The 144,179-nt window shown below is 39.5% G+C and overlaps 6 protein-coding genes and 2 long non-coding RNA genes across 15 annotated transcripts in view; 2 read left to right on the top strand and 6 right to left on the bottom strand.

The window, feature by feature from the left end:
• Positions 1–25,572: 25,572 nt before the first annotated feature.
• Positions 25,573–34,127, bottom strand: fam3c (FAM3 metabolism regulating signaling molecule C). The gene is made up of 10 exons (XM_084711161.1): positions 34,038–34,127; positions 33,504–33,557; positions 32,538–32,642; positions 32,185–32,211; positions 31,746–31,869; positions 28,628–28,686; positions 28,343–28,393; positions 28,149–28,233; positions 27,884–28,010; positions 25,573–26,396 (listed from the first exon to the last, which is right to left on the bottom strand). Exons 2-10 carry the CDS (start codon positions 33,520–33,522, stop codon positions 26,307–26,309), a joined length of 687 nt encoding a protein of 228 aa, XP_084567287.1. The 5' UTR covers positions 33,523–33,557; positions 34,038–34,127; the 3' UTR covers positions 25,573–26,306.
• Positions 34,128–34,718: 591 nt separating this feature from the next.
• On the bottom strand, positions 34,719–36,084 carry LOC146306879 (uncharacterized). Its single transcript, XR_014769002.1, has 2 exons — positions 35,764–36,084; positions 34,719–35,647 (listed from the first exon to the last, which is right to left on the bottom strand). It is a non-coding gene; the product is annotated as an uncharacterized LOC146306879 (long non-coding RNA).
• Positions 36,085–36,087: 3 nt separating this feature from the next.
• LOC146306878 (sortilin) lies at positions 36,088–47,530 on the bottom strand. The gene is made up of 19 exons (XM_084711185.1): positions 46,887–47,530; positions 45,475–45,537; positions 44,612–44,688; positions 44,421–44,517; positions 43,577–43,744; positions 43,328–43,401; positions 43,064–43,110; positions 41,910–42,046; positions 41,720–41,803; positions 40,327–40,387; positions 39,068–39,220; positions 38,419–38,516; positions 38,216–38,315; positions 37,965–38,139; positions 37,664–37,857; positions 36,765–36,957; positions 36,551–36,667; positions 36,323–36,470; positions 36,088–36,231 (listed from the first exon to the last, which is right to left on the bottom strand). Exons 1-19 carry the CDS (start codon positions 47,130–47,132, stop codon positions 36,121–36,123), a joined length of 2,343 nt encoding a protein of 780 aa, XP_084567311.1. The 5' UTR covers positions 47,133–47,530; the 3' UTR covers positions 36,088–36,120.
• Positions 47,531–49,470: 1,940 nt separating this feature from the next.
• On the bottom strand, positions 49,471–67,062 carry LOC146306877 (uncharacterized). Its single transcript, XR_014768945.1, has 3 exons — positions 66,640–67,062; positions 65,276–65,434; positions 49,471–50,429 (listed from the first exon to the last, which is right to left on the bottom strand). It is a non-coding gene; the product is annotated as an uncharacterized LOC146306877 (long non-coding RNA).
• A 129-nt stretch (positions 67,063–67,191) lies between these two features.
• On the top strand, positions 67,192–90,416 carry impdh1b (IMP (inosine 5'-monophosphate) dehydrogenase 1b). Of its 7 annotated transcripts, none has more exons than XM_084710475.1 (16): positions 67,192–67,500; positions 74,413–74,511; positions 74,682–74,762; positions 79,857–79,905; positions 83,143–83,244; positions 83,330–83,404; positions 83,910–84,116; positions 84,214–84,301; positions 84,395–84,594; positions 85,447–85,537; positions 85,703–85,798; positions 86,361–86,504; positions 86,674–86,818; positions 86,909–87,052; positions 87,141–87,224; positions 88,175–90,416. In XM_084710475.1, exons 1-16 carry the CDS (start codon positions 67,289–67,291, stop codon positions 88,194–88,196), a joined length of 1,839 nt encoding a protein of 612 aa, XP_084566601.1. In that variant the 5' UTR covers positions 67,192–67,288; the 3' UTR covers positions 88,197–90,416. The 7 variants fall into 7 exon arrangements, with proteins under 7 accessions (XP_084566601.1, XP_084566602.1, XP_084566603.1 ...); XM_084710476.1 differs by having other exon boundaries at positions 67,194–67,500; positions 74,685–74,762; XM_084710480.1 differs by lacking the exon at positions 67,192–67,500 and adding an exon at positions 71,255–71,570 and having other exon boundaries at positions 74,685–74,762.
• Positions 90,417–91,075: 659 nt separating this feature from the next.
• prrt4b (proline rich transmembrane protein 4b) lies at positions 91,076–122,467 on the bottom strand. Its single transcript, XM_084711319.1, has 4 exons — positions 122,365–122,467; positions 113,334–114,444; positions 103,251–103,397; positions 91,076–93,933 (listed from the first exon to the last, which is right to left on the bottom strand). The coding sequence occupies exons 2-4, from the start codon at positions 114,349–114,351 to the stop codon at positions 91,880–91,882; spliced, it is 3,219 nt and encodes a 1,072-aa protein (XP_084567445.1). The 5' UTR covers positions 114,352–114,444; positions 122,365–122,467; the 3' UTR covers positions 91,076–91,879.
• An 11,215-nt stretch (positions 122,468–133,682) lies between these two features.
• On the top strand, positions 133,683–138,498 carry LOC146306874 (transmembrane protein 53-like). The gene is made up of 3 exons (XM_084711443.1): positions 133,683–133,802; positions 135,005–135,660; positions 137,765–138,498. The coding sequence occupies exons 1-3, from the start codon at positions 133,780–133,782 to the stop codon at positions 138,124–138,126; spliced, it is 1,041 nt and encodes a 346-aa protein (XP_084567569.1). The 5' UTR covers positions 133,683–133,779; the 3' UTR covers positions 138,127–138,498.
• Positions 138,499–143,240: 4,742 nt separating this feature from the next.
• Positions 143,241–144,179, bottom strand: part of lepb (leptin b) — a 3,534-nt gene continuing 2,595 nt past the window's right edge. The window contains exons 2-3 of one of the 2 annotated variants that reach the window (XM_084710942.1): positions 143,918–144,074; positions 143,241–143,733 (exon numbers count right to left, since the gene is read on the bottom strand). In XM_084710942.1, the coding sequence (XP_084567068.1) occupies positions 143,419–143,733; positions 143,918–144,073 (471 nt within the window). In that variant the 5' untranslated portion in view covers position 144,074 and the 3' untranslated portion in view covers positions 143,241–143,418. Of the gene's footprint in view, positions 143,734–143,917 lie in introns of both variants that reach the window. The other variant, XM_084710941.1, reaches the window with a different exon arrangement.

The following is a 144,179-nucleotide window of genomic DNA, read 5'->3' as shown; positions in this document are numbered from 1 at the left end:
TTTTTCTTACTCAATGTCAATCATGAACCCTATATAACATGACTAATTGAAATCTCTTGAGAAAAAAAAAACATTATAGTGCTTTTTGTCCAGAAAAAAAAAAAAAACATAGGTCCTCCATTTACAAGTACAGTTGTATTTGTTCACAGATCAGTCTCACCCTCCAATATGGTAGCGACATTGTACGAGCCAAAGGCCGATGCAGCGTCTGTAGCTCTTAAACTTATGTGTCCATAACTCTTCTAGCCTCTTTAACATTGCAGTCCCTTGGTGTCAGTAGCTATTAGTTGAAAAAAAAAACCATTCCATTTTATGTATTTTATCATGGAAAAACCCCTCAGCCAAATATCTTGATGCAGCTGCAGCCAGCATGAACATGGAAAGTCTATAAAAGTCTTATGTGTTTTTGTGCTAACTTTGGGTATATAAAATTCAGTGTACTGAGCATGAACAGAAAGTATTTTCCTCGAAGACTCGTTTTGGCCAGGCAATGGTTGCCATCGATGTACTGTGACTTGGAGTTGGAGCATTTTGCTGCCAGTAGCAGTTGCTCTCTTTCTCATCTATGCCAAGGAAAACATCCAGGCACATAGCTTCATAAAAACTAATGTCACACTGCCTCTTCCAAAATCCAAATGTTACAGCTGTTAACTGCATGCAGAAGCATCCAGAAGTCGTACAAAGCTTCCTTTCTTCATTTTCTTGTTGTGTCCTCAGTGAAACATAGCCGCAAGTTATGGATGATCAAAATGAAAGAAAAAAATCAATCACCTTTCCAAAACAAAAGGTACATTGGCATTTGTGTACGAAATGTGTTGCCCGCTCTAAGCTGTAAATGTTAGCACGTAGGCTATTAGGGTTAGGCCTACTGTAGAAAAAGGCCATTAAAAAACTAAAAAACTCTAACTTTTGTATTGATTCACAAAGTCACATGTGTTTCTATGGTAGGCTACTTATCATAACGGTGCTGTTAGAAATAAATAACTTTTTTTTTCATATAATATTGAAGTGGTTTAAATACTTCATTTCCATGTCTTCTTAAATTTAATTTTATTATTTTATTATCAGAGTCATTAGAAACAAAAGCACCAAGCTCAATCTTTGTATAAATAACACAACTTTACCCTTTCAAACTGCATGCAATACATGCTGCAAAGTCAATTTTGTGCAGGTGGTACCTCAGGAGAGTGGATCACTAGTCAGGTGACTTTCGTCAACATGGTGACAAAATAAACACATGGTTCATGTTGAAGAACAGCAGGTCTGGTTAGGTTTTAGCAACAAAACTTCTTGGCAGGAAAAGATCATGGTTCGGGGCTAAAATAAGTATGTTACACAAACACATGTAAAGTTATTTGACTTAAAACATTAAATAATGTGAACCTCAGCCTCCTGGGTGAAAATCTTGTGTTTATTTGACTGAACCATCCACACAACCACCTCCATACATAGACTTTCTTGCTCTTTATATTATGTCACCCACCTGAAAATCAATAGGAAGGATTATTGTATCGCCCGCATGCAAAATTGGACTGTGGCATATGTACTGAACACTTTGAAAAAATAAAGTTGTGTTATTTGCACGCAAACTGAAAAGCCTGGATTTGTACAGATACATGAATTAATAGTTGATTGGTAGGTTTTGGTTTGAAGCTTTTGATACGTTAATATACAGATAATCATAACCTCTGCACTGCAAATTTGTTTTTCCAGTGTAATTGCACGTGCAGCACAAGACAGAACCCGTATTTCCAAAGAGGTGAGGGGGCACTAATGGGAAAATTAAAACTACTCTCATCACATATTTGTAATTTGCAAATCCAATCCCTTTTTACAGGATAATAGTTCCTATTGTGCCATTTGGAAGCTTCTTCGGCTGTATTCATCATCTTTCACCCCTCGAGTGACAGAGCTGTTGTTGCGAGTTGAAGCAGAAGAAAAGCACAAACCCTCGATAAAATCAGCATTATCCGTTAAAGTCTGCGAAGAGTGAAGGAAGAAAAAAAGGTAATTAACAACAGTGAGGTTCACTCCATTAAAGACGCAGTGACTGGAGTGTAATAGCAGGCAGGGAAGGGAGGAGGAAGATGGATAACGGGGGAGTGTTGGGAAAGGCAACGGAAGGAGAAGCAGACATCACCCATTACCTCATTACCATTTCTCTTAGAGACTCTGCAGTTGATGAATGAAAGGGTATGAGAGCAATTTCATTACAGGGAGCTGGATGAGAATGGAGAAGCGAAGAAGAAGATAAAAGCATTGTATAAACAACAACCAAAAGCTATTATTTCAGGCTGGTCTTCCCACACATACTGGAGGTTTAATATAACAGGAAAAAATCAGAGGTGGGAATAAATATGTACAAATACTTTATTACTGAACTTCAGTAGATATTTTTGGTATCTGTACTTTACTTGAGTATTTACTTTTCTGACGATTTTTTACTTCATCTCTCTACATTTTGACAAATATCTGTACCTTCTACTCCTTACATTTTCAAAACAGACGTGTTAGTTTAGTTTTAATGCATTTGATGGAAAATATTGTTGTTATTGTTTTTATTTTTCCTCACTGCGCGCCGTCCTCTCAACACCAAGACTGATTTCAACTTAAACGGATGGGATAATAACACCTGCAGAGACAATTCCATGGTGTATGTATCAGTGAAAATCACGCACGAGAGACTTTTACAAAAAAAACAACATAAAAGTCATAAAAGATGTAACAAAAAATGACATAAAAAGATTTTTGAAAATGACATGCAAGATAAAAAATGTCAGAAAAGATGTAACATGATTGAAAGTGTTGTAAGAAGACAAAAAAGACATAAGACAAAACAGACAAGAGGGGAGGAAAGGAGAAACAGAAACAGCCAGTAGAAATGTGCTTCACAAGGCTACTTGCATTTGTACTGATTTTTTTTGGGTTTTTTTTACACAAGTATCTTAAGTTCTATTTGAGTAAAAAATGCGAATTTTTGCCACCTCTGGAAAAAAGTCACTATTTCCTCCTTTATAAACATGTTTCAGTGGGCTCTTCACACATCTTAAGCCTTACATAACGTGACCTACACACAAAGCAGAGCATTAACAGCTTGCTATCAGTATACTACATATTTTATACTGTCCCTCACATTCAGTCTGTGTGCACTGAAGTGTGACCGCTCATGTCTAGACTCAGATCAAACAGTGAGAATAAGCCACCTGGACATTTCTTTCTTCCCACATCTCGCACAATGCAAACATTATCTACTTTCCAGTAGGCCGGGCAATTTTCCCTAAGCAAATTAGATACACTGTTTGTTTTACCAACACAATCACTGGGAGCCCACCCCAACTGTTACGTATGTACGTGGGTGAAGAAAGCAAACATGACGTGCACAAATTGATGATCCGCAAAACTACCCAGCAACATGCTAGATGTTATAAAAGGTCATAATGCTGTTGCTCACAAGGACAAACAGGTGAATTATGAAGGGTTAACGGGACAGTTCACCATATTCACTCAGCGGCCTTTACCTGTGACATCACACTCAAGGTAAAACAACACATTTCAATGTTAATTCAATGCTAATGTTAGCATTCAACCGCTACACAATATTACCAAGATGTGCGTTGATTTTTCATAATTAATTTACACCTTTCCTATTGTACTATGTAACACTTTCAAATGGAAACGTAAGCTAGGAAGTGATTGAATGCTAACATTAATTGTTGTCTCATGAGCTAATGGGTTATCAAATACGTTGTTTTAGACTGAAATATGGCCTATTGTCCTTCCAAATGTTCACTATTCATTGTTTTTTCAGCTCCTGATCAATTAGGAAACTGAAATTATAAAGATTTGTCAGATTCCGTACATTTAAATACGACTAGCAACCTTTTACTGTCTATTAGCCATTAGCTCAGTTAGCCCTGAGCCAGAATTTTTTCACATCTAACGTGGTGGATTTAGGATTTATTTTCAAACAAAACAGAGCTGGTGATTGTTGAACAGTGAAAAGCCAAATCAAGATGTTTTATTTTGTTTTTATTGTGTTGTTTGAGGTGGCTTTTAGAGGTAAAAGAGAAAAACTCAAATTCAGAATTATTGCAACAGGTGTACGGAAATTATGTTTCCTGACATTTTATTTCTTTATTAGACTATTAAAGTTAAGAGAGCTTGTGAAAGTAGCAAACTTTCTGTTTGCATATATCTCTAGAAAGGAAGGGCCGAGGCTAGCTGGTTAGCATGCTAATTTTAGTGGATCTCTCTGCAACACAATACATACAGATCTTTGACATTCTGTTGATAATGTCAGTTTATTTTTTAACACTTAAAATTAAAATTCTAGCCATATTTTTCACATTGCACATTTAATTATGAATGAGTTTATGAGAGACGTGTGGCGTTTTGGAAAGTGGCACAGGGATAAAAGAAGATGATCAACATTGGAGCTGGATTAGCAGACTGAAGCTGACGCACACTTAGCCACAGCTGTGATAGCAGTGGGGTTTCAGCTGAAGTGTGTGTTGACGGAGTGACAGACAGAGGATCTGTGTTTAAGGCTCCTGGATGAGCCGAAGTCGCCTGATAGCACAGACTTATCTCGGTGGAAATGGAAACATGGGTCGGAAAGAGCTGATAAACAAACAAGACCTTCTGTGGTCATCAACACTACAGACCATCAGGAGGACAAAATTAGAAACCACACACACTCCAGCCAAAGGTAACGATCACAGAGTGACACAGCTGCTCCGCCACTACGATTTTTCCATCACGTATCACCTGCTTAGAGTGATTCTGGTCTTTGAGGGGTCACCTTCTGTTGGTATCCGTTAAAGATTAGGTAATTGGCTGTTTTAATATGTTCAGTATGTTATGACTCACATGTGCCGATGTTCCATCTTTCCAGGAAATCCTCCATAATGTGACAGCGTTTCTTTACAGTACACAGCACAGCACAGACACATGTTGACATTTACTGAAATTATGTTCACGGGAAAGGGAGGTTAATGCAATTTACAAGGAGAAAACAAGTTAATGATCATGGGACAGCTTTCCAGATGTATACAAATTAAATGAAAACATTCAGCCTCCTTCAGCAACCATGTCCCCTATTACAGTTATATAGTACTAATTTACAAATTCAATGTGTAGGCAAAATAAATATTTTTTCTGTCAACATAATGAGGAAAAGCTTTTAATTAACATGTTTGGCAAGTCACAGAATGTTGATAATGAACAAATCTGAAAATCTGAAATCATTTACTGACAGCATGTGTAATTTGTTTTCCAACAGTATCCATCTTTGTGCAACTTCAAATGCTAAACAAAGGTGGAAGTTGCTGCATATCAGTCTGTAATTTCCAACGTGCTCATTTTGCATACTGCAATGTGTTTTTTGTTGACCACCTCACAGTTTTTATTCACTGCAGAATTGTAGAATTATGCAACTTTTTTTTACATATACAGTAGGTGCTGCTCCCCACGACATTCCAGGATAATAAAAACACTAACACTTCACCTTCACCCTGAACACCTCTGAACAACTTCTGTGCAGTACAAGAACATAACTCTTTTCTCCGTGGAAAAAACAATCCCAGTGAACATGAGTCAGACAACAATTACATTACTCTAAAAACAGAAGTGGCAAAACAAATTAGTAGTATATACGATAAATTAAGTTCTGTGAGACATGCCGGGCCACGTCTGTTGATGTTTTTTCTATTGTCTTGTGTTCCTGTGAAGTTGGCTGTAATGTTGTGTGCCAGGATCTGAGAGTAGCAACAATGAGCCCCTGCTGAGGTAGCCGAGCCTGGGCTCGTTTATAAGACTTGTAATGATGCAGTTCTGGCTCACTGACACCTGATAAACTCCACTGCTCAGAAGACGAAAGCGTGGGCTTGATATGAGGCTGCAGCTACTCCTATGGATGCACAGTGCAGTATATCTGTATGAGAACTTGTATATGTGCTGTTACTTCGCTGTGTTGTACATGTACACTGAAGAATATGGGGAAACACCTACTCAAACACCCACAACTACAACCAAATACCAAAATTTATTAGACCACGTGCTGGTAGACCCCCCTCCTCAGTCTGAGCTGTGTTTTATGACCACAGTGGAGCCTTGCCCCTCTCTGCAGGGTTTCTGGTAAAACGGTTAACTATGTCAACATTTGCAAAACACAAGTTAGTGGTATCTCTATCTCCAAGGGAGGAGCTCCTTGTGTCTTAACAGCACAGGTCAGAGGTCAGAGCTTACTGTCAAACATATAAACAGGACGGGTTTGGCAACTAGTGGTAAAAAAAAAATCCCTGTTTATTAGGAAGGTGTTTTTCCACATATGAGCAAGAAAAGATGGATGATTACATCTGCAGAGACCAACATTTCTGCTGAAGTGCCCAGGAGCAAGGCTCTGGATCACAAAATGTACTACACCTCTCATGCCTTTATATCAAACCTACAGACCAAAGTTATTTTTTGTTAAAATATAAATATATAAAATCTAAAGAAATAAGCTAAAAGCAATACCAAAACTAATGAAAATAAACTAAAACTAAACATTTTAAACAATAAAAGCTAAACCTAAAAGAGCAAACTCACCCTGGAAACAATCTGTAACTAAACTGAATTTCAAAAATGACAAAATGAAATAAAAACTAATGAAAAACAAAACTATAATAATGACTCTCAAATCAATATACTTATGTTTGCAATCAAGCTATCAGGGATTGCGCCTTAGCTCAAATGGATCTTAAAAGTATTTACTGAAGGACAGGAGAGCGCTTTTCTTTCTTCCCAGCCTTTACTGGGATACCAGCCAGTATTTTTTCACCCATAATCCCCGTTCTTTAACCTCAAGGCTACAGCACGCTCCCTCATGACAGACGAACACTGTATGGGAGCGTTTTCACTCTTGTGCAAATAAACAACAACAATGTACTTCTCTTCCTCCAAGGCAAGGGAGCTGGAAGGTTATAAATAGGAATATAAGGGGAAGTGTGCAAACTTACAGCCAAAGAAACACAGACTGTACCGAACATTAGAAATCATTCCTATATGAAGAGCACTTACTTTGATCTCTGTTTATCCTCCACATCATCTGCATCTTGTCTTCATTACTGAAGTGATATGGTATGGTTGAAAGGGGTAAGATGTTCTGTTCTTCTGCAGCCTGTTTTCAAAGAAAAAGAAAAAGAGTTCCTAATATTTTAAAACCAAGAATCAGAGGTGTGGGGCTTAAAGGACTAAAAGTCAACTGAACATGCAATTAATTCACACATTAATAATAATTTTTTTTTACATGTATGCATTAATGAGCGCTATGTTTTTTGGATCATGGTTGAGGTTTTGTTTCTGACATGAAAACATCTGACCAATCAAACCACAACATGGACCGCTTGTTTCTCAGAACTACAAACTTGTGTGCTTAAAGGAACCATATGCAGCTACTGCATGTGCAATTATTAGTCCTGCAGTCCAAACAGCAAGTTGGAGCCACACACTGTATATTAAATAGGTTGAATCCTGTTTAATATATAATCTATGCTGAGTGACTGACTCCCACCTCTTCCAGGAATATACTGTAGAATATACTACACAACACACAAGCGGAGATACCATATGCAGAAATCCACATGCTGATTGTCCTAAATTGATAAATTGGTCTTCTAAGACAAAGGGAGGAAGGGCGGTGAGATATGAAGAGGAAGAAGGGCTGTATGGGATTTTAACCTGCCAGACCTTGTTAGGTGAAAGACATGTTATCTCTATGATTAAATGCCCGTCTAAGTAACAGCCCCCAGTAATGGAGATGTGTTCCTTTGTTGCTTCAGACAATTCGTGTGCGTATACACTGTACAAATTCATGCAACATGCAACTGTAGTGTCTAAGTGTGTGTGTGTGTGTGTGTGTGTGTGTGTGTGTGCGTTTGCGTGTGTCTTTCCTGTGTCATCCATCCGTCCCTGGTGAACTGTGTATGCCATTAAAGGATGCCAAGACCACAGCCATTAGTGTAACAGGATCAGACCACTGAGACCTGCAGAGACTGACTACACACATGCACGTATGTGATGCAGACTTTCATTCAGTATCAAGAGGACACACACACACACACACACACTCAGAGACATACTGGAAACCATTACACCATTCCCCTCATTGCAAGTGGGCACTTAGTTATTTTGTATATGTACGAGAGTATATCAGGGTTCAATGTTTTCTTGTTTTTGTGGGAGTTTTTTTTGTACTTTCCTGGTTGGACAAGTGGGTCAGAAATCTACTTGTCTTGTACGAATTGTTTTATATATTTGCGGTTATCAAATAATAATTAAAGACTAAAGTTTATTGTTATATTTAATGTAGGGCTGCCACATCTGTAAAATAGTGAAAAATGTTCATTGTTGTTCCAAGTCAAAGGCGATATCTTTAAATGTTTTGTCAGATGAAAACTCAAAGATATTCACTTTAACATGATAATTAACTGAGAAAAGCTGGAAATCTCCATATTTGAGAGGCCAAAAACAGCATCTGTCATTTGTGCATGAAAACTACTGAGACAAAATTACGTTAAACATTAATCGATTATCAAAATATTTTAATTCTTTTTATTTGCTGGATTTTCTAATTATGACTTCATTCATAATTCTTAACTTTTCTATCTCATTATCACTATTTGTCATACTTTTTACTTTTCATCTCATAATTCTGACTTTTTATTTCATAATTATGACTTTTTGGCAGAAATAGGCCTCTATATGAATGCCTGATTGGGTGAAATAGAAGAAAAGGGATAAACTCGTAACAGCAGCAAACATCCACCTCTGCTGCCCACTTTTTGGCACGAAGTTAATGCAAGAAAAGGGGATAGAAGAGCAGCAGCAGTATCACTTGCACCCACAAAGTCACCCACACAGTCCTGTCTCCTTTGAGAGACAGGAAAAATGGAAGTCTCCTTGTTTTTCCTGCTGTTTTTCCTACCCAAGAGGCAGCGCTCAGAGCCAGCCACATCTCTTCCAGTAAGCTATAATTATCACCAAACTGACGCAGATTACTGGAGGAGAGGGGGAGAGTGGGAGATGCAGCGGCAAGGGTTTCGAACAATGGTGGAGAAAATGATAGGCTTGATATTGAGGTCACATAATAAAGGCAAATAGAGCCTAAATGAGTTGATTCTATGGCTCACAATACATTCCCCGTGCCCAGCCAATAGAGACAGAGCATTTTTTGTCCTTGGCTGCTATTAGCATTTTGCACAAGATGTGCTGCTGGTAATTACATTTGCCATTGAAAAACACTTGAATGGTTTGAAAAGACAGAGCGGAGAAAATGAGAACCATCGTTATCTGTCTCTGTTGTGCTCTAGTAATGAAATTGCTGTTGATTGAATTAAGGACATGATGAACGATTTCTTGTGCTAACCCTTGAGGCGTGGGCAGGCGTGACCAAACGGGCTGCAGGCCATATTTGGACAGCTTTGGGCCAAATGGTGTTGTGTTTCCACGCGGCTCGTGTGACATGGGAGGCCATTTGGTGCGAGAGGGCACAGATCAGACATGTTATGAAAAATGATCTGGGGGCAATTGTGTTGGTTCTGAAATGGAACACATATGGCTTTGTGGTGGTGGATATACACATAATTATGACTTTTTATCTCATAATTATGACTTTATCTTACAATTTTGTGTCATAATTATGACATTTATTCTCTCACTTTTTATGCCATGATTATACCTTTTTATTTTTCATTTCATTTTATCTCATAGTTTAGATTTTTTTTATCTTATATTTGGACTTTATGTCTCATAATTGATGACATAATTATGACTTTTTAATCTCATAACTGACATAGTTACTGACATAGTTAACTGTTTATCTCACAATTATGACTTTTCTTTTATTTTGGTTTTGGACCACTTTGTGCCAAATGGTGTCGTGTTTCCACGCAGCTCGTGCAAGATGGGGGCACAGATCACGTGTTATGAAAAATGAATTGAGACGGGTTGTGCTGGTTCTGAAATGCAACACATATGGCTCTGTGGTGGTGGATACACACAGGCGATCATGCAGACAGCAAAACCTAAACACAAACTTACATATGCAGGTCAAAGACAGACACACACACACACACACACACACACACACAGTCACACAAACGTACAGCTCATGTAGTGCCTCAAAACATTTGGAACCAGTTTGATGTGACAACGCCTCCATCAGCTGTCCAATCACCTTTAGAGTCTGTTTTTCTCCATCACCTCATCAATCCTGGTAGCTCCCAGTTCCCCTCCTCCACCACACCCTCTGACATACATTCTGTCACACACACACAATAACAAGATGTTTTGCCAGGGCAAGCATAGCGGCCCCTCCCCTGCTCTCCTATCACCAGGTATTTCTGGATTCTCATTGGTCACCTGAGGAGAAAGATTGCTACACCCTCTGCAGGTTCACTGACCTCCAATCCTGCACTTACTATGAAACATAAACATGTGGCGAGTGAGTCAGAGGAAAGTCAGCTGCATTGACTAACACTGTTTTTAAAAGGCACTTTTTAGTAAAGCTTCAGCTGGAGGAAACGTGCACAGATGCACACACACTGTGTAGATGTTATGTACAGTCGACCGTGCGGCTTGTTCTGTTTTCATACCAGGTTTTCTGCCATGTCTTTTCTCTCCGTGACCCATCTCACATAATCATAACATCTTCAATAAAACATGCAGAAGTGCTGTGAATGTACTTTTACCAGGGGTGGAAGTAACAAACTACAACTACTAAAATTGCTGTAATTAAGTAATGTTTTTGGATAATGTCACTTTCAGGAGTATGTTTTTAAATCTGTAATTTTTCTATGAGATGTTTCAAGATTTGCTTTTAATCAAAGCAATTTTATAACTTAAGGTTTAGACCATCAATCATTGTTTATATCCCTGGTGTTTCTTAAACCTCATTCTAATGACTTTTATTTATTGATTTTTAATTTTTTCTCTTGCATTTTTGTTTATTTATTGTTGCTTGTTTTTATTCTTACCTGTGTTGTTTTAATTTTGCTATGTGAAGCACTTTGGCCTGCATGTGTGTATGAAAGGTGCTATAAAAAAAAAGCTGTAATGAGTTGAGAACAGTCTCTGTATCATACAAAAATAATCCCTCTCAATCATCACCATGACCCACCAGAAGTGTGAGGTTGCACCTATAGCTGCAGAGACCCCACCCTCCAGTCCTATGGTCTGTTGTTGTGCTCGAGATGCTCTACAAACCCAAAGCGCTGGTGTTTGACATCCTAGCAATGAGACTCCAGCAATCTTTCTGATCCATTTACAAACAGCAATTGACAAATCCAATTCTCCTTGACGATTGTACAGAGCAACAAGACTTTAATTTGACCTCTGAGACAAATTTAAGATCTCATTTAGGACATTTACGACATTTCAGTTCCATCTAATGTAAATATAATATCCAAAACAAAGCTAGCAGATGTGCTGTGTGTGCATGACTCAATGTATTTTTGCATGTGTGTGCACTCGGACACCAACACCGATCATATTCAACAAAAACAACTCCAGGCTATGGAGGTGAGGTGCTGTTGATACTCAAAGGCCCTCAGGGGTGAGAACAGCCTTAAGTTATTTTTTACTAAGATTCACTTGCAGTGTGTGGCAAGACGGCTCTCACAGGATAAATTTGAGTGTGTGTGTATATGTGTGTGTGTGTGTGTGTGTGTGTGTTGGGGCATACCATGAGGTGTAGGTGCAGGTTAAACCTACACACCTGCATCCTTTTTTATGGAAGTGAAAACACAGAGCAGACAGTCCTGCGTTTGTACAGCGGGGGGAAGCTGTGAAATACCATCACCTACAGCGTATACAGTTGGCTTGGCACGGTCTCAAAGTATGCACACACAAATGGTAAAGCAACATGGCTGCCATTAGTGGACTTTGTTTGTTCAGTCTGCTCTCAACCCTGAGGTCTTTCCAGTCAAAACAGCTCTTGTATGGACACCATTTAATTTTGTCTGCAAGAAAATTCGTTTTAAACAAAATAAAACCACTGTGGAAGTAACACTGCATCAAATATATGTATAGCACACACAACACAGTGTAGTATATTACAGAGTATATCTTTAAGCCTCTTAAGACTGGTCTCAAATAGCCACATGCTGTTACTTTTAACACCTTCTATGGTAATTGGATCCTTGGCCTCCACCCATATGAAATATAGTAAGGGATTAGAAGACAATAACAGCCTCCGTCACTCTAAGAAGACAAGCAGTGGTACAAAAAGAGGACGTCCTTGCAGCGTTCTCGTCAGCATGAATCATGTTCCCTTAACTCGAGGCTCTGGGACTGTATTACAAAAACTTCCTATCCTAAGTCTATGATAGGATTTTTCAAAATTTAGTATTACAGAAGTAAATCCTAACAACCTTTTAGAATCATATCTTATCTTGCTTCATCTTATTTTATCTCAGGTTAAGAAATACCTAATTCAGTGTTGCTTACCAGCTTTTACATCTGTTACCTAGCAACTGACAGCACTTTCCTCACCTTATCAAGCTAAACAACTTTGTAAATGTTGTCAGAGAAACATACAAACAAGCAAAAACAACGATGGGCACTTAACTTCAAGACAGATGAGTTAGAAATACAGTGGGATAAGGTAACAGACACAGTCCGCGCCAAAACCATTGTGTACAAGCAATAAAAGAACAGCCATACGGATAAAACAATTAGTTAAAACTACCATCAGTCACTGTTAGCAAACACTGCCATTAGCTACTGTTAACAAACACTAATGTTAGCAAACACTTCCAACACTACTGCTAGTGAACACTACCATTACCAAACGCTACCGTTAGCGAACATTATTGTTAGCTACTGTTGTTAGCTAACACTATTGTTGTCTACATTTAGTTAACACTAGCATTAGCAAACACAACTGTAAGCTAGTAAGTAAGTTAGCTACTACAAAAGATGCAGAGGTGAAAATTAGGACAAATTTTGACAGTTATCCTAAAGTTAGGAGACTTTATTTACAATTTTGGAAAGTCAGGATGCTTGTATAATATACATTTCCCATCTTAAGTAAAGATAGAAACACACTGACTCAAGAACTGTTCATGCATAGTGGCTGATTTCCTTAAATCAGGTCCTAACCCTAATTACTATGGTTATCAGACAGTTAAGACAGGATCTGTAAGTTAGGAAGTTTCTATGTACCTTCATTTTCTTCATGTATTTGGGCTGTAAAATAAAACAAGGTAACTGAGAGTTTAGCAGTCTTTTGTACAACTATTCATTTTTTAAACAATACTGTAAAACAAAATTGCCAATCTGGACTGTGTTAGAGTGGATAATGCAATATGCTGATAATGTTGCCATGTTGCTGCAAAAGGACAATAGACAATATACCTAGTGATAATATCTCTCACATATGGACGTCATCTAACATATCACTTGAAGCCAAACCACAAAGCGGGGCCAACCCATGGCTGGGGACCCCACCCTTGTCGGCAGGATCCCCTGCAAACATTTCTTTCCGCATGCTTATGTTCCTGAGGTTGCGTGCATGGCTGCTGGTGCAGAAAGTGGTTCAAAGTTTAATAATATCCAGCTCTACATTCTTGCAGACGGGTGTTTTGATCCTAAGGGCTCATTTAGTCTGCTGGCTCTTATGTGTGGTTGTACAGTCTCTTGTTATTTTTTGTGCTAATCACTACAGTGAACGTACAGTGGAACTTTAATGAGGTGGGTGGGTAATCCTGCCATTCTTGGTATGCAGAAAACAAAAAATATATTTTTAACACTTTTTTCGAGGATTATATAAAAAAGTTTGCTGCAAAAGTAGCTATATTTAAAGGAAAGTTATAACAACCCATAATATCTAGAATAAGGATTGCAAATTTTGATACAGCCACTACCACACACTTCTCATGGATCATATGGGATGATTAAGAGGACCTATGTTTATATGAGTCTATCTAGACATGTTTTTTTTAAGGACAATGCTGCAAAGTATGCCTTTAATTTCAAGTTTTCCGAGTCATTAGTTATCATTCTCCATTAACACACAGGGCCAACGCCAAAACATGATTCAAACACTTTCATTTTGAGCTAATATCATTTTGAGTTAAGTTATTTAGCAGGGCAAAACGCAAAACCTTGCCTACAGGGCCTTAAAAAGGTTACAATCAGCCCTGCTACTGTGCAGGAAAAATGCATTTCTTGGCTCCGAACACACCGAGAGTTCAGATGATGATGACGCGGACTCACTGGAATGACATTCAAGCAGCTCAGAGCGATGCTGTTTATAGTTTTGCGTCAGCTTTTATGGCACATTGTACTTAAGAATGTGTTGTGACGCGAAGGGCATTAAAGATGCAAGCTGATGCGGTGAAATTTATTTTGTGGCTACATTTATGGGAAAAGGCTGCACTGGCCTGCCATAAAAAACATAGTGTGATTTTCTGTTCTCACTGCTCTCTCTCTGTACCAGCTGGTATAGTTATAGCTCTGTGAGTAAGCTTGTCATCATTCTGATAGACGATGATATAACTGTTATACCACATATATATAACAGTGTAATAACTCTTGTCAAAGTCATAGACCTGGTCAGAACAGTAACTCTCCTGCATGCTATATGTATCCAATGGTAATGCATTCCCTCAAGTACTAGTACAAATTTGAGGTATCTGCACTTTACATAAGCATCTCAAATTCATTCATGACAAACCAATAACATGTAAAACTTTAGTTTAAAAGTTGGCTCATTAATGAAGTAGTTGATTAATTAATTATCAAAAGATTAATCACTGACTGTTTTGATAACAGATTCATTGTTTAAGTCATTTTTTAATGCAAAATAGGACTGGCAAGTGCAATATCCAAATTGCAGAACTAGAACCAAATCACACTGTTTTGTAAAAGGAAAAAATCTATCAGTAAACAGCATTATAATGACGTACTGAAATGCTGCATGGATGACCTAGCCTGAAAATCTTCTTGAAAGAAAACATGTTAGTTTGGTACAGTAGTATTCGAGATTAGCTGCGGACACACCCTCATACATATTCTTATACAAATGGAAGTGACTGCATGATCCCCTGGAGAGGATAACAATAATCAATAGTATTAGTGGCACTGAGGCACCACAGGGGCAATATTATCAAAATCACAATATGGCGTAGTCCAGTATCCAAATTACAGAGCCAGAACTAAATCGCATTTTTTTAAAAAAGGAAAAATGTTTGAGAAGACAGCATTATGATGAGGTACTGTAAGTGCTGCAGAGATGCCTTGGCCTCATCACAATTTTATTTTATTTTATTTTCAGTAAAATGATAATTCCCATTAAACATATAACATTCACAATTTCAGTCAAAATAATTGCATTATGACTTTACTACATTATGCAGCTTACAATATTGTCTTCCTCCACGTCTGCAGGTGTTGACCTGAATTGCTGGCTGACAAACCAGCATTAACAGAAACTTTCATGACGTCAGTCTCTCAACTGTTTGTCTTTATAACCTCTAGAATAAAGATCATTTCAGCAACTTAATACTGGTGATGCAAACAAAGCAGTAAATGGAGTGTCAAATGCACTGATGCACTGAAGCCGCGTACACTTCTCAGGGAGTGACTCACAGCTTCTGGAGTGATAGTGCTCAATCAGGGAAAGTAAAGGAGAGTGTTGTTGTCTGGACTGTAGACACACTGTTGCATAATGAATGAGGCAGACTTTGTGGTCAAGTTCACAATATACTTCCAGACAGCTTTTATACGCTCTAATGTCTGCATGTACTCTCTTAGAAACAGGGGGAGATGCTGTAGGTAGGTTAAAAGTTGGAAATTTGCACTTTTGTCCAAATGTAAACATGAGGGATCCTGCTGCACTCTCAAATTGATGCACAGCTCTCTTAATACATGAAATATGACTCTAAGATGCTTCTTAAGATTTGCTTACAGTACATCAGTCATTTTTGTAAACACTAAGTCAGGGCTACTTGGTACTGGAGTATTTAAATAAAATACTCTACTGAACATCATGTGGAGATGTGTATTTATACAGTATATGTGCTGGCTTGTGTGCATGTTTATGTGAGGAGAAGTGAGAATGTATGTAGGGGCATGAATGTGTACTATGTGCATATAAGGTAATGTTTCCATTGTATGTTTTGTTTTGTTCTGTGAGTATTATATGTACTTGGGAGTTATGATCAGTTGACAAAAAAATGTGTTTTTGATGCATCTAAAGTTAAACTCTTCACATGCAATTAATAAAGTCAGACAAAATATTGTTTTTCGTACAGCTCTGTGGATTTTTGTTTGTTCAGTTTCTTTAATTATGTTTATTGGACGGGCACTGCATCTCAGAAAGAAAATGGATCTCATTACCCCACTGTTTAAGACACTTAAACAGTGGGGTAATTGATTTCAAAGTTCTTTTACTTGTTTATAAAGCTCCAAATGACTTTGCTACACTCCAAAATTTTCTTTCATTTTATGTTCCAGCCAGGTCACTGAGGTCCTGCGTCGCTTTTCTTTTATATTGTCACTCTCCTGAAAACCACTTATCTCCAAATTGGGCAATAAAACAGAGAGGGGGAAGATATGTCTAGTGTTTTTAGACATTTTAATGCAGAAATGCTACATATTATAGCTTTAAACACTGCTAAAACACATTATAATCAGAATAGTGTGCAGCCTGAAAGCATTGACTTCTATAAAAAGTATCCAGCTGTTTAGAAAAATAATATTTACATATTTGACCTTTTCTTCTACACAATATGTCAAAGCTACTGCTGTTATAATGCCACAAATTATTCTCTGAATAGGTACAATAAAACTTGGCAAGGCAGAGTTTCCACCTGAAAAAATACCAATTTGAGGGAGTGAGCTGTTATTACATACTGGGGGAGTAGTGCTCACACTGGTTCCACTGGTGTGTCAAAAAAAAATGGGATGTGTCTGTTTTTCACCAGAAGTGATCTGATCCACCTCAACTTTCTGACCCCTGGGCTACAAGTAAAGAAAGTCAGAATGACGACTATGAATGAGACCTTTGTTTTTCAGACATGACCAGAGGGACTGTGTGTGTATTTGTGTATGAGCCATGTTAGCCATTAGTGAGGGTGAAAAGGTGAGTGCTTTTCACATGCCATGGTGTAAAAAGTTGATTAAGTTTTCACTGAAAAAGTCTTGTTGGGCTTATATAAAGGAAAACAACACATCTACTGTCATAACAAAAACAAAGAAATTGACTGTGAGGCATGTACTTCAGGGACATTCAGCCATGCAGAACTGTTTTTAGTCTTCTGTCTGATTCTTTGTTCAAATCTTTCCATCAAGCCTGCTCTATCTGATTGTGTGTGGCCATTCACAAATATACAGACTGTGAGAAAAGATCCATATGATCAGCTATCGATCCAGCAGAGGGTCTATGGCCTGTGTGGTGTTTGTGTGTCTGTGCTTAGGTCAGCAGGAAGTTCCCACAGACCCACAGAGTGTAAACACAGCTGTCGGGATCTGTGCGTGTGTGTGTGTGTGTGCGTGCGTCTGTGGAGAGGCAATTATAGGATTTGAGATAGGGCAGAAAGCAAGGGCACAAGGTTATTGCTTAAATTGTGTGTGTGTGTGTGTGTGGGGGGGGGGGGGGGGGGGGCGGCAGAGCTGCAAGGTTAGCAGTCTTAAAAAAAAAAATCAGTTCTCACAATTTTTTGGAGCTCATAAGCTAAAAAAATGGAGGTTATCAGAGCCTAAATGTTTTGAGTTAGTGTTACATGTTAATTAAAATTCTTGATTACACCAACTCAAATATTTTCAGCTGCAACTCAGAAATTTCATTCACCTCTCTCACTGCATGTCAAACTTAACAGAAATGAATATTTTAAGTATAAAAACATATCATTATTATTAGCATTTATTATTTCATGTTCAAATTAATCAAAATTCTGAGTTTCATTAACACAAAAGACAGACTTAGCTGGCACTCAACATTTTCACTACTTACTACAATTAATTAATCTGAGCATTTGGTTTTAAAGTGTCTTTCCGATCAACATCTGCCACCTACACTTTCTCCCTGTTGATTTTCTGTTTTAATGTCTTTACCTTTCTTAATCTTCACTTTTACCTCTTCACTCTGTTACCTTCAAAGCTAAATTTAAGAATATTCAAAGACCATTATGAATGCAATTGAAGACCTATTTCTTGACTAAGAGGAATATGACAGAAAAGTCCCAGAGTTACGACATTCAACTGAACATGACTACACAGAACTGTGTGTATGTAAGAGTATTAGTAGTAGTGGTTATTGGTTTACCACTGGTTTTGTCTTGTGGTTGTTACAGTGTAATCAATACAAATACTTCCCAAAAAATCATTTAAAAGCAAAACTGTCTGATATTGCAATATCCATACATGTCATAGTAAACTTCTCTAGCAGCCCTGTTAGCTTAGCGCCAACCCTAACCTAGCCTACTAGCTTAGCTTCTATTCAACCACAGCTAACGGACCCTCGCTAACTGTGTCTCAAAGGTTTGTTTAAACTGTTCTGCATTTGCAGATAATATTAACTTGGATATTGCAGGAACTCTCTTCAGTGAAATGCTTGATTGCATGCCTGTTAGCGATAGAACTAGCATAACCTCTTCGGCTATTCTGCCCTCACCAACAGGGTTGAACAGTTCACACTAGCAATAGTGGTTATTACAACATTAAATTAGCTTTTCCAGCCACTGTTTAATGTCTAACAAGGGCCTCTGACATAGAGGCTAATCTGGGTGTTAGCATCACAAAAATGCTATATGCTATACAGATGGTAGAGCCCCTTAAGGCACATTTATGTGTGTGTATGTGTGCGTGTTTGTGAAATTGGTCAAAATACGTAAAACTGCCTTGACCTGACTTAAGCCTGGGGGTTGAAAGAAACAGTTGTGGCGAAGGTTTTGAGGGAGTCGAAGGGTTAATGTTCAGAGCTGGGTGTAAACAAGAAGGCTGGGCTGTGTTTGGGGTTCAGTATCAGATAAGAGACAAATCAGGGGAGTGGTTACAGCCTACAGACAATACAGGAACTTGCAAATAACTGTTTATATTAAGATAGCAGTAGCACTGTTCCAGGACATACTACATAATATGCCCTGGGTGGATATAAGAAGAAAGACTTGCCTCTCTCTCTACCCCCCTGTCCCATCAGCCTCTTTACCTCAGTTTGCCCTGAAAAGGCAAGAAAATAAAAGGCCTACAAAAGATTAAATAAAGAATGGTGAATGGCTGAAATCCCACAAACCCTGCAATCCTACAATTCCCATAATGCAACTCAATAACATCTTTTGTTCAACCCTAAATAATAGGGATACACCCAAATCCAAACATTATTTGGGAGGGAACAAATAATGCAATGGAAACTGGTATTTCTTCTATCAAAGTTGCTTAATATTATAGGGAAAAAGTCAGCTCCATGATTACCTCAGCATAGTTTGTAGTTTGTAAAAGGTTGCATCTGCCTTCACCAATCACTGACTTGCACCAGGATTACTCCCATCAACTGAACCACCTCTACTACTTAATAACATCTGTCAAAATACATTATCAGTTTTTAAAGCAGACTTAGCCACAGAAGATAAAGTAATATGATGCTAATGTATAAAATTCTGGACAGAGTCTGCAGCAACATAAGGAGCTGTAAGGAAACACTGAGCAGCATTGTGCTCAGTGCTGCCACTGCTGGCCAAAAATGATATCACAAAAACAGTCACTAAGGAACATAGATTGATGTAATATTATCTCTGGCCACCAGTGGTCATGATATATGCATGTTCCTAAAGTTTCAGGTGTTTGAAATGTAAATCTTTAGGTGCAGAGACAGATGAAGTGCATTTTTGGTTTAGGTATATGAGATTTTTCCAGAGACAAGAGTGTTTTAAAAAGATCAGGACTCAGATGTTGTTGGTCACTGAGGAGTTTTTGGTCAGGCTGATTCATAGGTTACAGGTTGGGGGAAGGTACAGTACAGATGATGATATAGAGGCAGGTGTTGGAAGTAAATAGCTGTATAGGACTGTGTTAGTGTGTGTGCATTTTGGTTTGTGGTTAGTAGTGAGGGAAACAGTGTTTGCTTTACAGTCACCGTGACAGATATGGTCTGCTGTGCTGTGTAATTAAGGCCATGAGTGTGTTTTAGTCACAGACGCTGGACGACAAAGTTGACTGGAAATGCATTTTCCTCACAGGCTTCAGGGTAAGTAGAGGAGAAGAGCTGTTTTGAAGCTTGTTGTGGAGCAAACTGAAGTGACTTGGTCACAGGGTGAGAGGTCAGGGGTCAGAGGTCAGAGTGAGGCAGCCGGGAATTGGAAAGTTGAGCTCTTCAGAGGTTCTTTGAGAGGCAGGCACCTTTGTTTAGCGTGCAGATTTATTTTGGGAAGCAGGCAGAGGGGGAGAAAGGAAAAAAACTCAACTTGTTCTATGCAAAAAAAAAAAAAAAAGAAAAGAAAATTACCCACGTCCCCCTGTTTCGTGAGAGCACGTTATCCTCATAGTCCTCCTGTGTTTATACAGCTTTGCCCTCAGGCTCCCACGAGATGTCTCATCATTAGAAGTTTATGCGATGGGAGATATTCTATGTTCATACATAATGCATCATACTGTATGGCGTGACTTATATAAGACGAGCTGGAGACGATTCACTCCCACAGCTCATCTCCCAGCGCAGAAACACGGCAGCTCAGAGGAGGTTCAGCCTACACCAACCCTTACACTTTTGAAGGCACTGCAAGCACTCTGACTGCACGCAAACAATAACATTTATATATAAGGCCGACATAAAAGGCAAGAATCTATACTGTCAGGCACAAACAATGTATATACACTGGAACAGCTGCCAAACAAATGTTCTGCCTTACATAAACACACATGGGGATATGAAATGTCAGAGGGGTGTCGTGCATGGAGGTCAGAGGAGCTCAGAGGGAGAGCACCGCGGTGTTTTTTCATTTACTGGGAATAAGGAAGAGCTCTGTGTTGAGGGGAACTCAGAAGGTCACTGCGCTGGCACAGGGACAAACCTTGAGTCACATGCAACGTACAAGCTTGAGTGTACGTGAATGATTGTGTGTTTACAACTGAATAGAAATACACAAGTGATATGGTGAAAGCACATGTGTGAGTGGTTGGATTACTGTACTTAAAGTGTACAGGGGCTGAATTATGGAAACTTGGTAACCATGGGAATTAGGATTAGAACCTGATTCAGGAAAAAAAAAAAACATTAAAGATGAATAAAGTCCAGCATCTGTAAATCAGTGTTCCTATCATAAGATAAGACAGGAAATGTGTTTTACAGCAGCAACCTAGCTTCCCAAAAATTTAAACATTCTTAGCTTTAGGATAACATTTAAGCAGTCCCGACTTCTACTTTTCCACCCATAGTGGAGGATGACTTACTAATGGTAGCATTGGTAATGTTCACCAACATCAACAGTGGTGTTAGATAATTTTAGGTAGGTCACTAGGAGATGGCTACAACAAATTGTGTGAGTCTTGCAACAATAACCTCAATTCAACAAACGCTATGTTACAAAACACTTTACAACAGCGGGATACTCTCTATGGTTATAGTAAAGTACTCTAAGTAAACCCCAAAATATCCTAGAAACCACAAAAAAACAAAACAAAACACAGTAGTTATGGTTATCTAGCTAATGTTAGTTTAGCTCAGTGTGTCTGCTGGTAACACTTATCCGTGATAACTATCATCTCACACAAGAATGCAAGAGAACACTCAAAGAACCATAATCGAGAATAATTAAATCCCGAATGATACCTAAATCTACTAATGACAGTGTTCGCTAACAGTAGTTAACGGTAGTGTTTGCTAATGGTAGCTACAATCTTTATGTCTGCTCTTTGCTTTTACACGATGGATGCTACATATCCCAAAAAGAACATCTTTGATTTCTCTACAGATGTTATCAAAACATCCAACTCATCACAAAATCACAATCACAAAACATTACACGCAAACAACCAAAGCACATGTAGTATATAAAGGACTTAAACAGAGGCCTCGATAGTGCCGTTAAATCTCTCACATGCTCACTCCAACAACACACACAGTATGTGTTTTTGATCATTTTTCTCATGTCTGGTATTTAAATTATGCAATAGGCAGATATCAAATGTTAGTTTAAATTTGACCTAATTCTTACTCTAAATAGGCCACACTTGAGCTGAATTTACACTCAAGCGATGATGTAAATACTGCTTATAAAATCTCCAACAGAGTGCAAGCAGGTGATTATGTTGCTGTTCATGTAAACAGACTGATGAAAAAGAGACAGACCACTGGCTTATATTTAATCTGCTGTGTTACCGAAGCACCGCTACAAGCACAACAAATACAGCACATACTGTACTACAAACCACAAGACACATTGAATTAAATGAAGCAATGGCGCCCTCTGCCTGTCAACTTAAACACAACATAATGGAATGCATTTGAATGATGAGGCATCATTTCACCACTTAGATTTTCTTTTCATATTTTTTTACAATAAGCAGAAAAAAACTCAGAGGTTCATATGATTAACAAGGGGGTGTTATGAGACATTTCTGGAAAAGATTTCTTTAAATGTGTATGATCCAGCAGTGGCAGTTCATTTTTTATTTGCTCTAACTGTTAGCAGAATTATCACAGTTTTGTATTTTTAATTTGTTTTTATTTTTATGTAGTTTTTAGTTTTGTCTCCAATTCAGTTTACATTCTGTTGGTTTGGTTTTAGTTTTCTTTTTTCTTTTTTTCTGCTGAAGATCTGACATGTTAAAAGCAAGCAATTATATAAAATATCGAAGACATAACCAAAACGTAGGACACAAGGAATCTGATTGGATACTTTATGGACTCATTTTGATTTATTTGATTTCACACTTTTTGCAAAACATTTTTTTTCTTATGTTCTTGTTTTTCACTTCCAGGCTTGTTTGAGGGGTTGAGTTTCAAAATGCAAAGGGCCAAGCTAATAAAAAAAAAAAAAGGTGTTACAGTGAGCTACAACATCACACAGATGTGCTGTGTTCACTCTCTTCACCACAACACAATAAAAAAAATGGAGGTAGCTGTTGTATGCATGTATCCAGAATGTAACTGAGCAACTTCTACAAGCTAACATGCTGTATTGTAGGTACCTACTACAGCACTGAAGACTCAGACACAGAAAAGTGATGGGAAAGGTTATGAGAAATGATGAGGGAAAAGAGCTTATAATAAATCACAATGACAAACACAGGTGGTTGACTTCCCATTAGCAGTGAGTGTCAGACTTAAGAGGGTGGTACTATCTACCTTAAAATGCTGTGGCTGGTTTGCATAAAACCTTGCAACCTTGAGGCTGTTGGCTGAAGAAGAGCAAAAAATAAATGACAGATAATTCTGATCGCCTATGTCATACTAAAAGAACTTAAATATGCTCTTCATTTTGTCCCTGGTGGAATCAATTTATGTTTATGGTTTAAGTTTATGAATCAATCCAACATTTCAGTGATTACATGATGGAAGAGGTTCCAGCAGTTTAATGTTGTATAAACTCTTTCAAATATTACCAAAGCATTTACAAGTAAAATATAGTTTCATTACAGTTAAATATCAGATTCATCTGTCAAACCTTGCACCAAGTTCATTAGGTTAATGTGTTAATAAGAGTTAATTTGAAAATAATTTTAAAGAAATATGAGTTATCTATCTTTTTTTTATCTAATAAGTAACAATATTATTTATGTTTGTTAATTACTGGGCCCCTGGCCTCCAGTCATTTTGCAAAAGTGGTCCCTGGACAAAACAAGTTTAGTATCACTGGTTTAACGTTTCCCATATGGATTTCCTAAATAAATAGTCCCTTATGTGTTACTCTGAGATCCTTGACATTCTTTTCATAGTGAATTATTTCATGCAGCATAAGACAATGGTTGAACTTATGGTGGTTGAACAGGAAGAGATACAAACATTTTTGAGAACAGGGAAATAACACTGGACACTATGAGCGATGCTAGCAACTTGGTAAAGAGTACAGGGTTGACGTTAGCAAGCTAGCTAGCCAAACGCCAACATAACTCTAATATATTTACATCAGCTAGTTATATAGTTTTATCAAAACTCACCCGTTTTTGCTGATTCCTGTCGAGGTTTGGATATTTTCCTTTCTTGTTGTCATATTAATCGTCATATTTCTTAATTTCTTCGTTTACATTCACGCATTAATTTCGTCAGTTAGCGTTACTTCACTTCACGTCACTTCACGTCACGTCACGTCACGTCCTCAGCTTCTGTGAGTTTGTTGAAGCCGGTTCTCCACCTTCTGTCCACTTTGGCTGTCTTGTTGTTTTCTATTTTGGAGAAACCAGTTAACACAGCGTTAGCTCAGCTAGCCAACAACTGACAATAATGTTGTCTGGTAACATAAAAAAAACTATATGGCGTAACCATGGTGACTGATGCGCTCAGGTGCTGTGGTAAAATGACAGTAACTGCCGTGAAAGTCCGCCTTAAAGCAATGCTCCAGAATACAGGTCTTAGCTGAGGGAAATACTTTGTTTTAAGGGACAAACTTAAGGTGGTTTATACAACCCTGCACTTCTTATTAGAGCTACACATGATGTGCTATTTTAACACAAACCTAGCATACTGCACGATTATGTTGCTCATTCCTCTGGCATGAAACAGTGGTGTGAACACAGGTGTCACCAGTTCTGTTCGATTCAGCTCAAACAGCGTCAAAGTGCTGCCAATGTGCACGTTGGCTTACCGGAAAGGTTCTGCTTCACTAAATGGAACACAACCATAATAAGCATCACTGGTAACACCTGTGTTTACCCTCCTGTTTCATATCAGTACGGCTGCAGTGAAAAAGGTCCGAAACTGCTTTAAAAGGACTTTCGTTGAACCAGTGAAGTGAAAATAACACAGGAAGTCAGCATGACGAAAACTGCAACAAAAATTAACATGATATACTGTACAGTAAACTGTAAACTGAATATCTTTGGGTTGTGGATAAAACGAGACACTGGAGGATGTCACTTTTGAAAACAGCGATCAACGTTTTTCACCATTTACTTACATTTTATGGACCATGGAAACTTGGATCGATCAATCGAAAAAAATACTGTGCAGATTAACAGACAAAGAAAATAATCATTAGTTGCAGCCCTATAGCAGTGCAAAGAAATGACTACTTACTAGGGATGCAACTAACAATTCTTTACATTATCAATTAATCTCACAATTATTTCAACAATTGATCAATTAATTGTTTAGTCCATAAAATGCCAAAAAACTTTGTGAAAAATGTTCATCGCAATTTCCCAGAGCACAAAGTGATGTCCTCAAATGCTTCTTTTGTCCAACTAATAGTCCAAAACTCAGACTCTGTATTTACTGTTATAAATTACTAAGCGGCAGAAGCTAATGGTATGACTGAAACAATTCATTGATTAGCAAAATATTTGCAACTCATTTTCTGTTACACTAATGATTAATCAACTTGTCGTTGCAGCTCTACTGCAGACCACCGATATAACTAAACACATTTAATCCAGACATTTATTCTCATTCATTTATTTTAAGAAATTATATTATTATTACAATGTTCATTAAATTAGGACCTTTCAAATCAGGACCCTCCTTATATTTACAAATTTCACAGTGAACCTGGTACATTTGGTTAAAATATCACGAACAGAGATATCTTAAAACCCTGTTAATAATAATTTTCTCAAAATAAACTCTGAGAGGAAACTAACAGAATCAACTCATCATAGGAAAGTAACAAATAAAAAACAAGAACAGGTTGAGGAGATTAAGGCAAGAAAAGGGATCATGGAAATTTAGCCCCACCCCGAAAACATCTGGGCTATGAAATCCATCAACAGCAGTGCAACAATGCAACATGATCACAGCTAGGTCCGTGGCCTTTACAGGTAGAAAGCGTGATAGTATGCCAAAAATCAAAGGTAGGTCCCTTATAATCAGTGCACCCTACCTACTAATTCCAACTGCAAGGCCCAATATGCATCTAAGTAACGGCATCCAAACAGGGAGACGTATCAGAAGCTCCAAGCTTCACTTTCCTGCCTCACGCCAGCTCCTCTTTCCTGCCAACATGCTCTGCAGGTAAATCTGAATAAAAGGTTTGGGCATGAGAGCTCTAAGAGGACCTTTGTTGGTCTAAAGAATTGTAACCACTAAAAAGTCTTTGATGAGGACAGGAATGTCAGGAGGACAAGGCGGACACGGGAGACGAGGATGTGGGTCAACAATGACGGCAAAGCTCAGATCACTCCAGCCTCTGGGGCACGCAGCCTTCCATCTCCAACACTTCGGGCCATCCCTCAAACTTGTTGGTGTCTGCGCTGTTCTTTATATGCTGGAAGAGGTAAACAAAGCACACACACTCGTATTATGCTTAACAGGAAAAAAAAAAAACCCCGAGTTGTCTTTACAAGCCGGTACAATGTACGCGTCTATTTGGACAGGCTTAACAGCAGAGGTATGGCATTCTTAGGAAGTCACAAGCAAAGCAATATATCTTACTGTTTAACATGGGACTCAAACAGGGCTTGTCTGTTTAGTGTTCTGATAAGCACATACAAGACCAAAAACCAACAAAAGCTCATGAGTGATAGTGCTCTATAGTTAACAGATTACACACGGTTACACCAGACCTGTAATCCTTACATAAAAAGAAAAAGCTTAACAAAAGATGGAAATGGCTATTACAAACAGGCGTGTCACATTAGGCTGATTGCCAACTACAGTAGCAGGATATGACAGCCCTAAGGCATTGATACCGTCAACCTTAAAATCAGAAGTGGAGGAGGTATTCAAGCTCATTTCTTTAAGTAAAAGTAGTAGTACCACAGCAGTGAAATACTCCATCACATGTAAAAGTCCTACATTCAAAATTTGACTGAAAATGAGACAGGAAGTCAGTTCTTTTATCCTAATATCGGTACTAAAATGACTTTAAATAGTACTGGTGGCTAAACAGTGCCTGAGCCAACACTTAAAGAAAAGGAAAGAGAGAGGGGAACATAATGATGGTCGATGACAATTAAATAACATATTTTTTTTCATTGCTAAGGCAAACTTGAGCTTGAAATTGAATAACAAAACCGATACCATTTTCAAGTATGATTAAATACATAAATCTAAATAAATACAAAACACTACAAATAAATAAGTGAATAAAAAACAGAATGCAATGATTTGCAGATGATTTTTAACTTATATTCAAATGAATTCAGTACAAAGACAATATATTTTAAACTGATCTGACTTTATTGTTTTTGGTAAATATATGCTCATTCTGAGTATGAGCCCTGCGACATGTTTCAAAAGTGAAAAATTGTGCTGTCAACGGACAAGGCTGCTGGAGTATGACAAACCACTGTCCAACGTTTGGGTGTCTCATAAGCCTTTAAACACATTTATCCGTTACCCCAAATGGACTTCTAAGCTCAACACACCTTTTTAATCCTATGGAGAATGCAGACGTAACTAGACACAAAATCCACATTGTGTTAAGTAGGTGTGTCATATATCATTTAACCGACAGCATTGTTTATCTGAATGGATTAGATGGAACTGCAGCTGAATTAAGTTGATCCAAGAGCTCTTTAGGGACATTTCATCTGAGCTCTCCCATTTCAGCTGTTGGGGACAACACTGATATTTCATTTTTCGGCTAATGTGCTGGTGATTTCCTGGTAGCATAGTTTTATTTGACATAAGGTGTAAATATTTTCAGTTGTACAAAGACAAATACAGAATGCAGTTGTTGTTTTTGCTTCCATCCCTTAATACTTTGTTTTAGGGTGTCATTGTAAATATGGGATTTATGGATTGTGTTACCTGCTCAAATGGAGTCTTGGTCTTGATGCCTTTCCCTCCTACAAAGATCCAGTTATCCCTGAAGCCAACATTACTGATAGCTGAGCTGCCCAGATCAGCAATTAGCTTCCTGGCTTCATCATTGAGTCTGCAGGACACAGATGACAGATATTATTTCATGGCCACATCTGCAGCCAATATTAGAGACGAATAAAGCAATTTACATTAATCGTGTCAATCTAAATTATATCAGCAGGCGAGGGGAAATTGTGGAGAAAGTCCTTACTTTGTCGAGGGATCATCGAATGAGGCCATCATCACGACTGTCCCTTCATCAATTTCCTTCAGGAATTTAATTAAGGGAGCCACATCTACACAAATGTACACATGGTTAACACAATGTATGTGCGTTTTTACACGTTTAATATAATGCATTTGTGTTTTTAAATGTCTAAAATAAAAGTGATGAGACATACTCACCTCCTGCCCACATATCAAAAAAGTCTGTCTTGATAAGATCCCCTGTTCTACCTGTGGGGGGAAAAGACCCAAATTTAGACCACATAAAGCTGAAATTTTCTCTACATGAAACAGGATTTACAGTTTTTATTAACATTAATTAATTAACAAGCATATACACATCTTTTTTTTTTTTTAACACAGGTGCACAGTCTGTTGCTGCAGCAGTGTAATATTACTATCAGCAGCGGCTTGTTTAATGAGCAAATGGACTCCAGAGTATTTAATTCTAGCTGATGAAGTTACCATTAACCAGGGCGATGTTGATTCCTCTCCCCACGTTATTCTTCACGCCGCTCATTAGTCTAAAACAAAGCAAAGGAGGACAGTGAGAGTGGAGCCGAATGGATATTTTCACATGTGCAGCAAAAGATTGTGACATATTATAGCCATGGAGGGAAATACTTCAGGTCCCGTTGTTTTGGATGTATAAGAACTATAGAAATAGCTAATTACTGTTTATTAACATATGGTTATTAAACACACTATAAAGGTCACTATAAGCAGATATGAGTCATTAATGTGTAAGGTAACAACTATATTTCCTTCTGTGGGCACCTATAAGTTGAGGCTGGTGTATAAACAGATAATGAATTATAATATAGTATAGAAAACTGTATTGTACATTAATAAACACCTTAAAATGTTCTTACAGCTGTGTATAACTACATTATAGTGTGACAGGCATCATTTATTATATGTTATACTGCATATAACTGCAGGTTTTAAAGGGCAGGTGAATTATTTTAATGTTTTTATATCATTCAGAGTCAACCTTTGACATCAAGTGTTACTCAGTGGAGCGGTGTTTGACATTACAACAGTTCCTGGACTAGGTGTGCGTAGGATTAGATCTTTTTTCCACCTTCATCAAACATTATGACAGCTAAGACTTTTTTCAGCTGTTGAGTTGTTTTAATGTTGACTTAAGATAAGATATAACTCTGTTAATCTTGAAGGAAATTCTTGTGTCAGTTTCCTCCAAAATTACAGTAATATAAGAATAACAACAATGGAGCATCAAATAAATAAATAAAAAGTTGTAATGGCAATTACTTTAAAAGTAATATTGCCAGTGAAATTGTTGGTTAATAAAAAAACTGATATTGCATCAGATAACAATGTAAATTTAGCACAATATTGAACAGAACTGTACATGATAATAATGACAAGTAACAGTGATATGTACATGACATGTAAGATAAGATATTCCTTTATTAGTCCCATGGCAGGGAAATTTGCAATTCACACACAACAAATCGCTATGACTGCAACTAATGAGTATTGTAATTAGCCATTAATATTAAGTCAATAAGACTTAATATTTTTTCTGTCTACATCGTTGTTTTGCTTTTAAGAAATTCATAGTCCCAACACCAGAGATTTAATTTCTTATTATATGAAACTGAGAAAAGCAGTAAATCATCAACTTTGAGAAGCTGGAGTCAATGAATGTTGCTCGATAAATGACTAATGAAATAATAGAAAAGATGACTAATTATGTAATTTGTCACAGTCTGGCTCAATTAGCCATGACAAACATGAGGGAGACACAGACTGAAGGCAAAATAATTAAATTAAATCATTCACAAATTAACTAATAACAAACACAAACATAAACTGAGGAAAAGATGAGATGTGAGTATCAGAAAAGTCAGTGGTGAAGGTGTGTGTTTGTGTGTGCATGAAAGTGAAATGCAGTGACGTGAAGAGATGTTGTGTGGCAGCAAACAAAGAAGATGACGCACGGTGGAAGATGATGAGAGAAGAGAGCGCTCTTTCAGTACCAAAGCCATCATTCTTCAAACACAGACAGTAATGCATTTAAAATTGAAAGTGATTGCGTACAGCTCAAAGGAAACAGCCTTAGGCTACAGGCTGTATTGATTTGTGACTATGGCCAAAACAAATATTTGCTGTGGCGTTTCTGTGTTTTTGTGTTCTCCTGACAAAAGCAAATAATGGCTTCTAATTCTCCCAATGACTGGGCAGATGAAACATGTTTACAAACCAGATTTGTGATCAAAAGATTAAAGATCAAATATGAAAAGTTCACATACCCACGACAGCAAGAAAGGTTAACGGTATAAAAAGTATTTTTTATGATTTAGGTTTATACTTGCTCTCATCTCCTCTTTCTCTTCCTCACTTCCATACATCCACTTTTCTTCCCTCCTCCTTTCTTTCTTTCTTTCTTATTTTGATCAAGGAAACTAAAACCAAACTTCCTAGATTTATTTATGTATTGCTTTCTTGTTTTTAACCAAGGAAACTAGAAGGCGTTGTACTAGTCACCTCACTCACGGTGTAACAATAAACCAGTACAAAAATTACAATTACCAACATAAACCACTGAACAAACACATTACAAACAATAACATTTGCATGTTAGAAATGCAACATGGGATAATTATGCAAATGAGAATCATCTCTCAGACTCAGATCAGCTGCACATGTGAATATCACCAGGTAGAATCTAATGTGTCACACAAGGGCTGAAGGACACCATTACACAAGTTACATTACGGCTAAATTCCACCAGGCTCTGCTGAGTAATATTGAAGGCAGACTGTAGCAGCCGGAGCCGATCCCTGCCATTCTGCACAATGCTTGTGATTCCACCAGCAGTGCCTCAGCATGTCCCAGAAGCGTCTCTCCACCCCACTCCGCTTCAAATATGTGCCAAGTCTATTTAGCACAAAGCAGACTGAGCCAGCAAGAAGTCAGTCAATAAAATACCCTGTGCAGACTTCTGATCGTAAAGACAACCAGCAAACAAACTGTTTAACCACATAGTTTGCTTATCCCTGGTAGAAGCACAACACTGAAAGAGGGACAAAAAAAACGCCTAAATCTGAGCGAGTAAACATAATTAGAAAACACTTCGATGATGAAACACTTCTGGTGGGGGCTGCAGACGTGTGGAGGACGGATCAAAACCATGGTGCAGACATGCTGTGCTTAGTAGAATCAACTAGTTACACAAACTACACAAGCCTTCCAGAATGAAGTTCAGTTTCAGCCTCATGTAATCTTACTGCTACTACTAGTACAAATAGTAGTAGTAATAATGGTAACAGAAATAATAATCAATAAAAAAAGGATGCTGGTATCAGTATCAGTGAATATGCAATTCAGATATTGGAATTTGGATCTGAACTTTAAAAAACGGGATCGGTATATCTCTATACTTCACCCATGCAACCATAAAAGAAGAACAAGCAGAGCACACCTGAAATATCCAAAGAGCACCTGTATGTGATCAACAGTAAGACCCAGCAGCACTTCCACTCTATTGTCTTCAGTATAAAAGGTAATATACGCTCCCGTGTTTCTGAAAGTTTCAGGACGTCACTTCACTTACAGTTTGTCCTCCAGGCAGATTCTGGGCCCCACCACACTGGCCGCTCCACTCGCCATCTTGAAGGCAAAGTGTCCCACTGGACATGCCTTGGACAGCCCACACTTGTACCTCACTGGCTTTGTTGCTGTGAACAGAAAACTCTATTTACACATCAACTAACAGGGGACAATATCGGGTAACACAGGGTACAGTCATAAGCCTGACGCAGACACAGAACAAATATTAAAGGTTCAGCTCTAAATACAAAGCACTACATAAACACACACCATAAACTGCATAGTGCTTTTCTATTATCTAGAGAACACAGGTTCTTTTATTACCTTTGTCGTGTCAACTGATATAGAAATATTTTAAAAAAGGAGGAACATGCATCGAAACAGATCAGTTATAGTGGAAAAAAAGATAAAATATGAAATAATAATAACTGAAGCATACTTACGGCCATCATTCGCAGGCAAAGACTTGGCTGAAAAGCAAAAATACATAAATATTAAAGGGGACTTCACCTATATTGTGGTCATTTAAATGCAGCTGTGTGAAAAACCCCAACACAAACCACCCTGTTCTAAACATAACAATGACCAATATTTAGTTCCTATAATTTGAACACAAGCTGTAGGTCACACAAAGGTAAGACATACTGCCATTACTACAAAATATTCACTCACATTAACTGAATAAATAACTAGATGTCATGTTCCCATGTACAACTGAAACTCCCCCACTTCCTGCTCAGGGCCATATCTGAAGTGGTGATAAGATCGGTTTCCTTTTGCAAGGAATGTTACTCACACATCACACTGCTCAGTTTAAAATCCATGTTAATCTCCAGCAGCTGAAAGGCCAGAAAGACAGCAAGGAGGAATGCAAAGATGAGCGCAGCCAACTTCAAAATAGCTGAAATACAAGATAAGAGAATATTGAAAAAAAACAAATTCAAACTGCATCACTTGAAATGATCACAATCAGAGTCTGGAAAATTTCAAGGAAAATGTATGGTATTCAATTGGAGACATAAAATACCAAATAACATCAAATGTTATCAAAGTTTATGACAACCATGGCCAATGAGCTGAGAGTAACTGTGAACATGAAGTTTGTAATTAGCATTAATTTTAGAATTATTTATTTATTCTTTTCATTATTTTTTAACCTTCACTATGAACTGCATTTGTTTTAGCAATCATTTACATAAACTACTTCCTCCTCACAAACACGACTCTTACTATTCTTTTATGCAGTATGCAGTATATTAGGCCTGTTTTATACTGTCTATTATCTATCATCTTTTTATTGTGTAATTAGAATAAGCAGATTTTGCATTTTATTCTACACCATAAGAGTGAAAAACATTCGTGATGTTTGTGTATGCATGTTACAAGTATTTTACATTAGGCTTGGGCAGTATCAAGGTATTACGGTATACCAAGGTATGATTTTCAATACTGTCATTATGAATAAATTTATCTGAAACACTTAAGTTGCAACTGTTTTGTTTATTGATGGAAAATAAACAGACAAAATTAAATTAACTTACTGCTAATAAATCACTCATGTTTATTTTTAGCAGGAAACTTAACCAACAAGAATTATTTAGAAGTAGAAAATAAAGCATTAGTCTAGTTCATCATTTCGGTCTCCTTGCTATTTAATTAATCATGACTACATATGGAATAATGAATATATAAAAGCATGGACCCAAATAAAGTCAAATACAAAACCCAGTCTCTGGAGATGACTAACTTAAAGGACACTTACCGCCAGCTCTGACCATCATCGCGACCCTCCAGCCACTTTTCCACAGCAAAAAAACTGTAGCGATAAAATACACACAGAAAAAAAACACTTCATCATTTTGAACTAGCTATATCTGTGTATGGAGGTTTACCATAACGGTTTATCAGGTGACCTCAACTTTCGTTGACGATGAGTTGGCTGCTAATGACATGACACATTCAGCTGCAGAGTACAGTACTGAGAAAGTTGGGTAATGTCACTTTTGTTTTACTGAAACAGCTACTGCAAGGCAGTAGGCCGCTATGAAGCAATAACCCGCTATCTTTATGGCACCACGCGTAACTTGGAAGCTAAATTTTGGCAAGCTAACTAACGTTAGCATCAACGGTAACGTTAGCATTTGAAACAGACGCTGCGTTGGTGTAACTTCCTCGTTTCTGCCTAACGTCAGCCGTGCTAAGCTAACTGACAGCGACATAAGTCCAGCGAAAGGTAAATGATAGCAGGGAATAATTTAGTGTAAATCAAAATGATACCCGCTAAGACCAGGCTTACCTGTTTGATTGCCAGGGTAACCACAAATGCCAGTCCGACGAGCTCTTCAACTGCACTGATTCCTGTATTGACAGGTGAGCTGGTCAGTGGACCAAGGGAGGGTAAGATGCTCCACTCCGATGGAAAAAACGAAGACAGACAAAAGTTTTAAAAAGTGTATCTGTATTTTTAAAATAAACATTAAGTCTACCGTGAAATGTACCTTTTCAGCACTGACCATGATCTATAGGGAAACTTTAAAAAAAAAGAGTGATTTTAATCCTCCTCCTACCAACATATTTAGCCTACAAATCGATTGGCAAGAATGACCCACTGTAGGCCTGAGAAAGAACCATAGCGAAATGCTAACATAGTTCTCTCTTATAACATTATTGTTAATGATTAATGCCATCTGAAGAAAAAGTACTATGATTATTATTATTTTAGGGAAGTTCTAGTTCATTTGCATATTGTGTAAAACAAAAATAGACAGACAGGTAATCAATGCCCCTACTCCACTTATAGCGTGTGATACTTTAAATTAAAACCCATGGCAAACATGAACTTAATCAATAAATGGGGTGATTTATAAAAATTAGATGGAAATGAATGCTTGACTGGGCTTGACCCCAGTACACTGGTATTTTTAAAAAGGACACATTTATGAAATCATCAGGAACAAATTGACAAAGTAATGCTAAATGATAAATACAGGCTACAAATGGGAACAATTTCACATACGTTTTTAACAGAGTCAAGGAAGAATAGTTATTAAAATTCCTGTTAAATTTGAACCTATAGTATCTCTTGGTAAGATATGTGTTTTTGTATTTTGGGAGAATATGGGAAATTCTCCTGAAGTAATGATCCCTTAATGTGTGAATTCCATTAAATCTACAAAGTAGTATTTAAATGTTGATAATTGCAAAGTTCCCCAACACAGCTAGATGAGACTCAAGTTTAATGGTTAATTCAACAATATAATAACTTGTGTTTTGGGGATCCTTTTCTATACTAAGTTACATGCCACTTCTACTGTATACTGAAGAGTTGTGGTAGCGTTTCACGAGTGGGACATCTTCTTAATAATAAATCTTTGTTTCCATCACACTAACTTCCTCATTTTTCTTCTTCTGTTCACATTGAAACAGACGTTACGGCGCCACCAGCGCCCTCTGATGGACAGAAGCTTTGAGACGTTTTTATTGTGCATTTAACTTCATCATGGCGTGTTTTAAACTACAGCTTACACAGTATAAAGAACACATAATAATAATAACATGCCGTGTTTGGTTTTATGTTTTACAAATGCACATTTTCAGGATTTTCTTGTTTTTCTTCACATTAAACAGAAAGTAAAAAGGTGGTGCAACACAATTAAAATAAAAAAAACACTGTACAAATCATAGATTAAGCAAAGTAAAGCAATGAAATGAAGTCAGGTCAATAAATTAAAACATTCTCATGCTTGTCATTCAAATCCTCAGAATCCGCCACAACGGCCGCTCCCATCAAATCATTCGGGATAAGTCCAACAAAATTCTGTTGACAGTCTTTTTCAGCACAGCTGCTTTCAATCGTGAACATCCATTACATCCATTAATATGTGTTGTGTGTCATTCAATAAGATCCTGTCAACAAAAGGAGGAAAAAGAATCAGTGTACATGGAAAAATCACACTATCTGAAAGTTTTTATATGTCAAAACAATACAAAAAATATATAAAACACTGCTAAATAACTCTCACATCATCTGAATCCTGCTGGCAGGCTGTGCCATTGCTGCTGGTGGCGCTTTCAAGATCAGCCGTGATGCCATTAATGTCATCCTGAATCTGGAGGTTGGAGAAACGATACACCGGCGTCCTGTAGAGGGCGACATTAAACCACAACAGTCAGTTAACACTGGGCGCATGAAAGCATGTGAACACAGCACAGGGGCCGTATTACAGAAACTTCCTGGGAAGTACGGATGCTTGTGTGGACCTGTTCATCTGGAAAGGCTTTTTTCCTGAGTCAGGTCCTAAACCTAATCACCATGGTAACCAAACAGTTAAGACTAGATCTGTGAGTTTCTGTTATTTGGCTGCAGATTTGCATCCAGCTCACCTGTTATTATAAACCACTCTCCGAACGGCAAAGATGGCAGAAATGACAGCCACCAGGACAATGACTCCTGCTCCTGCACACACCAGGATCAACACCAGCCTCTCTCGCTGGAAAAATACAAGAAACAGCTGTTGTAGTCCTAAAACACATGAACAACTGAAGGTGAACTCTGATTATCAGAGCGACAAATCTACTGACCGGTGTGTCAAAGTGTGTGACGGGAGACGAGGACCTGGCACCAGGTGGCCCCGGGCTGGGTTTGACCCCACAGGGTCTGATGACCGTCTGCTCTGAGAACTGAGGAGCGAATCCCCCCTCACACCTGTCACTCGCGACCTTACGGTACCTGCACACAGAGCCAGAAGTGTGTGAGTGCGCGCAGGAGGTGTGATTCTTCATTTTCAATAAGGAAGCAAGCACTCATACCCTGCAGTCAGAAGCTCGTCCTCCTCTCCGTTCAGACAGGGATCCAAGGTTTTGTTTGCAGCGCTGGATTGTCTCACACACTCTGAGGTGTTCACATGACGATAGTAACCATAGTCACTGTTGAAAAGGACAGTTTAAAGCTTACAATGGAAAATGTTATAATATTTAAGCTTAGGCTCTGATAAACCTGTTTCACGTAATCTTTGCAACATACCATAAGTAATCTTCTCTGATGCATGGGCAGGGACTTTGTTTCTTGCTCACCACGAAGTTTCCCCCGTTCCTGCACACAGATTGTTTCTTCAGCCTCCTGTAAGTCTCTTTGACACCCAGGATGCAGCCCTTTCTCTCCGAGTCTCCTCCGGCTGCAGAATGAGCCAACCACTCTTCATAGTCCTGCTTATTACCTGAGGAATTAGATGATTAACAAGCAGAAACCAGCCGTTAGTGGCGACCACTTCAAAACGGGGAGGGAAAATGAAACAAAAATGTTGCTGAAAAACAAGTTCCTGGAGCTACATAGAGCGATGCTAACTTCTGGTCTGGCCTACAAAAATACATCATCCTGAACCACTCTATCTAACAGGTCCATTTTCTTTTGTTTGGTGAGTGTGTCTATAAACGCTTTGCAACATTGTGTTGGGGCTGAACGGTCTTCTGGTTCTAATTGAAATGTTGCTGAATCCTGCTTGCTGCTCGTTTCTGTCCAAAAGTAGTGGGAAGAACCCAAAGAATGAAGTAGAAACAGAAATCTAAGTATAAAATACATATGAAGCTGATTGAAAAAACTTAGCAACAAGCAGAAGCGTCAACAGCTAACGGTTTGACTCACTGGATGCACTTTTGCCAAACTGTTTAAAGTTGTAAGCATGCCACTTTGTAAAATCTAACATAAATGAAAAAAGAGGAACATAGGTCTATTCATAGTTTCTTAGAAGTAGAAGTTATGGAAAGTTCCAGCAGGTCATGGGTTGCTAAGTTTATGTAAAAGGAAACTGTTGCAAGGTGCCACCTCACTGGAGACAAGTTGATGCAGCAGGTGGTAAAGTGCCGTATACATGATGTGAAGTATAGATAACAGGAGTAAGGTGGGATTATAGCGTACTGACTCACACTCTCTTGTAATGAGGCTCTGGAAGTCAATGGTGACGGTCACCCACATGGGCTGACTGTCGTCCTCCGGCCTGAAGCCCCACACACTAACGTTCATGGCCTTGGTCCCCGGCTCGGACGCCAGGCCAGCGAAGAAGAAGGGCTGCTCGGTGAAGTTGTAGGACTTCCAGCACTGACCCTCGTCTGTGGAGAACCTGGAGACGACAAACGGCACCAAAAATATGGTATAATCCTAAGCAACTTCGGTGCAAGCGAACCTCTTTCAAAAACTGCAAAATAATACAAACTATCTGCTCAGTACTTGATAGTCTTGACTTGTGCTTCCCGGTGGGCCTCCACAGCCACAATGAGACCCCCGGAGTCCAATATGCTGTAGTGGTGAGGACCTCTCAGTGTCCCCCTCCAGTTATAACCCCCGTCTGAGGACACAAACACATCTGGGTGCTGCGACGATGACAGAGAGTCTCCAACAGTGCCTGCAGAAGAAACAAGATTATTATTATATATCAAAAGTTTGATCTTATTTGTTTTGTGTGTTAAAAGGTCAATTACCATGAGCGATGACTAGACCGATAGCAGTCGGTTCAGACAGAGCCAGCATGGGGACGATGAGTTTGTTGCGACTGTGCTCTCCATGAATATGAAGGTTGCACTGATGAAAAACACACACACATATAATGTTTTAGTGACTAATGCGTTAAATATAGTGTTAATATTCAGCCTGGGATTAGAGTTTTCTCCGTATAACTTCCTACCCTCTCAACGTGCTCTCCACAGTCCACGTTCTCAGGTTTGTTGAGTTGTCTCCAGGTCCCTCCTCTGTTGAAGGAAATGACGGATCTTATACGACCATCTGCAACAAAACACTTCATTTATTCATCAATATTTTTATCAAAATGCAAAAGTACAAAACAAGTAAATGGAAAACCACCCAAAAGCTCCGCTCTGCTCCTCAGTTCCCCTTTTCAACCTCATTGCTCTCACCTGCTGTCTCCAGAACTTTACTTCACTTTTGTTCTCTCTTCTCCACAGACCTGCCATTCTCCACATTTCCACTAGATGTCCTCAGCTTTCCCTTCTTTCCTCATCCACCCACCTGCTCCCACGTCTCATCAGTCCCGCACTCACCAGGCCTGCTCCACCCAATCCTCACCTGCACATCTTCATGTTTCTGCCTGACCTGCCTGTTTGTGCATTTTACTCCATTCTTTCCTGCTGCTTTTCGATTTCTTTCCCTGCGTAGGTCTGCAGCCTTCTACATTTGACCCTTGCCTGCCTCACCGTCCCTTAAGCCTTTGTGGTCCCCAGACGCTTTGTGGCTGTATTTCAACGTGGCAACCTATTGTCGTGTGTGAATATATATACAGAGCTTGCGTGGCAAGACACACAGGTTGCAAACCCTACCATCGTCCAGTTTGTTAGTGAGGTAGACTCCTCGCAGTGAAGTTATGTTGGTGAAATCGCTCTTCCTCTGCCCATCAAACAGGTGACGCTCCAGTGATTTGGTAAACAAGATTCCACGGTCATCTGACGTGTACATGGTCCCAAAGAAGGTATCTGTTGTGAAACACAGTGATAAGACATGCGGTTACTCCTCTAATGTCAAGGGTTAAAGTTAGCCGTCATTTGTATGAACTTAATGATGTATTGATCAGATCATTGGTGGTGTCTGTTTCATGTTGGTGGCGAACCTCATCACTTCCAGAGAGGTGCAAAGAGGATGTTGCTGCTCGTGTCCTCTTACTTCTTCTTTGTTTGTCACACAAAAACTATAAAAAGTGAGTAACTGCCAGTGCCACATCCTAAAATAGCTTTATTTTGCTGTTGCACCTGTCCACAGCACTGCCTAGCTTCTAAAAACTAGGGATGTGTCGACCGCCACCTGCTGTAGGTGACACACTGACTACGGACGAATACCTCATACAACCCCACTTTAAAAAAATACGTTTGTCGCCTTCAAAGCGAATCAGCACCTGGGAACAGCTGACACAAACCTTTAAACATCAGCACCATAACAACCACGTCGTCATCATCAATCATATTTTAAGTGTGTGAAGCTCACACACGTGTCAGCTGAAGCCATGAAGGACGAGCTCAGCTGAGGGATGTGATGGACGTGCTTTACGTGTGTGTGTGTGTGCTTGTGTTACACCCTGATCCCAAGATATGTTTGTCAGCTTTTGCAGTGTAAACTAAATCTCCCTCCCTCCAGGCAACAAAAGATAAAGCCCCTCTACCCCCGTATCTCCCCTATTTATCTCTGCAGCACAAAAGTCCCATCAGCGAACCCTAACTGGAGCACTGGCCGGGGAAAAAGAAGCACAATAATAATGTGGAGCAAAAATAATAGACGTGAATGAGAAAGAGATGTAAAGCATGAGAGGGGGAGGAGGGAGAAAAACGAAAAGGAACAAAGAGCGGGCAGCTGGACTCATGCACAAACACTCACTTAGTATGATGGAATGATTTGTCAGCAACGCCAAGAACTTGTGAAACCAGTCTGGCCTTTACCGTTGAGCTTTTCCATTACAACAAAAGGGGCTGAGAGAGCTATAAATTCTGCCATGTTGTCCTCACAACATGGGCAGATTTGTGAATATGTGTCAAGCATGTTTTTGAGGTAGTTTTTGGGGTGTGTCTACGTGTTTTTTGTTTTTTTTTACCTCCTGGGTTGTCCACATGCATAAAGAGCATATCCTCATCTCCGTCCAGGATGGAGTAGAACTGCAAACACACACACATATCGGGTGAGTGAGCACATGTGGGTGAGAAAATCTGGAATAACAAAAAACTTTGATGACTAATTTAATCTTCACCATAAACCTTGTCTAATCGCCGTGAGAGAGAGCGTGTGTTTGTGCTGTCAACAAGATGCCGTGGGTGTGGAGGTGTGTGTGTGGGGGGGGGTGTTTCAACAGAGCAGATGTGTGTTCAGTTGATGTTGAAAAAGGAAATGTTGCCATTGATGTTTTTTACTTGAGGTAAACGGTCCAAAAGCATGTGTGTGTGTGTGTGTGTGTGTGTGTGTGTGTGTGTGTGTGTCGGTGAAACTGAAGTGACCGGAGAGTTTAAAACTTCCCCAAACTCCAAGTCTGACTCAAAGTGTGAGGGACACATGTGACAAATTATATCAACATCTGCATCTTTTCTGTGGTGTTGTTTGAAATATTTGATACAAAAGGCACAAAACAAGCAGCGCTACCAGAAAAAAATGGTCTAAAATTGACAACATTTTGATTGAAATCAGGAACTACCTGATCAAAGAAGAATGAGTAAAGAAGTAGTCCAGAAATTCAGCTGCAGATTTTGGTACGTGACAGTTTTTGATGAATATTAACCGAACTTGAAGGGATAGTTCAGACTATTTGAAGTGGGGGTTCCATAGTCAGTGAACGAAGACAGCAGTCGAGATGCCCCCGGAAAAACTGATTTTAGCCACCTAAAAAAGGTCCAACTAAAAAAAAAACTATATCAGTTTAAGTGCACACACTCTCGCAGTACAGTGAGACCTCGAGGAACACCACAGAAAAAAATCATGCTGTGGTTTGGTACCAAAAACTTGTGACCTTTTGAGATTCCTGTAAGAAATTTTACGCAGAGAGATCAAGTTTCAGTGAAACGGCATCATCACGCATGAATAAAATTGGGCCAAACGAATCCGGTCTCAGCTTTGCAGTCATTACCAATTCATGCAAGTCCAATACTGTGCAGTATACAGAGACATTAGAACAGACAAAAATAACACATTATGTTGCATGCAAAAACAACTGCACGGTTTTTGTGCCAAACCTGCACACGGCATTAGCATAAAGTGGGAAAGCTAGTAGGGCATGCTTGGTACAAATGGATGCCTTAAGTCTTCTGGTTTAATTTTAAATCTGACTTCGCCACAGCCTCTGACTGACCAAATAATGGCGGACATCCCTAATATGGGAACTCAACAATCAAACTAACCAAAAATGTAAAGATTACAACTTGGGTCTTATTTTTGTCATCATAATCAATAGAGTTGATTCAGCAGTATCTTCTCTCTGACGGTATTTGAACGCCTCTCACCTGCTCGGTGGAGGCAGAAGGCAGCAGAGCTTGACTGAAGGTGTCTCCTTGGTCCGATGAGAAATACATGACACGAGGGGACCTCTGGGAGCAAAACAACACAACCCTGTGTTTTATATGTGATTTGACTGCTTGAAAATACTCTGTGTAGTCTACATATTAATATGTGCTTTGTGTTATTATATTTTACCGAATCCTCCATCACAGAGAAGAAGAGGAAGGCTCCGATGTAGCCAAAGCTGAAGATGTCCTCGTGGATGATGGTGAAGGTCTTACCCAGATCTGTGGTCCTCTTCAGCACTAAATCCCCCCTCTCGTCTGCCTCAACTACAGAATGAGAATGAGTCATCACACAAGTTAATTAGTTTGTACAGCAGAGCGATAAGAACATTTCAAGCCCAGACATCTGGCTACTGACTTCCAAGAAAAACATTGCTTTCAGTTTTCTTTTGCCACTTTCAAAGGCTGAAAGGTGGGAGGTTCTGGGAAGTACCTTGCTGTTATCTTTGAGGGGAAATTTTCCTCATCCGGACTGAGGGTCTAACAATAGACGGTGTCATATGCTGTGCAGATTTTAAAGACCTCTGAGCAACATTGTGATTTCCAGCCCCTCTGATCAGAAAAATCAGCTGCAACCAGCTCAAATGTTCATTTATTCCACGTGTAATTAATGCAGATATAACGTGCAAATGACCCTTTGCTAAGCTCCTCCCACAAACAGCAACTGTCCAATCATAGCTTAGCAGGCATGTCAAGCTTTGTACGTCACTACATGTTGAACCACTGAGCAAGATGAGCAAGCAGCTTAGAGTTTAGATGGTGGCATGTTTTTGTATTAATGCTGTGATTTTGGTTTCAAAAACCTTTGCCATTTTGGAGATTTCTTTGTTTTTTCTTTGCAACAATTGTATTTTTTTGGCAGTTAGATGGCCCTACAACCTCTGGATGCCCCAGGTCTTTAGTTTGTGGTTGTCAAGTTTCATGAGGCTTATCCCAGAGGTCATTATGAATCATTTCATAGAGGGATGTCAAGTTTCCAAAAAATGGTGTCACTACATTGAAATGGCTACTATGAAGACTGACATCGTCAAATAAGAATGCATTTGGGCTCATTGAATCCACAAGAGTCTTAGCTTTCCAGTCAGACCCAATTTATTTTATGTCAATTCTGTTTAGGGACCTTAGAGTGCAGAAATATTGAAAAAAAGACAGAAAAATGACAACTTCATGTGATCGGCATAAAGTGGGTAAAGTCTGTAAAGGGGTGTCTTCAACTAAATTCACTGGTCACATCTTTTTTAAGCTCTTTGTCATAATTAAAGTGGATTTCTTACAGCTTCTTACCTGCGTCTACCTGACTGTAGCTGAAGAATAAATTAATGCCGGCCCCCCTGATGGAAAGAGGAAGTTAGAAACATGCCACAAAAGTGTCACAACAGATCACATGGATTCTTTTTACAGATTACTTTTCTTCCCCACAACAAAACATACAGCAGTTAGAAAAATATTAAAGTAAAATTGCACTATTGTAAATATGGTTCGTGTGTGTGATTTCTTTTCGACACAGTGGGGTTTAGTGTGAGGGTTTTGTTCGCTGTTTATCCTCACCACGCGAAAGAATGCACTCCATCATGAACTTTTGTCCACTTGGCGCCAAAGTCCAGAGAGAGCCACAGACCGCCCTGCGAGGAACAGAGCGATGTTTACCTTTAGTTTAAGGTGTGTGCTTGATGTGTGTGTTTGTGGGCATAATGCTGCAGGTGTTTCAGCCCACAATGTTTAGCCCAGCGCCTTGAGAATCCAAATAAAAAAAAAAAAAAACAAGAGAGACAACAGTTAAAGGGCCATGTAACTCACATCAATGCTGAGAGCCACGAGGTAGTCGGAGTTGAGGAAGTGGTACGTGATTGGCTGAGCCAGGTGGAAGGGAAGTTGGATGAATTTGAAGGTTGCGCCAGCATCCGTGGAGGTGAAGATGATCCCGCCTCGGTGCTCCACCACCGGGACGTCTGCTGTCAGTATCACCTATCAATTAAAACCGATGAAAAGCAGACGTGAGATGGAAAGTTGGCAGGACTGATGACAGGATGCTAAACAAATATATTTATAAAAATATAAACATTTTTAACTGCACATTTTCATCAGAGAAGATGCTGGTTTTCAAAAGGACAGAAAGGTTTACGTGTTCGTTTTTTTCATAAGTTCACCTTATCAGACAAAATATCTTTTTACATTTTCTGTTCTAAACTATGGAATTATCTCAAAAATAATGAGAGAGTGTCTCAACATAATAACAAACTTTCTCTCCCTCTTACAACTTGAGTCATTATATCGAGAAATTAAATTATTTATTGCATCACATTGGTGGGAATGGGCTTCTGTACACATCCTAGAAAAAAATCTCCCCATCCTCACAAATCTTCCTAATTTCATGAGCGAGTAGAAAGCTTGCTGGTGCCAAATTTTCTGTGTTTCCGTGCATTTCTGTGCGTGTATTTTTAAACATGTCGGCCACAACACTGTAAGAACACGAGCAGAAGTGGTTTGACAGCGAAAAATATGGCATGAGACAGTTAGATGGCGGTTCAGCAAGTGACATGTCTTCACACTTTCATGAGGCAACATCACACACACCTCCTCGTGTAGGAACATGCAACACAGTCCCCCAACTGAAACTCTAACTGCCCTCCTGTTCACTCACAGAGCTCCTTGGTCCAACGCTGACTCCAAACTCCTCCCTGATGAAGGTGTTGTTGATCCGTTGGGAAATGTCATGGAAGGATTTTCCGTAATCCGTACTGAGGAGAGAAAGACAGGAAGTTTTTACAGAACGTACTGCGGGTCGCTCATGTCACGCTGCATTTTCCTCTAACATATCGGACGCTAGCTCACCTGCGATAAAGTCGTGAGGAGCCTCCTTCAAAGAAAGAATCTATCGGAGCACTAAATGTTGACAGCACCAGGACAACCTAAAGGAAATACAGCAGTGTGTTTAAAACCTAGACATGATGACAAATTCCTCTGAGCTCGTGTAACAGTTGAGAAAACCTGGCAGGCTACCTGGTAAAACCTCGTGCTAAGCTCGTCTATGTTGAAAAGAAAACCACATTTTGAAGATAGTTACACATCACATCACATCTTAAGGTAGCTAATGTTAGCAAAACAGTAGCTAGCTATCTAGCTCACAATTTATGTAGAGCAGAAGTTAACTAGCATTTTGCTACAGAGCAAAACACTAGCTAACTAGCTACTTAAGGATTGATGCAGATTAGCTAGTTAGCTAGTCGTCTGTTGTTTTGCTAAAATTAGCTAACTCAGTGGTTCCCAAACTGAAGGGCGGGGAAATCTGATGGTACCATCTTAATGTTATTTCACTAAAATTCAACTTGAATCCTCTTTTATCTGTTGTTCAACTTGTCACTGGTAATGACTGATTAAAAAATGTGGGGTTATTTTTGTTCTCCAGCAGCGTTTTTAACTCTCTTCAAAATTTGTTTCTCTTTTCAGCATAGACAAGCCTAGCATGTAGCACATCTAACTACAGGAAACAGTACGTAAGAAAGTTTACCAAAGCTCTAAAAGGGGTCAGTTATCAAGGTCCACATTGACCTATTGACATATGACCACAAAATTTACTAAGTTATCGTTTTAATGTGACATAAGTTGTGAGGGTGCTTCAGGTAGACTGTTTAAAAACTATATATTTCATGCTAAAAAACACAGTTGTGGTGCTGCAGTAATACTAAGATACTCACTCCCGTACCATCGCCCACCCATGTGAGAATCACGTAGGAGCCGTCATCACCGTTAAACCCTGTCTAGGAGAAAGAGAGAAGAGACACTCACACATATGACAGCATCGCTTTTAAAGTTTAAAAAAACAACCATCTAAACTGCATTTCTCCACACAATTTCCACTTCCTGAGATGGTGAAATAACACTGCTTACCAAATGGAGTTAATGGGCTGAAGAGCCAGTTATGTTCAGTGGTTGATTACCACAGTGGTAACTAGATCATCACTTTGCACAGATGTCGTTTATTGTCATTTTCTGACTACAATTTCACTTATATATTTAGTTTTTTAAGAGTTATCTTCTTGAATATTCTGAAACAATGCAACAAGAGCAGATGAAGCAAGAAAAACATCACTTCCTGTCCTAGTGACAAGTTTATGTGCTAAGAAATTCATTTTTTGTGTTTAATAAAACTCATAGCTGCAAGACTTTAAAAATGATATGAAGCATTTGCAGTGGTCTAATGTAACTAGGTACATTCACTCAAGGACTGTACTTAAATAAAAAATTGAGGGTGAACACTACTTTTTACTTCACTACATTTGTCTGACAGCTTTAGTTACTGGTTACTTTTCTGGTTACAATTTTTCATGTCTTTCCTGTCCAGTAATTAGCTCAACCTTAAACATCCACAGGAGTAAAATGCACAATAAAGCAGCAGTAATATTAATCCAAAAAATATCACTGACAGGGACCATTTTACTGCAGGATGAGTATTTTTACTTCTGATACCTTGAGTACAATTCACTGGCAGTACTTCTAAAAAAACATTATTTGTTTTCAGTTAATGTTATTAATTAATTGATATTAATTCAGTTTTCCTTAATTAAAGATGTCAGTTAAGCTTAAGACATTGAGATGAACCAACAGCTGTTCATGATAATGTTTCTGATAAACTCAATTTGATGAGTTGACTGAACTCTGTACAGTACATTAATTCAGTTCATCATTTCAACTAAAAAGAAATTCCCATATCTTTTTTTTTTGTTTACAGTGCACTGACACGGACCATTTTACTGCAGAATGAGTATTGATAGTTTAAGTACATTTTGCTAATATTAATTATTTTTAAAAAACACTATTTGCTTTAACTTAAAAAAAAAATAGTCCAGACTGCCTTCAAATTTTAAGTTAACTGAATGTGAAAAGGCAAATTAAAGTACTTTTGCAATACTTGAAACTTACTTATTAACATTAAATTCATGAGATTCAATAAATTCCTGTATCATTTTTTATAGTATGCATAGTTTTACTTATGCATAACATTTACTTGTAATTGAGTATTTTCACAGTGTAATATTTTACCCAAGTAAAGGATCTGAATACTTCTTCTGCACATTTGATGGACAGTAACTCAAACACACCTCCTCACCTCATGTGTGTTGTCGTCCAGGACCTTGTGCTCGGCGGGGGTGAGGGGGATCCGGCAGGAGGTGAAGGGAGGACCGTGAGAAGGTCTGGGGGTCCCGGAGGAGCCGCTCATGTCCCTCCTGGGGCGTGAGCGCGCTGCGCCCTGGCTCTCATCATCCTGCTGAGGCCGGTGGAAAGTCACCGTCCCTCTGCCTTCAGCACCCAGGAGGAGAAGGACCGCACCCAGGAGAACGAGTCTCCAGATCATATCCGATGCGACAAAAATAAGAGGACCTCAATTAAAAAAAAAAGAAGTGACCGAAATGCGTGCCTTTACTGAGTGAGTTATTATCACTGCGCTGTGAGGCAAAGTGGGGGTGGGAGGGACGCGCCTGGACGGGTCATTAACATAAAAAGTGCTGTGTGAGGTGGTGCGTTCTCCGCCAGCAGGTGTTTCTGCCCGCATCCAGGTGACCTGAGCTGCTGCTGCAGGATTTACATTTCAACTGTATTTGATGGACACGCACCTTGTGGTCATTTGCAACTAATACAAGCAGCGAGAGTAAATGTGAGAGGCTAATTTGTGATGCGTTCAGTGTTGTCAAAACGGTTGAAGACGTGACTTTTATGTTTTATATTTTATGGACATGTTTTACTATATTTATCTTGTATTATTTTATTCTGTTTTATTCAACATTATCTGCTATTTTATTGTCATTAGTAGGGGAGACCAGGGCCTATTGCAACATTTTTTACATTTTCCTTCATAACTGACAGACTACTTGAAATACACTAGTCATCTTTTGTTATAAGAAATATATATGTACTCTAGTTAAGAAAAAAATATTCATCCTAAAATTAACTTTCATTACCTTAAAATCTGTTTTTGTTTTGTTTTGTTGAAAACTTGTGCTATGGTGAAATGATCTTGCTCCTTTTGCAAAGGTAGAAAGAGAATACTGAGCATGTGCAGAGTGAGTGTCATCACTCTAGCTTGTTTCTGATTGGAGGAATTGAGAGATTTACAACTCCTCCTGTTACAGTTGCCCCTGGTGTCCCCTATTGTTTTGTTTTTATCATATTATTAATTTTATGTTTTATCTTTCTATTGTACTTTATCTTAGTCCATGTTTAATGTAACTCTATATTATTATTATTATTATTATTATTATTATTATTATTATTATTATTATTATTATTATCATTATTATTGTCTTTTTACTCTTTTATTTCATTCAATCGCAGGTTTCACTTGTTTAAAAAAAATAAACCTGTATGATATGTGCTATACAAATTAAGTTGGACTGACTGACTGAAAAATAGGATTTTTTGGAACAATAAAAGACAGAGAAAATGCATTTATACCTGGACTGAAGAAGTTCTTGCGAGTTCTGAAAATAGAACGAGACGTGAATGCAGCATAATAGAATGGGGTTTCTACCTTGTTTTATGTGTAGTGGGGACAAGTGAACGCAAGAGGGCGTCATGTATTCAGGCGTAATGCCTCCAGCTGAGTGAGTGTCTCACTCACAGGTGCCAAATCGCCTCACCTTGCGCTTTTACGCACGACAAAATTATGGTTATTTGTTGCGGCGTGGTTGTGATATCTTTCAGCTCAATGACTGAAAGTTACTGGAACAAGCAGCTGCGTGTGTGTTTGAAGCCACTTCTTACTAAAACAACTGAAGCAACAGGCAGCGATATGAGCTGTGCCACGGATGAAACACAGCTGTTTTGCCGCGGGCTGTTCGGGAAATCCAGCTGTGGGCTTGTTCCCATGGAAAATGATTTAACTTCATGTCGTTTTTACTTCAACAGTAGCTCGGATATGTGTATAAGACATATGCATTCATTCAGAACAAAAATTAAAACTTTACAGGGCAGGAGGAGGATGAAGAGCAGCATGAAGACTCACTTCTGCATGTTTTTGAACCTTTAAACTTGAATGAAGTTTCTTTGCCCTTCAGGTCATGTGAATACTTTAACATTTTCTATATTTTAATCTCATCCAGATGTTTAATTTCTGAAATAAGAGACAAAAGTAAACAATTACAGCTTAATTGTGGTTACATGCTGGTTTGAGGAAGAGAAACCACACATAAAATGGAAAAGGTCAAATCAGCCAAGCAGAAAAACACCTGTTTTTAAACTTGTGGTGGTGCATTATGTCAGGGCAACAACACTGCATTTATTTTTAATAATTTATGTCTATGTATATTATTTTAAAGGACAGTTTCATGGTTACCTGTTACATTTTATTCTCACCTATTAAAGTAAAAATGAGGATGATGGAGCAGATGGAGAAATTCCATGAAGCTGCCTTAACATTTCTCATCGACACTTTGTGGAAGCTGCCCCTACAAGAACCACTGCTCAAACACGCCAAGTTTGTAGATGTTCGGCAGAGGTTGGAGTGTGGCCTAGAAGACGCCCTTTACTTTGTTGAGAAGTCAGGATTTTTTTAAGCAATTTCTGTTTGTTATCTGACATTAAATACTCTTTTGTGTCTAAGCACATGAGCCGTCCCTAACTGGCTTCTTTTTTTAAATGCTTACTCCTTTAGGTTGATGACCATGTATCGAGACACATGTATGTGGCAGAATTTTGGTTGGCTCCACCAAATCTCACTCAGAGGTTTTTTTGAAAAGTTGGCAGCCCTGATATAGTACAATTAGCATGTCTTGGTATACCACTGAGAAGAAAAACGCCTGTTGTTCTCCCTTCTTTTTGTGACATAAGCACAGGATCTTTTCTATTATTTGAGATTTTCAGGCCACGAGGTGGGGGACACCCAACAGGAAATGCTGGCAGGGAGCAGTGCTTGATTTTGCACCGGCGCCGACAAACAAACCCGCAATCAGCAGACCAACACAGGCCAGTTTGACAACAGGGAATATAATACCAATTTTACAGTGTTGCTGGTCAGACCTAGCTAGCTGGATAGCATGCTAACTTCAGTAGATACCTCTGCAAAACTGTGATTTCTTCACTCCAGTTAATTTTTGGATATTGTTCCACAGAAACGCCCCCACAAGCTTACAGACACCAATACTGACTTACTGACCTTTGAACAAGTGTGTCTACCATGAGTCAAGCTCAAAAAAAGCTCAATCCTGCACTTCCCATAATGTCCTCGGTTTGTGACAGGCTTCTGGTTCATATGAAACTTATTTGTATGGCTCATATCAGATTTGGACGGCACCGACAAACACTGTCACCCTGCCAATAGGGGCCTTAGATAGAAAAACGCTTATATGTGTTGTTCTGAAACACAGCTCAGCTAGACTGGAGACCAAAACAGGAGGCACACGGGTATACTAAATAATAAAATTACTTATTTACAAGAAATTAACTGAAAATAACAAGTTTGTGAAGTCGGTAGTGCAGAGAGTGGATCAGTGCAGTGCATAGGCCTTGTGTTGCTGAGAAAATGGAACAAAAAGCACAATGTGGAGGTTATTGGGGTGAGGAGATCTCTTATGACCTGTCTGCTGATCCAGCCTTCATGCACAGGGCACCAGGCCCAGGTGTGTCTCATACCACCGACCAACACCGCCCCGCAGCCCTGGAGACAGAAAACACAGAGCAACAACTGGTCAAACCAAGCAGAGAGACTGTTGTGAAACACACAAGCTGATTTAGTCATTTTAGTTTGGAAAACATGTTGCTATTTACACAGTAAGTAGATATGATGCAACATTAGCATTCATTTGGGTTATTTGTCTGGCAATGAGATGATATCATGGGGAAATTTAAAGAAGTGCATTTCGTCTGCTGTGACAGGAAAAAACAGATCTTGTAAGTCAATGAGAAACTTTTTCGAAACAATGACTTGGTTAAGTTAGTGTCCCAAAATAAAGAGGTAGTATCTCAGAATAATAAGAAACTTTGACTTACTTGTCTCTGAAACTTTCTTGAAATAATGATTTTTGAGAATCTCAAATAACAAGAAACTTTCTGAAAATGACTTTTGTAAAATTAATGAGAAACTTTAAACATTTTTAAAGTAACAAGTTAATCAAAACAATGAGTTAGTATCACCAAAACTTTCTAAAAATAATTATTTTCAGAAAGTTTCCTTTCAGTTTGGAATATGTAAGTTACTATACCGAGAAACCTTTATGAAATAATGTCTTGCAGCATATTATTTTGTGTCATCACATTTGCTGAAGCGGGTTTCCAAAGAAATCACACTGCTAATTTACTGTGTTGACACAGTGACAATGAAAATGTGAAAAGTGAAGCAGCACAAACACCAGGGTACTTTCTGTTCATTAGGTGTTGTTTCCCCACCAAAGTCAGAACGATGCTTTGCGTCTTGAATCATCATAATGATTCATAGTTCAGATTAAAGATTTGTCTGCACACGTACCTCTCATCTCAAACTGATAAATGCACTGAAAGGGAAGCATTCACTTTTGCTTTCCCTCATGAAAACATACTGGTGTCTTCGTAGTGACACGTAGGAATTGAGCAATGAATGTGTAGTTTATGTACTCATCATCCACCTGTAGACATCTGCAGCAAAACAGCAGAGTTTTCAGTAATGATCAAGTTTGCTACCTGGGGGACGGTTTCACAAAGATATTTTAGATTTGTCTTAATTTTGCCTGTCTATTGCAAGTTAGACCATTTCACAAGAATTAAGATTGACTAAACCTGACTGTAAGACATAAAAATTAGACACCTAACTCCCAGGTTCAGGCTTAAGGACCCACGTTATCACGATAATCAGTGCCATCAACTGATCAGCAGCACCCAACAACAAAAATGAGGAAAACATGGCTCATAGTTTGGGTTTTGCTAACATTGTTATGGAGAGAGCAGTGATATCTTTGGGTCTTTTTTGAGCATCTTTGATGCTCCTCTCAGCGAGATTAACACTGTTTACTCACAATGACATTCATTTTCCATATCAGACTTTTCTCTTGCGTTGTTACATTCTTAGCTAATCTTTCCAACTGTTTTGTGCAACAGAAGAATTTAGATGTCTATCTGAATCTGACTATCTGTTGTAGCCACAGTCAAAGTCTGTCTTTATGAAACCAGACAGTGAATAAGCTGTCAAAACTCTAATGCTTTACAGGTTCTCAAATATTAATCAGAGAGGTTCTGCTATTTGCTTTTATAGTGAATATGTAGTCACAACACTACAGACAGACCACACATATTTTAAGTAGTGATCACTGGAGTTCTTTACTACTGGGCTGTTTATGTAGTTATTGATAAAACATTTAAAACTTTTAACCAACTTGCTCTGTACAAACTAAAAAGCTAAAGTTTCTCCACTGAATAGAGGTGAGTCAAGTGAGTGAGTCAAAAAGTCATTGTGGAACCAGTGGGTTTTGTGTAGATATCATATAATAGTGATGAGTAGTGATTCAGTAGTTTTTTTCATGAGGGTTTGCTCTGTCTGCAGTCAGCAATGACACTGAACCACACAGTAATTCATCTAAAACAAACAAACCACAAAAAAAATATATCAAATAGAGGCTAACTTGCTCCACAGAGCCAGACGTCTCTTAACAACCAGCCATTCAAATGTTGAGGTTGCTTCATTTTTTTGGTCATTTTTTTTCTTGCCTTCTGGAAAACTCTGGCTGTGTTGGAACCTGCTGCGACTTTGTGATAGTGATATCTGAATATCAACATAAAAAATAAAAAAAAGTTTGCGTGACTTGGCCACACGCTTGTTTTCAATTGTACAGTGGTGTTTATTTTGAAAAGATCATGTCTTTACCATGTTTTTATTTGTTCTTTTTATCCACTGTAAAGGGACCTTAACGTATTTTAGCTATCATGTGAAGCTCTGTTCTTTCACCATTTAAAGAGATAGTTACAGCCACTTAAAAAAGGATTAATATCAGTTTAAGTGTATGCTACATTTAGAATGCTTTCACCTGTGAGGGTTTTTTGTGTGTGTTATTGTGTGACTGAGCCTAAAATAATTCAAGCAAAGAGGCGCAGCTTGGGAGTGATTTAGGAGAAGTTTCAGAGTAATTCTGAGCAAGACGGGAGCAGAAATATTCATCTGCGTGAGGTGTGGCTGACCCTTTTTCTATGTCAGACTAATGCATTTAAAGAATGCAAATGGTTGATCCAAAAAGGAAAAAAAAAGCAGAGGAAAAATCTTGGCGACACAGTAGCCTTTTCACATGCTGGTAGTAAACGGTTATTAGCTTAATAGAGCTTAATATATTTGATATGAACAGGCCTTTTTGTGAAGCTGCCAGGTCTGAACATCCAGTGGAAATTAGATGAACTGCATCACAATACGAGACTGAAAGCGATGTCATTGTTTGTGTGATCACAAAGCTGCAACGGACCCAAATCATCACTGCTGCAACTATCGTAGTGTTATGATCAGTGTAATTTCTGGAGTTACAGCGTTGTTGCATTATGTGTGAGATTTATTAGTCTTGTATGCTTTTATTTTGTTTTGTAAAACACTTTGTAACATTATTAAGAAAAGTGATATTTAAAGTTATCACTATCATTATATGAATGCATCTCTAATAAGATCAACCACAACCATCTGCACAGTCTGACCTGTGATTCAATAACTTGAGTCATTCAGTGTTTGCAGAATATTTCTCCTTCCTCTTTCTCTTATCTCCCTCTCTGCTTAAGAAACTCTTAAACTCCTACTTCTAACAGTTTTTCACCTGTGAAGGGCTAAGATGATTGTGAACATCTTTTCTCTTTACCTGGAGTTCTGTTTGGTAAAAATGCTGACTTCACCCATGGAGTTTGGGTGGTTGGTTTGGCTTAATTAACTGTGGTTTCCTGTTGGAAAGGGCTGCCTTATGGCAAAGGGCAAGTGGTGAGAATATTTCGTGCAACTTTAGCTGATTCATTTTTTTTTTGGGAGGGCCTTTTTTGAAAGTGCCTTAAATCAAATAATCCCACATCAAATAACCACAGCTGTCCCATTAAATTCCTAAATTACTGCTGACATGTTTCAGTAATTTTCCATGCATTTTTCCACAACATTCGCAAGATCCCTGTGAGTCAGCTTGGCTTCTTTCAGTACGCTTTCCAGTTAACAGCCACCTTATGACCTCCTTTTTTTGAAAGAGGATACGGTAAACTTGTACTTATTGAAACACGGTTCCTTTTATTAAAATTAAATCTCAAAAGAAACACACTGACTTGACAAAAGATAAAACACACAATGTTTTTAGTGCAAATATTCCTTCAGTAGTGCAGATTTGACACAGGCTTGCTGCTACAGTGTTCGACAGTCGATGGTACACAGTGGAGCAAACAGGGACACACTGTGGGATTATGTGTCCAAATCAACAAACCAGTGCAGGGCTCTGTTCAGATGGAAACAATTAAGGCTGACTGTCTTTTGGTCCCCTGCCACAGTATCCAGTCTGTCCAACCAGCGGACATTTTGTATTTATAAATCCTGACCCCAAGATGTTTCCCTCAGGACCCGATGTGTTTAGTCACTGCACTCCTGTGGCCGCGGCTCGAGGAGACCGCCCTCTGTGTCTGTGTCTCCGTCTGGTGGTGCTCCAGCTCCAGAATGTAGTCATGGTCCTGGACATACATCAGACCACCAAAGGAGTCCACTATTCCAAAGAGGACGGCGAGCACACTCAGCGCCGTTCCAATAAAATACATCTTGAGGACTGCTGTCACCATGGCTACTGTGGTAGAGGATGACAGGCTGCAAAAGAAAAAGAATAGTCAATTTTAAAGATAATAAAAAAAATGCTTCAATACTGTACCTGACTGTGACTATATCTACTTTGATATTACATGATCAATTATTATTTATGTCAAATATCAGTCTCTTCAAACCAACCAAACTCCACAGGCAAAATCAGTAATTTTACTTTACAGATTAGGCAAGTTGCTGGTCCACCGCTGCCTTGATCAATTAGTCTGTTTGTGTTATCATGTGACTTCAGTGAATCAGAAAAATCCACTGAAAGCACTGAAGCCGCACGATAACAAAGATCATGGCAGCAGTAATCCTGCAACTCCTATGTTCTGAGAGGTAAAATGACTGATTTCTCCCATGGAGTTTGGTTTGTTTGGAGAGGGGGGTGTTTGTTTTGTATAAAAACAGCTTCCTGGTGGAAAAGTCTGTCTGACTGCAAAGTAAAGCAATGCAAATATTCTTAATACACTGTACACTTACTGAATAATCCTAACTATCCCTTTAAAGTTAAAAAGAATGAAATATGCTGTACGTTTTAGATCTACTGTTTAATAAGGAATTCTTCATGTCATCAGTTTTTTTTAATAGTGCATTAAATATTGTATCGACTCCTGGACTTTTTACTGCTTTATTAAAGTACCTTGAGATTTTAGTATCATTACATTCCTAGTATTTATTACAGATTTATGGTGACGTTTGAGATGTTTGCAAGTCTAACTACCTAGACTGACAGAACGATAGATATAACAATAGACATAAATCGACTGATAGATCGATCATACCTGCACAAATACAGTTGCCCAATAATTTTTATATCATTTTGCACATGTTAAATTAATTATTTCAGTACACAACACATTTCAGTACAGGATGAAGCGTTAAAGATGTGTGGGTTGACAAAAGGTATCTATAAGGAAGCTACTGTTAATAGACCACATCAACAGGAAGCAACGAGTTACTGGTGCATTTACAGACTGTTGGAAATATCTAATTGTACTCATTAGCAACCCAAAATGGACCTCGTTTGACTGAATACGTTTGAATTTTGATGTCAGGATTGCCGTGTATTTTTGCGAGAACGTAGAAAATAATCAACGTGTGCGTCTGTCAAAGTGATGCACAAAACTTAATTTGGCTTTTTTGCAGCTGGGACTCGAATATTATTCGTACTACTGCAAAAGATAACAGCCACTGAACCGCGCAGTTGTTACAAGAGTTACTGTAATGTTTGTTTTAAGTTCTGCACTTAACTGTGTTCACATTTTCAACTTAAAATCCCATGAAAACTCAAACGCAAGCGCTGATCATCGGAACTTGAAGGCAGCACCAGCAGCCAAACAGGATCGGAGCACATGGCTGCTTTGGAAAAGACAAAACACGAGACCACCCAGGGACAAGCTTCAATCTTTGCTTGTCACTCGTCAGTACTGAAATAAATTAGCAGTGTGTGTTGTGTACGTTAAATAAACTCACCGACTCGGCTGAACTGCGCTGTCTCTTTCCTTTCGTCTCTCTGGTCAACCTGCGGAGGCTGAAGCTTTTGCAAGAAGAACAAAACCTCCAGAGAGATGTCCGCTGGTATTTGTCAGTCGGTAGTTAGTTTTCTCCTCTTATGGCTGAGAAACTCTTCATCCCTCTGAACCCGGAGCTGTGTCTACTCTCCCTGCCAGTGCTGCCTCTCTCTGAGAGCTCCGTACCGACCTCTGCGTAATTATAATGCGTAATTGTGACATCACTCTCTCATCGGAGCTACAGGCGGTTTCCTGAATACTAACAGTGTGTGACCTGAGGAGACTTATGGGGTTTCCCGTTGGTTTATAATCTTGTTTCATGCATGTTACCTTGTGGTTTCATTGATTTGTCTTGTCATAAACAAGTGCTCAGTTTGTACCTTTTCCTTTGTTTTGCTCTATTGACTTGAGACCAGAATTTTACAAAGCCCCTTTTACACTAGACAAAGAACCCACTAACACCCACTAACATCTGGCTTTTCTGGTTAGTGGACTGGGGTGAATAGCATTCACTCCCACGTCTAAAGTGCTCTTCAAGTGGACAAAATGTGGTAAAGTGCCCTCTTAAGTGCCCTTCTAATGGGCAAAATGTGGCAAAGGGCCATTCTAGCGGATAAAATGTGATAAAGTGCCCTTCTAGTGGACAAAATGTGGTAAAGTGCCCTCTTAAGTGCCCTTCCAGTGAACAAAATATTGCAAAGTGCCCTTCTCATGAACAAAATGTGGTAAAGTGCCCTCTATGGTGTCCTTTCAGTTAACAAAATGTGGTCAAGTGCCCTTTCAAGTGCCCTTCGAATGAACAAAATGTGGCAAAGTGCCCTTCTCGTGGACAAAATGTGATAAAGTGCCCTCTTAAGTGCCCATCTGGTGGACAAACCATGGTAAAGTGCCCTCTATGGTGTCCTTTCAACTAACAAAATTTGGTAAAGTGCCCTTTCAAGTGCCCTTCTAGCGGACAAAATGTGGTAAAGTGCCCTCTATGGTGTCCTTTCAGTTAACAAAATGTGATAAAGTGCCCTTTCAAGTGCCCTTCTAATGAACAAAATGTGGCAAAGTGCCCTTCTCGTGGACAAAATATGGTAAAGTGCCCTCTTAAGTGCCCATCTGGTGGACAAAACATGGTAAAGTGCCCTATATGGTGTCCTTTCAGTTAACAAAATGTGGTAAAGTGCCCTTTCAAGTGCCCTTCTAATGGACAAAATGTGGTAAAGTACCCTTCTAGCGGACAAAATGTGGTTAAGTGCCCTCTAAAGTGCCGCTCTAGTAGAGAAAACACAATGCAGTGCCTTACATATTAGAAAATGATTTGGCCTCTGGTGTACAGGTGGTGCCTTTTTTATTTTTTGCCCCTGCTCCTCAGACACCCTAAGTCCAGCACTGGTCTTGAATGAGCACTTAGATAATTTTTTGGTACTTTAAGTTCTATAATTAAGAGATATTGTATTGTGTATCGTTCAAACTTGTGATATCAAAAAAGTATTGCTACTTCGATGCATCGACAGACTCACCTAGGAAAAGGGGAATCAGAATCAAAATTGAGGTTTTTTGCAAAGACGGTTTTTATAAACAATGATTTTACTTTGCTATAGAAAACAATAATCACAGTAAAAATATAAAACAATATGTACTAGAAATTGTTTTAATTAGTGTCATAATTCAGCAGGTCAGCCAAGGTGGAGGCACTGCAGGTTCTCAAAAGGCCAAGCCACTGATTCACCACACTGTCATAAATATTGAATATTTATCCTTCCATTTATCCTTTACTGATCCCCAAAGCCAAAATGTCAGGATCTTTGCCTAAAAGAAGTAAATTTGTAATATATTAGGTGTCAAATACACCAGGTTGCTAATTTACCAGAAGCAAGACATATGGCATGGCTGCTGCTGTTCATTGGAGCGATGCATCAACATGGCTACCATATTGACGTGGGGAAGCCGTGCCTCTGATGTTTTCCATGTTCAGTTCACCATCCTAATTGCGTTAACATGTAAGCACTACATTAACAGCACTAAAAAGCAAATTACAGATGAGCCTTATAGGAATGTCATTTGTTTGGCAAGTAATTAGTCACTGACCGCAGTTTTTGGGAGCGGCCACTGCTGCATATGAAAAGGTTGTATATCCTGTTCTGGCTGCAGAGATAACTGCAGTCTGATGAACTTCCTTAAGTGATGTAACTTGAGGCAGCAGTGGATGAGCCAGAAGATGAGTCAGGCCATTAGTTTGAAAATGACAAAAAAAAAAAATCTGGTTTGCAGACCTTTGACCTTTGTAGCTTATTCCTAAAATCAGCTTGATGCTGCTGACTAACTGCTGGCACGACAGCCAAATCTTTGACAGAACTATTGCCGGTTGAGTTTCATTTTTGGTAATGCGTGGGAAACCGTCCATTGTGAGTCAAACAGTTTTCTAGCTCTGTGGTCATAAATCAGCGAAGTACTCTTCTTGGAACAAACGTTTTTAATTCATCTTGTTGCAATATAAATGTCTGAAGCATATTTAATGTCATGACATTTAACCTAAAACCACAAATGTCAACCTCAACAGGATTTGTCCTCTGGGGACAATTAATGTCTGCACTAAATACGCAGCAGGGTTGGGAGTGTTACTTTGAAAATGCATTCCGATACTATTACCTTTACCTGTTAAAAAATGTAGTCAGTAGCCTAAAGAGTATCACAGTATTGAAGTAATGCAATTCAATTACGTTCAGTTACTCTGGATTACTCCTAAGATTAGTAGTTGTTTTGTGTAAGTAATGTTAGTGGTTGGTCTGTGTAGCTACTGTTAGCGGTTGGTCTGTGTAGGTAATGTTAGCGGTAGGTCTATGTAACAGTCTAAAAAAGCTGCCATCCCTAAAGACACACTGCTAGTGTGGCTAAAAATAATTACTCTGAAGATGCATCTGGCAAAACGCTAGTTGCTCAATAAAACTGTATTGCAAAAGTCTGTGTGCTCCAGTATTTTTGGACCAATTTTCCAAGTCTCTCCTGAGACAACATGATCCTGCCCTTGAGAATAATGCACAGGCCCACATTTCCTTGTGAGTCAGCTGAAGCATGTTTACAGGAGCTCTTAATGGGAGCTGTTGGAGGTGATGACAGTACTCTTGTAGGTGTTTGTTTATTGTTCATTTACTTTTTCTGTTTGTTTACGGTTATAGCTTGATATTAGTGATTTAGAGATTTAGGCCCTCATAGAAAGACTTGTTCCACAGGCTACCAAGAGGAAGACAGAGATGATATCTCATGAAATACTGGTTTTCACTTCCTCATTTTGTGTTTGACCGTAAGACAGTCTGTGAGGTGTTTGTTTTAACGGTTAGATTAACATTTAAACTCATGAGCAACAAGTCTGACGTGTGTTCTCACTGACTCACAGCAAAAAAGTGACTGTGAATTAAAAAAGATTAGCTGTTCAAATTTCATTTCCATTGCATACATAAATACCCCAGTGGGCTTGCTCAGACCTGCTCCTACTCCACCACCATCCACACTGTATAAACTTGTTAGAAGGCTTTTCTGGCAGACGACTAAATGAAGTTTATTCATCTGCCAGAGTGGAGATTCCAGCCTCGCGCTATGGAAAATTCCCCATTCAGAAGAACAAGACGAGCAAAACAGCTTTGCTGTTCTTTTTCACGCGCCAGTCATCATTTCACTTCCCTCCAGGCTTGGCACAGTTTTGAGGAAATTCCAGGGCCACTTGTTGAGTTCACTAGAAGAATAAGATCATACAGATGTAGAGACGACTCAAACATGACTAATCAACAGCAGCCCACTTTCGCAGTTTACTCTGTGAAAACTTTCATGGCAACAACGTTGAGCATTTGTAGTATTAACTCATACAAGTTAGAAATGACATCTGGATAAATTTTTATCTGCTGTAACGTCATAATGGGTCCTTTCCAGAGAAGAAAATTTAATTGTTTCCTGGGATTGGAGTTGAGTAACCAGCTTTAATAGTCTGGGACTTGAAGCTGATACATTGCGCTTTTCTGCCAGATGTTTCTATTCCCACAGTCGAAACTGACAAGCAGCCAATAGTTCAGATTACTCATCAGCACATGCAGGCGATAAGTCCTTTTGTTTTTCATTTCACTGCCTGGACTTAAAAGAATCCACTCTCAAGCAGAAACAATGGTGTATTTCATCAGATTTATTTATAGACTAATTTTAACTGCTGAATAAACATGGAAAGCGGTACAGCCAGGAAGACTGGCAAACAATGAGAGAAAGTAGGAGACCGTGAATTAGAGGAAACTCATTAGTTGTTTAATAGAGAAACCAGACAACTGTTATCTGGTGATCAAGTGAAGAAATCAAATCATTATGGTGATTTCTGCCCCGCGATGAACTGGCGACTTGTCCAGGGTGTACCCCGCCTCTCCCCCAATGTCAGCTGGGATAGGCTCCAGCAACCCGCGACCCTTACGGAATAAGCGGTTACAGAAAATGAATGAATGAATGGTGATTTCTGACCAACTCAGAGTGAAATGGTTAACTTTCACATCCGTAAAGGCTCAACTAATGCTGAAGGGTTCACACAGGTTTTGGTACAACGTATGCTGCCATGTTTATTTAAGCATGACAATGCCAAAACACTTTTTGCATGTGTTACAACAGCACGGCTACGTACTACAGAATGAAGACCAGCATGCCTGTGACCTTTGACCCCCTCAGGCAACACTACAATATAATCCCACATAATTGTATAAAGGATAATACACAGAATGTTGCTGCTGTCTGAGAAGTACATTTCACTTTGTCAAAAATCATGGACGTTGTGTCCAAGAGGAAAAGGACCATGCAGATTGTTACCAGCACTAACTTTGAAAGCCAGCATCTGTAACTGTCACATCCCCATAAATGCTGAAAGGTGCATACAGGTGTTGGAGCTACATATGCTGCCACCCAGAAGACATCTTTTTCAGAGACGTCGCTGCTTATTTCAGCAAGATGATGCAAAGACAAATGGTGTGCATGTTACAAGAGTGTTGCTTTGTAGTGAAAGAGTTCAGGCACTAGAATGGCGCCCCTGCAGTCCTGACTTGTCTCCCATTGAAAATGTGTGGTGCATTATGAAGTGCAAAGTACAACAATGTAGACCCCAGACTGTTCAGCAGAGCTGTATGGCAAGCAAGGACGTGAAAGAATTTCACTTTTAGAACTACAACAATTAGTGAAATGTTGTGAGTGTTCAGCGGCAAGTGAGGCTCAAGCATCTTCATTTTGTGCAAAAATGCAAAAGCAATCAGGCTCTCTACGACTTATTTTTATTTCTTTATCTAAAAAGCAAACTATGACAAAAATGCACGCAAGTAAAAAGTGATGGAAAGTAAAACAATTACAATTTCAGGCACTTTAGAAATCCCTGACTCAGGAGAACATGTTGGCATTTGGACGCAATAAAGCATTTCATCCACTAGATGTCAGTGTAAGACAGTTCAGAGCTCAGAACATGGTCTCTCCTGGCTTCAGGCTTAGAGTCCTGCAAAACTACATTTTAGTGAGAGCTGAAATTCAGCACTGTAAACACCAGAATATTGTTTATATTATATCATACTGTATCATAGAAGGCCTTTTCTTAGCAAACTGTCACAGTAGGAAAATCACATCTATGAACCTAAACCTGCAGCAGCTAAATAAAGCTCAGTTTGAGGGCCCTGGGTTTGTGCATGCTTGTATACTCTCATAGATTACTTACTTACTTAAATGAAATAGAGCCAACATTAACCATACCAGGTCCAGTTGTGGGTTTTTTTTTCTCTCACAAGTTAAAATGTCCTCTATGAAAAAAGTTGTAGTTTAATAAGACATGCTCCACTGCACTTTAATTTGACCTTTTCACTCAAGTTTCCATTCAGTTACAGACGAATTTCATAACTAAACAACCAATATAATTTGATTTAACACCAAAGCTTATTGGCATTTGTGCATTTTTATCTTGCAAAAAGACATCAGCTACAGCTATTTAACACTGGGCAAGAGACCCATTTTTTCTACCCAGGAGTGCCCAATAAATGTCCTTGTCAAGATCAAACTGCACATTTTAGAGTCCCCTTTTATTGTGACCAGTCCAAGTCACGCCTGTGCAGTGACGATGCCGTTTAACAAATTCGCAAACAAACATTGAGAGAAACAAAACTTTTGTGTGCAGAGAAGAAGTCTTAGATTTTTTACTTCAACTCATGGAAAATGGCAGCCAAAATAAAAGTGCCGTGTCCATATTTTTGTCGAGCGTACTTTCTTTCTTTTGTGTGACTGCGCTGCAGCTCTGTGATGAGACATCAAAGATTGACTGATACAATGACCGGTGTTAAATGCCTACAGCTGTGCCCTGGATGCACGCAAGTAAAAAGTGATGGAAAGTAAAACAATTACAATTTCAGGCACTTTAGAAATCCCTGACTCAGGAGAACATGTTGGCATTTGGGCGCAATAAAGCATTTCATCCACTAGATGTCAGTGTAAGACAGTTCAGAGCTCAGAACATGGTCTCTCCTGGCTTCAGGCTTAGAGTCCTGCAAAACTACATTTTAGTGAGAGCTGAAATTCAGCACTGTAAACACCAGAATATTGTTTATATTATATCATATTGTATCATAAAAGGCCTTTTCTTAGCAAACTGTCACAGTAGGAAAATCACATCTATGAACCTAAACCTGCAGCAGCTAAATAAAGCTCAGTTTGAGGGCCCTGGGTTTGTGTATGCTTGTATACTCTCATAGATTACTTACTTACTTAAATGAAACAGAGCCAACATTAACCATACCAGGTCCAGTTGTGGGTTTTTTTTTTCTCTCACAAGTTAAAATGTCCTCTATGAAAAAAGTTGTAGTTTAATAAGACATGCTCCACTGCACTCGTGGCCACAGTGATTTTTTCACTCAGCCTCACTTGCACTTTAATTTGACCTTTTCACTCAAGTTTCCATTCAGTTACAGACGAATTTCATAACTAAACAACCAATATAATTTGATTTAACACCAAAGCTTATTGGCATTTGTGCATTTTTATCTTGCAAAAAGACATCAGCTACAGCTATTTAACACTGGGCAAGAGATGCCATTTTTTCTACCCAGGAGTGCCCAATAAATGTCCTTGTCAAGATCAAACTGCACATTTTAGAGTCCCCTTTTATTGTGACCAGTCCAAGTCACGCCTGCGGGTGACTATGCCGTTTAACAATTTCGCAAACAAACTTTGAGAGAAACAAAACTTTTGTGTGCAGAGAAGAAGTCTTAGATCTTTTACTTCAACTCATGGAAAATGGCAGCCAAAATAAAAGTGCCGTGTCCATATTTTTTGTCGAGCATACTTTCTTTCTTTTGTGTGACTGCGCTGCAGCTCTGTGATGAGACATCAAAGATTGACTGATACAATGACCGGTGTTAAATGCCTACAGCTGTGCCCTGGACTCTGCCAAACACCTGCCACCGCATAGGAGGGTGGGGACACAGCCTTTTGTTTGTATTTTAGACTTAATTTTGCAAGTTTAGTTTTATTTTTGGCATAGTTAATATTGAGCAAACTGTGATTAGTTAATGCAGTTGTTGCGTTTTATCCTCCCCTTGTGTCTGTTGAATGGTTTGGCCAGTATATATTGTATTTTACCCCCGTTTATTTTTCAATTAGATCAATTTTATCCTTGTTTAGATCAGTTTAAGTCACTCAATTCTGTTACACTTCACTATTTTGAGTTTAGACCTGTTTAGTTGACCTCTTTTTAATTCCAGTTTAATTAATAAGCCTTCTTTCTTTGTAGTTTCTCATTTGAATGAATAAAAATCAGCCTATTTGAAATCTGAACCCTGTGTCCTTTGTCCTACACATCTACTGACTCATGTTCATATCAACAGTTTTTATTCTGTGTTAAAATGCATCGCTATTTGTGTCTCTTAGACATGTATTATTTGGGTTTTAATCAAACTACCACAAGCAGTGGAGTACTGGCTGATTCATATATAGTCTTTAGTGTTCTTTGTAAGTAACAGTGAATGTGTATATGATAGGTTGCGTGCACAGTGCACAGGGGTGTTTTCTGTTAGTAATTCTGCAGGTCCTTTTACTTTCTTTGACTCTCACCATAGTCACAGTGCACATTATATAAGTGTTTTTACAGGCCTGTAATACTAACTAAATTAATCTTGACGTGCAAAATATGTGGATTTTTACTTAACTAAACATTGTTATTCAATACTGTGCAATTACTCTATAATGCTACTTTGGTCTGCTATGTCTACAGCACCAACGGCATGTTATCTTGCTTTTCAGAGGGGTTAGTTTTTCTTGTTAAGAAATTTGAGAGTGTTGCATTTATACTCTAAAGTCCCCTCAGATAAATTTGTGACTTGAAATATACATAAAAATAAACTGTCGAGACATACTTCTGCTGTTCTTGTGTTTTGTTAAGGATCAAATTTCGAAAACTATGAAAAATAGTATGTAATTTTACCAACCGAAACCTCAGTTTAAAAAAAGCAGTCAATATGAGGCACATGATCATGGCTCTTATTCACTCTGTCTTTTTCTTCTTACATGAAAAGAATTAATAAAAATATAGACATTTGTAAAAAATGATCGGAAACTTTGATTAACTTCAACTCTGATGAATATAACTTTTCAGAGGACATTATCTCTCTTTTAAGAACATCACACGGAGATATTTATTTCAGTCCCTAAGCTGCAGCTCTGGAGTGTATTGCTTAAAAAGAGGCCTGCTGCGCTGCATCAAAGTGGCGTAACGTGAAATTAATTACAACTCTTATGTAGATTCACATCATCTGACAGGTCATATCTTCAGTGGTCAATCATTCACACACACACACACACATACACACTCTCATGTCGGGAATGGTTGCCCTTGTGTTGAATCTTATGACTCTGATTTGTCTCGGCCAGTTAATGAGTATCTGCACCGTGCACATGATGCCCATTACGATAAATGCAATTGAATGACAGGAGGGAGCGTGCACAACCTGAGGACATGCACACGTGAGATCCCTTTTGCATGAGACACTCACCCTCTAATGCCACACATTACACAATTTTAAGGTACTGCATTCAGCACTGTTTCACTCTCACAGCAGCAGATTACAAATATGTCCACTCCGAATGTATCCGTGGTACTAAAATGCAGTTTCCTGCTCTGTTATCTTCACTGTGTGGGTGAGGGGTTTCCGTCGCCATGTGTTAATGAGGAGTTGTGAGTGGGGAACTTACTGGAGCTTCAGAGAACAGGCTAAGAGGATTTTCCATCTTAACGTCTCACCAACTGTCACAAACAGTCAGTCACCTGGAGGTGATCCCTCTGAGGAGAGTGACGGTCCACATGTGTGTCCTTATGTGTGGAGGGGAATCCTTTTCACTGGCTGAACTGTCCTGTAAATGTTTCACACAAGGACAAAATTACATACAATGCATACTGTATGTAGATGCCACTACACGCACGAGCTTACACCCTGTCGTCAAAAAGACCCAAATCGACATGTGAAAGGGGTGGTGGTGTATGTAAAAAACACATTTCACTGTAAAAATAAACTGTGTTTTACCTTAGTTAGTGTCTGGGCTGCCTTAAAATTTTAAGTTGACTGAATTTAAAAAGACAAGTTGAGGTTAAACAAATTTTTCGAGTTGAATAAACGTGATACTAATTCTCTTGTTGAGCCAACATCTCTTCAGTCATGAACATAAACAAATTCACGTTTTCTTAGTTTGAAGAGTCAGTTATTCCTTTTTCAGACAAAGAGCTCAAATGTATTAAATTTTAAGTACATGGCAATACATGTTAATATGCTGATCAAACCTAATTTAATGACTTTATTGAACCCTGTATGGTACATTCATTCAACTCATAATTTCAAGTCAAAAGACTTCAAGTTAGAAGAACTTGTGTTTGTAAATGCAGTGTTCTGGAAATAAGTAATAGAAACTTTAAGTTTAATTATCTTGAGTAAATAAAACATGAAGTTTATGAGCAAATACTGATTAATTCTACTAAATTCCTGAAATATGCTTTTGTTTTTTTACAGTGTCACAAACCTTAGGGAATATTTTTCAGAAACACTTTTTCATTTACAGTGATTATGTAACACGCTGACACTTTGGTGCCAGCTTCACTCAGCAGCGTCAAGGTACAGCAAGTACACGCTGTGTTAGATTGTGGGTCTGACCTCGGCCTCTGACTTTTTTAGGAAGTGGAGTGGTTACACCAGAGCTTATTATAACGCAGACTCGTTTTGCTCAGAAACCAACATTTTGCAAGGCCTGCACAAAGTATAAGAACCAAAAAGAAAAAAAAAACACACCCGAGGAGCTGAACGTATCGTTCAAGTCCGGAGATGTAGAAATGCAATGTTTGCTGTATGTATTTGGTTTGAGAAAAATAAAAAATAACACACCACAGTGACAATCTTGCTGTGAAAATGTGCTGCTCTCTTTGCACAGCTCGTCTCTTGTCCTGTTCATACTAATTCTGAAATCCTCTTTGTGAAAGCACCGTAGTGCCACTGATAGAAAGCAGGATTAACCCATACATAGAGAGGGAGCAAGACATAGAGAGCACTCAGCAGGACAGTACCACTCACTCCATTCAACTTGCAGAGGAGCGCTCAGGGCAATGACTGCTTTATCCCACGTATAAGTACAGTACTGTGCTCATCTATCCTCTCCATTACCCTCTGCCTTCATGACAGACAGGAAATCTCCTCCAACATTTCGAAGACATCAGCACAACAGCCTTGTCCACAACAACGCTCTGCTGCTGCTGGCATCATTTCCACGGCGACACCCTCTCAGTGGGAGAATCTCCTAGGTGACGCCCTCTGTTGACACGCCTAGAGGTGGCTGGTGCCTTTTTGTAGGCAGGTGCATCCTGTGCAGGGGCAGACGCAGTAGCCTGACACTGGTCGTTTTTTCTGTTTTTCTCTCTGTGGGAACACCTTTGCAGCTCCATATCTAGTCTGGGGAGTAAACAGAGCAGGCACCGGAATTTAGATAAGAATATTTAAGAAAAATGGAGAGTTTGCATTTGTTTTGCAAATGTTAACTCCTTAACTTTAACCAAAATTGGTTTATGAAGTGCATACAGGTGCAGGGTTTTCAGAACCTTCTGTTTTGACCCAAATGTATCCTTCAGCTGTTGGATATTTTCTCTGATTTTGGAAAGCAACCGTTGAAAAGCTGCACAGGCAAAGCGAAAGGGCCACTGGATCCAGAAACTGACCTTGGACGGACATGGAGGGGTATGGTTATGAGCACTTCAGTGCAGATGGAGAGGACAGCCAGCAGGTGGATTATCGGAGAATTGTGGGAGACACTCAGCCCCCACGTACCAATGTTTCATCCCGGGAAGGCGAACATTATGTACGGCAAACCTCACATGGCCATGAAACTGCAGCCCAGAGATACAGCGCCACTCGAATCCAGGCCGGTCTAGGCCCAGAGAGGTGAGTCGCTGGGAAAGTACATGGAGAATGAGTCAACTTTAGACATATCTTAGGCTGTTGAAAAAAAGGTTTTAACTTAAAGAAAAGTTAATACCGATGCAGCCTTAAAATTTTAAGTTGACTGAATTTGAAAAGACAAGCCGAGATATTTTTTTAAATGATTCAAAACAAAGAAACTTTTCTCATCAAATAAACTTCATATTTATTCAGTTTTTCTTGAGAAAACATATTACTCATGCTTCAATATAAAAATAAACTAGTTAAATTAGTTTTAACTTAAAAATGTTAGTGTCCAGGCTGCCTTAAAATGTTAAGTTGACCAAATTTGACAAGTTGAGATCATTTTTAATGTTCCAAAACAAATAAACTTTTTTTGTCAAATAGATTTGAACATGTAAAAGGATATTCTTTTGAAATATTTTTTCATTGGTGTGAGTATGTAACACTCTGGCACTTTAAGTAAGTTTAATTAACTTGAATAAATGAAACTTCTATATTTACGTTAATTTAATGAGAAAAGGTTGATTGATCCCACTAAATAAGATCAGTTTTGGTTCTAAAAAGACACATGTTCAAGTGCAAAAGTAAGAGTAATGCAGAAACAGAAGAACCCTTTCAATAATGTGAACCCTCAATGCCAACATGATGTCCGTCATCTAGCTTTTCACTGGCTGCGCATGTAAATTGACTTCATGCTGTGGGGTCAGTTTACACGTCCACACACTCTTGCATTTAGATCAGTTTGCAAATTCCCTTGAGGTTAAATCCCTTGCTTTGCTTTGGATGATACACTATACTTTTGAGCTGTTTCAAGGTCTTGTATATAATACCTTTGGCTCATGAGCAGATGTTAAAACAACAGAAAAACGGCTCATCTTAAGTTGTCAGGTGCTATTTTTAACCCGGCCCTCCTGCCCCTTGTGTGTACGCCGACAATTCTTCAACGCAACATCAAGGCAGGCACGAGCAGCACGCTGCAGGGAGGATAAACACGGCTGAATCAACCTCTCAGAATAGCTACAATGCATAAAGGAACCACTGACCCATATCTGCAATGACCCACATTTAATTTGACACAAACACAGAGTGGGAAAACAGATCCCCCTGAGTCACCTTGGCAAACATATCTAGGAACCAAAGTTTAATATAGAACAGGAGAGGACTGCGAAGCATATTGGGCTGCAGGGAAGACCACATGGCCCTCTATTGTGTTCAATATCTGAACTGTAATGTAATCTCTGCAAGAAATAATCAATCTATGACTCATTATACAACATGCCCGGAAATCCCAGCCCAGTAGACAACAGGTTAGATTTAAATAAACACCCTCTGATGTAATCCCAGCCGTGAAGCATAATCCCTAACTTCTGACAGAGGGATATACAGTCGTTTTTATTATGCCAACTTCAGCAGCCCCATTACAAATCCAAGAGATTATGCAAGATTATTTAGGGTGACTACTGGACTTAAAGCAAAAAAGCCTTTGATGTAGTTAAAGTCACAAGTTATGTCTCTTTATACCTTTTATTGGTAGTGAAAGGTTTTAATCTGACCTTCTGCTTCATGAAGTTACAGAAGAGGATGATTAAAAAATACTGACAGCCATATTTTTAGTTGTGAGAAAGTGTCAGTGATTACCTGTCATGAGAACTATCAGCGCTGCTGACAGTTCGATGCCAGGAGCAACATGCTGACATTTTGCCAAGTAACGTGAGTGTGCACGTGTGTGCGCTGCATTGGGAGAGTGGTGGTTATATTGCCTCTCCGAAACATTAAGAACTGTCCAACACTAATTTAACTGAAATGATTAACCCACTCTGGAAACTAACTAAAACTAAACTGAGCTGCAAACAAAAATTGTACATGAAACAAAAATAAAAACTAATGAAAAATACAAAACTAAAACTCTGCAGTAACTGATGATGCAAGCTTCAAAAGATGCCACGTCATTCTCCTCAGTGACCTCCTGTATTCTTGGTGAAGCCTAAAATAGAACTGCTTTCTCTTATACTGGTTGAACCTGCTCCTGTTTTCTCAATAAACACTGAGATAAGCTACAATACTTCTTGTTATATCCACTTTTGTACTGTAGTATTAGAAATAAAAGAGACAGTGAATTGGATCCATGTCAAGATTTTGCTAACACTTTGGAATGAGGAATTTCCTGGAGTCATTCTGCAGCCTCCTATCCACAGTTTGTACAACTGATCATGTGAATAAAGTGTGGCTGCTGGTGCTGTTTTACTTAATCCTGTTTAGATGATGTACATGTGACCAAAATTCAAACAGTGCTGATGCTCATAATTAGCATGACCCTCCTCTATGTTCGGCAGAATTAAGACATTAAAAATTTGACTTCAGGAAGACAATCATTTCAACCACATGCATTGGCAAGACGTTGGAAAGAGTTACTTGGCCACATGATTTCTTACTGCAAAGTGTTAAAATGCACCGTCAGGGATTAATATTCAACCCTGTGCATCCACCAAACTCTGCCAAGCACCATCGGCAACTGTCTGTTCAGCAAACAACACATGCAAAATGGTTAATGAAGTACTCACATCCTTTACTTTAGTAAAAGTAGTAATGCAAATGTATAAGTCCTGCATTCAAATTGTTACTTGAATAAAAATACCAAATAATTATCAACAGAATGTCCTTAAAGTTTCAAAAGTACTCATTATTCAGCAATATGACCCGTGTCAGAGGTATGCTAGATATTATAATATTGGATTGCTATGATTGCTTGACTTTTTTTTCACAATTACAGTTGCTTAGTTACAACTGCCCCTACCATTAATGGTGAAACTGATCCTTCCTAAGTCCTGCCCCTTTTTCCTGTGTCCTTTAACAGTTGAACAAACTGGTACCCCAAAGAACCTCGGTCAAATTTCTCTTCTCCTTTCCTGTGTCCTGTATTTAGATGCGCTATGCTTGTCTATGTTGAAAAAAAACCTTTAATTTTGAAGCTGATTAAAAGATGTTGCTGGGAGAAAATATTCCCATTTTAGAAGCTGGAATTCATTCATTCAAAAAAAAAAAAAAATACTTAAAACAATGAATCAATTATCAAAATAGTTTGTGTTTAATAACCAATTATTCAATTAATCACTGCAGCTCTAAGTCACATCTTATGCTAGTTAATGTAAGCAAAACACTAGCTAACTAGCTAGCTAATCTGCATAAATCATTAGCTAGCTAGTTACATCTGACAGCTAATGTTAGCAAATGACAAGCTAGCTAATCTATATCAATGGTTAGCCAGCTAGTTAGATAGTGTTTTGCAAACTTTAAGATACTGACTAAGGTTCAGCTGGGTACCAAGCTACCTCAACTGTAATTGGAGCACAGAGTGAAAATGGACAGGGTGTATGATGGGTCAGTAGTAACAGTCTAACTTCTTGCATTAGATTTAACATTATAGTTTGTTCTTTCTAGTGGAATATAGCAATTGCATTGGTAATTATTGGACATATGTATGTTTCCTATGTCAAAATATGACGTGTATTTAATCTGTGAGTAAAGGAAACTGTCCCCAGTCTCCCCTAACATTCCACCTCTGCCAAAACAAAAATGAGAAAAAAAAATAGTAATAAAAGTAAGGAACTCTAATAACCTACCCACATGAGTCACTGACAATGTACAGATACGTGGATAAACCGGTCCGCCAGCATTTCAGTGATGAAACTTTGAGGGTAACCCACCGCTGTCTTAGCTCACTTAACCCTTTTGGTTCCACATTAGTCCTGAATTCGCAGCAGCGGGTTAAACACGCCTCTGAGAGTGAGTGAGGAGAGGAGAGGGGACGTGACGCTGCTGCTGCTGCGAGTACATAACACCAACACGCACTGTCTACTGCGACAGGCAATCATTCCTCATTCACTTCACCGCTGACCTGTACTTTCACATCTGGGGAGCCACGAACGGCCAGTTTTTCCTTCGAGTTTGTTCTTCGAGGCTGGACGGAAACACTGTGTCTCATCACCGCTTCTTTTCTTTAGCCTGACGTCTGTAGATCCACAGCTGGAAAGTTGCTTGCCTTTGGTCAACGTGGGCATCAGCTCCATAAGGTAGCTAGCTAACGTTACTCGGTCTGGGAAAAGATGATCGAGTTAACGCCAGATGAGAAGATACATATTTTAAAACACAGAGTTTACCTCTTTAAGGATCGGGGAGCTTGCTTTTAGCCTCGGGAGCTTTTTTTCCGTAGGTGAAGCCAAAATTAGCAAACAGCTAATGCTAAATGCTAATGACTGCTCCCACATGTCTGCACGCAGTCTGGACACAGTTCATGTCTTGTTTGCCAAAAGTTCAGATTCATTAAGCTACATTAGTGGATTATTAACACTCCAGCACTCAGTTTGGTAGTGCTAAATTGGGTAACGTTTACCTTCTTGTTCATGCTATTAAAATTTTTAACCTTAGCGACATCTTATAGTTAGTAACAGCTTAAATAACTAAAATAAAAACGCGTAAATTAGGTAATGTTTGTGCTCGTTCAGAGATTATTTCTTGTATCAAACATTGACTAATGTTTTACACGAGATCTCGATTAATTTTAATTAATTTTGCATTTACATCATAGGATTGTGAGGTCCAGTTGTCAATCAGCTTGTTGTTGTAACGGTCGGTCTCTCCAATTCCCGTCGACCTGCTTAAAAGGGAACTCTTGATTTGCGAAACTCTCGCGAGATTTGTACGCGTTTTTCCAAATTTTGTGAATTATAAAAACTAATTATGCGACAATGCTGTGGTTATAATTTGGGTGGATCTTCGGACTAAAAGCGCTTGGTTGGCTTTATGAAAAGATCACGATGTGCGTTAAAATGTGTACTCTCGCGAGATCTTGTGCGAGTATGGGGTCCCTTTCTAGACACAACTAAATCTTCTGGCTAACGGTTTGCTAACATCAACGTTCCAGCTATTCCTTACCCGAGGATAATAGTGTTATAGTTGTTGTAGTGACCATTTAAACAGATATTTATGTTTTATAAACATCCTCGTTTCTTTTCTTTTTTCATTATCTCTCCTGCGCGTTCCTCAGAATATTAGTCTACATATCAACCTGCGTGCAGCACACGGTGATGGCAGGAAGCCCGACCTGAAAGCAACACCAAACTCGCCCCATAACTCTACCTAAATAATGTTGCGCCTGTTCTTGAAAGGGCGTGTTACGGAGTAGAAAAATATTTTAGATCACATCGCATGTAAAAGGAGCCACTCTTTAATTCGGCATGTAGTGAACTCCCAAAACACCACTTATTGTAATAAAATCTCAACTTTTATTTTTGTTTAGTCGTTAGCCTCACAATGTTCCTTTAAAATGCCGTTTTACTGTATAAACAACAAAGATAGGTCTGAAGTAGCGTATCTTGTTAACCACGGGTGTCCAGAGCAAACAGTTCATGTTTGCTAGCTGCTGATAATGTAATGTAGGTCACCGGGACAGTAGCTAGACTTCAGCGCTCGAGTCGAGACAGTAAGACGTTTTGGGCATATCATTGTCTTCTTTGTGCAACGTTTCAGTGATCGTTAACACGCTATTACATTTCCAAATCCAGTTTTTTCGAAGCGAAAGCGTGTAGCGTTAGCTGTAGTCATTCAGTTATATGTTAGTGGGTCACACGGCCATATTATTTTTGCTTCACACGCGGTCGTGTGAGGACTGCTGCATTGTCCTCATGTGCTCGATTTATGCTATGTTTATGATGGCTATATTAAAAATATAGGTGCAGAGACGCAAATTTCTTTTTCTGTGTCGTTTTAAGGGCAAAATCACATGATTTGTACAATGACGTTTTCGTGTTTTTGGCATTTTATGCCCCCTTATGTTAATTGTACCCCGTGATGTGGCTGCACTAGTCTTAAAACGATAATAAATGTGTGCGACAGTGTGACAAGTTCATTACTCCATCATTGTTGTTATTATTGGCTTGTTTCTGCAACCGAAGGAAGGGATTGCATCTTGCACCTGCCGCGCATGCGCATTGACCTGCTGCTGGCTGGGGAATGTTGATGTTGCCATGGTTATGTCTTCCTGTGAGAAGGTCACTAGACTTCTCCCTGCAAAGTGGATGTCTAGTGTGCTTGCAGAGCATCGTTTTGCTCTGTTTAGATCATGGCTGGGCGATATGTCAATAAAATAATTATATTAATATTAGCACTGCAATAATTAATTCATGATGAATTAATCAACTATTTTTGAACCATTTAGATTTTTTTTTATGATGCATTGCACTAGATTAAACTACCCAACAGTATATAAAGTAGTTGGGCACCAGGGACATTGGTGCTTTCACAAAATATTAGCACATTGACATTTTTGACAAATAATGAGGATGTCATAATTTATTGAATATCACAATAAAATGTCTCAATATTGTACCAGACTGTGACAATATCTACTGTGATATTATACTTATTTTATTTTGTAAAATGACTACTGACTGCTGCATTGTTTTTATTTTGTAACTGCACATACACACAATTCAAGCATTCATTGGAAAAGATAATTCATGCCATTTTTCTTTTCACATGCTTAGCTCATGACTAGCTAATTTTATTTTACTTTATCCTTTTTAACCCAAACTGTTTCTGCTTTACTTATTTAATAATCCAATTTTATACAAACAAAAACGTGCACATCAGATTTATTATGTAATAAAGAACATTTTTGCTAGTCATTTTCCTTTTTTTTTCCACTTTACTGTAATGCAGCTGTTAAAACCAAGAAAAGAAAACATTTATGCCATGTCTTAATATAACAATATCCAAAATCTAAGAGGATGTCTAAGCTAATATGTTAACAGTATAATATCCATATGTAACCCAGCTCTGGTTGAGGTTTACATCTGTATGTGAGTGTTGGGCTGCACAGTTGATTGAAGTTACCTCTTTTTCCTCATTTGGCAGCATGGCGGATTACTTGATCAGTGGTGGTACAGGCTACGTCCCTGAAGATGGACTGTCGGCTCAGCAGCTCTTCTCGATCGGAGACGGCCTTACATACAAGTAAGTTGCATCACCCCATCTATGACTTGTTTTTTTCCGAAAATCTCAGCTAAGTAAATTAAATTCATTTAAAGTAAGGTCTTCCTGATTGTAAAACCTCACCTGCGCGCAGTGGTGGGTGAGAAGTGTGCACAGCAGTGCTTTGTAATGGCCAACACATTTTGAACCAGCAGATCTGACCAACAGTGCGTTGTCTCCGATGGTCATACGGCTGAAGAGCTATGCTCTAAAGGAGATGGGTTGACTTACAAGTGAGTAAAACAGTCCTCTTCAAACTGTTTTGAAACTGTGCTGTTTAAAAATCCTCTGTCTCTCAAAATAGTGAATTCATAAGGGGGAAGCAAATGACTGTCTGTTCTAAGGGAACTATTTTTACATGCCAAAATCTCAATCTGGTGCCATGAAAGTGCATGTATGCAGAACATTAGTGGAGGGCTTGTTGAGCTGCTCGGCCTGATCTTGGTCATGGGGATCAAATTTGCTTCCTGTGTACATAACTGCTTTATTAACCCCACCTAACCACAAAGTGCACAACCTGTCTGTGAACGCAACATGCATGACAGAACAGCTCATGCCTTTTCTGTTAATTACCTGCTTAGATAAAACTAATAATTTCTCACCTCACTCAGCTCTGGTAAGCATTCTGGTTATATACCAGCGATGCTTTGTATTTGAACTCATCCTGCTTTTTGACTGAAATTATTTGCTTTACTAATCCATCTAATCACGCTTTTACTTTTTTAATCACAAATAGCAAGAAGCAAAGCATTGTGCAACTCATTTGAAGTGGTTGTTGGGAGCTGAAAAGCTTGTCTTTTCTTTTCCAAAACTTTTTATCACAGTGCTTTGCTTCTTCGTCACAAGTCCTAACAGCAACCGCTGCAGTCAATGCTCAAGATGCCCTCTCAGCGCTCACCGAAAGACCATTAGTTAATGTATTATACTTGTCCACACTGCATCGTCATCTGCACAACAAAACTACATCTATATCTAACTAATTCGAGCCTAGTTTGGAGGTTTTATCAGCTGAAAATTCACAATTTCTTTGCTCTAACCTTGCTACTCTGCTTTACAAAAGCTAATTGAATAGAAAACGTGATGGTGTTTGATTGTGTCCGCGTGTGATTGAATGACCTCTATACACTGTAATGAAGTGCATCACGACTGAAGGGAAGTTTGGCACATGATTGCCTGAATTGACATCATGTGGCTTGCAGGAGGAATTTAGGGTGAATGGGGTCAAATTGAGGATGAAAGAGTCTGCATCACCCTTGTCCAAAATAAGACATAACACAATTTGATTCAATTCAGGGGTCTGCAGTTGACATTGAATGATATCATATATCTCTTTAACACCTTCAATTATGTTTATGTCACCTCACAAAAAGCAACTTCAGCAGTTTTATGGCTGAACTCTTGTAGATATTTGTGACACAGACATACACCCCTATATTTTACTGTAATTGTTTGAGGTAGCGCTCATTTGTGTAGGACTGCAGCAAGTGGTTGTTTTCATCATCTGCTGATTGTTTTCTTCATTAACCAATTGAATGTTTGGTTTTAAAAAATCAGAAAATAATGTCAGTGTTTGTTTTGTCCAACTAATAATCTAAACCTCAAAATTGTTAATAATATATCTAAATTATTGAAATAATCTCCATTTTTGAGGAGCTGGAAGATGTGTTTGTATGAAAAATAACTTAAACAATAATAGAAATAATGAAGTGATTTTCTGTCTAATTGTTTCAGCTGGGCTTTTCATATGTGTTGTGTGCAAAAATCCCCAAAATAAAACAAAAGCAGTCAAATAAATGTGGCATAAAAGAGGAACATATTTCCCTCTGAAATATAGTGTACAGATTATATGGTTAAGGTGACCACAAGTATCTCCAGCGAATTGATCAAGACTTGATAACATGATATTGCTAATTTACCATTTTAGTTTCTTTTCATTTTTGTTTATTGGTGACAGGAAAACGAAAGTAATCTACCCGCAGAGTGAGATACAGACATAGGAAGGCAGAAACGCCTTTGTGAGAGAGCAAACGGCTTCCTGCAGTATTTTAACCTTCAACCAGGTGCAGAAATTCAGTACTTTACTTCTGAACTCCCTGCCTGAATATGCACAGAAATGGGTGAATGATGGATGAGACAAATGGTAGACAGTGTAAAATCCAGCTATGAAAACATCCCTGTAATCCAGTTTAAAAGTGCCTCTTGCGCTGCACCCATCAGACCCCACCATTTAATGACCCGGAAATACCTTAACTCACCTTACCTTATCTTTTCATATCTTAAAGGACAGTTACTTGGCGAACCCAACATCGTAATTTATGAGAACCACAGTCGGCTGCTACAAGAGCACATATTTCTGACGGTTGCTACAACTATAACAGAGTTACTTTAGCAAATCAATCCCTGCTGCTAACTGTAGTGTAATGATAGTTTCCTGTCAACGTCTTCTTCATCCGAATCAAATAAAGTACTGCTTACTCATCAAGATTCACCCTGTTAAACGTGTTGCTACATTCACAAAGCATTTGGCACTATGGCTTCAGCTGGTTTGATGTTTTTGGTTGTGGGCATACTATGACATGCAGGGTTCCTATGAAGTATGAAATTTGCAGGTCTGGATGAGAAGAGTAAAGTGAAATGAGTATGGGAAAAGTATTAATTAATTTCATGGAGTTTGGAGCAGGCAAGGCAGCCAAAAGTTTACCACTGTGTGTGAGAGTGCAGGCCAGAACAAGCAGGAAGTCATCAAATGCGAGGCAAAAAGTATGGTATGCGACTAAATGCATGCACCTACACAGAGCTGCCTGAATGTCACAGCCTGTGTTACAACTCTGTCCCACGTGCCTTTCTGAAGTGCTGCAGGGATGAGTGCTAAATCATGGGTTAGCATATTAGCACTTCGTGTTCCTACACCTTGAAGTCAGTGGGTTTTTGCTTATTTCCCTGAAATAAGGTCTGTGGTTAACACGAGTTTAAGAGCTTTTCATGTTTTGCTCAATGAAATAAAATGTCAGTAAATACACCACTCTTAAATACTGAAGCTTTTACGTTCCTTTTAAAAAGGCGGTTGCTAACAAGTGGCGAAATGTCTGAGACATTAAACTTCATCACGTCGTCAGTTAGTGGCGGCGACACTGAGTCTCCTGACAGTGGGGTAATTCTTTTAAAACATAAGCTTCATACTTCCGACAATTATTTTACGCTTCAAGAATCATAAACGTGGTGGTCACTTGGGAAGATTGTCTTGCTGAAGAAAGCGTTTAATTATCATATACTTTTGTTCACCAGAGTTTACTTTCTGCAGCAGTCCAAAATCCAATTGAAAAATCCCATTGGCTATTTGTGGAAGGAACCGGAGTGGTGCAAACTTCCAGGTTCGCCCAGAAAAATGCATCATCACTGCAGCACTAGAATGAATAAATCCTGACATTCATGAGTAAATATCAGTATCAGAAAAGTAAACAGATTCTCTTTCTGCATAAGAAAACCTGTATGCCTGCATTCATTATTAGTATACGGGGAGGACACTAATACAATATTTGCTCAATATGTTAAGGGAAAATAGTAGGACTGCAACTGATGATTTTTTTTTTCAGAATCGATTGTTCTGCAGGTTATTCTCATGGTTAATTAGGTGTATAAAATTACAAATTGTGAAAAATGCTCATCATTTCTCAGAGCCCAGTGACATCTCCAGATTGGTACCTTCATTAACGACAAAGAAAAGCAGCAAATTATTACATTTAAACAAATCCTTTTCAATGGATGGATGAATGGATTATCTAACTTTTTCTTATTTATATTTGAGACTAAATATAGGGGGGACAAAAAGACAAGACAAGACTGAAAAATCTAGTGAGGTGTCAAAGTCTGGAAATCTGAAATCTCTGCCAGCAGAGGTAGACCAGCAAAAACACTGCTTAGCATCATACATTATTGTCCACACGTAACATTCAAATAAAAACCATAATAAGGCATCACCAAGCCAGTGTTTTCTTAAGCATTCAAAGCCAACACAATGAGCTCTGGCGCAGCACTGACCCTGAGTCAGTAGGTGCAGCCTGTGTGCTGCAGCTGAGGTTTGTGGCTGCTGTTAAATGCTAACAGATGTCTGCTGGGCTTCCTGCTTCATCCCATGCTGATGTTTGTGGGTGTTTTGGACCCTAAAGTGAAGGGGAGAACAAACAGGACTCCTCCCTGGAAATGTCCCATCTAGTTAGTGCGACTATTTTAGACCATCCTTGTCCCCACCCACTCTGAGGCAGCAGAAATCTGTTGTAATCAGCCCTCTACCTTCACTGTCAACTCCAGTTCTCATTTAAGCTCTGTCATGTCCACCTGCACTGCTCACCTGTCTCACATGTTCTTGCTCTGTACTCTTCCTCCCAGTTTCCTCCATCCACACTGCACACAAAGCTTCCCTTCTTCCTCCATCTTTCCGTCTGTCTCTCGCCTGTTTTCACACCCATCTGCAGAAAACCACAAAATACATAGAGACTCGGGTCGAAAAACAAACTCACCATTCCTGTGTCTCGCTCCTGCCCCCCCCCCACTTCATCTCCTTCTATCTCTCATTGTGTTTACACAGACCAAGAGCTGAAAGAGGTTAACTGTAGCTTTTTACCAAAGTGCAGGACGTGCTTAGTGTCTGTACTCGGCCACGATGCCACTTTGGCAATATTTTGGGAACAGTGAAGAGGCATAAGAAACATCCAACATTAGATTGCAGACTCTAAACTTTGTACCTTATCCTAGTTTAATTTTTTAAAAGGAAGAAAGGGCACAACTGTGATTCGAACTAGGTTGGAATGCTGTGTAAAACAGAAATATAAACAGAATGCATTTTTTAACCTAAAGTTGATAAGATATTTTATGTTCAAGCTGATAAACTTTATTTTTTTATATATATTTATATACACTGAATTTGCATTCTGGTTTACACAGCGTAGCTACTTTTTTGGAATCATGGTTGCAGAAAGATCAGACTATACTAATTAAATGTCTAACGAATATTTAATTCAAAGATTCATTGAAGCTGATCTGATCTGTTTTTACTCGGTTATTGATGTAAAACACGATCTTTTCAAGTAGTCTTCTCATTTCATCGCTTTTCAAGTCACCCTGTTTACTGTGAGCTATTTATAATGTCGGAAAACATTTTCACCCCCTGCTTTGCTTGGAGATATTTGCAGAAGTTATCATAAATATTAGTTATTCATGTTGGTTAAAACATGAGGAACTCTTTAGCCTCTGGTGCTTTTAATGCAGTTTGTGTGTACGCAGCAGTTCTCACATCGCCCCTCACTTTGCATTTTGTTTATGTCTTTCAGTGACTTCCTGATTTTACCTGGCTTCATCGACTTTACCTCAGACGAAGTGGTGAGTACACATGCGACATCCAATCATGGATACTCATGATCGCCAAAACAGGACGTCAAGAACAACACTAGCCCAAAGAATTACCCACAACAGCTCCATGCACATATAGCTTCTTATCAGCAGCGTTCCTATACTCTTTTGAAATTTTTATTCAAGAACTTTTCAAGCATTTTTAAGGTGCAGTTTCAAGCTTTTCCAGCACCTTAAAGTTGTAGGGTTGACAAATAGGCTCCTAATAAGGAGAAAGGCCTATTGTTTCATATGATATGTAATTGTCCAAAACTGCAAGCATTTTTTATTTTATCAACAATTATTAAAGAAAACATTCACTTAGATCCTAAGTTATGTATTCTGAATTGTATGGGTGATAAAAAGACACTGCCGGAGCCGGCGCTGATGTCAAAGTCTCTGTGTCTTTGCTTCATGCGACAATATCTTAACATCATTTTCTGTTTATAATTGTTATTTCATATCACAATCCAAGTCATATCCATAACATCAACTCTGATGGAGTGCTGAGCAAAGTTTTTGTGGAAAACAAAGAGATGGAAAACTGGTTTGTAATTATAGATTTTAAAATTACTCGTGCTAATTAGCGGGGCTCCGCGGGCAGACATGGCGCTTCACCAAAAACATCTCTAGATGGATGGTAGGGTGCAGATTCTGGAGATAATATCAGCATTGGAAAAAACCAATCATTGATCATGCCTTTAGTTGGCACAGGCCTGTATGTATTCAAGAGTACAAAAGGATATGGGAGGTCTGTTTGTTCCAGAGGACTGTCACGCTTAAAGGTAGAATTATTAGGATTTGTCCAAGCTGTTTTTGAAAGATGAGCCATCATTTCTTCAGCTTCTTTCACACCCCTCCATCATGGTAATCATACAACGTGGCAGTGTCAGCAGACAGAGCATTCCTGGCAGAGCCGCAGTCTAAACCATCAGCCTTATTGCAGTGAAACAAGCCTCCTTCTGCTCCAGACTCATTTTTTATAATCGCTGCTCTTACAAAAGCAGTCTTGTTTTCGCCTGTTTAAAACCGTCTGCATCATTTCTTCTCCCCCTGCCGCCCTGCTATTTTTGCAGCGTGTGGTCACTCTCCGGCTGCTCCCTCACCCTTGTGTTTACATTTGCGTCTGGTCGGTTGCTCATCCACCTCTCTCAGCAGATGACGGCAGAGTTAATCTCTGGGCTTTACATGAAATCCCTCTCTTCTGCTTCCTCCATCCGAGAAGGTTTTAATTTAATTGATATCTATAATCTCTCCCCGTTGCTCTCAGAGTTATAAAGAGAGCTTCGGTTGCTGTGAGAGATGCTTGCCTGCCTCGCTGCGTTGTCATGGGTCAGTTGTCTCCGTAGACTCTTGGACCTTGCCCTAGATTTTCACTGGATAGTGAGCCCATTCAAGCTTGAATAACACAAATGCTTTTACATTTGGCCTGAGTCACAACTTTGAATAGAGTATTTATGTTCACACAGTGAGTCCGATCCACTGAGTCAAATTTATAGTCTACTTTCTAGTTGTTGTGCACTTCTATAAGGTGTGAGGAGCACAGGGTTCTTACGGAAACACTTGAATTTTAATGTCTGAAAAGTGCTTGGATTTTGGATAGAGTGCTTGAAAGTGCTTGTAATTCCATTGCTTTCATAATAAATCACCATCTGACTGAGTAGTTTAGATTAAAAAAAAAGATGAAGAAAGCCTGATTGCATTTGCAATTTGTGTTTAAAAAAAACAGCAACAAAGTTCACTTACTTCTCTCCTAAAAGCATAAAGTTTACATGTTTTTCTCTTTAAAAAAAAAGCATAAAAGCGTACATATTGTGTTTAAAAAGTGTACACTTTAAATATTTTTGTTAAAAAGTTTTAAAGTGCTTGAATGTGACTTTGGAGAAGATGTAGGAGCCACGTGTGCGTAGAGGTGATGTGGGAAATTCTTCGGGCTCGCGATGTTCTTGACATTCGCTCCTAACTCTCAGTTGAATTTAGCAGGTTAGTGCAGTCATGCTCTCTAAATGGAGGAGTGTTGTCAGCTGATTTGCGCCACCTTCACTGTGAACCCCTGAGAAAAGCCTCCGTAGTTTATGTCTGTCACAGATAAGGAGGAAGAGCCTTGACACCATGCAGCTCATTTGCTGGATTCCCATGTGTGAGGAATGTCATTATTTTCACAGACACAGCTGAAGATAAGAAAAACCTGGTGCTGGCTGTCGTGGGAAGATGTAAAATTTGAATGTGGCTGTTTGAGATGCAGTAGTACTCATTTCCATTTTCAAGAGTTTCGGGTTTCTGTACCTGAAAGGAAGGACAGTGTTTTTGATGGACTTTAGGGCTGCAGGTTATTGTACAAAAAATTGTACATTGTACAAACATTGTAATCATGATAAGATTCATGATTAGTGGGAATAATCAAGTTTAATTTTCACAAAATAAAAACAAAAATAATGAATTCATGATGATGTATCATTTTGTACCAAGCAAACACGTTTTTTTACATCTGGTGAACAGGATTTGTAGGACAGGGCATCTCAGTAGAAACGCTGTTTTGTCACACATTTTTCCTTTATCAAAAAATTGCAGGGTATTACAATTGGCCATTTTGTAATTTTGGTCGTGTATTATTATAGTTTTCAAACATCCCATATCACAGACAAACACTTATTGACACAGTCGAGCTAAAATTATGTACATTTTTGTGCTTAAATGGGCCTCATTGGCTCCCTGTCATTTGAGGTTATGTGTCAGTGACACCACTGAGGAGCATAAACCACTTGAGGCCACAACTGTCTCTGCTACACTAAGTTCAGTCTGCCCCCTGGTGGCTCTTCAACAGAAGCAAACTCCTACTCGAGTAAACCCCTCTGGAGTCTGAAGGCATTTCACAATTGTGCTTCAAGTTTTTAATAAACTTAAATCAAAATTTTTTTTTAGACGTTTTTACCCACTTACATTGTCGTTTTTTTCAATCAAACAGAAATCAAAATATAGCTGAAAAGTATAATTTTGTTTCCCCCCCCCTTTATTCAGTAAAGTGAGAGATCATACTCCCGTTTCTGCCAGGAGACTTCCCATTTAATTTTTTTATTTAGTTAAACACAACTTTAGCTTTGAACTAGCTAGAAGTGTTTTTTTTTTATTGCTCCCCACTCACAATCATTTTTTTAATCAGGCAAATGTAAATCCCAGCTAGAATGTTTATTAAAATTGAGTTGCCCTCTTTCTTTTTTTGTCTCTCAGGACCTGACATCGGCGCTGACCAGGAAGATCACACTGAAGACTCCGCTCATCTCCTCCCCCATGGACACCGTCACAGAGTCGGCCATGGCCATCGCTATGGCGGTAAGACTCTTCGCTTCACTGCTGACAAACTGAGACCAATTTTCATTTGCTGCTTAATTCTAATTATTCCTTTTGAATATGGTAGCTTATGGGAGGCATCGGCATCATTCACCACAACTGCACACCAGAGTTCCAGGCCAATGAGGTCCGCAAGGTCAAGGTAAATGAAGATTATATGTAGTTAAAAGATCTTTTTTTTTTCAAGATATTCTTTGTTTTTTATGTTAAACACAGCATTTTGTAGTTAAATCAGATGCTCATTATCATGTTTGGTTATTGTAGTAACACTAGTAGTAGAATTATTATTGATTAAATGTCTTGTTGTCGTCACATGATTCACTCAAACACATATACATACCAAAAGTACTACTAACCTTCACAAACCTTACTAAACTCACATAAACCACACACTGACCTTTCTTGTTATCTTGTCCCTGTATAGATCATGGTAATATTCTTCCATCTGTGTGTATGTGTGTTTTTTGTGTGTGTTATTGTGTGTTTTATGTTTTGGTGTTTGCTTATTAATGTTCTGGGTTTTTTTTTAACTGTTGTATGTCCTGTGTGTGGCGTTGGGTTTGGCGCTTCTTTTGCTGTTTTGCACACATTAAAGAGAAAAAAAAAGATAATAATTCTGTTTGGTTTGGTTTTCTCTTGGTTTGCAGAGGTTTGAGCAGGGTTTTATCACAGACCCAGTGGTGATGAGTCCGCGCCACACAGTTGGGGACGTGTTTGAGGCCAAAGTAAGACACGGCTTCTCTGGTATTCCTGTCACAGAGACGGGCAAGATGGGCAGCAAGCTGGTGGGCATCGTCACCTCCAGAGATATCGACTTCCTTTCTGAGAAAGACCACGACAAACCTCTGGAGGAGGTGTGTATTTCCACTTTATATCCATCCATTAAAAATGTTAACGTTACTTATTTGATTTTTTTTTTTTAACATTGAAATTATGCTTGTCATCTCCCAGGCCATGACAAAGAGGGATGAGCTGGTCGTGGCTCCAGCTGGTGTTACATTGAAAGAAGCCAATGATATTCTGCAGCGCAGTAAAAAAGGTGACTAAAAGTTCACGCCTGACAGCAGCTTTTCTAGTTGGATTTTGTTCTCATGTAATTTAATAACCTCTTCCTTTTCTACTCTGTAACCAGGCAAGCTTCCCATTGTAAATAATAATGATGAGCTGGTGGCCATTATTGCCCGGACGGATCTGAAGAAGAACAGGGACTACCCACTGGCCTCCAAAGACTCCCGCAAACAGCTGCTGTGCGGCGCCGCCATCGGCACCAGGGAGGACGATAAATACAGACTGGACCTGTTGGTGCAGGCTGGAGTTGATGTCGTCGTACTGGTGGGTATTTGTGTAGATGAAAATCTTGTCACTGGTGCCAGTCTTAGGGTTTTTCTTTTTATCTTTTGACCCAGATCTTAAAAAATGGCAGGCCTCAAAAGCACACCAATGTCAACTGATGATGTGCAGCCATATCAAAAACACGATCACTTTTGATATCCTCTGTTGTTGGGGTGTGGATTACGGTTTTTGCAGGTCCTTACAAAGTCCAAAATCCAATATTCTGAATTTTAGGCTTTAAAATGTCTTTATAGTTGCTTCAGCTTCATTCTGTTTAGGGAAACTTTGTTTTGATCATGCTGTAACAACTCCATTTCCAGTATGGAAGTGAGATGGGTCTTAAATTGAATTCATAATGGTCTTAAAAAGCCTTAAATTTAACTTAATGGACCCTGCAGAAACCCTGGTTGAGGTGGTTGAGGGGGTGCTATCTGCAGTGGAAAACGAAGTAGAGAAAAGAACCTGGTGCCAAAAGCGAGTAGAGTTGAGCTGCACCATGCAGTGGAAACCTGGCATTAAGTAATAGTTCAAGAAGAGGTTCTCTAAAAATACATGAAACTAGAAACTGTAATCAGTTCCACTGGTAAACAGGAAGTGTGGGAGAGTGTTGAAACAGTGGAACATAATACATCATGTATGTGAACTTAGTGGGAACTTAGTGTTATTCTAGAATTGAGTTTATATAAACTTAAATCTTTCATGAAGGTTTGTGAAAGTATTGGCTAAATGTACATTATTTTGCCTGTGTGTGTACAATGTATGCATCCCTTAATGTCTGTTATCTGCTAAGACTGCTGAATCCTCAGGTCCAACACCATTTTACTGAAATCATGCATGTTTTTGCATCTTCAGGACTCGTCACAAGGCAACTCGGTGTATCAGATCAACATGATAAATTATATTAAACAGAAGTATCCAGATTTGCAAGTGGTAGGAGGAAATGGTGAGTTTGCTGTTGTTATTGTTGCCATTATTAAATTGACATGTCAGTGGAAATAAAGTGTGAGTCGCTGTACACATGGCACTCCTCGCTCTCTTATGTCAATGCAAAATAACAGTTTGCACATGTTTACTGAGCCTTTTTCATTCTGCTCTCCTTCACTCACAGTGGTTACAGCAGCTCAGGCCAAGAATCTGATCGATGCGGGTGTCGATGCTCTGAGAGTCGGGATGGGCTGCGGCTCCATCTGCATCACACAGGAAGGTACGCACCCTTGTTTTTCAACGCTTGTTCAATCTCCTTTACACAGTGACAATATAATTTCTTTTTCTCAGTACCAGAAAAGCAGAAATTGAATGGTCAGTCATGTCTTTCCATACAAAAAAGCAATAAAACTACTAGCTTATAATTTAAATATAGAGAAAATATATAAATAAATCTTTATTTGTAGCACGAGTCCTGCCTGTACTTGTTCATAACCTGGCTCTGGGCTACAGCGAGAGGAAAAGGCTATCAGTTGCTAACGGTAACAGATACCCTGAGACCGCTCCTAGTTGTCATGGTGATCTGCCAAGGCCCCATTCCGGGTTGCCATGGGGACCGGCCTCTCATGCTCAGACTGGGTCACGTTCACCAACAAGAACAGAAGAGACGTGCTGCAGCCAAAGGACATGAACACAATATAATATCTCATAACATCTCCGTTGGCGAAACAGACACTGATTTTTATGTCACGAGCCGTTTTCTGTTTGTCCTGAGGGTCTGATCTGACTTACCTGATCTTGTTTCCATGGCAGTCATGTCAGACTTGTTTTCTACCTTGTAGTCATGGCATGTGGGCGGCCCCAGGGGACCTCGGTGTACAAGGTGGCGGAGTACGCCAGGCGCTTCGGCGTGCCAGTCATCGCTGACGGTGGCATTCAGACCGTGGGGCATGTGGTGAAGGCTCTGTCTCTCGGAGCATCGACTGGTGAGAGTTCAAAAATGATTTCTTAATCTAATGGCCATAATTCATACTTTGATTCTTATTAATCAAAGGGAAAAAAATCCAGTTTTCATAACAGTAAAGCTGTTTGTTGCAGCAGAGGGGAGGTTAGATTAGGTAATACAATAACACAGACAATTCTCTCCCACTCCAGTTATGATGGGCTCGTTGCTAGCGGCAACCACTGAGGCTCCAGGAGAGTATTTCTTCTCAGACGGTGTACGGCTGAAAAAGTACCGCGGTATGGGCTCACTGGACGCTATGGAGAAGAGCACCAGCAGCCAGAAACGCTATTTTAGGTATGTAGGAGGCGAAAAGTAGTTAAAAGCCAAACTGCAATGCTGCGACTCTATTGGAGGAATAATTATTGATTGATATTGTTTCCACAGTGAGGGTGACAAGGTGAAGGTAGCCCAGGGTGTGTCAGGCTCGGTCCAGGATAAGGGCTCCATCCACAAGTTTGTACCGTACCTGATAGCTGGTATCCAACATGGCTGCCAGGACATCGGGGCAAAGAGTCTGTCTGTCCTCCGGTGAGTAGCGTGTGTGTGAAATACTGCTTATAACACAGAGATAAACTTTAGTGTATGTTAAACTTTACAATGTTTCTATCTTTCTCAGTTCCATGATGTACTCTGGAGAGCTGAAGTTTGAAAAGAGGACCATGTCTGCACAGGTGGAGGGGGGGGTTCATGGACTCCACTCGTAAGTGCAAAAACACACACAGACCATTACAGTAAAGGGGTGGGGTTGTGTGAGGTTCTTACCGACAGTCGGTGTATTACCTACAGTAGGTGACAGTCAGCATGCCCTCAGTTAGAAGCAGAGGGGCCCCAGCACAGAAGCTAAGCAATGAACTGCTGTGCACAGAGTCGGCAACAAAAGGTATTTTGGCCACTTAAAACGGCCCATTTCTAAAAATCTATATCAGTATAGCTTGTGTCCCTCTCTGCTTCTCCTAAGTGGGGGCAAACTGTCCATAAGTGCCTCATACAACCCTACAAAAAATAATCTGAACTGTCCCTTTAAACCATACATTTGGATACTTGCCATAACACATAGGTAGGGTACACTTTGTTCTTGGACAGTGAAACCTGTCGTCTGTTTTGTTTCACTGGCCTTAAAGAGGTTGTTTTTCAGTGAGAGCTGCAGGTTATTTAATCTACCGGTCCCAGAAGCAGGACTGGAAACTTTAAAATGTGGTTTCTTTGTTGACTCTCAGATGATTTCATCATTGCGTTGCTAAGGAACAGCTTGGCTCCAAATATTACTGTACTTCCTGTTAGGGGTTGGAATTAGCAAACACTGCAGTGCAAGATAAACCTCCTCTGTAGCTGCAAGAAAAAAGGCACCAAAGAGTATTAACATTTTCACTTCCTATTATTATTATTAGCTTAACAAGCTACAAGATTTCAATGACTACATCCACAAAATGGCCACTGAAATTTTGCATATAATATTCAATCTGAGCATTTCAGTTTCTAAACTATTAAATTTGTGCTGGTACTAAAATAGCTCCATAGTCTTGCATTTAACTTACTGATTTATGACACCACCTTGAATTTGCTGAGTCATAGTTTGCGTGGTTGTAGCAGAAAAACTTCCTTATATCAGATCAGTTGGGGCTGATTTCTCTCGCCCTTTTTTCTCCACAGTTACGAGAAGCGGCTTTACTGAACGGGGCGGGGATCAGAGTGCGGACAAGCAGTGCACGTGACATACCCAATCTAACAGTGACCAAATGTTAAAATCGCCACTTCTGCTAAAAACAAAAAAAGAAAAAGAAAAGAAAAGAAACGCACCAACCACTACACTCTCTCCTCCCTCCTCTGCATCGAATCCACCGTTACCCACTCTGTCCGATCCAAGCTGGCTGCTTTGGGGAGGAAAGAGGCAACGTAGCGAGAAGTGAGAACCTCCAAACTGACACCCAACTCTCTGAACACCTGGGATTTTGCACTCAAGAAGCGGCGCATCAGGGTTTTTGGAATGACATCCACACCTGTATCTTGAGTATGCAGCCAATCCCAACTGTGTGTGTGTGTGTGTGTGTGTGTGTGTGTTGATAGCAGTGAGAATGAACTGTGTGCGTGTGTTTGGTGAACTCTCGAGTATGTGAAGTAGTTTAAAAACTTGTATTGGGACAAACAAAGTGAAGGTGCACTGTGTTTATGTGTCCTGTTAATATTAGTGAGTCTAAAACAGCCATGGTGCAGATCCCATCAGCATCTTTTTTTGGGATCCACGCTTACCAGCAGCACGCTCCCCGTCGGATGCCTCTCACATCGCAGTTCTGAAACACACGAGTGCAGAAAACAAGACGAAACACTTGTCTCTCTATGTGCAGTGTGTCTGTTAATGGCTATCTTACCTTTTTGTTCAAGTCAACACAGGTTCAAGCTACTTAAAGACAAGTAGCTGCTTAAATTTCAGCGCATATTGTTTACTTCCTGTGTTGTGGATCCTGAGGTACGAGGTAGTGGCCACGACAATTATTCTGTATCCTTCAGTGTCACCCAGAACCCACGGTCTTGACTACTGTGGACGTTCATCTCCCTTTCAAAGACAACTTGAGCCAAATAATCAGTGTCCCATCTCAGTGCATATGTTGAGGGAAGGGACCAAAAGCTGAAGAATCAGTTGAAAAAAGCTAAACTAAAATGTATCAAATCAATCAAAAATAGTTCAGAATGAGCCCGTAATTTGAATACTTTTGGATAAAAAAACTTTATATTGAACCTGTATAGTCTTGGGGGCGTTGAATTGAGCATGAAGTGTTTTTTGATATGCATGTTTGTTTTTTCACTAAGCTAAACATGGCTATATTTATATTCTGCTTTATTGTAATTGCATACATACTGCCAAGTGTATTTAACACTTCCTCTGACACTCTTCTTTTGTAACTTCAAAACCAAATTGGTGCAACAAGTTGCTTGTTGTCACCTGTTCAGTCCTGCGTTCTCGCAGTGTGGCATAGGTTCTTCTATAGGTTTGTTTTATTTCTGACTTTGTTTCTGACTATTTTTTCTGTTTCTTTGTTCCCATTCCTGACTTTTATTGTTTCCTTTTTCCCCCCATTTCTGCCTCTTTTTGTTCCTTTTTACCCATTTCTGACTTTTTTTTATTTTTTTTTACCGGAGATATGCCTTGCAATGAGGATGGATAAAAGGCTGCACAGCTCAGTGAAAAACACATAATGCTACACACCTTCTCGCCTCCTTTTCTTACTTTGAAACAGCATCGCTGTGTTTCTTATCATTCAGCTTATGTAGGAGTATGCTTTTCTAACATTTTCGTACTGGATGTCCATTTTTGCCAGATGTAATTTTTCTTTTTTTAATAAAAAGTCCCAGATTGCAAGAGTTGAGTTGCTTTCTCTAACATGCTAAATGTACTTCTTTACCCTGCACAGGGTTACTAACAAAAGCCTTGCAGTTGGACTAAATTGCAAGAAAATGTACATGAAATTATATGGAGAAATATATGCCTATATTCAGTTGGAAATGACAGCTGCTTGTTTTCCCATCTAAAGAGAAAATTCAGGTTTATAAAATGTCTTACTTGTAAAGTACTGAGTCCTGTGTGTCCATCTAGAAAGCACAAATATAGTGTTAAACAGTGAGACATTAGGTTTACATTTTTTTAGTGTTGCACTTTTTTATAATTTCAGCTTCAGTATATTGCAATATGTTGCCAGAACACGGTGAGAGCTTCTGCAACCAGCAACCAAAACAATAAGTGCATTTTAGATGGATGGAAGAGACTCAGTATTCAATAAATCCACGAGGGGTTTTTGAGGAACATCACTTAAGAATATGTTTACAGTAAAACACTCTACAGAGGAAAGTTGCTTTTGCTGTTCAATATGGTAAAGAAGAATAAAAAAAAATCAAACTGTGTGGGCTACTGTCTTATTGAACACGAATGTCACTGAAAGTTCAGTAAAAGACACCGAATGTTATAAAACAAAACTTTATTAAACAATGTGTAGAGCACAGTTATGTCTGAACATAAATAAATTAGTAAGCCGGTCATAGGAGATGCTGTCAGTCAGTGTGTTTTGAAGCACAAATGTAGGAGGATAAAGGTAACATAGTGTGCATGTGACCAGTAGAGGGCAGCACTGCATCATAACTGCATATAAGAACTGTGGCATATTGATATGGAGAGCTTATAGTTTGACAAACTTAATTCTGATCCCATTTATCCAACATGAGATTTAATGACGATGATATTCTGAGTTTGAAAGGGTTCAGTAGTATTTAATAAGTGCTTAATTCAGTCACAGTACTATCTATTTAATTGGAATGTTGGAATGCAATAAAAACATTTGTACAAATAAATTCCTGTTATCTCCACTCAGTAAAATGTTACTATTCTTTATGACTATATCAAACTTCACCAACCTTTATCAAACATGTAAAAGTTACAAATTACCTTTTGGCTTTTGACATTCTTGGCACTTAGACCCTCGTCAACATTCACTTATGACCACATAAGAAAGCTCGTCAAACCTCCAAAAACTTTATTTTGGCAGCCATACGTGCACTCAACAACAACAGAAGCTTTTGTTTTTGCTCTCAACAGGAAAAGGATTTCTTCCAAGCACACAGAAGGTTTATTCCTCTCAAATTTTCTCAACAAATGTGGTTCGTGTTGGTGAGCGCTTCACCTTTACAAAAGCAGGGAGCAGCAACTACAGAACGTGATGCTGATTAAATAAGGGGGCTGAATTTTGAAGGCTAGACTGTGGAACAGGTATATAAAGTGTAAAACAATTTTATGTTTTAGTCTTGTTCTCAACAATTTTGACTTCACATAAAATGTAAAGAGGTACATGGAAAACAAAGTATCTACAAAAAAACATGTTCTTGATTCTTCTTTGGCTTTGTTGTCAATTTGAACTAAGCAATAATTTCACATCATAATATTTTTATAGCTTTTTCTTAAATTGACTACATTTAAAACATTATTTAAATGCAACTGCATGTTTTAAGTGTCTTAATTATAACCAGTCGAAGGCACACCTGTGCAGTAATCAAGCTGTTTAATCAGCACACCTGTCAGGTGGATGATTATCTTTGCAAAGGAGAAGTGCTCATTAACATGAATTTTAACACAGAAACAAACCTTTTGTGTGCACAGAAGAAGTCGTAGATTTTCTTACTTCAGCTCATGAAAAATGTGAGCAAAAACAAAAGTGTTTCTAATGCTTTTGTTCAGTGTGTTTTATGGTTTACACAAAAGCTACCATACTCTCCCAAACAGGCTGTAAAAATCTTGACAGTCAACTTGCCACACCAAGCAGACACCTTCCTTAACAAGTCCTCAGTATAACCCTTCTTTGACCAGACTGTCCTTTATAAATCAATAGTCTCACTGCAGATGCTCAAAGCATCGATTTGTCTGCAAACACTGATGAACTCCTCCTGCACGGATCGGTCTGCCTCAGACGACATGTCCAGGTCCAGGCTCTCCTGTGATGCCGCGCCCAGTGTTTGATAGTGCCTCTGTGGGTCAGCGGACGGCGCTTGGTCCGTTCCCCCTTGCTGGAGAAGCTGGCGAGCCTGTCTCTCCGGGCTCGAGCAGAGGACCAGCGAGGAGCCTCCGAGAGAGGCTCTATAGAGGGAACAGGAGGAGGAGCTGTCCCTCCAGCGTTCAGGAGACGAACAGCTGGACGAAGAGGACAGGGAGGGAGAGGGCGGAGCACCTACAACAGTGTCTCCTTGAGATTGGGTGCATGGGGGTTTAGAGGCCATCTCCACACAGGAGGAGGTCCGATAAAGGCCAGGGTCAGCTGAGAGAGGATCACAGAAGCCGTTGCTGGGAAGTGCACAGTGGTTGTTTATGGATAGATCACTGCAGCGAAGAGGCCTAGTGGGGCTGAAGAGGCTCATGGGAAAGAGAGCCTCGCTGAAGAGTGCCTCGTCGATGCTGCGACGCAGGTTGATGGGTGAAGGGGGCCGCAGGTCTGTGGTAGAGTCGCTGGTAAACGAGGATCCACCTGAGGGCTCTTCCCCTCCTCCATCCTCAGGTTTTTCTGAGCCCCGTAAGTCCAAATCCAAGTCGAGATCTCTGTACGCCAAGGCCCGGTTGCTGTGGTAGAGAAGGTCCAGGCCATTCAGACTGCTCCCAAGCCTCTCATCCATCAGAGTGTAAAGAGGAAGGCTCTCTGTCTCTCCAAGACCAATGGTATCGACGATGGCGAGCTTCTCCTGCTGGCTCAGGGACCACTGGTAGCTCCCAGGCAGGATGGGAGACTTGGACGCCAACAATTCAGTCCAGCAGCTCCCTGCAGCTGGGAGGTGGTCCGAACAGTAGACTGGTTGAGCAACCACCAAGGCTAATGTGAGACAGACCCCGAGCTCACACAGTCTGCAGCTAAACTGAAAAGCCCACCAAGGCCAAGGGTGGAAGACCTCCTCTCCACCTGCAATGCCCATAGCATTGAGAATTGCATATAACTGCAGTCCCGCACATGCTAAAGAAAACAAAGCTGAAAGACAAACGGTTGCAGCTGCACGGTCCCAGTCCCGGCTCTCAGCAAAGGGACAGCGGTTATAGCGCTCAGCAGGTGTTGGAGATGTGTTGTTCAGGTGGTAGATGTGCTTCGAATCTGCCCGCACGTAGATGTAGAACACAAAGTAGGCTGCAGACAGAAACGTGGCCAGAGCAACGAAGGCTCCACGAGAGATGAGTGAAAGAAAGAGGCAGAGGGGAGGTTTTTGCTGGTAGAACTTCAGTAGTGTCACCGGTCCGAATGCAGCAGCAAAGTGCAGGAAAACCAGACAGGCCAGGAAACAGGGTCTTTGGAAGGCTGAGTAGGAGAGCTGCATTCTTGATCGCATGGAGAGGAGAAGGAAAACCAAACCGAAAGCTGCAGTCAAGCAGGGAAATGGTGCTTCATAGAGCATCAGTGAAGCTTCTGTGGAGGGTAAGCGGTCCTGGTGGCCATAGGCATCGTACAGGAGCGAGAAAGATCTGGTACAGCCCGCAGCTAGTAGAAACAGACTGACCAGGGCAAAGTAGCCACATCCGGATGGGCAGCGTAGCGGCAAGCAGAGCAGATTTAGTGCCGAGGCGAGTGTTAGGACTGCAAAGGCGATACCAGCGCCATAAACATGCGCCTCCCAGGCCAGGCCCCAAGCTGCCATGGCGCTGTTCCAGTCGGTGTAGAGCGGCACCAACATGAGTGGAGCTGGGATCAGGAAGGGGTTGACTGACTGGTTCGTGGCAGTGGTATTCTGTGTGGGCTTAACGTCTGAGGAGGTTGTGGAGTCCCAAGTGTCGGACAGGTTGCAGATTCCAGAGCGCTCTTTATTGCAGTCTGGAAGGAAGGTGACTTCGCTGTCCATCAGGCTGGTCGCCCAGTCTTCGGTGAACGGGGGAATATGAGGAGTTTCTGGGGGAATACCTGGAAAGACAGTAGAAATTAAGTGATCAAATTAGCCTCAAATAGCTAATAGAATAAAAAAAAAAAATCCAAGTTGTAGTTTGGATTATTTGAAGTGGGGTTGTATGCTGGTCGACACGCCTCCAGTTTGGAGAATCAGAGAGGAGAACCAGCACGATGGCAAAAACAGGGTCAACAACAAAAGGTATTTTAGCCACTTAAAAAGGGATACTAAAAAAGTCTATATCAGTTTAAGTATACACTATATTTAGAATATTTTGCCTAGTTTGGATAGGAGTGATATTTAGATTTAATTACTGCAGTTTCCCATCAGAAAAGGCTGTCTGAGTAAAGTTAAGCAGAGAAAACATTCCAAATATATCATACACTTTTTCTAGATGTCTAAAATACATTTTACTGCTGACCCCGTCCACAGGAGGACATTGCTTAGCTTCCTCCCACTTCTCCAAATTTGGCGGCATCTACTGTTGGTAACGCACTGACTATTAAGTGTCTCAAACAAACCAACATCAAATAAACCAAGCTGTCCCTTTAATTTCTGAATAATTAATTGAAAAGGAAGTGAACAATAAAATGCCAAAACTTGGGAACGGCAGTGGTTTTAAAGATCTGTTTTTATATCACTTAAAAGCAAAGGCCTGCTAATCGTTCACTTATGAGAATACACAGAAGCGTTTAATCGTCGTTCAAACTATCTGAGCCAGGAAACAACTTGGCTCATGTCCAGGATGGTGAAAGCATGCTTTCCTCCTAATGTGCTAATCCTGTTAAAAAGCTTGTAAGAAGGCAACTTCAAACTGAGCTCGGCCCAAAAGGAGAGGCAGTAGTGTGTGTATCTGTGAGAGTGTGTGTGCCCACTCAGAACCACAGAGCTAGTTTTTCTTGCATTACGTAAGCCATCTGGTGTTTCCATGCAAGCTCAGTTAATTATGATTGTGTTAGACGGGTTTCAGCACTGTGAGGGAATAGTTTAGCTTTGGAAATTAAGGAGTAACCATGTATAAATGTGTTTGTGTGAACATTAGAGAGACGCCTGCAAAGCTCATCTGTGCCGTACATGTTTATGTAGTTCAATTACTGGAGGATGACTTGAATGAGATGTAGCACAGCTGACTTCATGAAGCATAATTCTTCACAGATGGAGAAAAAGACAAACATTTTTCAGCCTCCTAGTCTCCACATCACCGAGCTTCACATCATGGACTTTGCTCTTTTCCATTAAACATAACCATCATCATACCAATGCCATCTTTCCAGCACAGAAAATAATACTGAGGCCTTTAGACTGGGTTGTACCAACAAAGATTAAGTTTATCACGGATTAATTCTAATCAGTTTAGCAAAACTAGGTTTAAAATGAGAAGATCCAAATTTAAAATTAAAAAGAGCTCTTTTCCACAATTAAAAACCCTAATCTCAGTAAATCCAGTAGTAAATCCAAGTTTAGTGACGTAAACCAAGTAGAGATCATCAATATGGAGAATCTTGCTTTGTCAAATTAAAATAAATATATAAATAAATGATAAATTTGAAAGCTTTTGGGACTTAATGAGTATAAATGAGGGGGCAACTGTTAGCTCCTCTATATTCCTTACAAAAATATTGCATTGTTTGCTAGCTAGCTAAAAAACAACAACAACATTTTATTGTTGGCTAGCTGGCTTAAAAGTTAACAAAACATTGTGGCATTTGCTTGCTTGCTAGTAAGTAAAAAAAACAAACAAACAAACATGTTTTTTTATGTTTGCTAGCTTGCTAAAAAAGTTAATAAAATGTTGCACTGTTTGATAAGTAGCTAAAAAGTTAATTAGATTTTGCTTTGCTTGCTAGCTAAAAGGTTTTTAAAAACTTTAAATGTTTGCTACTTAGCTAAAAAAAAAAAAAAACATGTTATATTGTTTGCTGGCTCAATCCATCTAAAAAAAGGCAGAAATATTCAAGTTTAAAGTCAATACTGGATCAAAATTTGAATAGTTTTAACTGTTGGTGCAAGATAATTAAAGTTAATCTAGGTTTAGAGTAAAACCTAAGCTGAGGTGACAAACTAAACCATGATTTAATCAGGTTTAAAGACTGATCATTGCTGGTGAAACTCAGCCTTCGTTTAATAATGACTGATTAAAAGCCTTGCTCTGTTTAAAAAAAAAAAAAAAATCATAGCCAAATGCAGCAGAAGAGAAGCAGCTTCTAATTGCATCTCTGTCATTTGTGCACTCAGAGGCTCATCAGTCATTTTCCTGCAAGCTTATCAGAGACAATCACTCCTCCATAAAGAGCCAGGTGCTGTAATGCACCACAGAGACGGGAACAAATGAGCCAGATGAACTGACAGCACAGTAAATCACACAGCAGGCAGGTTTAGTCGAGTGTGCGCTCATAAATATATTTTGCAGTAATTTCTGTGTTAGATTAGAGACTCTAAAAATGTCACCGAATACAGCCAAAAAGCTGTAACTCCTGTACAGATGACGAAAAAAGGGGGTTTAAATATGTCCAGCGACGCCTGGGGAATACATTACACTGAGTGGTAATGTTATGTGCCAGTTTAAGAACTTAAACGTGCAGACATCAGCACCGCAAAACCTCTAAATCTTTGCGTATAGATTGAAGATGTCTAATTCGTTTCCTAAGTAAAACTAAACGGGAATTCATGTGGTTGAGCATTTGTGTGTTAAGTCTTTCTCATCTGTCTTTTAATGTACTTTTATGGGCTATATTCTTGTGTTTCCCATCCCACCCTGTCCTGCTCCCCTAATTCGCTCCTTTTGTTTATGATTTCCCTTCAACACCCGCCTTTAAAGAGGGGAAACTCCCATAGGTGGGTTTGTTATTTTTAAACTGGGACAGTTTTCTGTTCTCTCTGACTGCCCTGATTTTTTACAAGTCTCTTCCCATGCTTTATGTTTTCTGCCTCTGCTGCTCTCTACTTTTTTTTTTTTTTTTGTTCAGATTGCATAGATCCACAGCATGGCAGCTGCTGCTCCCATTATGTTTAACACGTGCAGGTCTGCAGCTCTGTGGGGGACAATGAAATGGTTGACAGTGAGCGTCTGCCGTTAGCACTGCAAGGCTGGATAACACCAACAGGGATTCATTTTTAAACCTGCTTAAATTATGGTTTAACTTCAAATTAGGTTGCAACAAACTTTTAAACTACCTTAAACTAGCCTAAAATTTAATGTTAGTTTAATATAAACCTTGCTTTACACCTCAGTTTACACTGAGATGGACAGAGCAAAATAACGAAGTTGCTCCACTAATTTGACCAGCAAGTTTTTCTTAAAGGAGTGAAAATTTGAGATTCTTTGCCGACTAATTATGCAAAGGCTAACTAGGCTTTTAGGTCACCAGCAAATAATGAAAAATTGTTGTTAACTTTTTAGCTAACATTAGCCAACAAACAGTGTAACATTTTGTAACTTTTTAGCTAACATTAGCTAACATTTTAAGTAATGCTAGCGAGGAAACAATGCAAGGTTTTGTTAAGGAATACAGAGCAGTTGAAAGTTAATGGTTACCCCTCTCTTTTATACTTTCTAGGGTGCTCAAATTTACTAATTTAAACTTTTTATTTTTTTATCTATTTTATTATTATTATTATTTATTATTTGATCTATTTGGGTAAGCAAGCATCTCCATATTGCTCCATATTGCTTAAACTCTATATAATCTGTTTAAATCAATAACCTTGGATTTGCTAAACTGAGATTAGTTTTCAAATTGTGCAACAGAGCTTACTTTTAAATCATTTTAAACTAGTTTTGCTAAACTCTGATTAGATCTAATCTGAGATTAAATGAATATTTGCTGGTGTAACCCATCATAAGTGCAGTGACGCTGACATGCAGACAGTCTGAAGCCCTGTTTGTTGTGCAGTTTGTGTCTGTGCGTGCTCGTGTTGGAGTGTCTACCGGTGCATTTGCATGTGTTTGCACTGTTGACACTTGCTGCACTCAAGCACCACCCAGTGAACAAAGCCTTACTCTTTTCCTGCCTCAGATCCTCAAGAGCGGCAGAGGATTTCCACAAGTGCTGGAGCACATTACGCTTGAGCACTGCCCTGCTGTCTGCCTGTTGTTGGCAAAGTCTTTATCATTTTTCCTCGTTCATCTCTTGACCCCGCTGCTGAGTCACTGTCCCAGGATGTAATGAAAACATCAAGCTCGAGGAAATGTGACCCGACTGCCGGCTGCTGCTGCATCTTTTACTGTAGCGCGACGCAGCAGTTTTATTTCAGACATCCTGAGCTGTCTTTGAAGCTTAATCACGTCCTCAACAGGAGAACGAACAAAGATCGATAAGTTTTTGAGAGGCTTTGTTTTTGCAGTGATGCACTGTTTTTTAATTAAAGCCTGATGAATATTTAATAAGAAAAAAGTAAAATGCTGTTGAGATGGCTCCCTCATGCATCATTTTCATTATTATCCTTCAGTGTTCTGTGGATTATGTTGTTAAGAGCAAATATGGCAGCACAGAGAATTAGACTGATGTGTGAACATCAGTCAGTACATTTAGATATGCCACTAATTCACACGCTGCTGCTGTTCTGTCAGGAAAGAACAAGCAGTACAGCCATTAAGTCAGTTTAAACATGATGTTCTATAGCCATGTTTAATTTGCCAGGATGGAACGATAGAATTATGAACACAGTGTCCTGAGGGGACTGAATTGCATTTTTAAAAAAAATCTTAAATAGGCTTGAAACAATATTTGACAAATTAAAATAGATGAATAACGGAGAATTTATTGTTTAAAGGTGCAGTAAGCGATTCTGTCGAAAGATGCTTTACAATGCTCAACAGTCAGTGTTGAGTCTCATTCACAAGACATGAAATACTGACGCACTGGGAATGACACTGAAAAATTCATCTTAGCATTGTTAACTGAATTGTTCAGTATTGTGATCACTCAGGAATTGTTTTAGTGTGAACACAATTAGTAGCAAATGCTCACGAATATAAATGTCTTAAAATTTCTACTCTAAATTTAAATAATTTAATTTAAAGTTATTCACAAAAAAATTACCTTAAGAACTGCCTGTCATATTTGATACACACATTTTACCATAAAATAAGATATCCAGAATATTGAGTTGTTTCAATACAGTAACTATTAATACTGAGATAATAGTAACAATATAACTTACTGTTACTTTTTCAAAATTGGCAAAGATTTTCCACCCAAATGTTGAACACCATATGTATTAAAATACATCTACTGTATGTACTATAATGTATAGCACAGAATATTTAATGTTAGTTGAGTATTTCAGCATGCTAATATTAGTTAATTAGGGCTAAATATGATCTGATGATGATGATGCTTGAAAAGTCAGGGGATCAAGGGATAACAATTCCTGAGGGGAGCATGAATATCTGTAATAAACGTCATGGTCATCCGTCCCATAGCATCTGACATGTTTGACCAACTGCCCGACATTTCCGTCCCTGGTGCCGTGCTGCTAATGAGGCCAGTAATTGACAGAATAATCAATGGTAACAATAATCATTACTTGTAGCACTGCGCTGAAATAAAAAAGTGACCACTTGTCAGTTAAAACTCCATATCGAATCAGGACCAAATGTTTAATCTTGTTGAAAGTTGTGACATTAGCAGCTTTAAATGAGGGCATTGAACACACCAGTGCTGCTCTAATAAACTTGCGCTGACTGCATTGACAGTGTCATCCTGTGAAAGCAGACAGTGTCTGTGTGGGAAATGTGGCTGCAGTGTAAAACAAACACACAGCTGCAGGCGGTCTGAATGTGGGGGCCGCTGATAAAGTAGTTGGGGTTCGGCACAGCGTTGTGCCAGTGACCATTTGTTGACTTTCCAGGGGCGATAGTGATGGTTTCGGATGCCTGTGAGTCAGGCCGAGTGGAAAACGTGACGCGTATTGAATTAGCGCCATGTTTTGCTGCCAGTAAAAGTCGCATCTGAGCCGAGCCGAGCGGCCTGGACGGGGTTTGGTATGTGGTGGCCACAGTACAAGGATGGATCAGAGCGATACGTTCCACTGCATGCTGCTCGGTCATCTGACACATTCCTGTGGGAACAAGTCTCTCATGCTAGGGACAGTAGACACAACTAAAGTAGACAGACACAGCCTGAAAGCACACTGCCTGCAGTGGACTCCAACTCAGAGGTCATTTTATAAGTCAAAAGGACTTTATAGCTTTTAAACTTGACAGATTTAATCGTTTACAGTCATATTTATTATTATTATATTAATTTACTCTGACCACTACACAGTCTGCACAGCGACATACGGCAGACATACACAGTGAGTGACTAACTGGTGAACATAGTGGTACATTTAGCAGCTAATGAGCAAGATTTTTCCCTTGAGACCAAAAACAGAACTATCCCTCGCATGCCAGGGAGGCTCGGCTACAACAACATGGCTAACTAGAATTGCCACCTTGCGATTGCACACCTCTGCCACTAGTCAGGTTCCTGTTTACAACCACGTTTGTTCAGACTCACAAGAATGGGACACCCCAAAAACATACTGCCTCTGGCCACAGCTGTCACTGGCACGGAGGCATGAAATTCATACATCGAGGTTTCATTTGATCAACATGGCAGTATTCCAGATTTCACCCGTCTTTCATAATACCCGCTGCTGTTAAGTGGTGAATATATGATAGAAAATTCACTATAAATCAAAAGGATTTAACATCCTGGAGCTGTCTAAAGATGATTCACTTAATTATTAACACAAAGTCTGAAAGACAAATGAACACTAATCTTGTGAAAATCAGCAAACCCGTATTATACAACTCACTTCACAGATAATTTCTTTGTGAGGAGTGGTTCCATTTAGGTCTCGGTGGAAACACTATTAGAGCACTGGCGCTGTATTTATGTCTTAATTTCTTTGGGTTTTGCTAGTAAATCTTGCAAGGTCTCACCTAAGGCACCTTAATCTGCAGACTGGCTGAGGTAATAAAGGTGAAGGATTCGTCTGTTGTTACATGGCCAACAACCCCCCCCCCCCCCACACACACACACACAGACAGACACAGACAGACACACACGCGCGCGTCTTTAATTGGCTGGTACGTGTTGATTCTGCATCATGAAGCTGAGAGCTGCATGTAGTTTTCATCTGATTGCCTTCATTTTCAATTTGGCTCACCTCCGAAAAAGCAATTTAGCCAGAGCTCGCGGAGAAGTCAGATCATGCATACTGAGGAGCAGCCGGCTGCGTGCGTTGGGCATCGCGAGGGCCGAGAGTTTATCTGCTTCTTAAAGTGTTGCGCTGCTGTGGCTCCATTAAAGCAAGCTTCTATGATAACTGCACATTTCTACGACAGATTTTTTTTTGCTTCGGGGTGGACACGTTCAAACAGACAGACAGACAGACTAAACATTATTGTCTCAATCAGTCACTCGTGACGGGCCGAGCTGCAGAGCCCTGTAGCCTCCCATCATCAGCGAATGGCACATTTGACAGGTCTATTTTTGAAAATCACTTGACAACATCTGCTATTCTGGGAGAGGTAATGTGGGTTACATCTGCTCCTGTGAACTGGGCTGAAAGGGAATCTTTTAATAAACATACTCAAGTTCACGATGAAGGACTAATATATGGTGACATTGTACCAGATTTAACAGTGAGATTATGAGAATCTTTCTTTTTTAGTTTACTTAAAGGATGGAAGGAAGTCTGCTAATATTTGATATCTTAATTATTGTTAGTAATTCACATGAAAACTCCAAAAAACACTGTGTCAAAGCCTGATATTACTCATTCTTCTGACATGGAGCTCCATTGTTGTCCAAACAGGGAACACAGGCACTGTAGTTTTATTCTGAGTCGACCCTGTAAACAACACTCTGCTGCCGCAAACAGCTCACAAGAGCACTAACCGTTTATTAAACCGCCGATCATAATAATCCCCAATTTACTCCTGTTAGAGTGACATTTGCTAAAGACGACATTACCCAGCTGCTTTAGGAAATCACTGAGCCGTTTGTAAAAAATTTAATTATCTTCGAAAGCCATTTTTGAAGATTTGTGTCATCAGTAGGATACATGAGATGAGGCACGTGGTAATTCAGTTTTAAAGCATATAGCTCCTTGTGCTGAGGCTGTCAGTCCTCTGCAGCAGAAAAATATATATATATTTTCTTTTTTCTGGTATTTCTAGAAATGGTGACATTCTTGGTTTGAGTATTTTCATGGGATTTGTTGACAATAAACAGGTTTGACATCCAAATGTGGAGCAAATCTTAAACTGTGAAGATTAGGAGTTGGTTCATGGGGATGTTTGTCTGCACTGGGTGGTCTCATCACTTTTTGGATAAGTTAGCAAAACCGTAGCATGAAAAGTTGTTTATCAACAATCTTTGCCTTCACCCCAAGATTAAACAGATAGGAGAACTCATGCGTAACTCTATCTTCAGCTCACCAAAGCGTGCACTGCTACGCCCTGCAAAAACACAACCATTCGGGTGAAATACTATGTTTTTAGAGAGTCCCCATTGTTCCACACAGATTTGATATTTGTCTGCTGTAATTTTGTAATTTCTACTGTGGACATTTTTCTCACATGCCTCGTGTGCATCATAATTTATTCATTAAGTCTGTTTCCAGTAGCACATTGTTGCATTTTGCTTTTCCTCCTCAGCCAATTGTAAAAACTCCTTTTGCAATTGTTTTTGCATAGAAACAGGTGGATGTAAATGTACTTCATGACAAAAGTACAAAATACTGTCAGCCCCGACTCTGCCGAATATATTATCTGCAATATTTGCACCTATTGTTTTGTGTGTTCGGTCTTTAACCGGGTGATAAATCATACTTCCACAATAAGAGCAGTTTTGTACCCTGCATTGATGAATAGATCGAAAACCAGAATAAACAACAACACTTTATTTATTGAAGTTGACATGAGCAGCAGCTCTTCTGTCATTGGCCAGCGCTAAATCAATACTTGTGCATGTTTTCAGTTTTTTTTAAAGGAAGCTATTGTCATTGGATCAATAATTATTCTTCTGAAAGACAGAAGAGGGGAATATTTGTTGATCAGTGGCCATTGTTCCTCATCTCTTCTACTCTCCAAAGTCACAGCTTGAACGAGCAGTTTTCTCCTCCCGTTGGATGCAATTAGAGGCTTCAGGCAAAGGATGCAGGGTAATTGTTTTTCCCAGCGCTCTGACAGATTTACTGATATTGAAGCAGCTCATGAAAGCAGCATGCAGTCCTTTGATTCGTCCTCCTCACAGTTTTCCAGCGCGCACACATGCATGATGGGATTCTGAAGTAACTTACGGTGTTTGTTTAGCATTCGAGGGATTTGTTTGCTCACCTGTGCTTTGCGGTGGGGACGGTGTTAGCAGATTAGCGGCCGGGGTGGAAATTTCTGCCAAACTTGTGTCACCACCGTCGCCGTCTGCCGAGGGAACCACACCTTCCTCGGCATCCTCATCCTCCTTATCCTCTTTGCCTGGCAGCTCTGTGGAGACACATGCAGTTTAACCTCTGGGTGATCTCTCAGCGAACAGGAATACAATTTAAAGAACGCAAAACTCTGAGAAAAACAGATTAGCTAAGCTGAAGTCTGACAAAAGAACGTTTAACCCTTTCTGTCCTCTGCTCGCAGAACGTCTGAGCCCTCACTCTGCAGAACTGCAGAACATGAAGGGACTAGATTTCTTAACCCAGTTCTGTCAGATGGATCGGCCGATCATCCACTTAGTTGTAGCCAGTCATCCATAGAGCAGTAGTCTGGCTCTCTGTAGTCTAATTACACTGACATCCTGTGTGTGTGTGTGTGTGTGTGTGCGTGCGTGTGCGTGTGTGTACATCTTGGACCATCACAAATCCAGACCCCTCGTTCAATCATCTGTCTCAGGGCGATAAAGAAAACAAAGAAAAACTACTTACAAATACTGTCTTAGAATAAAGGTGCTAACGAGAACCATAAAGGGTTCTTTGGCTTGCCTCCATGGGAGAACCCTTTTCGATTCCTGGTGGAAATATCTATAAAGGTTCCACTTAGACTCCCTTTCAGAGAGTTTGACCTCGAACCAACTGTGAAAAGTTTCACCTAGAGAACCTCTCTGTGGTGTAATGGTTCCACCCAGAACCCTCACTGGAGGGTCTATCCAGAACTTTTACACCCTCTAAGGGTGCTACCTAGAACCCACTCATGGGGTCCGACCAAATACCTTTTTATATTCCAAGGGTTCTATCTTGAACACACTCAAAGGGTTCTGATGAGAAACTTTTTATATTCCAAGGGTTTTATCCAGAACAGAGTCAGGGGGTTCTTTATGCTCCAAGGGTTTATTTAAAACCTACCAAGGAGATTCTACTTGGAACCTTTTTGTATTTCAAGGATTTTATCTGGAACCCACCTAGAGAACCCTTTTATATTTCAAGGGTTTTATTTAAAACCTACCATGGGGGTTCTACTTAGAACATTTTTATTTTCCAAAGTTTTTTATCTAGGACAGAGTCTGGGGTTCTACCAAGAACAATTTTATGTTCCAAGGGTTTATCTAGAACTCAGTCACAGGGTTCTACTAAGAACCTTTTTGTATTGAACCCTTGACAAAAGAGTTTTTCAAGGATTTAAACAACCCTTGAATAACTCCTTTCTTCCAAGAAGGGTTCTTTAGATCAACAGGATTTATGACGGAAATCTTAGTCTTACAAAGAACCTTAAGAGGTTCTTAAGAGGAAAATGATTCTGGGTAGAACCTCAGCCCTTCAGAGGGAACCCTTCTTTGTAGAGTGTAACGAGCACAGAGAGAGAAAACAGAGACAGAAACGAAGAGACAGCGAACATGAGAGCAGTAATGACGAGATGACAGAGACACATCATGTCTTCTCTCTCTGTTGTCACAGTCTGGATCTGTGTGTTTCACAGCGCTGCAGCGGTTAGACATGAACGATGGAGCAGATGAGACTTGGGACAGATTTGTTCAGTGACTGAATCTGCTGGGAGAAAGTGATGATGAAGCCAGACAGGTACAGAGTTGGTTTACAGCTCCAGAATGAATATTAATAAAAGATACAGACGCGTGAGGCTAGTGGGAGGAATAACGAGCTCGAAAATAAAAACAATCATAACAGCTACGAGGCAAAGCAAGAAGCTACTATCGTATAGTGTAATCTAGGTCATGCTCACAGCGCCTGAGTTAATTGTGAGTTTTAAAAGTCTCCGAAGCAAAGTCTGCTTTATTGCTCTGTTGGCCTCCACGCAGCTGGAGATCTGTCTCAGCCGAAGACGACGGTGAGGAACAGGAAAGGAAATATCATGTCCCTCAGAGCAGGTCCAGATTCAGGGCTCAACTAGAGCTGCAACTATTAATCAATAAGTCAATTAAAAGAAAATTAGTTGCCAACCATTCTGATAAAGGATTAATTGTTTCAGTAATTTATGATAGTAAATAAAAAAAAATCTTTAGGTTTTGGAGTGTTAGTTGGACAAAAGAAATTATTTGAAGACATCCCTTTGGACTCTGGGAAATTTTTCAAAGTTTTTTTTTCCATATTTTTTATACTAAATGGTTGTGGCAGCCGTAGGCTCAAGTCAGTCTTCATAAGAAATTACAAAGTGTTTCTTTTTTCCATAACCCTAACCTTAACTTTTCCATGATAAATCAGTGTTAAAATATTTTAAGCTATGTATCTAAAATATGAATATATAAATATGTAAATGACTCAATAGCCTTAGATATGTATAGATTTTCTTATTTGCATCTCAAACCTTTAAGTATTTAGAAGAAGAAAAGTTATCTCAACAAAAGAGTGTTAGCTGGCAGAACTTTTTTGCAGTTTTATCCAAAATAAAAATGTGTTACAAGTGAGTCAGAGAAAAAGAGAATTTTTGGACCAGCTTAAAAAAAATACTTGAACTGGTAACAAACAAATAAAGCTATTGTTGTTGAAGCTACAGTTGCTTTGACATTGATTTAAAAAAAACAAAAAAAAACAGCTGGTGACAAGAAATGTGACGGGGGAATTTGTGTGAATTTATGACGCCTGGTTGTGTTTCTGCAGCTACTTTTGGTGAAAGTGATGCAAAAGTAGTGTGACACATTATTCTACACTAATAGTAATATTGTAAAGTAAAGCATTACTTTCAAATGACAGTAACTAGTCATCAGTAAGTTAGTTGGAAAATATTTTTTTGTTTTAAAGTCCCTTGTCTTTTTTCACTGCAGCAGTTTCACACTATTGTGCTGATCGATGTTTCAAGATTGTAATGTGCCATGAAGTGTAGCAATGCAGCAAAAAGGCAAGGAAGAAGAAGAGTTAAAGCGAGTAAACAGGATTGTAAACCCTTAAATGTTTGAGTTTGCTCATATTAAATGAGTAAGTAAGATATCTGGATGAAATATGACAAGTTGGCAGAATTTTTGGTAGTTTTGCTGCAAACTTTGGTTTTAAAAAATGAAAATTTAAACTTTTTATTAGTGTGGAATTCACAAATCATGCAAGTTAAAGGTATTTTTGTTCCTGCAGTTCCTGACTCAATTAAAAAAAATGTATTTATGTCAGTTTCCTTGAAATCTTATGCTGTCACAACTGTTTTGTTTTTCTAGTAAAGCTGTTGTTTGTCAAGCGAGTCCGGTGAATTGGAAGCAGACGCTGTAGACCAGAGCCAGATCACTGCAGCATCTCGGATCTGCAGCACAGACACTGTGATGTGCCTGCAGATTAAATTACATCATCTGACCAGATCTGCTGCAAATGAGATATAAAGACAGAAAACATGTGCACTCGCTCACTCGCTCGCTCGCTCACTCACTCAGTACAAAGTAAAACATCACAAGCAAATAAACTGATGAGCAGCTATTTACAGAGACTCTGCTGATGATGCAAAATTAAAGCAAACAGGATGAGAGGGACGGAGTGGATCTGCATTTTACTTATCGAACAGCTCAACATTAATCATGTGCTGAATTATCATTTTACTGTCGGCCTAATTAGTGCCTTATTTTGGCCTTCGCATCCTCAAAGCAGGGGGCTCAAACTGGAGGCCTGCATGCTGCAATTCACGGATATTTTATGTGCAGAAAAGAACAGCTTGTTCAACATTATATCTCTCTCTATTATATCAGCGAACAGAGCGGCAGAGCTGATTAGCGAGTTATTAAGTGGCGTATCATTTTGTTTTCAGCACATATTCTGCTTTTGATGAAAGCACGGACAAAACTGACAATGCTCAGCTAACTATTTACATCAGAGGTATTAAAGATTAATTCAAAGTGACAGAGGAGCATCTGACTAGTTCCTGGTTCCTCGCTATTTTTCAACAAGAACATACAAATTCATCCCTAAAAGAAAATACCCCAATAAACATAAAAATAAAAGTTGATTACTTAACCTAAACCCCCTTCTGTTGATATAAAGTTCACCCACTTAAAGATAATGGATAATTAACACAATTTAAGGTTTAATATGTAAAAATGTTGTCTATATTTATAAAATTTCACTAAAAAAGTCATGTGAAGGCTTTTTAACTTTTTGCTAACCTCTGTGTTGTCTGTGGATATTTCTACATGTGTACGCAGAATTAAAATTTAAGGTTTTATCCAGAGATGTAACCTAATTTGAATTTAAAGTAGCACCCAGAGTGTGCAAACTCTTTTTCTTAAAGCATTTATAGCCATTTTGGTGTAGCAGTTAGTTATTCAGTGTCTAGTGTTTCAGAAGCTCCTCATTATCTTCAGCTTCCAGAAATAATAAACAAAAGATGATGTTGCACTCCATTACACTCTGCTTTATCTACGTGAGCCCCGAGAGAGTTTGTGAAAGAATACATGCGTGGGTTTGTAACAAACACACTGAGCTTAGAGTGATAAGAAAGAAAAGGAAAGGAACATGTTGAATAGCGGTGCAGCAGAGAGTCGGATGCTCATAATCAGATGCATTAAAATTGGATATTATGAATGAGATAGCTCATCTTGAATTTCTTCTGAATGTACTTGCACAGAATTGCATCATGTTGTTGCTAATTTGGCTCATGTTAAAGATAGTTACCAAAGTGCTCGTGGTAACTCCATCACACTGTAAAGTCTTAAAAGTAAAATCAGTCTGAATGATCCAAATCATTCTCATTGACTCTGTCTGGTCAAATACATCACAATGAGAAGATTAAAGAGAGAGTTCAAATTGTTTAATGTGGGGTAATGCGGTGCACCAGTATGGAAGCTAATTAGTGTATTGCTGCTAAAGTGTACACTATATTTAGAATATTTTTACAGCTTTACTTTGCCGTCAGTTGGCCTTTTCTAATGGGAAACTGCCCTCATACAAGCCAAATATTGCTCTCTCCAAAGCAACCAAACTCCATAGGTGAAATCAGTGATTTTACCTCGCAGAACACAGGAGCTGTTGGTGTGCTGCTGCCTTGATTTGTTCTTTAGTTTGTGTTATTGTGTGACATTGGTGTTTTAAAAGGCTACTTCAGATTCACAGAAGTCACACAATAACTCAAACAAACTAAGAGATCAAGGCATTGGTTGACCAGAAATTCCTGGGTCCTGCATGGTGAAATGACTGATTTTGCCTATGGAGTTTGGTTGGCTTGGAGAGAGAACCATTTGGCTTACAAAACAGCGATTTCCTGACAGAAAATGCTGTCTGATGGCAAAATAAAGCATTAAAGATATTCTAAATATAGCATACACCTAAAACAATGTTGATTTTTTTTAGGTGGAACTTTTTTAAGTGGCTAAAATACCAAAACAACAGTGGGGGCATGTCAACTGATATCTACTGTTGCTAATACACTGACTATGTATCAGTACCTCACACAACCCCACTGCTAATAATCCAAACTATCCCTTAAATATAATATTAAATTCAGTACAATGTTCTGTATTTGCATTTAAGCCCCTTTTCCATGTAAATTCTATACCAGGGCATCAGATATTCATGTCACAGGCTCTGCTTGTAAATCCATTTCCATAATCAATCAATCTGTCAATGGCTATGCTTTAGCTTAGCTTGGATCGCGGAGACAATACATCCTTTCAGGTATTAATGGAGTGTGTTAAGGGTCTGGTATCGCCGCTTGCCAGTTCAGTACAGCATACAGTAATGGAAAAGGTGGGAGGAGGGGACAGAAGGAGCAAAATGAAGAAGAGAGGCTTTTAGAGAAGAAAACGTACAGCAGAGGCTGAGCTGCTTTAGAATCTCTTTTTTCCTCTCTCGCTTCTCATAATTGCCCTCACTGTCGGATGTTGGAGTGTCCCTTAGTAGGGGATCTGACACAGATGTAGAGCATTGCTGGTTTTTTATACCTGACAGCCTCCTCAAGGGCAATGCCACACGGCAAATGCTCTCCGGATCAATGAAATTCCAACCGTGTGTGTGGTGAAGCCCTTCCACACCTCCAGTAGGGAGACGGTGCAGCTTTAAAATAAGTTCCAGAATATTCACACTGGGATAATGTATGATAATGCAGGGGTGGCGTGCTTTCATTTTCATATTAGTCTCCTCCTGTGTCCTTTGGCAAGGTGTAATCGTTTAAACGCTGCAAGACTCCAGCGTGATACAGAATACTGGGGTGCATAAAAGCACCACATTCTATTGCATTTTGTCCATGGGTGACCAGAAGCGTCTCTCATCCCCATCAAGACATTTTCAACCTTCAAAGCAGCCGTAGCATGACATGTCATGACAAAAAACTGACAGGGATTTGTGTTTGGACAGAGGCAAAAAAAAAAAAAGAGATTGCGAAAGGAGGAAGGGGGGGAGACTAAATGGCAAGCAGCATGTTCAGCATCCGTGAACAGCGACTGGCGGGCGGACGGTCCCACAGGAGAGGTGGTGGTTTCGCTGAGTGTGCGCTTGGAATACTGATACTCGGCCACAGCAGCCCCTCCCCGCCCAGGCCAAGCTCCCCCCCTCTCCATCTTATTCTGTATGCCGCTGCACGATGCACAGTCGAAAACAAGTGCAGACACAACACAGGCCGCTGCAGACAAAACACAACATCCCCACTCTCATTACAAGCAGAGCAAGAGATATGAGATCTGGGATATAGATGCATTCCAACACTGCAAAAGAACTTTCACTCTCAACCTTAATTTTCCACTAAGGAACTGTCAATGTAGGTAGTTATGGACATTCTGCAAAATGCATTGCAATTTTTAGTATCGAAGAGTTTAGTCTTTTGACCTTGGAAACAGCAGTTGACAAAACAACTCATCTCAAGGTCCATCTGTGCTTGAGCTTTTGATTGTATCACACGTGAAAAAGAAGTCCTTGAAGTGCTCAGAAAAATAGAAATTTACTTCAACATCCACGTCTTGTATGACAACTCGGCGCACTCTCAAAAAAAAAAAAGCTCAAAAACACTTACCAAGTCAACCTTAACATGAGATTTTGCCAAGCAATGAGATAAAACTTGTTTAAAATAAGGACTAACATTAAAAATATAAATATATTTTAAAGTGTAACTTGTGTACTTTTAAACCTGGACCTCGAGTTGTAAGAAGGTGTCTGGAAAACCACGTCTTCCCGCTGTTGCAATCTGTAAGTCATCTTGTCTGGGAATCCAAAGGTCAAGGGTTTGAATCCCCATGTGGCCAAGTGCTCACAGGCAATGTGTGCATGTGTGTGTTTTTTTCTTACAAGCATCCAGATCCTTGCGACCTGCTTGTATGTTTAATTTGTTTTTGCTTTATGATTTTTAACATCAAATGCATTATGCATCGTAAAAAGGTAGATTTCTTATTGTTTGCCTAATAGTTGTGTAATTATGGACTAAAATTCATTTAAATTTCTTGCTGATATTAATGGACATTTGATGGGATCACAGCATTAAAATAGAAAAGCTAATCGCTGTATGCACAAGCAGAATATCATTATGTCCTACCCATCCTGCGTGAATATTGCAGACACTGCGTGAATACATCATACACCAAACAATCATGGTTGTATCAGAGGAACACAAACCTCCCTGGCTGAAAATAATCGACTCATCATTTTCTGTCCCAACCCTTGACCCTACATGATGAATGCGTCTCAACCTGGAGGAGGAGGCTCATCTGAAGACTCATTAAGCATACAGACCCCAGACTGCCACCAGTGGTGGGGGATGGGGCAAGAAGACGGAGGTGTTGCCTCAATATCGAGTCGACATCTCATGAAACCTACTGGTTACCAGTGGCTGGTTTATTTCTCATCCATCCTCTTTCCCTTTTCATGCTCTGTGGAGAACAAAACCCCAATCAAGCAGCATTCACTCAAATACTCTGTAAACACTGTAAGAGAGGAAATGCTGCTTTAAAACTCTTTATAGACTGTTTCAGGGATTAGATAAGATGTATTTTTAAACTGGATGGTACACATTACTCAGTGTTAGTGATTGTGAAATTAATTTAGGGTATGGATGGAGCCAGTAAACAACAACACATCATTTAGAAGGCTTTTTAACTCCCCACAGCAGATTGCACAACAGATTTTGATGCTTTAATCTCCATTCAGACTTCCATGTGTCATGGAACCATTTTATTGAACAGCTCAAAGCCTGTGGGAAGCGAACATTGGAAACAATTAAGATGTTTCATTCTTTTGTAGTTGGTTTTGATTGCTGTTTGTGGGACAGCCCACATTTCTGAAATATGTCATGTAGATGAAATGCAATTGTGAATTGTGCATTGAGTGGATGTCTATCCATTCAAGGGATGTATCAGATTTTTTGAAGTGGGGTTATATGAGGTACTTATCAGTGTGTTATCTAGCGTAGAAGGTGGTGAGCACACCTCCGGTTTGCAGACACAGTAGGAGTACTGGTGTAGGAAGCTAAACTAATGTACTGCTGTGGACAGAGTCGGCAGCAAAACACATTTTATCCAATTAAAGACAGAATCCACAACACTGTTTGTAAATGCACCATTCAGAGCTGATCCCTCCTTCTTGTCTCAACAAACAAGAGAAATTAGGAGAGCAAGCGCATGTGGGGAGAACAAAGCAGTTGATGAGAGATATGAAATATTACATCCAGATTGTTTCACAGTGATACCATTCTAAAGCACAAATAAACAGGCTAACACCTTCACACGATGCAGACAAAGCGATCCTCAGTTGCTGTCCCTGTTTGTGTATGTGTGTAGAAAACTCTTTCTGCAGCTCTCAGCAGAGGAGAGAGACCGACAGTTTTCAAACCTTAAAACCCCACAGGCTGTATTGGTTGGGGGGCAAACAAGCTGAACATAAGAAAATAAGAGCATGCAGACAGAAGGCAGGGACTGTGCAGACACTTCCATAAGTCATATGTGATGATTTAGAGCAGTGTTTCCCAACCCTGGTCCTCAGGGACCCCTGTCCTGCATGTTTTAGATGTTTCCCTGCTCCAACACACCTGATTCAAATGATCATCATCAAGCCTCTGCAGAAGCCTGACAACAGCCTGATCATTTGAATCAGGTGTGTTGGAGCAGGGAAACATCTAAAACATGCAGGACAGTGGACAGTCTAAACCTTGTTTTGTTTTTTTTTCTTTTTAGGAAAATGTTGCAGATTATTCCTTTAAAAAGACCACCTAAAAATCAATATCAGTCCTAATGTAGGCTATATTTAGAATATTTTCACCAGTTAACTTTGCCATCAGACAGCCTTTTCTGTCAGGAAACTGCTCCTTCTCTTTACCTGCCTGACAGCCAGGTAAAGAGGTGAAACTATTCTAAATATAGCGTACACTTAAACTGATACTGATATTTTTAGTTTTAAAATATGTTTTCTTGCTGACCCTGTCAACAGCATGTCAAATGCCATTAAATCCCAATTAAAAGTATTCTGAATTAGCTATTGAATGAATATGAATGTTTATTTGTGTATAGAAATATGTGTAGCATGTCTGTGTGTTGTTTGGTGTTTTTAAGGGTTAGGGGGTTTTCTTAGGTTTTTTAAGTATCTTGATCTAGGGCTGAAAAGTGTAAAGCAAATATGCTTTGTTGCTGACCCTGTCAACAGCAGTATACTGCTGAGGTCCCTACACTGGTAATTTTGCTGCTTCTACAACCTGGGGGCATGCAGACCACCATCTACTGTAGCTACTACATTCACTGTGCTTTTTAAATCAGCAATGACTGCTACCATATTATATACAAAAGTCTCTTCTCTACCTTTAAGATAGTCAAGGGAAAGATGAACAGACATTTTAACACATAATCCATCACTGTGATCGTGTAAATGATGATTCCAAGGTTGTACTTACTGATTGTTGACAGGGTTTCAACAAGATCTGGATTTATGCTAATATCTGACCTTTGACCATTTACCATGTCAGAAATGTCATCGATCAAGCCGGACTGTCTGCAGTCGTCTGACAGGCACCTATTGAACACTTAAGACCTGCCTGCACATGATTGATCACATCTATTGAGTCGATCCAGCCACTATTGATTTCTTTAACTTTGCTTACCTCCTGCTATTGGGAAAATAACCCTTTGGGTCTCAGTTGTGCTTGTTATGGATTCCGTCACTAGTTTGCGATCAGTCCCCAAGGCAGTGGTGATTACCCCTGACTGTTCGTCCACAGGTCCCGACCTGGCCTCAGAGAAGCCTAGGTCGGCCTCGCTCGGAGTGGGGAGAGTTTCTGTCATTGTGGTCTCAAAACTAACAGTCGAGTCTTGTGGTTCTCTGACAAACATGGTTTCTGTGGACACAGGGGACCCCAGAGAGTGTCTGCTGGTCAGTGTGGTCTCCACCAATCCTGGGGTTGTCGTTGTGGTTTGGGCTGCCGCCCATGTCAAGGCAGTGGGAACTGTAGTTTCTGGCGCTATCGTCGAAGAGATCTTTTCTGTGAAATCTTTATCCGTGAGTTCCTCAGGGAAGTGTTGTGGAGTGGCACCCATGCTGGGTCCGGCTGTTCGTGTGGCGCCCTGTGGTGGGTGGGTATGTGTTGCATTTTGCTCAGGAGTGCTTGTGCTAGTGGGACTGTTGGTGAACAGAGTGTTTCTGATAGAGCTGCTTGTGGGAGAGTAGGAGTCTGAAACAAGAGTGTCATTGTGGCTCAGCGCTATGCTGCCGTGTGGAGAATCTGATGTCCCCGTGGGAAGTGATTCTGCTCCTATCTCTGTCACGCTGGTTAGAAACCCCTGAGTCAAAGCAGTGGGTGGTTCAGAGGCTTCAGAGATGCTTCCTTCGCCTGAACCCGAGTGGTCTTGCAAGTGACTGACTGGATCTGTCAGCCCTTCAGTGATTGTGTCCTCTGCGTTACTGTCCGAGCTCCCAAAAAAGGGGATATGGATGCGTGGATACGGTATTGAGGGAAGGGAGGGGAGCTTTGGCCACCAGGAAGAGGTTTGTTTAGTTTCAGGTGGGTTGTCTCTTGATGGTGTTGGTCCCCAGAGGGCCTCTTCGTCAGCCACAGCCTGCCTGTGAAGTAGCAAGAAACACCAGAAGCAGAAAAAACCCAAGGTCCGGAGGAGGCGAAGCATGCTGTCGACAGGGGCGCACGAATCGGTCACATGTTGTTCTTCATTCTCCTGCTCCCTGAGGCGGGTTTGGCTGGCTCTCCGGCAAAAAATGTCCTAAAAGACAAGAAAGACACACGGAGTGACACACTTTTCACCCACTCTCCGGACAGCTAAATTTAAGTTGACGGAAACTTAATAGAATTTGCATCTGTTCGTTTCTCTTTTCATTGAACATTTTTGGAAGGCCGAGTTTCCGTTTCCTCAGAGTGTGACCTGCTTTTCCTCGTCTGTAAAAGTAAATCAAGTGCCGAAACTATGCCACCCCATTACAAGCGACTGCTGAAGTCTAAAAAAACACACCACAAATCTCAACAAGAACTTAAGTATTATGGACACCCGACAATTAGTGGTGTCCCGTCAGATGTGGTGGTCAGTATTTATGTCGTGCTGTGCCGCAGTGGTTGGGCGGCTACACAGACTGACCAATTAGAGGAGGAACCTCCATCCATATGTAAACTATTCAGGGAGGAATGGTCAAGAAGTAATGTGTGTGTGAGGAGGGTTGGGGGAGGTTTGTGAAGAATTAGGGTCTGGGGTTGCCAACGTAAGAATAGAGGGACCTCTTTTTCTTTTGTGGAGCACCGAGTGGTTCAAAGTCACTTCTAGCCTGTTGCCTAAGTGAAAAGACTGGAGCACCAAAAGAATTTACCCTGTGAGAACAACAACCTGTATGCTTTAGCAGTACTTAACTCCCCTCTTAACTCCCCCTCCCAATTTTGGCCTTGCTCTCTTTCAATCTCAGATTTGTTTGTTCTTTAAAGCGGAGGGAGTGAGATCTGTTTGTGTGGGAGTGAAGATAAAAAACATCAATATTCACAGAAATCTGCAATCACAAGGTTTTCTCTATCATCATCCCATTCTCTTTATGAGTGTTATTTCACACTTTTTCTTCATTGTCAGCCTCTGTTCTTCTCTCTGACAAGTTTATTTACGACTCACTTTTTTTTCCCCCTAATCCATGCCAGTTCTCTCTGCTCTCTCCAGTTCTTGCTATTTCCTTTTTGCGTGCACGCACAAGATCAATCAGCCACTACCATAAAAGTCGTTCTTTTTGATCAGGGGCCATATTACAGAAACTTCCTTAAGATAGGAGGAGTCAAGGGTAGGATTTCTCCCAGTGTGGTATTACAGAATGAACACAACCCAACTCTACTGCTAGCAAACACTACTGTTAGCCACTGTTAGCAAACATTACCAGCTAGTTGGTAAGTAAGCTGCTATTACAAGTGCTAAAGTGAAAGTCAGGACATCTTAACATCACTTATCTTAAAGTTTGGAAAGGTTATTTCAGACTTTGGGAAGTTATGATGCTTGTGTAAAACGTATGTCCTATCTTCAGTTAGATGAGGTATTTATTTTAGTAACCGTTTGTAGGCTTAATCATGTTTCTTTTTCTAAATCAGGTCCTAAACCTAACTACCATGGTTACCAAACAGTTAAGATCCGCAAGTCAGGATGTTTCTGTAATACGTCGGGCCCAGGAGACCTGCCATCTCCCCCTTTCTCGCCTGGGGGTATGAAACCAACCTGGATACGCAGTCAGATGCAGAGATATGAAGACTGACTACGAGGGGGGTCAAACACAGAGCTTCCCACACACTCCCTACTTTTAGCATTTTGACTGAACAGCATGAAAATCAGTTTCCAATGAGGTGAGGCTGTTTTTAGACGCCTGTGTGTGCTCAAGCCTGCACCAACCAACCCACACACGGTCACATTTCGTACGTGCAGAGATGTGATTGTAGATGAATTTGGATCTGATTCTGCATGTTAGTGCAATTGTTCGCCCACATGTAATGTTCTAGGTACACACACCCGCGCATGCTGCAAACTTTGTCAGCTTCTTTAAGACATTTATAAACAAATAGTGTGTTACATAGTGCAATTAAAGAGAAAGGGAAAGACGTTTTGTGGAGGAAGTTATTTTAATTAGTTGCGATGCTTGGGGCAAATTATCCTTCATCCTTGATTGCTTTTTTGTTGATTTGATGCAAAACTGATCAATTATTTAGACAGTGTCGGGGATATGTATAATTTATTCTGGCTAACATTCTCACATTTCACGTCAGTATCACTTTCGCTCACCTGTGTGGTAAAAGGAAACTCATGTAGCACAGAAAAAGCTTGACTTCAAAATATATTTTCCCGTATATTTTAAGTTTAAAATTGTAGAATCGCTCTATTAGAATGATTTTTATAAGCACCATATCTCCTTCTATTTTGAACCAACACCACAGCAACAGTTTTGGGCAGCACTGAGCTTACACTATCCCATCTTTTTTTCCAAACGCTCAGTCAAGGAGACTTTCCATTCTTACTTTGTTTGATTTGACTCAAGTAAAATAGCAGATGGTATTTTGTTGATGCTGACTCATCTTGTCATGGCACACATGCAAAGGCCTCTTCTGAAAGATGTTTTTTAGTCTTAGGTCTTCCACCTCCAGGAGAGTAAGAATTCACTGCAACTCTGAATTGAACATAAAATTACAACTAACATTTGAAAGCCCCGATAAAGGACTTTTTGTAGTCGATCAGTCAGTAAAAAATATCCACGCTATAGTCCTACTTAGATCCTACAGTATACGCTGTAATGTTGCTCCACTCTTGCATCATCGATTTCTTTGTGGCCACTTTGAGTGGAATCAAGCCATAAACACAACTCGGCCATATTCAAGTTTGCATGGTTAACTTGCCACTGGTTGCCCCTGCAAAATAGCACTGGGGTCGAACACACAGAGGTGAGCACTTGCATTAAAATGGCTAAATCCCTGCAAAAGAAAAGGCAACAGCTGCTAACTTTTTAACCCTTTTAGATTATATCATCAGTTATATCGTGCACCAATATATGACAAAAAAGTACAAAAAAAGTCTTTGGATTCTCATATCAAAATCCACATCGGGTTATGACAAGCTCACTGTTCAACGTTCAAATCAAATTCCTCCAAACTCACTTGGAAAAACATCATGATATGGAAGAAGCTGCTCACAAAATGCTGGATTGATTCGTCTGAATTTTAGTAAAATATTAAAAACATTCAAAATAAACTAGCAATCAAGCAAACAAACTAATTATCTAATGTACTAGCCACTATAATAAATGAAAATTGTGCTTTATCATAATTCTAGATTGGTCTTTTAACTCTCTTGTCGCCACATCAAACACATGCCTGTTAGTGAAGGCATTGTCTGCTTTGACAGGCAGCAGAGCAAGTGGAAAGCAACTATAAAAAAAGTGTCTGTGGGGAATTTACAAGTCCCCTCTATTATTTTGCTGGCGTTTTGTCTCGCTGCTCCTGACAAAGATGGGGTCTGCCACTGTAGTGCGCTCAGTGGAGCAGAGACGGAGAGAGAAGAGGAGAGGCAGAAAAGAAGGGCAGAGAGCAAAAGACAAGGGCAGCAGAAGAGAGAAAGAGACAAAGTCACCATATTGACATTCAGTTGTGGCAGTCTTAGTGAAGGAGAGTAAACTCTGCGGCAGTCAGTCTCCCTAATGCTCATTTTAGTTTGATGCCAGAGCCTCTTTTATTAACTCTGTAAACAGACTCCTGTCTTCCAATTTAGTCTGTGTGCCTCACTTCTCACAGGACCATCAGCCATCCTCTCAGTCCTCATCAGCCTTCAACCTGCTGCTGCGCCACATTTCTCCATGGAAATTCCTCCACTCTAAATTTATCTGCAGGCAGTTTTACAGCATTACAAGCCCCTTTGTGATGAGCGCAATAAGACAGTACCCTTCAGGATTTCCATGCAGGCTTTTTGGGGGGATTGTTGCAGCCTAAAATGCCCGATTTCATGGCAGCTTTTCTAAAAAATTGTGATGCATTTTGCAGTGATTTGTGTCTGTGGGTCCTTTTGTCTATGATTGTCCTTTGAAATCTTATGATCCATGACTCTGATTCATGCAAAGCCAGCTGAATTTTTAAAGATGGAAGATGTCTCCCACTCATTTAGAATTTAAAGTCCATTCTGTTGCTACCAAAAAAAGTTTCTGAAGAAAATAAAACAAAACATCCGAACAAAATATATAAAGAACTCAGAATCAAACTTCAGAATCAAACGGGACTTCCATTTTGTCTGGTATTTTTCACTTTTTTGTAGCATGCCTCAGAGAAAAAGTCAGTCATTCCATAGTACAAATTCCCTGCTTAATGCTTTTTTTTTTTTTTTTTTTTTACAACTTACTAGTTGTATTTGTAATAAACATTCAGGATTTTGCAGGCTTTGTGAGGGATTGCTGCAGCCTAAATTGCCTGACTTCATGGCAACTTTTCTAAAAAAAAAAAAAAAAAAAAAAAAATGTGATGCATGTTGCAAAAATTGACATGGCAGATTTTACACAATGCCTGCCCATTTCCTTTAAATCTTTCCTTAAGAAACAGGGATTCTGGTTTGTTGCCACTGTATTGTTTTCCAGTAGCAATCCATAGACTTTTAGGGTTGTATAGGACTTACACACATTGTACAGTTTCAGAAACAGGTTGTGATAATAAAAAGGGGGGAAAAAGGTATGACAACCTGTCAGAAATCAGGAAAATAGCAGGAGAACTGTGATCCCCGGAGGAAACCAGGAGAAGGCAATAAAAAACGTGAGTCTACTGGGAAAATCAAGTACGGTTGAATCTGTGTTAATTTTTGTAACATCACAGCCTCCTGGAGGGACTGATGAGGCCACGAGTGAGAGAAAGATGAAGTCTCTGAATGAAATTAAAAGGAGACGGAAATAAGAAAAGAAATCTATAAAAGGAGAGATGACTGAATTAGAGGTGCGAGTGACTGAAAGAGAGACTCTACACTGAGGGGGAGCCACAAATAGAGATGAATTGACTGTGGTCAGTGTCATTACTATTTAACAAACCTACTATAAGCACGGCGAGGCCTGAGTATCAATGACACAGTGCAGGATAATGGAGTAATTTACCTCCCTGCAAATGGCTACTGTTGTGTTGTTTCTCTCTGAGTCTGCTGTGTGGGTGTGCATATTTACAACCGCTAGTTTTCACTCTAGTATTATTTCCATGGTTATGCGAAGGTCCACATGCATTTCAGTTTTGTATTTACATGTGCACCCTCCCACGTGCTGCTGGGTCCTGTACTTTCGATTGCATCTCTTTAACATCACAGGCTCTATTGCCCATCTAAGGGGTCAATTTATGGCTTTTTCCTGTTGTCCTCTCCTGACTTTGACGCTGCATGGGAATGTCAATACAGCACAGATTCAATCTGACTGGCCGCTCTAAGCCAGCAGGGATTTATTCTGCATAAAGCAGCACATTTGAAGGGCTTTATAAGGTGTTAGAGAGCTTAAAGGAGCTATCCTTCTATCAATCTATGTAGTTGTCATTATGGTCGTGGCAAATTCTTTATGACAGCTTGAGAAAGAAGGATGTACAACCAAGAAAAAGTATAGGTTTTAGATGATTAATGTCCTCACTTTAAAAAAAAAAAAAGAAAGTGTTCAGTGTTTAAGATCTTATTTATGCTCTTCCACGTTCCAGGATTCATTTTATGGTTGGTTTATTTCATTGCTATGGATAACACTACAATATTTATATCAATAAAAATTGACTAGATAATACATGCTATATCAATATTGTAATTTAAAATGAATTGGTCAGTTTATTGGTATTCTGGAGTATCATGTTTCATTGTATGCCTGCATGCTGTGTCTATATATGCTGCCACAAGTAGACATATTTTATTAATCATTCAGTGCAATTTTAAAGGAATAGTTCAACATTTTTGTAAATACACACATTTACTTTATTGCTAAGAGACAGATGATTAGATCCTTACCTGTCTCATATCTGTTCAGTACAGCTACAAGGAGCTGCTTAGCTAGCCAGGCTCTCTCTTGGAGTCTCTGCACAGTGGCGATTAGTGTCCATAAAGTTATTGCTTCTAGCCAAGAAATAGTCTGGTTTGTAAAGTTCTAAACGCCTGTTAACTGCAATTGTTGAAACAGTTTGTACATTTCCTTGTTTCAAGTTGATTCTCTGGCGTCCCATCACTAACTTGTGAGCTGTGAGGTACAGATCCACAGACAGAAATGGTGCAAGCGGCGACGGTCAATAGTCCCTGAACATTATCGACCGCAACGAGCTGCTGCCGTGTCCGAAAATACCCAAACCTCTGGTGGTGAGTCCAAATGAGCAGCGTCTCAGGCAGGACTCCAGCAGGTTACGTGTGTCCCCGCAGGCTTTACAACCAAACAACAATCCTGACTCATGCTATTTACAAACAAGATTAATGCCTTGCTATTCTAATCTGTGGGGTTTCCTCTGGCCATCTTACAAATCCAATTTCCGCATGCAGAACTCCTCTCAGAACATTATCAGCACCATTCAAGTTCCCATTAAGTCAAAATCAATGTTTTAAATATTTTATCACATATGTATTATGCTGTATGTCACCTATACACCAATATCTGGTCCAATAATGACAAAAATGTAATTTCCCTAGTATTTTTAAGGGTTCTGAGTTTGTCTTTTCTGGAAAAAGTTTAAAAATTGTTGATGACTCATCCTGCACCCTGCAGAAAGAGAAAGAGAATACATCCGTTCACCGGAGCAGACCGGAGTGTGTCTGGGGAACAGGCTTCACTGTACAAAAAGCACAATTTTATATGTTTTTTCATTGAATTGGATGAAACTAGATCATATTTTATGGAGACAATAATCTCTGTTTTTTCTTCTGATGTCTTCCAGCTGCTCAGCTTCAACTCTGTGATTTAATTACGGAGGTTCTTGATGGATAGATAGCTTTAGCAGCTTACTTGTTGTTAAAGTAGCTAATCGCGCCTCTTAACTGCCACTGGTGGGCAACAGAACCGGGCTCAGCGGTCTCTGAGTGAACATGACCTCTCACCGGGGTGAACACGGCCTCTGAGACAGAATACAGTATTGAGGTTGTTTCCTGTCGGAAAGATAGGTGTACTTGTTGCTGAAGTGAGTTAGCTAACCGCTAACTGCAGTTAACTTGGTTAGCTGTGACTCAGACTTGGGATGCTGGGAGCCAAATCCAGCAAGAACCCGCCTCAGTACCTCTTCTATCACCTAATCCCTTTCGTCTCGGAGGCTGTTTTGGTCCCTCCCTTGGTGACTGTTTAACACGTAACACATATCGAATAAGCACTCCGCTCGGCGTTTCATAGGAACTTTCTCATCTGGACTTTCAGTGCTTTAGACAAACCTGTTGATCTGCTCATATGTCATTTTCCCTTTTTCCTCAGATTAGTTTGCACCTCCGAACATCATATACTCCACTTCTTTAAAACCCCTCGTAAAACATATTCCCCCATGCTTGAGAATGACATTAATTGAGCCGGTGCTAATGCTTGTGTTAGCCGTAGAGCTGATGAATGCAGTGAACCTGCCGACTATGAAAGGGCGCTCTCAAACACAGGCGTTCCACCGGCTGCCTTTGCCATGGTGACAGCTGAAGCCAAAGACGTCTTGCTAATCCCGGGATTTGAGCACCTTTTGGACTCGGCTGTTCCGCTTGTAGGAGTGTGCTGCACTCACATGCAAATGGGCACACACACACACACACACACACACACACAGAAACGATCCATGCTTGAAGAACATTTGCACCAAAACACACAAGCAGAGATGCATATATTTTGTACATCCTTATACTAAAATAGAATGAATAAACATAAGCCAGATATTCATGACAATTACAGATGTTAACATCTTTATGTCAGGTTTACCCAGATCACACACACTCTCATAAATACACCTACCAACACACACATTTCTTGTTTCCCTACAGATTTACCACTCTGATCTCCTTAATCCTAAACCCTCTTACATGTGTTAAAGGAAATACAGTGTGTTTGTGTGTCTCAGCATGTTACAGCATGCATATACTTGAGTCAGATCCACACATCCCTGTTCCTAGATGCAGAACAGCTGATTAACGTACACATGCAGAGACAGAGAGGGGTACAGGCAGATGAAAACAGCTGCTTACCTCCAGTACAGATGTATGGAATAAGATGGAGAATCCACAGCCAGCGGTGTATGTGTGTGTGCCTGTGTGTGTGAGACCGTCTTTCTGAGCCTGTGTAGGTTCGTCTGTGTGGAATTGAGTTCCAGTCTCCCTCCCTCCCACTCTCTCTCTCTCTCTCTCTCTCTCTCTCTCTCTCTCTCTCTCTCTCTGCTTCCCTCCCTCTCTCTGTATAGCTCTCTCGCTCACTGCATCAGTAGTCCACTGTGTGGCTTCCATCACAATGCCTGTGGTCACACCTCACCGAGCAAATTGTTCATTAGCGGAGATCAGCCAGTGCTGCGGACACTGGGAAACAGAGTTGGGCATCAGGGTACAATCGCTTATCCAAACACACACTCTGAATGTTTCATGCACAGCCTTTAAACACCTCCATGTGCACACATACACAGGCTGTAAGCTGAGAAATGTTTGAATTCAGCGGTTTTCAAGCACTATATTTAGACCTAATATAGCTGGTGTGCTGATGTTGAAGTTTTTGCTCTGCAAACAAATCAGCCACCCCTACACAACAAACAGCGTATCTTCATATTCTGTTAAACTCTCGAGTTGGGTTTTATTTTCCTTGCTTCGGCCATGATTCCAGTCACGCTTTATTTTACAGTACATAACAAGATGTAACAAGCCGTACTTTGTATCAAATTAGGCAAAAACTCAAAACAGTCTGTTCTTTATTAGACAGTAAACAAACTCAGTGTTACCCTAACAACACGAAACATTTCATATCAAATTACATAGAAATATGTTCTTTTTTTAGACAAGCTGTATTAAAGTTGTACCAGTTTAGCATCTAATAAAAATAGTATTTATAGATTGTATCTAATTTGATACAAAGTATGGCGTGTCACATCTTATAGGTGTACTGTGAAATAAAGTATGACTATTATTCCTTAAGATATGCCTCTGATAATGATATCTCTTCAAAATTAAATGACCAAATACTTCATTTGTTGTTGCCCTACAGAACAAAGCAACTATATAATGGTTTTCTGAGTGATGTCCCTGTCAGAAGGACAACATTACAGGTGCAAAAAAAATGTTTTCTGATCTGAATTCGCTATGGCGAAGATTTGGTTAAGTTTAAGCACAAAAAAATCTTTGTCAAAAGGAACTAATGTTTACTAATGTTTCCCTTCATGTCAAAGATTACTGTCTTTTGTTGTGGTAATGTTTTCCTGTTTTTTATTTTACTTTTTTTACTTTAAATATGATCACCTTGATTTTGGTCTATTTTTATTTATGTTTATATGTGTTTGTATTTATCATGGTTGTGTATTTTTGTATTTTGAAAGGTGTTATGTACCATTCAGAGGGTGGATGGGGTTTTGTTTACAGTTGTTTGTTGTTTATTGTGTGATAGCACTTTGCTCTGTTGTCATTTTGTGGAGAAATCGATACACAATGCTTGAAAAGGGGGGAAAAAAGAGGAAATCAATGTTGACTGTTGATTAGAAACAGGAAGTGAACAGCAGTCTCCTGTGCCATCCGACCACCCCGACCTCCTCCATCTGTGGACTCTGTGGCTGTTGAACAACATCACACTATTTTAACATGTGTCTGTTTTGGGCATTTGCTGCGACAACTGATAGTGTTGTTTTTCTTGAGAGGAAAGTCTCATCTTGCCGTCATGGCAACATCGCGACAACAAAGTCTGACAGGCCAACAAACACGAGCAGCAGAGTGACAGGTTGTAAGCAAGCCACACGATTAGCCAGATTAAAGCTGCTCGATTTCAAGGTACAATCAAACTGTGGCAGGTCAAAGTTGAACCAGGAGATCTGTCTGTAAATTGTGGATGATTTCAGTAATACTTTCAACATTTACTATCATTTGTCTCACCAGTTGTGTGTCTTGCCCTGTTGGACTTCTTTTATATTTCCATAACCAGCAGCAATCAAGGTCAATATGTGACAGTTGGATAATTCTGCAATATCTGCAACTGGCAACCATGGCTGGGTAGCCCGGGAATCTGCAACAACAGATGTGCAACAACCAAGACGGCTGCTGCTGATGTGGAACAGTTTCTGTTAAATCTGCTCTCAGGTCAGTATTAAAAAGAACTGGATGGCATATTTTCTCTAAAGAATAACAAACACCTTGAAGCTTTTGTTGATAAGAAAGATGTTTTAGCTCTGCTTCTGACAGGTGAGTTTAATTTACCAGCTACGCTACGTCGCACGTTTTGTTGCTAAGTTTGATTGTAGCTCCACACTCATCCATCTCCGCAACCTAACAACCACCCTACACATCTGCCACACATTCCTTCTTGTGTTGGTACTGAATGTTGGTACAGGACATTATTCTTGAGGTGCAGAGGTCCAATATGAACATGATTCCTCTGGATAGTTGGCTGCAAAAACTCTAAAAATAAGACCGCAAGTTGTTATAAAGTCAAACATCTGTTTTATGAGTTCCCGCTACATCCTACCCCTAGCACAGAGCTTACATCATGTCCAACTTCCTCCATAGTTTACAGGAGGTCAAAGAGACCCACCTTTGGCACAGTTTGATATCTCTGTTGACATCTAAAGGTGTCCAGTCAATGGAGGGTGTTACTGTTGTGCACCAACTTTGGCACAGCATTCCCCAGATCTCTGCCTCTGTCATGATCCCCAGGAATTTCCCAAAGATAGAAACAATCAGCGAACTCCCACCCCAAGGAAACGTAATTTCCTGAGCGGTGGCTGTGCGGTCCTGCCTGTGATGAAGCCCCCCTCCCCAGCTTGGCTCGACTCAGTCCCGCCGGCGCAGGCAAGATCGCCTTAATAACATATTTGACCTTGACTCTCCTTGCTATTCTTACCACCTTTACTTTTACCCTCGTGAGATAAAAGACTAGTTTCCTTGCTCCGCAGCTGCTTCTTCTACTTTGAATTCAGTGTATTGTCATGTTTTTATGTAGAATAAATTGGATTTAGATTGGACGCATTGTCTCCACACCTGTACATGCTCTATTATTCTGACCTTCAAAGGTAGTCATGACCGCCATATGCTAATAAAGTACTGTCTAAGGGACTGACACAGTATATGTCTCCATACTAAACTGGGTTGGAGAAGAAACAGGCCCAGTCTTTTAGGGTTTTTGATTTCAGCTCTACTGTTCTTTGGTAAACGCAACACATTTTTTAGAGACAGAACATATTGTACAAGGTTTCTTTAAAGCCTTGTTTCATGCACTAGAAGCAATGAAATCATTTTTGTAATAACTGTAGACACAAGTGCTTCTTTTCCATGCCTGCAGGCTTAGTTTGTTCAACAGCAGTGAGGGATATGAAAGGTGAAATTATAGCTCCCATTGTGATCTCAGGACAGATTTGAATGTTTCAGTCTTATGAAGTTATGAATTTGGGACAGGGTAAGCTGATCTTTAAACTGTGCCAGAGGACAGCTCCGACAACAGACGACGAGCGTTCTAATTAAGGATCTTTAGTCGAGTCCTGGCTCGGTTTTTATTTATTCATGTCCCCATAATGTTCTTGTTTTTTTTTTTTTCAAGTTACTGTGTTTCTCATTTTGGTTTTGCAGAAATATAAATAACACATAAGTGAAGGCAGACAACTCAACAAAAATGTTTTATTCAACATCACAAATTTTAGTAGACCTGAACTGGTAGATAATAAAATGATTTAAAAAAAACATTGAAAATTGGAATAGATGAGTTATAATAATCTGTACATATGCACTGACCCACAAGTGTGTCAGATGTATTCTTAAATGTAACTTTTCCCTGTAAAAAAAAAAAAAAAAAAAAACATATAAATGTTGCCAAAATCTAATTATAAGTTATTGATGAGTTGCTCAACAGACGTTTCTTGCTTCCAGCCTCTCAAATGTGAGGATTTTCTACTTTTCTTGGTTTTATTGCATTGTAATTTGGATATCTTTGAGTTCAGGAGTATTACTCAGACAAAATAAGACATCTGAGGACGTTACTTTAGCCTCTAGGAAATTGTGATGGACATTTTTATCAAATAACCCTTCCTAAGTACTGTCCCATTTCGCTTTGTGCTCCTGTAACAGCTGACCAATTGTTACCCAGAGGAACCTCTGTTTGCTAGATTATCTACATCAATCGTTAGCTTACTAGTTACATCTGATAGCTAGTGTAAGCAAAATGCTAGCTAACTTAGTGGCTAATCTACATCAATCATTAGCTAGCTTGTTACGTCTGATAGTTAATGTTAGAAAAACACTAGCTAGCTCACTAATTGATCTATATCCATCGCTAGCTAGCTAGTTACATCTGATGGTTAATGTTAGGAAAATGCTAGCTAACTAGCCAGCTTATCTACATTTTTGTAACATTAGTTAGCTTAAGTTGTAACTAGCCTTTATACTGTATATGTCCCTTTTACAGGAGACCCAGGCATCATATTTTATCATGTTCATCATGTTCAGAATTTAGTTTTCAAGAGACTGTTGCTCAGCTGTTATTGGAGCACAGACCAAAAAGCCGCAGGGCTTCAATTGATAAAGAAAATATTTGTTAGCTGCAATTCTAATGACAATATTATTTTCACCGTCTCTGCTTTTTCCCCCGCGGTGAGGTTATTTAGCTTCTATTCCAGCTCATGAAAGAAGCTCCAGTGTCCCATTGTAATACCGAAAAAGCTCTTCCACTTTCTAATTTAACCTGCAGACCGTGTCATGCACTTTTACACATATTCCTGTGTTATCAGTGTGACTAATGGCAGTGGACTTCAGTGTGTTAAAGGGACTTTTCATGCTTTCTCAGGTCTGGTTGGCGTCTTAAGGACACTGTGAAACAGATTGGAGTCCCCCAGAGAATACTAAGAGTTCACTCTGTGTGTGTGTGTGTGTGAGACTTTATGGTGTCCTCTGCTTGTACAGGCTCCGGCTCAGAGAAAGTGCCACACAATGGCAGATTGTAGAGGTCAAAGAAAGTTTCTTTGTCTTGAAAAAAACAATGGACTCTATCTATAGTTTATTGGATCTGCCATCAGTAAACAACCTGCCCAGGGCTGTTTGTTTTTATTATAATGATGGCAAAGTTAAGGTCAAGACCCCAAATCTCCCAGAAAAAAACTTAGTGTAAGTCTTCTTGTGCATCTATGAATATTTGTTAATGATGTTTAACATTTTACTTATACTACAGGCTGAAGGTAAAAATAGACTGAGGCGTGTCATTAACCGAGGTGTCAATATATGGGACAGCAGCAGTCACAGTGTGTATATGTCCTTTGAGAAAATCCATAAAGACAATCTGACTCGGGGATAAATCCAGTAACTCTTAACAAGTAACACAACGTCCTTGTGTGCAAGAGTAAAATGCTGCTGTGTGTGAGTGTGTGTGTGTGTGTGAGTGTGTAAGTTCTGGTGTGTTTTCATGAATGTGTTCTCAGGCGGCTTCCCTGCAGATTTGATGTGGCTGATTAGGGCAGTTAGATGAGGATCAGGGATGACCTTCGTGGACAAATCAACTGTGTTTACTTTAGTTATACAGAGAAAAGCCTCCAGGATAAACAAAATGCCATCAACACTTTATTATCACCATACTGAGAGTACTGAAGTGTGAAGCATTTGTGACTTTAGGTGCTCAGTTGAACTCTGTTGACTCTGCCTGTTAATCAGTGAGCATGTTTCATTTATAGTAAAATAACTTTATTTATACATCATGTAGAGACAAGCTGGAAAAATCACTTGAAAGTGCTGTTTGGGGGCTTTCACGTGTTATCTCATTTATATCTGTGTACCACAGAAAGATTTGTTTTTGTCAGTTTCAGTGATTTACAGGCATAAATAGACTTTAAATCATTGTCCTTCATGTTTTAGATGTTTCCCTGCTCCAACACACCTGATTCAAATGATCAGGTCGTTGTCAGGCTTCTGCAGAGGCTTGATGACGAGCTGATCATTTGAATCAGGTGTGTTGGAGCAGGGAAACATCTAAAACATGCAGGGCAGTGTGCCTTGAGGGCCAGGGTTGGGAAACACTGTGTTAATGCACACACCATAGGCGTTTTCATCAGGATGGGTAACATTTATTTCAGAGCTTTGCTCATCTACCAAGCAGACCTTTCAACCATGGAGGTCATGAACGTAGCAGCACTTTTGTTACCAGGTACTTCATGAAAAAGTAGGCCTCCTGGAGCTGTTATGAACTTTATCTTTAGCATGACAGCTAACTGTTAGCATACTGACATACTGTCAGAAAGAGCAGCTTGCCAAAGACTAATCAGCATTGAATTCAGACGCATGGTGCATTGCAAATGTTTTTATAGGAGGTTAGGTCATGATGACTGGGAGAGAACATGATAAATGTCTACATAAGCCATGAAAACAAGTATAATATTATAATTATGTTTTATTTGTTGTGAAATTTATTTGTCGGTGCATGTTGAAAACTGGGACATTTTAGTGTTTTACAAACATTTGTTTGACTTCGGGACACTCGGGTTGAAACCAGGACAATCACAGACGAAACGGGATGTCCTGTCACTGTACAGATTGTGTGCAGAGCATTTATCAGAGCTTTTCCCACTGAAAACAGCTGCCTGCTGCGTCCGGAAACTGCACTGATAAGATTCATGATGAGACTGAAGCAAAATAATAAAGTTTAAAGCCATGTCATAAAGCTGAAGTTCTGTTACCATGGCTACCTGCAGTTACCTCGCATGCCCCGTTTCTGATTTACCTGATACCTGCCAGCCAATCAGACGTAACCATCATGTGTGCCCGTGGTGCAAACCTAAATTAACAATATAACAGACTGTTTAACAGCACACAATGACAGCTGGTGGGTTCAAATTGGATGTTGGTGCAGGTGTTGCAGGACGGGTCCAGTGAGATGTGAGCTTGTCATCTGTAATCAATGACGGTATGTTTAATACATCAGCTTCATGCACCTACTGGGGATTTTAACGTGGTTTCCATACCAATAAGGAAGATTGATGGGATTAAAAAAATCTCGACAGGTGACACGTAGGCTACTATAGCCTCTAAGCGTGTTATGAATGCAAATCACGGCCTCACATGGAGAAGGGTGAAAGATGGAAGGAGATGGATGGAAGATTGATAGTGTAAGAAAACAACAGAGAGATAAAGAAATGGTAGAGGAACATGCCCAGTGTTGTCTGGGCCTTAATGCTGCTTCCTTGTTTGGGGGAAAAATCAGTATTTTATAACGTTTAAATCTGCTGTAATCAATATTTTTATATTAACAATGGATTAAGTTACTGTGTAATGTGAAAATATAGTCACAAACCCATTATCAATAATTATGTCGTTCCCCTCTTTCGCTCACTGTTTTGGTTCTCCAGCCTGCAACTTTAATGTTTTGTGTCACTCACACCGTTCTCATCAACCTCGTTTCGAGCAGTGTTTTTAGAGAAAAAGGTCTGTCCCACTGCACATTACCCGCTCAGCATCAAATGGCAGACGAAATTTGCAACTAGTCAAGCCAGAAAATACCTTTACATATAACTAGTCTGCAACAGCAAATTGAGGAAAATGTAATGCCGATTTATTCCATTTATTTCCGTTATTTCAGATGTTAAAGGGACAGATATCATTTCATAATAATGCAAAAATGCAAAAAATGCATATTTTTCCTCTTGCCTGTAGTACTCAGTTGAATAGTTTTGGTTGTGAGTTGCAGAGTTTTGAAGATATCAGCCATAGAGATGTCTGCCTTCTCTCAAATATATATATGTTAAACTGCTCACAAGGTCTGTGGATTATCTTGGGATCGTGATTTCTGGAAAGAGGCATTGCTGCTGAGTTTTTCAGATGTATTTTTTGGCACATCAAGCACCACGGGGTGAGTGCCATGATATTTATGAGGCAGCCACCTCTACAGCTGATATCTCCAAAACTCTGTAAAACTATTAAGGTGCATAAATAGCACAACATTCTGGGGTGGACTGTCCCTTTAATACCATTGAAAACAGCTGCTGAAATAAAAGCCCAACTCCAGACTGTTTTGCTCTTGGATCATTATGATTTGCTTCACCTTCCAAGCATGAGTAACCATAAAACTTCAAATTTCCGCATGTTTCCTGTAGTTGGTTCTGGTTATAATCTCCCTCCTAACGCTATAGATGCATGACGTTAGAAAAAGCACCAATACCTGCATTTTAAATGGCGTTGGTACTGTCACATGCTCCCTATAAACTTGAGTGAAACAGTGAATCCTCCAGTGTTTTAACGCTTCAGACATGTTTGCTGTGAAAAGTTAGGAAGGCGCATGATAAAAGGGGAAAATATGACAGAGATGAGTGAGGGAAGTGAAAAGGAAAGACTGGGAGAAATCGCAGGAAGCTGAAGCGGAATTTCCACACCCCGATGTGGGTGGACGCCTCCTGCCCGGAGAACAGAGAGGGCACATTCTCCCCTCTCTTCCCTCCTCCCCTCTTTTTCTTCTCTGCCTCCCCTCCCTCCCAACTTTCTCTTTTTGCTCGGACAATAGGGGCCACGGTGAAACAATGCAAAGAGGAAAAGGCCGGGAGTTTGTGCAGCAGAAATAGGGGGGTGGTCTGAGGTGCTGAGAGGGTCTTGGTGCTTTAGTGATGGAGGCTTTCTTTTCCTGGGTGGGAGAGTTTTGATGAGGGCGATGTATAGAAAATCAGCAGGGACGGGGGTTGGGGGGGGGTTGTTTAAGAGGTTGACGTGAAATGGGGATAAGGGATGGAGGGTAGAGAGTGTTCAGAGTAACACAGGCGCATGGCCGAGGGGCCGAGGGTTATGTTTTTGTGGGACTCAAACATTTTTCTGCCTGACTGAGCCTGAAAGTGATCATGCTGAGCGAGGCAAAGAAAGTCTCAGGCTTTTTCTGTTGCACACACACACAAGTTTGCACACAAAATAAACTGTTAGCCAAAACACTGAAATTAAAGCTCGACTCATAGATATATATTTTTTTTTTTGTATTTTTTCTTTTATAGTCCCCTCAACAAAGTGTCTTATCGCCTTTCAGCTCATTGTTTTGACAAAATTAGCAACTTGCCAGTGAACATACTGGAGCATTTAGTTATTAAAGAGCCAAATATTTCCTTCAGGAGTTGGTGCAGACAAAAACAGAACTAAAAGAAAAGTGAGTTTTCGGACTTCGGAATAATCAGCTGTGATTAACCATGTTGATTTCAAGGGGGTCCTGACAGAGGGGTTGCCAAACTTTTCCATGCCAAGCCTCCTTAATAGCATTCTCTCATAGTACAGATATTTATAGTGCATCCCTATTAATATGAACTTCTTTTTAAAATGCAAAAATGTGAAATTATGCCATGGTTAAATAAATGTGGTAGGTTTAAGGACTGGAAATACTCGGATAGGGTTGTGAAAAAAAATGACCTTTCGAGAAAAAAAATGACCTTTCGAGAATTTGAGAATTACTGCTACTAGAAGTACTTTGAGAAAAAGTCTAATGTTGATGAAAATAAGATATACTAAAGATGATTGAACCATATTTGCTGTGTCTCTTAACTGAGGCTGCCCAGAAGGATGACGCCAAGATTCCTACTGCGTGGGGTTACAGACAGTGTATCTAGACTATTGTGAGAAAAAGGAATTTGCATGGTCTGCACCTATGTCTTATCTTATTTAGAGGGAAATTCTGAGACATTCATGTGACTGTCGGGAACTTTCAGGAACATGTTATGCAGGGTCACAGATAAAGCTGTGTAATCTGAGGAAAAGTGGGTAGTTTATTAAGGAAATCAGTGTTAATTACAAAAGTAGTAATGGAGACGTGCTCGAATATGTGCTCCATATTCTGAAGTAATCACATCTTTCTGCACACCACCTGCTGGCATTAGTCTCTGTCTCCATCTTGTGGCACTGAAATGTTTTGCAGGTCAGAGCAAACACACTTCATGACCTTCTGATGTTTCCCTATTTAGATGAAGTGGAGGGTCAGTAAGGATTTTTATTGCTTTATTGGGACAGAACTGGCTCGCTCTGACCACGAGGTCCTTCAGACTATAAATACACTAACAGATCCGGGGGGGAGTATGTTTGAGGTGCAGTGTCACGAATGAATGAGAGGATTCAGAGAGCTAAATGCTACATTTTAACAGTTTTCAATACCCAAATATCAGTCAAAGTTTTGCAGATTTTTAAAATTCTGTTATTTTTTGGTCAGAAACTCTGCCCTGATGGAAAATGTCAGAGAGGAAGGACAGAAATGGAAAGAATTCACTGTGATATGTAGAGTTGTTGTTGTTGTTATAATACTAGAAGCCTACAATACTCAATACCTCTGTAGCGGGTAAACATCCCTAAAAAGCCAACAAAATGTGCTTTTCAGACATTTTTCATACGTACTGCCCCAACTTAAGTGAGAATATTTTACTTCAAATTAAAACCTAATCTCTCATTTGTGAAGTGTCACTATTTCATTTATATTTAGATCCATTCATCATAATGTTCAATGGGAAAACAAGGTATTCTGAACCTTATAAAGCACTGTGAAGTGATTTTATTGAAAATAGATTCACAATCAAAATGGCGTCATCTGCTGGTCAAACTGTTGTACCTCTATGGCTTAATACACAAATCTTTATGTTTTTTTGTAAGTGACGTCTTTCTTTCTTGAGATTAATTGTAAGATATAAAGAATCAAAATGTAAAGTCAAATTAGTTAATAGTTAAGTTCTATTTTTGTTTCATTATCTAAAGAGAAAACACATTTTTGGGGTATGATAATTTTGTTTTCTTTATTTCATTGTGTTTATTATTTATTTACTTATGTATATTATTTATTGTTTGTTTGTTTAGGGTCTTCGCTGTCCCGTCCTAACCAGTTAGTGGCGCTAATGTACGATCTTGTTGTTTGCCAACGGCCAGAAACCATGAAGAAGAGAAAGTAGCCGGTGATGGAGCAGCTTGAGCTCATAATAAACTTAGACAGGGCATTGCCTCGGAGCCTTGCCGACATTTTTTTTTTTAAACCAGTGGCCATTCGCGGTATTGCAGCCAAAAGGCATTTTCCCCCCATTATAAAAAAAAAAAAGAGTGTATGAACCTGTCGACTGGACACCCCGAACTACTAGCAAGGTCAGTTATGACTCTTTGTATAGTTTTTATGTTTGTAAATTTTTAATTGAGCCGAAGAAAGCCATTTAAAAATCTGTGACGTCGAGCTGGAACTCGCCGGCGAGGCGGGGGCTCATATTCAGTGGGCTGTGTAACCAGGAAGTAAACCCGGAAGCTAGAGCACTTTTGTGCCAGGCGAGCGGCTCTCATTGGACGAACGGGCGCCATCTTTGCGTTCACTAGCTAGGTGATTATAATATATCCATGGAGACGAGCCGCAGTACAGCCGTCGCGGTAGAGCCGGTGCCGTGGCAGATCTGACCAAACTGATCGTCCAGGCAGCAGGAGGACCAGGAGGGCGCCCCGCACATTTCAGCGTGTTGAAACATGGGAAACCTGCCACTTTTCGGGTAACACGGTTTTACATTGGCTGTGATGTTACTGCTTTTGTTTGGCGTGACCTGTCTTGCGGAACTTGCATGAATATAAAAAGAATAAAAAAAAAAAAAAAGGTGGGCAGATGATGCTGTGCTACATCCGCACTGTAAAGTCCACGTTCAATGAGGAAGAAAGCTGGTGTCAAAAATTGCTTCAGTTCGGTGGGTGAACCGGTGCAAAGTGATGCGTTTTTATTAGCACAGGTCCTGGGAGCTTAATCCTTTATTTTTTCAGAGCAGATGGCAGATCATGAACGCACCATGAATTTATGGGATGCATGTGCCGGCCACTTCTGTATTTCCTCCTTTTTCTTTGTAACATTTTCCACAGACAGCATGGCTGACACGACGGCCAAAATCAGACACCTCATTTCATTTTAACTCTACAGAAGACATAAGATAAGATAAACTTTATTGATCCCACACCGGGGAAATTCGCATGTTCCAGCAGCTCAAATAGTACAGAAAAGAGAGTTGAATGTACAGTAACACTCATAATTTTACATAGAGATGATTTAAGACACAAGAACCTAAGATGAAATATTAAGTAATAAAAATAGGAGAAAAGGAAAATGGAAGAACAATAATAGTTATGTTTGTGGGCTGCCTTCCTCTGTAACTGAATAATGTTAATAATGAATAATGTCTATTGTTTAGATCTGACCAGCCGAATAATTAATTAGTTTGGTCTGCAGAATGTCAGAAAACGTTGAAAAATGTTGATTACTGTTTCCCAAAGTCTGAGGTGACTTCCTCAGATGTCTCGTTTTGTTCAGCCTCCCTCCTCCTCTGGGCCCAGTATTTCCTGCTTATAGGAATCTTTTAACAAATAATTGTATGACTGTGGCTCGCAGTGGAAAAGGAAGGTAACATAAACCACTTGTAAATGGTGAATAAGGTTGTTTTTCATTTTAAGTTAAAATTCAAGTTTCCTCATTGAACAAATGGTCCGCCAGAGAAAATAATGTCAAAAGAGGTGCAATTACTCTGTACTTAAATACTTTTAACAGCCTTAGTGAGTTAGTTTGTTTCTGTTTTCTGATTATCCTTTAATTCTGGGTGTTGGGAGGATGTGAAATCTTCTAGCATGCGTATGAACCCTCTCAATTCTCTACCGGTGTGACTGAGTGTGTAAATTACTCTTTAACTGACTTTGGTTTTGTTTGTTGTTCCAGGCTCTTCAGGGCTTCACCCACGTCTGAAGAAGTCAGTGGAGGCAGGTTCATGGTCAGGAGGATCAGGAGTGGTATAATGTATTATTATGTGCCGTTCTCAGGAGCAGAGGTCAGCTCGTTATGTCCTGCTAAAGAATCTCAAATATATACTGCTCTTTGTCCCACGTCAGGCCCATTGCCCTCATCTCTGCACCACAGCACTTCCTCGTCTTCCTCCTCCTCCTTTCCATTACTCTCAGATTCACCTTCACATACACCTGCCTCCACCCAGAACCAATCAGATTCTGCCTCCACATCCCGCCCACTTCTTCTTTTCTTCTCCTGGCTTGGGGCCCGGCTAGAGGCGGTGGCCAAGTACAGGGACCTTTATCTGGACCGCGGCATGGACGTCCTTGTGGTCCAGAGCAACGTATTGCACTTTCTTTGGCCTCGACTGGGGCTGGAGTACGGGTTGGAGATTCTGAAGGTTCTGGAGGAGCCTCAGTTCTCCGGGAGGCCGGTGCTGGTCCACGCCACCTCCATCGGTGGCTACACCTTCACCCAGATACTCACCCACATTGCTAAGAGACAGACAAAACATGCAGGCCTGGCACCAAGGGTGATAGGACACATCTATGACAGCCTGGTGGTTGGCACTCTGGAGCACATGGCGATAGGTGAGTGAGAGTGATCCAGCTCGGGTTACTTTTGTGCTGGATATGTGTGTCACATCTTTAAATAAGTCATTAGCCAGCTGGCCCACTGCTCCAGTTTGTCAGGAGACCAGGAATTGTGACAGCTTGTTTCTAACCTCCCTTAGGACTGCAAACTGCTCATCAATTCACATTTACAACCCCAACTGCCAAAAAGTTTGGATCTTCTGTAACACTGAATAAAAACAGAACAGAAATTTTACGACCTACATTCAATTGAATACAGTACAAAGACAAGTTATTCCAAAAAAGTTACTACTGTGATACATCATCTTTTTTTTTTTTTTTAACAACATTCAGTAAGTGTTTGGAAACTGAGGACACTATTTGTTGAAGTTTTGAAAGTGAGATTCTTTCTCATTCTTGCTTAATGTATGACTTCAGTTTCTCAACAGTCTGAGATCTCTGTTGTTGTATTTTGCGCTTCATAATGCACCACACATGTTCAGTGGGAGACAGGTCTGGACCGCAGGCAGCTCAGTCTAGTACCTGAAGTCACACTGTTATAACACATGCAGAATGTATCTTGGCATCAGTGACGTCTCTGAACCTGTGTGCACCTTTCAGGGTCAATGGGGCCTTCACAGATGTGACAGGTAGCCATGATGTCATCCCCATACCATCACAGATGCTGGGTTTTGATGTTAGTGTTGGTAACAGTCAGGATGGTCCTTTTCCTCTGGGACACAACGTTCATGATTTCTGAAAACCGTCTGAAATGTGGACTCATTAGACCACAGCACACTTTTCTACTTTGCATCAGTCGATCTCAGATGAGCTTGGCCTCAGAGAAGGCAGCAGCATTTCTGTTTGTCTTTTTCTTTGCACGGTCGAATCTTGGTAGATCTTAGTATATTGCAGGCATATAATTCAAAATGAGTGTGTAGTTACAAAATACAGTTAAGTTTAATTCAGTTTGAATATTAAATATCATGTCTTTGTACTGTATTCAATTGAATACGAGTTGAAAATAATTTGCAAATCATTGCATTCTGTTTAAAATTAAATTTTACATAACATCCCAACTTTTTTGGAATTGGCGTTTTATATAAACCTTTAACTTAATTGTGAAATATAATATTCAGCCTCACTAGATGTCAGCACACAACTGTAGTCCGTGTCAAGATACAGTAGAATAATGCCATCTTGAGCAGACACTGAAGTAACACTGCCTGTGAGAGTTGTAATCTGAGCTTCTCTGTTGATCTGGGCTGGCCGTGTGTGCGTATTACTACATGTGACCATGCATGTGAGTCCCTTTCTGTCCTCCCTGCTTGGTTTTCAACTTTGCAGCCTGGGGCATTATTGCAGAAACCTCTTAAGTCTTAAGATAGGAAGAATTTAAATTAAGATATTTCCCAGAAACATGCTTAGAGAATGCTTACAGAAGAATGCTTACAGAAGCAAATGCTGACTTAAGTTAGGGTAGGAACATTGATTTAGGAACTGTTGTTTCCTGTTTTTTTTTTTCCATAAATCATATCCTAACCCTAATTACCATGGTTACCCAACAGTTAAGACAGGGTCTGCAAGTTCAGAAGGAGGCATTCAGTCATTTTGAATGCACAGACTTGATATACATATTTTAGTTTCAGCTTGACTCTCTCTAACCTAAAAGGTGCCCCTTATAACTGCAGAAGTTGCTTAAGAATAAAAACAATTTTAAGTTTTCTTGAGTATCAGAGTGACCCAGTGATAGCTATCTGTATATCCGTGCATACACTGCAAACAGGGACTGCTAATTTGGATAATTTGGCAAAGTTTTAATGGTGCTAATTTGCCAAAACACAAACAAATATACAGTATATGCCAAAAGACAAAAAAGAACCAAGCCTTAAGTTGAAGAGCATAACTCACTGAATTCATGGCCCAAAGCGATGAACTGAAGCTTCAAAACACCCAAATAGACGCAACCTAAAAACTAGTAAAAGGAGTGACAAAATTCATTAATGTTAACTTTTAGGTGTTGGGAGTAGGAGGAAAGTCAGCACTATGCAGTATTCTACTTTGTATATATGCCATTGTACTCTTATTCTAAAATATTCCTCTCACTGTTGCTATTTTTCAGGTCTTGGCAAGACTCTGGTCCCACGTCTCGAGAAGTTAGTCAAAAACATCGCCATGCTTTACTTCTGGCTCTTCAAAACCCACACAGCAGACTTCTACGAGAGCAGCATCCAGGTTTTCAACGACTGCCCGATTACTGCGCCGGCCCTCTTCTTCTACAGTGAAAACGACGCCCTGTGCGACCACGTTGCCTTGGAAAAGTGCACTGACCGCTGGAGGAAGAGGGGCGTGACCGTGGTGAACAGGAAGTGGAAGGAGTCAAAACACGCAGCCCACATGCGATGCCACCCAGAGGACTACCTCTCCGCTCTGGAGAAGTTCTTGAATTCGATGCACATTTCCTCTCTGAAAGCGAAAATATGAACTGCTGCAGGAGAAAATGTCTAGTTTAACTGAATTTGAATACTGTAAGATCCTTTACAATGTCAAGGAGAGCGCACTTTGATTGATTCGTCTTGCAGCTTTGGCATTATTATCAGTGTAATTTAAAACATGCATTTTTATTCTTGCGTTTTAAGCATTCTCAATCATTTGACTTTGTTGTCAACGTTACATTTTAAATGGTATGCAATATTTAAATTATTATGGCGGTTGTGTTACGTGATGCTTGTTTTGCACAAGCCAAACTGAAAAAGTTATTTATTTTCCTTGGTTTTGCACAAGAAGCGTTGTTGCACTTTGTACAAGGAATCGGGTTTCTGCACATTATGAGAAGTAAAACTGTTCATAACAGCACCTCTGTTTTTGTCTTTGTTCTATGTACTTTAGCAGGAAAGCCTCGGGGTGTATGAGCTGTATAGATCAGATTTACAGACAACACAGTGGGATCTTGTTTGTATATAAGGTTGAGCAGGTGAGGCAGCGAGCAGGTTTGAACAGGCGTAATGTGGGGCAGAGAAAGGCAGGGATGATTGGAGTGATTTGAAAATGGGACTGAACTCGTGGTGTGGAGCTGTGTATTTGTGGAGTTACAGCTACGATGGGAAGGTGCAGTTGAAATGGGCCATGAGAGAAAAACCTGTAGGAAAAAAAAAGTTTTAAAAAAAGTTAAAAACAACAGCAGCTGGTTATAAAAGGGCCCTGAAGCAGGCAGTGAAACACATGGCTGCCTGTTCCAGTCTTACCTCTATGGTTCCAGTTAGTGCCTGGGAAAAATTAAGTGCTTAAGCCTGTTATATATATTATAATGTTACGTATCGATGGGGAAAAGAGGATTTCTCATTTTCCTTAGTTGAAAATGGTTCACTGTCTTGGACCTTTTGGAAAGGTGAAAATGTCGCCATCTGCTGGTCAAACCGTTGAATTTTTTTTATTAGTGGATTAAATCTGAGACCAGGATAAACGGTGAGAAGATAAGTGCTTTCAGTGCTTTAGGGATTGTTATTTTGTTCAACACATCTTTTATTAACGCTATAATTATGGAACACTTTAAAACAGATTTTTACCGTCCAACTTTTAAAATGAAAACTTAGATTGACAAAAAATATCCCACATTCAAAACCCGACGCCTCTCTGCGTGTGACGCAGATGTTCATGGGATGTTCATGTGCTTCGCGAAAGATCTCGCGAGAGTGGTCACTTTAACCCAAACAGTGATCGTTCCCTAACCCCTAACCAAGTATATTTTGACCCTAAACCCAAAAACATCCCAATCACAGCGTGGTTACATTATGCAGCATACATAGTTTGTAGAACATGGACGATGAAGAAACAAAGCGTACAAGTCTCGCGAGAGTTAGGCAAATCTAGGGTTACCTTGTAGACACGACCGTGATATGAGCGGTCGATACTGAGTCGTATAATCTGCTTCGAGCTAACTAATTAGATTAGTTGCTTATGTTATAGTCGGAAATGTCCGATATGTTGCTAGAACAGAGTGTCCGAATTGGCTTGGTTAGTTAGTTTAGTAGATTGAGCAGCATGCTAAATTGCAACATTGCAGATGGCGTTAACATGATGCTAGTTGCTGTTAGCTAGCTCGCTGCTGGGTGTTACACACAGATGTGTGTTTTAATAACTGGGAAGGTGAAGGAGCTGAAGAGAGTTGTTTGGTGTATTTGGTGACCCAGACAGCCCGCTGCTTAGCCCAGCTGCTGCCAGCATGCTAGTTGGCATAACACGGCGGTGGTTTGGTTCTTAGTAGTTAGCTTTTAGCATAGTAGCTGAGGATGATTGGTTGGACTGAGCAGCTGCCAGTTAGCAACATGTTGTTAGCTGGTGATGTTGTGGAGTGTGTCTGTGTGTGCAGGTGAAGACAGATCCAGTAGACTTGTCATCGCAAAACACTCACGTTTATATTCAAATATAAATATTCTTTGAGACAGTTTATGGGACATTATCAAGGAAAGTTTGTTCCTGTCACTGGGGCTGCTAACCAGTGGAACCAGATATGCTGTGATAGTGGTTTGACAATTGAGCAAGTCATGGCATTCATATGAAGTTGCCATTCAAATCAGTTATAGCAGTCTCTGTAGAATAGCATAAGCTAATTAAAAGTGATATAAAGCAGGATTATTATCTGCTCTTTGTTTGGGTCAGTGGTTCTCAAATTGGTGTTTGTGGTGCTCTATCAGCAGGTCTATGAAAAGTTTTCAGAATCATTCATTTAAATTTAGTTTTTTAAATAAAAGATGTCATTTTGACCTGCATTTTTTGTTAGACTAACAATTGGTATTTATACTGTTCCCATTCATGGGCCTTTCAAGTCCCAGTAGCGTTAATTTTCAGATTTTTATGAGGCCTGTTATATATATATTTATTCATGTTGTCTATACAATTTGTATTTTTTTATTGTACATAATATAAAATAAAAATCAAGAATCCACATTTTATTTTATGCATGCACTGGAAGTGAAACACTTTTTTGATTCTTTGGGTGGGAGTAGTGTTTAGATGTAGGCTATATTGAGTCAGGGTTAGAGCATGTTGTTGCCTGCCAGAGAGCCGACTATAGATTTATGACGGCGCGGCCTGATACTCACTGCAGGGCCGAGTAGTGAATAGGTCAAAACATCATTTAACATGAATACTGTGCTTTGGAATGTGAGCGTTCCTTTGATCTCAGCCTGGTTTAATCCTGGTATACACATGTTAGAAATGTGCACACGCTTTTAGAGATGCAAGTATCATCATATTCCATCGTCCTGCAGTCTTACTCACATGCTTCTATAAGTTCTGCCCGGTTATACGTACATACTTTACATCTCCAGTACACGTAACATGCACACTTAGTTCTCTCTCATGTATTTCCCACCAGAGAAAATGCTTTAACATTTTTAGAAATCAGTGTTTTTATGGTTATAAGATGTTTCATCACATATTTCCATGTCTGCATGGTACATGCAGCATTTCCTTACAGTGTTTTAAAGAATATTCTCAATGCTCTGAACAATACTTGCAAGAATTGTTTACAAGTAGCAGATGTCCTGTGTTCGATACTGAGTTTTGTTCACTTTTGTTCTAAACCACAGGAAATGAATAAAAGAGCGACACTACAAATTATAGAAATTTTCACACTTACATTTTTATATTTCTGTTAATTGTTGAGTGATGAGTCACTCAGTGGAATGAGTCAGTAAATGAGACCTGGAGTGTCTTTTTGTGTATAAATAAAATTACAATCTCAGTTTCCGTTGAAGTTCTGTAATTGTTTTTTATATGCCACAAACTGCACCCTGTTGATTTCAAGTCAGTTTATATAGCACAAAATCTCAAGTCAAACAATGGCTGCCTGGGAATCAAATTTATTTTTTGGTCATTGATATGTGCATAGATGTATTGTATATACTGTAAATTTGCCTCATGGTATTATCAGTGCCTTCTGTTTTCACATCCCCCAGACTGCTGACTGATGCTTTCTTCTAAATCCACCTTTTAATGTATTATTTTTCCCTCCATTTTAATGTGAATTGATGAATGTGATGTCATGAATATACCACGAAATCTGAGCATAATTATATCACAAAAATCATTTCACTTATAATCCTTCTTAAGCACAAAAGTCGACTTTGAGCGCTTTCCTCCGTACTCACCTCTGTGACTGTCGTAAGGATGAGGTGTTCAGTGGACCGTAATACTTTACAGCTGTGTGTGTGTGTTTGTGTGTGTGGTGGGTTTTTTACGTGAGTTAGAGTTCAACCATACCTTAGGATAATCTCCCCATTGTTATGATTTATATATTCAGTATTTATTTGGTTTTGTTTTTTGCAATCATAAATCCTATTTTATATAAGTGTGCATTTTTTAATCCCTCACTCACTAAGGAAATAATTGAAGAAACACTGATGTTACACACTTGAGCATTTTTACATTTCAAAATGAATATAATAAAAATGAGTAAACGATTATAATAATTATAAGAATTACTGTAAGACATAATAATATACTTTCTGGAGGACATAAAAATATTGTGACCACAAATACTCTTGCTTTCTGATTTGAAGTGATTGTCTTTCTTGAAGTACTACTTCATGTCACATCAACAAACACATTATTATTATTATTATTATTATTATTATTATTATTATTATTATTATTATTATTATTAATTATAAGGACATTGATATGTGTCACACTGCCTTGATAAACCACAAGGCTACAAAATCCTAATTTTCTCTACATTAAAATTAACACATACCAATTTAGTGTCTGTGTTGCAAAAACACATTTGAATTTCATCATTTATATTCACATCTCTTGACAATCTATTCATTATTTTACTTGTGTGAACTCAGACTGAAATGAAGTTTAATCAATAATTTTATATTCATATTTCAAAATTTATAAAGCATGTGAATATTATTTATTAAAAGTTTTATTATAAATTGTAATTAGCTATTTTTATTTTCTCCAGGGGTGTGATTTTGTGTTGCATTAGGGTTACTTAAAAAGACACAAAACAAAAAACAAACAAAGCAAAAGAAAGACAAGAAAAACAAGATTTGTAGCATGGTTGAACACTCAGGTAATGACACCATTTTAATGATATACCTTGATTTAACGTTTGTTTCATATGTTCTCATATAACACATTTGACAAATTGCACAGGCAACAAATATTGGCTAAAATCTTTATTGAAAAAATTGATAAAATATATACAGTTTTAGCCATGAAGTCTCACATCCAGTTGATCAGAAGCTTAACATTTTTACACCAAACAGTGCACTTAACATTCCACATTCATCAGATACTTTCCCCTAAAACCTCTTTGACAAATATCAACATACAAAACACTTTGAATTTTAAACCACACTGGAGGAAACATAAGTTGCTATATTTATATATTTTTTCTTCTCAATGCAATAAATGTTTTAAATACAACTCAACATAAATAATCATACAAATCTACTGTGCAAATATTTTTCAAACTTGTACAAAATCTTCGCACAAATATAAAAAAAATCAAAACAGCCTCTGAAAGGCTACTTGCATTACATGCAAATGTTTTTGAAACCAGAAGAGCATTATTGCTGGAGTATTGAGAATTTGAATATATTATGCATTACATCATTATGTGATGTTCAGTCACAAAAATATAAAAAGTAGCATATGCAAAAGACAAAATTACATTGACTACACTGAGCTGTTTGTGCAAATGAGCTTGTATATGTGCATTATGGCAAGATCATGGCACATGTGTGATATACGTGCAGATTCTCAGCAGATCTTGAGTTTGCCCTTGTTGAGCAGAAACTTGTCCAGGTAGCGCTGCACCTTCGTCAGAGTCAGGTGAAGGTGACTGTCGGGGAACAAGATGTCGGTGATCTCTACTTCGGGCCTGTCCTGGATGGTACATCCCAGCGTGAGGGCGAGGAAGTGCACCCGTCCCAGCAAGCTGGAAACATCAGCCTGGATCTGACTGAGGGGCTCCGTGGCCGGGTTCTGCAGCTCGTTGTCTAAAAGTCTGAGTTCGTGGATGATGCTTGTTAGTCCGTCAATGGACGGAGCGGTGTGTTCTATCTGTGGGGCCACCTGCAAAATAAAACAGAATGTGAGCTATAAATTTAATCTGGAATAAAGACATTTTATACTTTAATGATGAATTAATGATGCAAGTCTTTATACTAAGTGCTCTGAGATACACTTTATACTTTTTCTGATTAGATCCTGCAGTGAAAAACTGGTAAACTATGTGTCCATTAAACACTGTGCATACCGTTGTCCTTAGTTTCTTAATGTGGACCAGAGTTATCTGAGCTATGTTTATTATACTGTTTATGTTATTTCTGATGGACTCCTGGTTTGTGGGAGGACTTGAGCACCCAGGAGCCACCATGACAGAGACATACAGAAGGACCAGATGGATGTGCATCCTGAAAGAAAGTGAAAATAGATCATATGATGAATTTAATAAATGTTTTGGTTCAACAACAACAGCAGCAACAGTAAAAGCTACGATTTCCATCAGTCTTTTTGAA

Source organism: Lutjanus erythropterus, chromosome 22 (genome assembly GCF_056507025.1).
Source record: "Lutjanus erythropterus isolate fLutEry1 chromosome 22, fLutEry1.hap2, whole genome shotgun sequence".
NCBI lineage: Eukaryota > Metazoa > Chordata > Actinopteri > Lutjaniformes > Lutjanidae > Lutjanus > Lutjanus erythropterus.
The sequence above is the reverse complement of the archived record's forward strand: the minus strand, read 5'-3'. Positions and strand labels throughout refer to the sequence as shown.

Excerpts from the sequence above, each read along its gene's own strand:
- LOC146306874 (XM_084711443.1), top strand. The coding sequence starts at position 133,780 with ATGGGAAACCTGCCACTTTTCGG. Across the intron at positions 133,803-135,004 it reads GGAAACCTGCCACTTTTCGG|GCTCTTCAGGGCTTCACCCA; the intron begins GTAACACGGTTT and ends TTGTTGTTCCAG. Across the intron at positions 135,661-137,764 it reads TCTGGAGCACATGGCGATAG|GTCTTGGCAAGACTCTGGTC; the intron begins GTGAGTGAGAGT and ends GCTATTTTTCAG.
- impdh1b (XM_084710475.1), top strand. The coding sequence starts at position 67,289 with ATGGAGGGGTATGGTTATGAGCACTTCAGTGCAGATGGAGAGGACAGC. Across the intron at positions 79,906-83,142 it reads ACTTTACCTCAGACGAAGTG|GACCTGACATCGGCGCTGAC; the intron begins GTGAGTACACAT and ends TTTGTCTCTCAG. Across the intron at positions 87,053-87,140 it reads AAGAGTCTGTCTGTCCTCCG|TTCCATGATGTACTCTGGAG; the intron begins GTGAGTAGCGTG and ends TATCTTTCTCAG.
- LOC146306878 (XM_084711185.1), bottom strand. The coding sequence starts at position 47,132 with ATGATCTGGAGACTCGTTCTCCTGGGTGCGGTCCTTCTCCTCCTGGGT. Across the intron at positions 42,047-43,063 it reads CTACAGTCAGGTAGACGCAG|TTGAGGCAGACGAGAGGGGG; the intron begins GTAAGAAGCTGT and ends CTCATTCTGTAG. Across the intron at positions 38,140-38,215 it reads CGGTCTAGTCATCGCTCATG|GCACTGTTGGAGACTCTCTG; the intron begins GTAATTGACCTT and ends TTTCTTCTGCAG.
- fam3c (XM_084711161.1), bottom strand. Across the intron at positions 31,870-32,184 it reads TTTGCCTGCGAATGATGGCC|CAACAAAGCCAGTGAGGTAC; the intron begins GTAAGTATGCTT and ends TTCTGTTCACAG. Across the intron at positions 26,397-27,883 it reads CCAAGACTCCATTTGAGCAG|CATATAAAGAACAGCGCAGA; the intron begins GTAACACAATCC and ends TACCTCTTCCAG.
- prrt4b (XM_084711319.1), bottom strand. The coding sequence starts at position 114,351 with ATGCTTCGCCTCCTCCGGACCTTGGGTTTTTTCTGCTTCTGGTGTTTC. Across the intron at positions 103,398-113,333 it reads TATTTTCCCAATAGCAGGAG|AGCTGCCAGGCAAAGAGGAT; the intron begins GTAAGCAAAGTT and ends GTGTCTCCACAG. Across the intron at positions 93,934-103,250 it reads GTCCCCACCGCAAAGCACAG|GTATTCCCCCAGAAACTCCT; the intron begins GTGAGCAAACAA and ends CTGTCTTTCCAG.